Source organism: Pinus tabuliformis, chromosome 6 (genome assembly GCF_031772625.1).
Source record: "Pinus tabuliformis cultivar Carrire ecotype Pingquan chromosome 6, CPIR1, whole genome shotgun sequence".
Lineage (NCBI taxonomy): Eukaryota > Viridiplantae > Streptophyta > Pinopsida > Pinales > Pinaceae > Pinus > Pinus tabuliformis.
This window is the reverse complement of record NC_142292.1, coordinates 1,559,418,329-1,559,562,507: the sequence shown is the minus strand read 5'-3', so window position 1 is coordinate 1,559,562,507 and position 144,179 is coordinate 1,559,418,329. Positions and strand designations below refer to the sequence as shown.

Here is a 144,179-nt window from a genome sequence, read left to right as displayed (position 1 = left end):
CAAGACTAGGCATGAATATTTAGATGTAGATGCAACAAATATTTGAATCTTGTGTAACAGGAATCAGACTAGATGTGTAAAATGTAATGGTTGAAGCAGAATTTAAAGAAATAGGAGTGTTAAACCTTCAAACCAACCTTCAAAATTTCAACCACTAAAACCTGTTTAGTTTCAACAACTTTAATTTGTGTTATAACAACTATTAGAAGTCAAAATTTTCAGCACTAAGGGAATCCACAACATATTCTTCAATGTTAAGAACAAAACTTGTTGTGAAATATCCCTCTTGTAAATAACCCAATGTAAAATCACAAGTTACGAATTAGTTATTAACTAATTCTTGGTAGTTGTGAAACTGAACGAGGATGAAGGAAAACAAGATACAAGGGAGGAGTGCATTAAATGAATCTTTAACGTGTGAAGTAGGGGGAGAGGTCTGTTACACTTTTTCTGCTACAAGTGTGCCCTTTCCCATCTAATACTCATGGACGTGTTGGGCTATCGGGAGAGAAGTCAACTATTTTCATCCTTGTATCTTGAAAATATGTCGAAATCTGAGAATTATGAAAGAAGTTTTGGGGAATAGAATTTTGTTAAGCAAATAATATCTACTATGTCGCAGGCATGATGAAGCTGTCGCCTGAGATTTTCCAAGCATGATGTTGCTGTCTCATAGTAGTGATCATAGTTCATTATGTTCGATGATGCTTTCTCCCAGACAGCCTCAGGAAGAATTGAACTCAGAACAACAGTTGGTGGCTAGGAGGAAAATAGGGCCGCGACACCAGGCCTTTTATGAGGGCTAACAAAACAAACAGTAATGGCACAACAGTGTTTATTGTCAACAGATTTTCAACAGCCAGCTATCTTCCTCGATGTCTCCCTTTTGGTGATTTTGGGTTGTTATAGCGGGTATCGAGCCCTTTAGTCTCGACACCATAACCACTGAAGTTCAGTTTGTGGCTGGTGTTATGGAAAAAATCATGCATATGATATTCCAAGGCTTTTCAAGACATAGTTCGGACAGGTGATGGAGGCAAGGAGGCTGCCAAGGATAAGATAAGTACTTGCTCTCTTTCTAGAAGGAAAAATATATGTGTGTTTTGTTATCTTTTTGAAGGATTTCCTTGTGTTAAATGCTGAGTCACTTGTCATTTTCTTGAAAAGGGATATATGCTTAAATGATTTGTGATACTAGTTAATTTCGAAGTTTCTTGTGAAATAATTATGCATTTCATGCATGATAGAAATTGCTAATGATGTGCTTCTAGGCACATAGATAATCATTCTAACTACCTTGAAGAAAAAACATATGTTTTATATGCAAATAAATATAGTTTTTTTTTAGAAAAAGAGTGCATTCTTCATGCATGAAAATAATGAGTTTATGCGAGATTTCTTGAAAACAAAGATAGAGATTTTTTCCTTAAACGACACGTATGAATAGTGTTCATGCAAGAACAAGAATCTACACTTGTTTCATGAAAAGATTATGTTCATTGAAGTAAAAGTAATTGTGTTAGGAAAAACACATGTTGCATGCACATAAGGGTAGCAATGTAACATCCTTGGAAATATTAATCTTTTGAAAAGATTGTCTTGCTAGATGAGTTGGGACGACTTCTTGATTTTGGTGCATAAGAGGTTAGATTAACCTTGTTATGGTTTCTTGATTTTTTATGCATAAATATATGGTATCTGTAATAGTTTCTTGAAAGGAAAAGCATGAGAAACTTACTTATAGGAAGATAGAGAAATGGGGTTATGATGACTTCCTTCAAGAAAGAAGTAAGTAATTGCTTACATGAAATGATGGTAGGGTTCTAAAGAAGGGAATATGCATTGCATATATTAAAGAAGGGATATTAAGATAAGCTAATGGATGCTCAAAGAACAGTCATTGTGTTATGGAGATGTGTTCTTTGTATGTTAGAGAAACTATGTTAATTTCTTGAAAAATAACTATGTGAAAGGAACACATGTGCAAAGGCGCAGAAACAATAGTTTATTACCTGTATGAAAACATAACTATTGTGTTATATGTTTTAAAGGGAAACATGGATTTGTAGAACTACATTAGTGTGAATAAGCATTATGGAAAGTAGAACAAGTATTTACTTGAATATATGTACTAGTTAGTTATTATGACATGCTTGCTCATGCACATGAGTATAGGTTAAAGGATCTCTTTTAGAGGTTGATTATTGAATGATTAATATTGTATCTAATCTTGTTGCCAAAGCTTGTTGATGATAGCATTGACAGGAAACAATGGCGGTTGGTGCCAAATAAAAGTGATGTTTTATATTGTGGTAGGAAAAGGATTAATGGTCCATGCAGATGAATACAAGTTGCAGGATCATACATTGCTAGTACAATCATGCATTGCATGTAAGTAAAAACCCTTTACTTACATGCAATCATTGGTTGTATGTAAGTAAAGGGTTTTTATGAAAATGTATTAGCTTTTAGCTAGTTAGGTGACAACTTAATGATAATTCATTGTAATAATTTTATAACAATGGTTAAGGGATGGAATCCCTTATAAACCATTGAGTGAGGGCTAAAAACCCTCACGAGCGTTTAATAAAGAGATTAAACGTTTGCTGGTTTTCACCCCACGGGGTTTCCAGGGTATATTGTTGTTCAATGGTGTGATTGCCTTTTGTGTCAGATTGATGATGATGATGTTTCTTTATTTGATGTGATAACCATAAAGTCCAAGTATGAGATTAATTAATATGGTCAAGCAAATCATGAAATGGATGCAAGGATTCATGAGACAGTTTATGTTATTACACTACCACAGTGGTGGTTAATGGTTATACAACTTACTGTCTTCTATTGCAATTTACTTGATGTACTAATGAACATTATATGTAATGGTTAATAAGAAATTGTGGAGTTGTGAATTTGATAATTACTTGTGGGTAATTTGCATAAAAAATTCTGACTCCCTGCTTTTACATGCGAGGTTACCAGGGTATGTGACAAGTGGTATCAGAGCTAAAGGTTGCAGCGCTGGCGCCTTTGGGAATTGGTAAGTGGAAAAGAAATTGAGGTACGCCACCAGTGGCATTAACTCAGGTATGAGTTTAATCATTCACATATTGATTTATGTAGTACACTACTTTCGACATGATATGTGTGATTCATGCTTATAACTGCTTTTAGTAGTAAGTAATAAAGTTGTTGCATAACTATGTTCATGACATTGGATTCCTGATGAGCAAAAAGACAATAAAACTTGTGACACACTTACGAACAATATTGAACACTCATCACACTTATGAACAATATTGAACACTCATTGAGGAAAGTGACAATCAACTACCAACTTGTGATTTGCAAATATGGCAATAACAAAGATGCATTCATTGAACAAGATTGAAGTTACAATGAACGAAATTTAATGAGTTAATGTATGAATATAAATTATGGGGAACATCCTTGAATAGGATGACGAATTGTTTTAAAAGGACATTAGGAGAACCCCTTTAGATATTGAAAATATACAATGAGTCAAGTAGTGAGACTTGATTGTAATAACTAATTTTTGATTCAGTCTTGTCATGGATGCATGAAGATGATTGGTAGTTGAGATTGGTTAGTGTTGTATGACTAACCAATAGAACTTGTATGCATTAATTACATTGGATTTAAGATTATTACAATTCATAAACAAGTGATGGTTTGATTCGTGTCACATGCGTGGAATGTGTGTATGATGGTTCTTACTCTCTCTGTGCTATAGTTCCAGTTGTTTATGAGAAGAGTTCTTAATTTTATTCACCATGAGAATGCTTGATGAATAGTATATGCTTATGTCTTAATAGATTTAATGATGTTTTCCTCTAAATCTTTGAGATTCACTAGCATGGTATGTGTTTATGTTAATCATTACTTGTTGTGAGATAAATATCATTTGAGCTTCTATTTAATGATGGTTGAATTTATCTCTACTATGGGAATTACGGATTTCTTATGCATGTTGCAATCCAGTGTGAAGTTAATTGTAGAAGCATGTTCAGTGGGTAACATTTCTAGGACCCATTCATGGTAGAATTACATGTGACAATCATTCATAAATAGACTACCTGTGTTAATGTAGTTGTCAGTAAACCCTAACTACCTTCCCCAACTGTAGATGCTTCCAAAGGAAAAGGAAGCAAGGGGAAGGAAGAAAACCGTGCTGTAGGGACAGACGGAGAAGGGAAAAAGAATCGCTAAGTCTGGTGATGACCAGATAGCGCTTGATGTGCATGTGAGTATTTCTTTGACCATGCTTAAGGAGTTGGAAAATGATAACTATAGTGTGTTGATGTTAATGATTTTCGTAATGTCTCCTTGAAGTCATTATTTTGAAATGGTCACATAGTAGTGTTAAGATAGTTGTTGCATCTAACATCAAGTGGTAACTCTGGTGCATGTGTGACACTTAGGGGATCATGCTTCTAATTGCATAAGTAGAGGAATTGCTCCTGATAAGGGTAGTATAATTAGTTAGTTATGCATGTTGAACCAAGGGTTGGTCAGAACACCTTGATTATGCTTAATTATATTAATGATGCATGGCCAATGCTGGCCATAGTAAACGTAAGATAATACTCCATTAATGACGGTATGGATTAAGACAATAGACTATGTCCACTTGGAAATGTTTAGATTGTTAACTCAACTATTGTTGACAATGATACGTTAATGAATATTTTCATATGCTTTTATACATGACAATATTGTATGCATGGAAAATTTTGGAAATTGAATACTTGTTAACTGATGCATATTTATAACTCATGTTGCTGATGGGATTAAGTAGTGGTAGCTTAATGGCTACAAGAAAACTCGTCACGTAAATTGTTGCAATGTGAATTGCAATCATAAATGAGAAAGAATAATGTTATATGATATGCATGAATTGTGTTATTTGGAAAATTTGAATGCATACAACATGTATGATAGATATGTTTCCCATCAACTAGATGTTGTGGACCCATGATGAGGGTTAAGTGTAAATAGATGGTGTACATGCATGTTTATTTTGTTAATGATAATGTTCATATGGTTCATTACGTAAATTACTTTGGGAAAGAGTAATAAAAGAGAAATTTAACATGCCAGACAGTTGCAGATAGTTGGGTTGATGGCAATTACCTGCCCGGAGGGGTTGAGGGTACTTGTCTACCCGAATATGCCTTGGGTTGATGGCAGTTACTTGCCCAGAGGGGTTGATGGTACTTGTCTGCCCAGATATGCCTTGGGTTGATGGAAGTTACCTACCCGAAGGGGTTGATGGTACTTGTCTGCTTGGATTTAATGCCTTGGGTTGATGGCAGTTACCTGCCCGGAGGGGTTGATGGTACTTGTCTGCCCGGATTTTCTCTCCCTAGAGATCAATTATCTCAATAAGGGAAAAGAGTTTGCCAAGATGGTGAAGAGGGTAAAAAGCCTGAGGCAACTCTGTTGATTTGGAGCCTGTTGGAGGAGGCCCAAAATTCCTCATAGACGGGATGCTGTTAGAGGAATAGGTAGGACGCTCCCAAGAAGAATCCTATATTGGACCCTATGTGGTCATTGGAATTCTTGAGCTGGTTGGCCAATGGAGTTCCATGTTAGACCTGGTAAGGTCTCTATCAAAGAAACTGTCTCGATGTGGAAATGACTCGATTTGGTTGTGGAAACCAGTTCCGATGGGTTTGGAATTCTTTAGCCTAATGTGGTTATCATAGCTAAAGAAATTAACTAATCGGCTATATGTTGTGTTAAAAATGAATTTTACATATAGTAGTGTGAAATATATTATGCACATTTAACAGGAAATGAGCTTAGTGTTTAATAAGGAGTTATTGGAAATTTTAATTCCCTTATCATAGTATTAATCTTGTAAACGTCTTAGTAGGGGCTAAGACAATTTTCACGTGATGCAGTGATTGATTGTTAGAGAGCTAGGTGTTCTTTTGGTACTGTTAAAAGTACTTTGTGGATGTCTTTAATGAGAGTTAATTCAGTGTGCATGTGAAGTAGTGATGAGCTCTTAATTACTTGTAAAAGTACTGTGAATTAAATATCATCTAACATTGCACAATTGATTGATAGTTAAAAGTATTTCATTTGACTCGAAATATTGTGACTAATGCGATTGAATTTGTTAGTCATACATTACAGGAATTACTTACCATGGAGGGTTGATGGGTTTTTCAATCATTATTAAAATTCTTACGTGAAAGTACTTATGGTTTTCAAGAGTAATTGGTAAGTAATGGTAAGTTCATATAGAGATTTGTCTTTATATATTATGAATTTGAATATGGGTCAAGTAATGGAAATTAGAACTTGCATATTTTTGCAGTTATGAATGCTTATAACTATTTATCTTCCTTATGTTATAACATTAATATTTTGTTTATTGTCATTCCTTGGAATGAAATCTTTGATTTTAAAGAGGAAGGATCACTTTTTGTGTGGTTAGATGGTTATATCATGAGTAAAATCTTAAGTTCCAACGAGAGATGAACACCGAGGACGGTGTTCTTGTTAAGGGGGGGAGTATGTAATATCCCTCTCGTAAATAACCCAATGTAAAATCACAAGTTACGAATCAGTTATTAACTAATTCTTGGTAGTTGTGAAACTGAACGAGGATGAAGGAAAACAAGATACGAGGGAGGAGTGCATTAAATGAATCTTTAACGTGTGAAGTAGTTGGAGAGGTTTGTTACACTTTTTCTGCTACAGGTGTGCTCTTTCCCATATAATATTGATGGACGTGTTGGGCTATCGGGAGAGAAGTCAACTGTTTTCATCCTTGTATCTTGAAAATATGTCGAAATCTGAGAATTATGAAAGAAGTTTTGGGGAATAGAATTTTGTTAAGAAAATCATATCTACTATGTCGTAGGCATGATGAAGTTGTCACCTGAGATTTTCCAGGCATGATGAAGCTGTCTCATAGTAGTGATCATAGTTCGATGAAGCTTTCTCTTAGACAAATCCGGGAAGAATTGAACTCAGAACAACAGTTGGTGGCTAGGAGGAAAATAGGGCCGCGACACCAAGCCTTTTATGAGGGCTAACAAAACAAACAGTAATGGCACAACAGTGTTTATGGTCAACAGATTTTTAACAGCCAGCTATCTTCCTCGTTGTATCCCTTTTCGTGATTTTGGGTTGTTATAGCGGGTATCGGGCCCTTTAGTCTCGACACCATAACCACTGAAGTTCAGTTTGTGGCTGGTGTTATGGAAAAAAATCATGCATATGATATTCCAAGGCTTTTCAAGACATAGTTCGGACAGGTGATGGAGGCAAGGAGGCTGCCAAGGATAAGATAAGTACTTGCTCTCTTTCTAGAAGGAAAAATATATGTGTTTTGTTATCTTTTCGAAATATTTCCTTGTGTTAAATGCCGAGTCACTTGTCATTTTCTTGAAAAGGGATATATGCTTAAATGATTTGTGATACTAGTTAATTTCAAAGTTTCTTGTGAAATAATTATGCATTGCATGCATGATAGAAATTGCTAATGATGTGCTTCTAGGCACATAGATAATCATTCTAACTTTGTTGAAGAAAAAAGTATGTTTTATATACACATAAATATAGTTTCTATTTAGAAAAAGAGTGCATTCTTCATGCATGAAAATAATGACTTTATGCGAGATTTCTTGAAAACAAAGATAGAGATTCTTTCCTTAAACGACACATATGAATAGTGTTCATGCAAGAACAAGAATCCATACTTGTTTCATGAAAAGATTATGTTCATTGAAGTAAAAGTAATTGTGTTAGGAAAAACACATGTTGCATGCACATAAGGGTAGCAATGTAACTTCCTTGGAAATATTAATCTTTTGAAAAGATTGTCTTGCTAGATGAGTTGGGATGACTTCTTGATTTTGGTGCATAAGAGGTTAGATTAACCTTGTTATGGTTTCTTGATTTTTATGCATAAATATAGGGTATCTATAATAGTTTCTTGAAAGGAAAAGAATGAGAAACTTACTTATAGGAAGATAGAGAAATGGGGTTATGATGACTTCCTTCAAGAAAGAAGTAAGTAATTCCTTACATGAAATTATGGTAGGGTTCTAAAGAAGGGAATATGCATTGCATATATTAGAGAAGGGCTATTAAGATAAGCTAATGGATGCTCAAGGAATAGTCATTGCGTTATGGAGATGTGTTTTTGTATGTCAGAGAAACTATGTTAATTTCTTGAAAAATAACTATGTGAAAGGAACACATGTGCAAAGGCATACAAACAATAGTTTATTACCTATATGAAAACATAGCTATTGTGTTATATGTTTTAAAGGGAAACATGGATTTGTAGAACTACATTAGTGTGAATAAGAATTATGGAAAGTAGAACAAGTATTTACTTGAATATATGTACTAGTTAGTTATTATGACATGCTTGCTCATGCACATGAGTAGAGGTTAAAATATCTCTTTTAGAGGTTGATTATTGAATGATTAATATTGTATCTAATCTTGTTGCCAAATCTTGTTGATGACAGCATTGACAGGAAACGATGGCGGTTGGTGCCAAAGAAAAGTGATGTTTTACATTGTGGTAGGAAAAGGATTAATGGTCCATGCAGATGAATACGAGTTGCAGGATCGTACATTGCTAGTACAATCATGCCACCAGGATTGTTGCATGTGGTTGTATGTAAGTAAAGGGTTTTTATGGAAAATGTATTAGCTTTTAGCTAGTTAGGTGACAACTTAATGATAATTCATTGTAATAATTTTATAACAATGGTTAAGGGATGGAATCCCTTATAAGCCATTGAGTGAGGGGTAAAAACCCTCACGAGCGTTTAATAAAGAGATTAAACGTTTGCTGGTTTTCACCCTACGGGGTTTCCAGGGTATATTGGTGTTCAATGGTGTGATTGCCTTTTGTGTCAGATTGATGATGATGATGTTTCTTTATTTGATGTGATAACAATAAAGTCCAAGTATGAGATTAATTAATATGGTCAGGCAAATCATGAAATGGATGCAAGGATTCATGAGACAGTTTATGTTATTACACTACCACAGTGGTGGTTAATGGTTATACAACTTACTGTCTTCTATTGCAATTTACTTGATGTACTAATGAACATTATATGTAATGGTTAATAAGAAATTGTGGAGTTGTGAATTTGATAATTGCTTGTGGGTAATTTGTATAAAAAGTTATGACTCCCTGCTTTTACATGTGAGGTTACCGGGGTATGTGACATGTTGCAACAACAACCACAAAAACATATTTTGCACCATGCTCAAAATGGTTAATGGCAACAATCATAGAATAATCTTCTCCCGTATAATCTCTTGGCTACCAGAGAAAAAGAAGAAAAGAAAAGCATTATTTTCAGTTCTTTCTTCCTACATTATGCCAAATTGTATTGAAATGTGAAGGTTGCAATGCTCTCAGCATATGTGAAGGCCATGAACAAGTGTTGGAACACCTTTTCCAATTACTAGAAGGTGTTTTCCAAGAAATTGTTGATACAATTTAACTAACATATATCATAAAACAAAAAATTGTTGAAGAGCGATGAGATGCAAATTCAAGTGATAGAAATTAATTTCTTCTAGTTTTGCTAGCATTGGAAACTTGGCCAACCAATTACTACTACATTTCCATTGATTTAGACAAATTGGTTTCTCTTGCACTAATTGGAGCCTTTGTCAACAAAGTGGAAATTTTAAACAATGAAAGTAATCAACTCATAGTGGTTCTTGGTCCAAGTGATAAGGATATGTTGCCTTATTAGTGTCCTACCACAACAATAAAATGGACAGATTATCATACCTATCTAAATAACTGGTTTCCTAGATTATCTATCCATCATTACAACTACATTGGGGAATAACAATTCAAGGAGAGGGAACTATTAAGTACAAAAAAATAACTATATTCCAACAAGCATATACTAACTACCATTTAATAATTCCTACATCTTTTCACAAGAACAATAACATTATCTGAAGTGTTTCCCTAGAAAATGGTTTCCTCGGGGTTTAATTTTGATAAGTTGGGTTTCTTGAAAATGTGTAAATAAGGAAGGGAGTCAATAATAATTACAAGTCAGTGAATTCCCACAATTTCCAATTAGGATGAAATAATCTAACTTATTCTTTGAACAAGATTAATACAAATCAAAGTATATCCCCTAGATCCAATAATGGACAACAAAGTTGATTGATGATAAAAGCTAGAGGTGCAACTCTAAATGATTTTTTAGTTTTCTCAGTTTGGGTTTCTAGGATAAGAGTGGGAAGTCTCAACTACCACAACCTACTCAATTTCACCAAAATTTATTTGGGATACCCATTATGTGGTTGTTTATATCTTACATCCAAGCTAAGAACCCATGAATTATGGAAATGTGAATACAACTTCTAGGTGGATGGGAGAAGATAATGGGGAGTTGGCATCTGAAGGTTTAGACTTTCAAGGACTAGGCATGAATACTTAGATCTAGCTGTGACAAAGAATTGAATCTTGTGTAACAGGAATCAAACTAGATGTGTAAAATGTAGTGGTTGAAGTAGAATTTAAATAAATAGGAGTGTTAACCCTTCAAAACAACCTTCAAAATTTCAACCACTAAAACCTTTAATTTATGCCACAATGACTATTAGAAGTCAAAATTTTCAGCATCAAGGGAATCCACAACATATTCTTCAATGTTAATCACAGAACTTGTTGCAGCAACAACCACAACAAAATATCTTGCACCATGTTCAAAATGTGTAATGGAAACAATCATGGAATAATATTCTCCCATATAATCTCTCTGCTACCAGAGAAAATGAAGAAAGGCATTATTTTTAGTTCTCACTTCCCACATTACGCCAAATTATATTGGAATGTGAAGGTTATAATAATCTAATTGTATGTGAAGTCCATAAAAAAGCGTTGGAACACATTTTGCAATTACTAAGTCAAGTGATGGCAATTGAATTCTTCTAGTTTTTCTAGCATTGGAAACTTGGCCAACCAATTACAACCATGTTGCCATTGATTTAGACAAACTGGTTTCTCTTGCACTAATTGGAGCCTTTGTTAACAAAGTGGAAATTTTAACAATGAAAGTAATCAACTCATAGAAGTTCTTGGTCCAAGTGATAAGGCTATGCGACCTTATTAGTGTCCTACCACAACAATAAAAATATGGACAAATTATCATACCTTATCTAAATAACTAGTTTCCTATCTTATCCATCCATCATTACAACTGCACTAGGGAAAATCAATTCAAGGAGAGGGAACTATTAAGTACAAAAAAATAACTATATTCCAGCAAGCATATACTAACTACCATTAAATAATCCCTACTATTTAATAATTCCTACATCTTTTCACAAGAACAATAACATTATGTAAAGTGTTTACCCAGAAAATGGTTGATTCAAGGTTCAATACCTTAAGTGTTTCCCCAGAAAATGGTTTCCTCGAGGTTTAATTTTGATAAGTTGGGTTTCTTGAAAAATATGTAAATAAGGTAGGAAATCAATAATAATGACAAGTCAGTGAATTCCCACAATGTCCAATTATGATGAAATAATCCAACTTGTTCTTTGAACAAGAAGAATACCAATCAAAGTAGATCCCCTAGATCGAAAGGTGTGGACTGGGAAATTGGTCCTAGCAGAAAAAATGGAAAAAGAAATAAATGTTTTACTTTATTCACTTATGGAAAAAGAATATTTAGAAAAAGGAATCCTTATTTTAAGATGTCATACTTGAACAATTTAGATAGCAATAAACAAAATTATCATCAACAATAAACCATCCATTCTGAGTGGTAAAATCAACAAACTTAAGAACATGGTTTATGAGTCCATAAAATCAATCTATCGCATGACTCATGAACAAGATGAATACCAATCAAAGAAAATATCCTAAATCCAAAGGTGTGGACTAGCAAATTAGCCCAAGGGGGAAAAAAGGTAAAAGAAACAAATGTTTCTATTTACCTCACCCATGAATGTGGACATAATATTTCTTGATGTCAAAAGACTTAAGAATTTGGCTTATGACTCCATACTGTGAGTCTTTCCCAAGGATCATGAGAAAATAAATAAAAAAAGAAAAATGAATTTGTTTGGGTACATTAAATTCATCCTTTGAAATGTTGTCTAGATGGCTTGTGCATTGGAGACCAGAGGATTCCATCTATTGCTTAATATTTTAAATATCCTCAAGTTCCGCTTAGGTTCATTTGGTATTAAAATTCCACTTCATCCTCTCCCTGACTTCAATAAAGTGGCCTCTAAGATAACTTTCAATTTTGGAGCATTGGGACTAGAGACAAGCTTCATCTGGTTCCCATTCCTCCATGTGGACATGCTCATGATATCTTGGCATTTTACAGCTGCTTAGCATTCTTGCATTGCTTTCTTTTGGATAAAATGAGTAAATAATATTGAACACCCATAGATATTTAAACTATATGTGCCTTGGTACATGTTTTAAAGTGAACTAATGGAATAATCATGGTGGTGGATACTTCTAGATATTTATGTTCTAATCAACTGTTACCCCTCAAAACGCATGTCTTTCTGAGGCACTTTGCACAACAGAGTGATGGAAATTTATAGTAGTTATATTCAACATTCCAAACAACACTCTTTAATATACCTCTTGAGGTATTTTCCAAGAGATTTCAAATGTTGTATGAAGGGTGTACACTCAGAGGGGGCTTAATATTCCCATGTTTTCCCTCATCCAAATATAGAAGTAAATCTAAGAGGGATCATGAAGGAGAAGTTAAATCACTTGGATTCTTCAAATATATTTACAGAAGGATTGGGTAGCAGTATTCTAAATACTTTCAAGAGATATACAACTAGAGACATCAAGCCACAATACAGTGGGGATATAGTCCATTGGGATAAAAATAAATAAAATTCTCATTCTAGGCATAAGGTTTTTATTCTCATTGCTATCTTTGACATTATCCATAACTGTTTTCATGTCTTGATGGGCTGAGAGTGTTAACAAGATCAAGTTTCAGACTTCTTCTCAATAAGGAATAAACTTATTTTTTTCCCTTGAGAACTTTGAGTAGATGTTTCTAGCAGAATGAGGTCTTTATGCCAATTCCTTGAGGACAACTTGTGTCTTTGAAGCCTAGGGCCGACTTGTGTATTTTAATGATGAACAAGTATTTGTATACTTGTTTGGGGGCACCTTTTGGTTTTTTATTCGGTGGGTTGTTGAAAGCAAAAGAATATTTATTGCATGATTTTATTTCATTTTATTATCTCATATAGATTTATCAAAATAGCACTATGGATTAAATCTTTGGAGACAGAAAATTATGATACATGCACACATCCAAGAGTCTTTCTTGGGGGCTAAATTGAAGGTGTTTACAAAGAAAAAAAACTTCAAGGAATATGTGGAGGTGAACATTAGGGCAAATCCAGTGATAAATTGCATGTAAAGTCATATCGTAGATGTCACTAAAACAAATATATCAAAGCATAATTGAAGCTAGGAATAAGTGAGCAACTGAGATTTATATTCAGGGAGATACCCTTCAATCATACTCTGGTAAGAAATCTTTGGATATTTTGCAAGAGTCGAAAGAAAAAAAGCCTAAGGATTGTATCAAAATTTCAATAGGCGGTGAATAAAAAAGAATACCAAGAAGCTTGTCAATAAAACCGTCCATAATGGTAAGCAATTTCTTTCTCACATCCCGGGCTCTCCTTAAAGAGTGGGATTGCACAAAATTTTCAAACCACCAAGGACCTGAGAATTTTTTTTCCTTCCAAGCCTCATACATGACTAATAATGTTAAGTGGTCCCCTTCTGGTTCGAAAAACTTTGCCCTTTTTTGGTCAGCCCGAGCTTGCTTCTCTCGAGGCCTGTAGAAAATTTTATGTGTTTGAAGAATTACTATTATTCAATATCTCATCGCTACAGGAAAGATCAACAATGACAAAGAGCATCTTTGATAAAGAAGGTTCCAGTGGAAATTCAGCAATTTTCCTCCCCAATTTGGTTAGAAGACCCTCCTCATCCAAAACTCCTAAATTTTACAGTTGTTCCATTACAGACATGAGTTCTTGAGGAGGAAGGGGATTCATAAAATCGTAGGAGAGAATTCTGATGTATGTGATGGTGTGTAATAGATCAAATATTTTAAATGCAATGGGCATTGTCAGCAGGTGCATGGAAAATCCAGGAAAATAACATAGAATTTAGTGAAATGGGTGATTTAGTATCTTAGAGGCACAAGTGATTATGTATGTAGTTACCTTTCAGATTTTAAAGGTGATTTAGACAAGAAGAGGTCTACTTTAGGTTATGTATGTAGTTACCTTTCAGATTTTAAAGGTGATTTAGACAAGAAGAGGTCTACTTTAGGTTATGTATTTACTCTTGTAGGAGGATCCATTAGCTAGTTTTTAAAGCTTCAAGAAATTACTTCTTAACAATTATAGACGTAGAATATATCATTGCCTCACATGCTTGGAAAGAGCCAATTTGGTTGAAGGGTCTTTTGGGTGAGCTTAAAACAGCACAAATATGTGATAGTCATAGTTCTATTCATTTGGCTACAAATCCAGTGTATTATAGCAAAACTAAACATATTGATTTAAAGTACCATTTTGTAACACAAATCATTGATGGAGGTGTAGTAGATCTTAAAAAGGTCCACACTAAAGAAAATTGTGTAGACATTTTTACAAAGCCATTGTTGTTAGAGAAGATGCAATGGTGTTTGACTCCTATTGGGTTGTAAGAAAGGTGATAAATGAGTTTTGGAAAGGTATTAGGTAAATCTGTGAAAAGGTGGAGAGAGGTGGAGATCGCGAAAATAGGACAACATTTAATTAAAAGAAAATGTAAAAGCCAAAATTTACTAAGATAAATATTTTTTGGTTAAACTAATGATGTTGGTTTTCAAAATTTATGATGGTTTAATAACATTTCCTACTTAATTTTATCATTGAAGCTCGAGAGTTGAAGGGGTGTAAAAATTATTGTAAATCCATCTTGATTAATAAAATACCTTATCTTGCCTAGTGGAGATTTCACTAGTAAACTGCCAAAATTTCATCAGTTAAATATTGTGTTATTCTAAATCTTATCAGTTTTTTCTTTATTCATGTTAATATTTTTTATAGACTCTTAGAACCAACAAAATTAGAAATCAAACCCATAATCAAATCCCTACTAGAACAATGCTCCATGATTGAACTACACGCCATTTTTACAAAGACACCCTTAAAAGTTCATTGTACCAATGTAAATTGCAATCTTCAAAAAATATAATTTTCGCTGCAATTTGAATGCAGAGGAAATAGAACCTATTTTTATGGAATAATAACCAAACTAAAAAAACTAAAGGCAACTCAGCCACCCTCTGGCCTCTTTTAATAAAAGGAGTTCAAAAAGTTCTTACTCTCCTCAACTCTACTAATCCATCCCTTTTGCATGAGGAAACATTTCTACTCTCAAGAAATTTCAAAGATTACAGTGCCCCACAACAACAATAACATGTTGGACAAGCTAGTAGCCATGGAGCTCCAGTGCCTACAATGGAGACCTTTTTCCCATAGCCAGGGTCAACCCTTGGCCTAAAGACGATATCCAGTACATAGTCCGCAATGAGTACCCAGAGCATTCAAATTATAGGCCATCTCTTACAGTTACAACTGTATTGTGTCTATTTCTCTCCTCTTCTTCTTTTATATCTACACATTCATTTCACTTTTGTATACTGGCCCAAACCCATATAAACCTGGGTCTGATATGCACTTAGAGACTGCAAATGTAATTCATAGGATTTGCAATATGTGTAGATTAAATATCTATTAGGTAAAGTAAACCAAAAGCTGTAAACAGAAAAGATCTAAGACACCCAAAAATTATGTCCAAAAAATAACCAAAAGGCAGAAGAGTTAGAGGATTTGGATAAACTGGAAATATACATTTGGAATTTGTGAAGCTGCACATTGGGTCCAGTATCCATATTCCATGCACCTAATGCATGGATTTGATTCAATGCACCCTTGGTGGGAGAAGGGGGCTTGGGGCAGTGGGCACAACTCAAACTGTAGAATGCACCACCATTTTGTTCATGCAAGTATCCAGGGAATCTACTTAGCTTAATGGGTATTTGTTTTTCAAATCAAAGAGGTTTTAAGAGGTTTTAGCTACTTCAACTAGTACACCTTTGGTTCATAAGTCTAAATCATGGAATTCAAAGCATCTAAAATCAGCCAGAAATCACACCATCATCAAACACTATAACAAAACCAAACTCAGGAAAATAAAATTACAAATTGATATGAAGAAGAAGAAGAGTAACCAGGATGAGTATTACCAACAGTTGCAAAGTCATATGTAGAGGGAACACCAGGAAAGGATGACACCCACATAGACCTTTTAATCATAGTGTCATCCATGCCATCGCCAACAAACATGATATTAGTCTTATTGGGAGGAATCCTAACGATCTCCTCATAAACCCCAGCCTTGATATGTGTTGAGTCCCAAACTTGCATCTTCCCTATACACCTTTCTAGCCTTTTTCCATTTACCTGGACCTCCTAAGCTGTCAAATCATTGCATATTAGTTTAAAAAGAGAATATAAAATGGTTTCCTAACTATGTCTTGTGTCTGCTGTTTGATCTCGATTTTTGCTCATTCAGCTGTGGAATCTTGTCACTTTCCGCAGCCAGTTCAACTTTCCGTAGCCTTTTTGTTGAAGTCTATGTTACAGGTGTCTTCAGGTGAATTTGGCCACATGGGCAAGTTGCAAATGATGTGGACATGGACAGCGTCATCTTGGTTCAACCAAATCCCTCACAGAAGGCCGTGGTCAAAGATAGTCAAGCGGTGGTCAACCTAAGAGTCTTACAGTGGAAGAAATTTGTTTTTCACCACGTGAAGACTTGCGTGGCCATTCCTAAATCTCAGGAGACGTGTTAACACTTGTGGACTACTCCATGAACCGAATCTAACAGCCACCCTCCTTGGATTTAATCTTCACGGCTACCATAATGCTGGATTTCTGGACGTGGTTACTCACGTGTCTTTTTATCAGCGTAGATTTTAGGAAAGTGGTTATGTCATCCTCTGTTATAAATAAAGCGTTCTCATATGCATATTAGCTAGCTTTTTGAATGTAATTTTGACTAGTTACGAGCCCACTGTGTCGTGATTTTATCTTTATGTTATGACTGCATTTTAATACATGAGAAGACACTGTTTCTAAGCTCAATTTATGGTTGGTTACTGATTGGCCGAGGTTGTACAGAGGGCCCCTATACACACCAAGGTTTTGTTAACTGCTGTATAGTTTCATGCTTTATTTCTTTACGTTCCTGATGCCATAATTATTTACTTGTATATATTGCACTGCTTATGGTATTCATGTTGATTGTTGTCCATAGTTTTTATGCTTTCTAATGTTGTTAACTGATCAGTGTCTTTATTTTAGGTTCTAATAGGCAGCCCGGGCATTTGCACATAGCTTTATAATGACTAATGACATGGAATTATCTTGTCCTTCTGCTGATTTATTTTCTTAGTTCTAATTCCAACACTGTTTATTTCTTTCAGTTTTGTTCATTTACTTTTCTGCAAGATAGATATTAGATTACTCATGTCATTTTCAGTTACCTCCTAAAGCCAGAGCGAGTCAAATGGTGAGGGATTGAAGTATGAATGTGTAGTTTGATATTAGTTTATTTTTCTGCAAGTTAGTTATTGAATTGCTCATGTCATTTTCAGTTACCTCCTAAAGCCAGAGCGAGTCAAATGGTGAGGGATTGGAGTATGAGTGTGTAGTTTAATATTAGTTTCATTTTATGCAAATTAGATATCAGATTGCTCAATTTGTTTATGATTACCTCCTAAAGCCAGAGCGAGTCGAATGGTGAGGGGTCAGAATATGAGTTGATGTAATATGATTTAGTTTACTTTTCTTGCAGTTTTTGAATTTCTTTGAGTTCAGTTTCTTTTTATACAACAACAAGGATACTGGGTTTCATAGTCACTAGCTCACTGTTTGGTTTAATTAGAATATTGGTACATTTTTATTTTCTCTTAGGAATTGATTTCATCATTGCAAGTTTTAAAACCTTTTTGAAAATTTTGAAGTTTGGAAATCATTTTAAAGGTCACCATTGCCTTGAACACTTATATCCATACTTGAATTTTAGAATTGCCATCTCACATTAGGGAATCAACAAAAGATAAACCCAAAAACAAACCAAAAATCAAAAACGACAAAAAGTAAGAAATCGGTTATCTTGCATATATAGTGCACCTCACTTCAGCAGTTTATGACTCCTGGATTGACAATTAATATAGCAATTTAGGACACTCTAAATTGACCAAACATTTTGGTGCCGTGGCCCGGAAGTGAAACTAGGTAGCTAATTTCTTAAAAAAAAAAAAAACAAGAAAATTTCAAAGAAGGTAAAAATTGATAACTTCTCAAAGTATGCTCTCCTCTTGCACCTAGTGTGGTGGAGGATCAGAAAAGAGAGTTATTGGTTCAATAATTTCTTGAGTATGCTCTCGTCTTGCACCTAGAGTGATCTGAAAGATCAGAAAGAGAATTATTAGCCCGACTTGAAGAAAAATAAAAAATGACATGCATAGAGCAAGAGATTATAGGGGAAGGTTTATAGCTAGGGCCAAGAGTTCGATTTTTACAACTCCATCCACTTCAAGGCATAGACAAGATACACCTCCATGATCTCCAACTCACACTCCCAACCTTAGGATTCCTGGAATTCAAGGGGAAGCACCTGAATTAAGAGACTCTCCCACACTATCCATCGAATCTGAGTTAGGAAAAGACCCTTTCTTTACTTCTATAAGAAAACAAATTGTAATCGAGGAAGTAGAATCACCTGAAGAAGAAGAGGGAGAAATTCCTCCTCGTTCACCATTAGTAGAAGAACCAGAGGACTCTGAAATCTCTAAGGAAACTATCATGACAGAGGAAGTAGTAAACGGATTTGGAGGAGGTAGAGGTAGAGGTAGAGGAGGAGGAAACAATGGAGGAGGTAGAGGTAACAACGGGGGAAATAGGGATGGAGATAACTCATTTGGATTTCCTATAGTTGATGAGGAATCTCGTACAACAATGAAAAACATCTCACCATCTGCCCTCCCAAACTTTTATGGATTGCGGAGTGAGGATCCTGAAACATTTCTATTTGAGTTTGAAGTCGTGTGCCAAACTTATGATTATATGGAAGACTCTCAAAAACTCAAATTGTTTTCTTCAACATTGAAGGGAGATGCTCTAAAATGGTTCATGGGATTAGTCACTAAATCTATTAGGACTTGGAATGATATGAAACAAACATTTTTGGATAGATACCTGGACTATTGTATGCCCACCAATCATAAGGATGAGGTATTCAAAATGGTGCAAAAAGAATATGAAAACTTGGAGGATTTACTTGAAAGATTTCAATACAACCTGAAAAGAGAAAAAATGAATAACCTAGATGAGGAGACCTTGAAAGCCCTTCTATTAAAAGTCATTAGTGATGAATGGATAGATATTTTAAACATGATGGGAAAATGAGATATTTCTCAACTTCCACTTCATGATATAGCAGAACTATGTGTCCATCTCTCAAGGAGAAAATCTAAAACTGGAAAAGGGCCTAGAGATCCCTCTCTCATTAGAGCAAACAAATCTGCAACTGGATCAGTAAGTAGGGCTGAGATTGGAAACATGCTTGATGAGTTCAAAACTGATATTTTAGGGAGCCTTAGTGAGCAACTCGACACCCTTAAAATATAAAACAAGTAGAAAGCAGAAGTTGAAGCTTTGGCCATCTTTTGTCCAAAATGTAGGAAGAAACATGCTCTAAGGGAATGCCCCTTGGATGCAAAAGTTGTAGAAACATGTATGATTTGTTCAGAAAGCCATGAGACCAAGGATTGTCCTTCAATTCCTGGGCTCAAAGCTGTATTTCAAGAAGATCCAAATTCAATTGAGTCTCTCTGTTTTGTTTCAAGGAGACCTTGGCAGGGGCAAACAAATCAAGGGTTTAACAACCCCACGAACTTTCAAGCCCACCAAATTGGAATCCTTGGCAACAGCCTTGGTCCCAACCTTAAAATCCATTTCGATCATAGGTACAAGGTATGCAAAATCCTTATGGGATATTTGCTCAATTTTATCAATACCCTCCATCTTTTCAAAATCAACAAGCTCCACAACTTCCAAATCAAAACCCACAACTTTCATTGCCATTTCCACAACAACAACAACCTTCTCAACAAAATCCAAATTCCCAACTCTTGCTTCCATTCCAACAAAAGAAAAATCAACTACCTTCCCAGCCATTGCCAAATCCCAATAATAAAAATCCTCAAAATGCTTACATGGTAGAAGGACAACAATTTCCTACCTATATGATTGTTCCTCTCAATGATGTACAACTCAGATCTGGTAGAGTTTTAGAAGAGCCTTCTATAGATGCTCAAAAGCAAAGCATTTCTGAGGAATATTCTCTTGAAGCCAATAAAGGTTCTGAAGCATCTCTTCAAAACCCAAGCACTCAAAAAGAAAATGAAAAAGAGTCAACCCCCACAACTCCTATAGTTGAGCAACCTGCATCTTCATCCACACCTCCTTTTCCTGAAAGATTACAAATTGACAAAGGAGTGGAAAAACAAATCTTGTTGCCTGAGTATGATTTTCTAGATGAATTAAAGAATGTCTGTATCAAGATTCCCTTGCTACAAGCCATTAGAGAGATTCCTATTCTAGCAAAAACAATAAAGGAGTTGAGTCTCAAAAGACCAGGAAGGAAACCAAGAGATACAAGAAGAATCCACCTGGTAGGAAAAATTGTAGATATCATAATGGGAAAAATTACCATGCAGAAGTATGTAGATCCCGGTAGTCCAATTGTCAAAACACATATCAATGGGGTAGAAATTCCAAATACTTTGATTGATTTAGGGGCTGCTATCAACATTATGAGTAGACAGACCATGGAACAGCTAAAACTTCCTAATCTTCTTTTTACACCTACTCTACTGCAACTTGCAGATCGATCAATTATCAAACCAGATGGTGTATTAGAAGACATTTCGGTCTCCTTAGATTCTTGGGAATATCCAGTAGATTTCATGATTTTAACTCCCAAGAGTAATTTAGGAGGGCACCTGCTCATCTTAGGAAGACCTTGGCTAGCCACAAATGATGCTTTTATCAGTTGTAGATCCGGGGATATGTATATTTCTGATGGTAATTCGAAAAAGAAATTCAATTTGTATCCTCCAGCAAAAGCAATTACAGAAGTAGGAGATAATGAATGGGTCGATGATGAGGACACTATACAACCTGTCTTTACCATTTTTGAAATCAGTGAAGATAGTCAAATTATGAACACATTAGAAAATTTTGAAACATCTTCAGAATATGACCACACACAATTTCAGTTAGATTCTGATATTGAGTTCATATAGACAAATGTCTCTTTACTCTATGGAAGAGTTTGGTAGTTCTGACATTGAGATATTTCCAGGTAAAACATTAAATATCAACAAAAACTTGGAAAAGTCACAACAGGGAGAGCTAACCAAAATCTTGCAAAAACATTCTACTGCATTTGCATGGGAGTATACTAACATGAAAGGTATTGACCCTAAGACTTGCATTCATCACATCTACATCGAGGAAAACAGTAGACCAATCAGACAATCTCAGAGAAGGATGAATCCAAACCTTAGCGAGATAGTGAAAGAAGAGCTCCAAGAACTACTCAATGTAAACTTCATTTATCCAATTTCAGATAGCCGATGGGTTTCTCCTTTGGTTATAGTACCTAAAAAGAATGGTAAATGCATTGATTACAGGGAATTGAATAAAGCAACTTTGAAGGATCACTTTCCTTTGCCCTTTATCGATCAGGTATTAGATACTCTAGCAGGCAAAAGGTACTTTTCATTTTTGGATGGTTTTAGTGGCTATAATCAAATTCAGGTAGCACCTGAAGATCAAGATAAGACCACATTTACCTATCCATGGGGAACTTTTGCTTACCGAGTGCTTCCTTTTGGATTATGTAATGCACCCGAAACATTTCAAAGAGCAGTACTAGGAATTTTTTCTGATCTAGTCCATGATTGTGTAGAGGTTTATATGGATGATTTTACAGTTTATGGTAATTCATTTGAAGAGGCATTAGAGAATTTGGAAAAAGTCCTTATAAGATGTAAAGAAATAAACCTTTCATTGAGTCATGAAAAATGCTTTATGATGTTTACTGAAGTTATTGTTTTAGGACATCACATTTTAGGAGATGGGATTAAAGTTGATAGATCAAAAGTTGAAGTCATCTCCAAGTTGCCTATTCCAAATTGTCAAAAAGATGTTAGAAGTTTTCTGGGATTTACTGGGTACTATAGAAGATTTATAGAGAACTTCACCAAAATAGCATCTCCACTCTTCAAATTACTTACAAAAGACTGTGAATTCAAATGGGATCCTAATTGTCAATCAACATTTGAAACTTTGAAAACAAGAATATCTGAAGCACCCATCTTGAGAGGGCCAAATCAGAAACTTCCTTTCCATATTTCTATAGATGCTTCAGATACAACTCTAGGAGCTGTGTTGGGTCAAAAGGATTTAGTTCCTTATGCCATTTACTATACCAGTAAAAATTTGACTCCCACTGAGTTGAACTATACTGTGATTGAAAAATAGTTCTTAGCTGTTGGTCATGCAATCAATAAGTTTAGACATTATATAACAGGCTATGAAACTTTTGTCCATACTGATCATTCCGCAATTAGATATCTAATGAACAAACTTGTTACTAATGGTAGAGTCACAAGATGGCTCTTACTTTTATAGGAATTCAATATTACTGTGTTGGATAGACCACGGAAGCAATATACAGTAGCTAATTTCTTGCCTAGGATCCAAAATACTAAAGAAGATTCTCCTGTAGAGGATAAGTTTCCAGATGAATATTTATTTGCAGTAACTACTAAGACTCCTTGGTATGCAGATATTGCTAACTATTTGGTTACAGGGAAACTACCTCCACATCTATTTCCTAGTGAAAGAAGAAAGATTATTCAGGAGAGTTCAAAATATTCATGGATTTCTAACGAATTGTTTAAAATAGGGCCAGATTGTGTGATCAGAAGATGTGTTAGGGAAAATGAAATGCCTGACATCCTCAAGGCGTGTCATGATGAACCATGCGGTGGACACTTTGCTGACAAAAGGACGGCCTATAAAATCCTTTCTTTAGGATATCATTGGCCTTCCCTCTTCAAAGATACAAAAGAATATGTCAAAAGGTGTGACAGCTGCCAAAGAGTAGGGAAACCGACTCTTTCAAATGAAATGCCATTACAACCACAGGTACTCATCGAACCCTTTGAAAAATGGGCTTTACATTTCATTGGACCCATTAATCCACCATCTAAACAAAAAAAGTATATATTGGTATGTACTGATTATGTCACTAAATGGGTAGAAGCCAAAGAATTACTTTCTGCTACTGAAAATTCAGTTGTTAGTTTTCTTTATGAGGATATTTTTACTTGCTTTGGTGTCCCAAGAGAAATTGTGATAGATCAGGGAAGTCAATTTACATCCAACATGATGGAGACGCTGATGGAAGAATACAAAATCAAGCACAGAAAATCTACTCCTTACCATCCACAAGAAAATGGCCAAGTGGAGTCCACAAACAAAGTTATTGAAAGCATCATCACCAAAAATATTCATCTACACAGAAGAGATTGGGCAGAAAGGCTTCCTGAAGCCTTATGGGCCTACAGAGCTACATGGAGGAATACAACAGGACATTCTCCTTATGAACTTGTTTATGGGAAAGAAGTCCTGCTCCCCATTGAGTTTCAAGTCAAAACTTTCAAGATGGCAGTTCAGTTGGGGATGAATCTATCAGAAGCCCAAAAGCACAGAATGGATCAGTTGAATGAGCTAGATGAGATCAGACAAGAAGAAATCCTAAGAACTGATCTAGTTCAACATCAAAGAGCTAAGTGGCATGACAAATACATCAAAGAGAAAAAGTTTCAAGAGGGAGATTGGGCATTACTATTTGATTCCAAGTTTAAAGACTTCAAAGGAAAATTTCAGACTCATTGCCTTGGGCCATATGAGATTGACAAAGTCTTTAGCAATGCAGCGGTAAGAATCAAGACCATTTATGAGTTTCAAGCTCCTATTATTGTGAATGGCCACAGATTAAAGATTTATCATAAGCCACTCTCAAAAGAGGAATTTGTCAAAATGTTTCAAGAGAATTCTACAATAAGGCTAGTGAAGAAGAATCCTTCTTCTCCACTAGCCTAGCCTTTGTTCCTTTCTCTCTGAAAAAAATAAAAATAAAAAAAAATTGTGTAAGCCTGAAAACCAATCACTGATTGGCAGTCTTATACAGAAAATATAGAGTGAAAATCAGGAACACCTGACACTCTATATTTTCCAAAAAAAATCTCTCTTTCTTTCCCATTTTTCACTTCACTTCATTTTCATCCCACTCCATTTCATTTTCATTTCACTCCACTCCATTTCATCCCACTCCATTTCATCCATTTCATTCCATTTCAACAATAAAAGTCTCTTTCATGACCATTTCCATTCAGTTAGTTATTATCTAACTATCTTTATTCAGCTAAGTGGTTGCTGTGTTAGTTTCCACAGCCACCACTCTGTTTTTCAAATTGACAGTCAAGATGTTAGTTAAATAATCATGAAAATGCAGGTACGACTGAGCATATATTATAAAGACATGGAGCATCTAAAGGCATCAATAAGGAGCAGTTGATTAAAGGCTAATGGACAAAAAATGGCACAGATTCCAAGGTATGAGTAAAAATTTCTTTCAAATAGCAATCAAAGGCACAATTTTGCATAGTTATTAAACCTTAAAGCTACACTATATGCAACGATTACCATGATAGCTCCATTACCATTCCATGACGTTCCTCCATGAACCATGCATTTATTCCCTAAACGGTCTCATGATTAATTCTCAGGTTTAACTCGTAGTTGACTGCACTTTCACACCCCACTTGTAATCATGAGATGTGACCTATCTAATTACGGCTCCTCTCCATAGCATAGTTTCCGCAGCCATTTCATAAATGTGTTAACATCCATTACGCAGCCATTCAGTTTAAAAATTATGGGTTCACTTCACTCCCCTGCCATTTTAGCCACAACTACATTACCACCTCGTTCACATATGTCTCCACTCCATTTCGTGAACTCACCTCGGCTGCCTATCCTCTGTTTCCGCTTACAGTTCCTGAACACTCCTGTTACCTGTTCTCCATCTTCCATTTTCAGCCACTGTTTTCTTCTCCATAAACCCTGTAACCTAGCCATCTTACCTCTGCTAAACCCTCACATGCAGTTGAATTTCAAATAGAGGAAAGGATGGGTCGGTTATTGAGGGCAGAACTGGAAGGGCCCAAGTTCTTATAAGGATACCCTCAAGTAAAAGACTTGCTGAAGAAGGCAAAATGGCTATGTTTCATTCAAAAATTTAAGGGCCACAATAAGGAGATAACAAAAGCTTTTGCAAGGTCTTTTAACGGCCAGGTGGTGGAAATTGGAGACCTTAAGTTCACAGTCACCGAAGCATCCATAGCAGCTGCTACAGACCTGCCCCAGGAAGGTGAACGCTGGTTTAAAAACAAGAGTTTGGACGAGCAGGCTTGGAGAGTCATATTACGTAACCCAGGTATGGACGTAACTGTATTCACAAAAGGAATTCCTATTCATGCATTAAAAGAAGAGTGGGCCAGCTTACTGTTAATCATTCAAAAGTTCATTACTTGTGAAGGCCGTTTTGGAGCAATGTACATGTATCATACTCAGTTATTGATGAACTTTTTAGAGAACCAAACCCTTAATTTGCCCTACTTCTTATTGCTGAGCTTGAAAGAGATGTGCACAATAGTCCAAAAGAACATAAAAGACATAGAACCTCATTTATATCATCATGGGTTTGTGAGGATTCTAATTGAAGACCAATTGAAGAAAAACAAAGATACCTGGGAACAGTTTTTAGTAAGAAACTACTTTCAAGAGCCATCTGAGGCACTTGAAAGCAGTACACCAAAAACACCAAGAAGGAGTAGGAGAAAAGAGAAAAGTGCAATAATTCAAGACTCTCCTATTAGCAAAACTAAAGAAGTTGGTCAAAAAGAGGAGGAAAGAACTAAGGATAGAAAACAGAGAAAATTGAAAGGAAAAAGAAGCATAGAAGATGTCTACCAATCACCAGAACCATCTGTAGAGGAAGACTATCAAGTGTTGTCTGAGAGACTAGTGCATCTTCAAAAACAAGCTGCTACAACCAAGAAGAAAGAAAAAGGAAAACAGAGTATGGAAGAAGCGAGTACTAGCCCATAGTATTTAAGAAGCAGCAGGCTTAGAGGAAAGTGGAGGAAAACACAAGTAAAAGGACCCCACTTCATTGACTTGGGTGGGGAAACACCGGATAAACCTCCAGCTAGTCGTAGCCCACCTCATCCTCAGCCAAATATTGAAACCAGTCCTCCAGCTATTGATATAAGTCCTTCTCGGCCAGAGTTAGAAATCAGTCCTCCTCCTCAACAAGACTTTGAGGTCAGCCCAAGGAAAACACCCGAAATAGATCCAAATCAGCAAGAGGTGTATGATTATCTAGAATCCTTAGAGAAGACAGCTGCAGGCCCGAGCACGTCATCCACTCTGCCTCACATAGCATAAGAAGCACAAGTCCAATCATTGAAACAAGAAGTGTTTGAATTGGAGGTTTTAAACAGGAACATTAAACAAGAAAATGAAGCATTAAAGGAGCAAAGCAAAGTGGAAAAAATCATTCATGATAACACTATGTTACATCTGGGACTGTGGCAAAAAAAGAACAAGAAATTAAAGAAAAAGTGCAGGAAGATTAGTAGGGAATTAATCAATCTCAAATTCAGATGTTTGATAAGGAAGCCTAGGATGGTAGTAGCACCAAGGAAGAAGAGAAGAGGACTAGATGTACTGGCAGAAGCTTCAGAACACATGGACTAAAAGGGAGGATAATCAAAATTTTGGTTACATGAGGACCTGTAACACCTTCACAGTGGGGGTATGTTGAGTCCCAAACTTGCATCTTCCCTATACACCTTTCTAGCCTTTTTCCATTTACCTGGACCTCCTAAGCTGTCAAATCATTGCATATTAGTTTAAAAAGAGCATATAAAATGGTTTCCTAACTATGTCTTGTGTCCACTGTTTGATCTAGATTTTTGCTCATTTAGCTGCAGAATCTTGTCACTTTCCGCAGGCAGTTTAACTTTTCGCAACCTTTTTTGTGAAGTCTATGTTACACGTGTCTTTAGGCGAATCCGACCGCATGGGCAAGTTGTAGATGATGTGGACATGGACCGTGTCCTCTTGGTTTAGCCGAATCCCTCACAGAAGTCCATGGTCAAAGATAGTCAAGCGGTGCTCAACCTAAGAGTCTTACGGTGGCAGAACTCTATTTTTCACCACGTGAAGACTTGCGTGGCCATTCCTAAATCTCAGGAGACGTGTTAACACATGTGGACTGCTCCATGAACCGAATCTAATAGCCACCCTCCTTGGATTTAATCTTCACAGCTACCATAATGATAGATTTCTGGACGTGGTTATTCACGTGTCTTTTTATCAGCGCAGATTTTAGGAAAGTGGTTATGTCATCCTCTGTTATAAATAAAGCGTTCTCATATGCATATTAGCTAGCTTTTTGAATGTAATTTTGACTGGTTACGAGCCCACTGTGATGTGATTTTATCTTTATGTTATGACTGCATTTTAATACATGAGAAGACACTGTTTATAAGCTCAATTCATGGTTGATTGCTGATTGGCCGAGGTTGTGCAGAGGGCCCCTGTACACACCAAGGTTTTGTTAACTGCTGTATAGTTTCATGCTTTATTTCTTTATGTTCCTGATGCCATAATTGTTTACTTGTATATATTGCACTGCTTATGGTATTCATGTTGATTGTTGTCCATAGTTTTTATGCTTTCTAATGCTGTTAACTGATCAGTGTCTTTATTTCAGGTTCTAATAGGCAGCTCGGGCATTTGCACATAGCTTTATAATGACTAATGACATGGAATTATCTTGTCCTTCTGCTGATTTATTTTCTTAGTTCTAATTCCAACACTGTTTATTTCTTTCAGTTTTGTTCATTTACTTTTCTACAAGATAGATATTAGATTACTCATGTCATTTTCAGTTACCTCCTAAAGCCAGAGCGAGTCAAATGGTGAGGGATTGAAGTATGAATGCGTAGTTTGATATTAGTTTATTTTTCTGCAAGTTAGTTATTGAATTGCTCATGTCATTTTCAGTTACCTCCTAAAGCCAGAGCGAGTCAAATGGTGAGGGATTGGAGTATGAGTGTGTAGTTTAATATTAGTTTCATTTTATGCAAATTAGATATCAGATTGCTCAATTTGTTTATGATTACCTCCTAAAGCCAGAGCGAGTCGAATGGTGAGGGGTCAGAATATGAGTTGATGTAATATGATTTAGTTTACTTTGCTTGCAGTTTTTGAATTTCTTTGAGTTCAGTTTCTTTTTATACAGTAGCAAGGATACTGGGTTTCATAGTCACTAGCTCACTGTTTGGTTTAATTAGAATATTCGTACATTTTTATTTTCTCTTAGGAATCAATTTCATCATTGCAAGTTTTAAAACCTTTTTGAAAATTTTGAAGTTTGGAAATCATTTTAAAGGTCATCATTGCCTTGAACACTTACATCCATACTTGACTTTTAGAATTTCCATCTCACATTAGGGAATCAACAAAAGATAAACCCAAAAACAAACCTAAAATCAAAAACGAAAAAATGTAAGAAATCGGTTATCTTGCATATATAGTGCACCTCACTTCAGCAGTTTACGACACCCAGATTGACAATTAATATAACAATTTAGGGCACTCTAAATTGACCAAACAATATGTATCACAAATATCCACTCAAAATAATTCAATGCATTGTTCACAGCTTGTTGAATGCTCATGGAGGATTCATCCTTCGAAACAGTAACGTCGGGAACCAATTCATTTACCTCTGATACACCCAAAATTTTATTGAAATGATGGGAATAATCTGCAGTGCTAGATAAATTCAATGATCTCTCCGTTTTGGGAGGCCTCCATATGACCATATTCTTCCCGTAAGTATCCAGAGCATCGACCATGCTTAGAGCATTACTAGTGAAGTTCATAACTATAATGAGTTCTTGCATGGATCTTCCCACTGCCTGGGTAGTATTAACATATTTGAGAGCCGAACTGCAGTCACTCTGATAACTCAGTGTTGCGCTCATCCAGATCTTGACGTCTTTAATATTCCTTGGGTTCAGCTGCTGAGTCCTGCTCTTGGAAATATATCTTATGGAACCCTCCAAGAACTCCAAGCAGTCCTTAACGGTGTTCATGAAGTTTGAGTTGTCATCCGAAGTAGTGAGTAGTTATTTAGTGTGAAGATAGCTTTCATGGTGAGTGTCATGAGTTCAATATTAATCATCTATATTTCTATCACAATGGTGGGTAGCATCTCATTGTGATATGAAATTTCTATGTATAGACGATAGCACTTACCAGGTCCTGTACGACTAGCACATCTAACACGTTGCTTAGCCAATGCTTGAGAAATTGGTGTAATGACCAGTGAATCTAGACCAAGTTTTGGATTGTATACATTCTTCTTAGCAAAGCTAGGATCAACAACATAGTAGATTCCATCAATGGTCAAAGAAGCTTCTGCGATATTGGTGGCCACAACCACTTTTCTTTTACCTGGAGGAGCAGGCTCAAAAATTCTTGACTGCATCTCACTGGGAAGAGCACTGTATACCGGAAAGATGATGAGTTTAGGAACATTCTTTCCAAGTCCTTTCATTTTCTCATAGAGAATCTAACATGCAGTATCAATTTCCTCATGTCTCATTAAGAAAAGAAGAATATCACCTTCTGGTTCTATCAAGTGAATCTGCATGACCATGATCAATGCAACATCCAAATAGTCACTCTTCAACTTCTTGGTATACAATATCTCTACGAGATAAGTCATCCCTGGGATAGTGAATATATTGTAGTTGAAGAAATATCTTGATAATTTCACAACATCGAGAGTGGTGGAGGTGACAATTAACTGAAGATCAAGACTGCATCTAAACAACTGCTTCAAGATCCCAAACAACACATCTATGTGAATTTTCCTCTCGTGGGTCTCATCAAGCATGATTACTAAATACTGAGATAGTTCTTCATCAAGTAAAATCTATATAAGAATCATACCGTCGTTCATGTACTTAATCATAGTCTCTGGCTCAATGAAATCCTCAAAATGAATGGAATACCCAACCTCCTCCCCTAAACGACATCCAAATTCCTCCACTACTCTTTTTTCTATAGGACATAGCTGCCATTCTAGGAGGTTGGGGACTACTGATCTTACCTATAGTAGTGTAACTTGCCTCTACCAAATATTGGGTCACTTGAGTGGTCTTTCCATTGCCAGTATCCTCAATGAGAACCAGAACTTGGTTGTCATTCATCGTCTATAACAATTCCTTCTTTAACTTGTAGATGGGAAGGCCCTACCTCTGTTCTTGAATCGAGAGCTTTGACCGTTGTCCGAATGTTTATGCTTTTCCAAAAGCATCTTTCTTCCACTCAAGCATATCATAAGCAGAAAGCCCCACCTGTCTCAACTCTTATGCAAGATGCCTCTCATATGCCTCTGGCATTGGATCTTCCCATGGTCGATTCAAATCCTTGGGAACGGAATCCAACATGGTCCTCTACTATTGTTATCAAAGCTCCTTTCACTCCTTCGCAAGCGTTGACTACGTCATCACTGCTCTCTGTAGTGAACCATCAGGATTCTTCACAATCTTCACAGGTGAAACATCGATCGAGTAATGAGTCTGCCCCTGCAGGAAAGTAGGCTCATCCTCATTCAACTCGATCTCGAGCTCCTCCTCAGCAGTACCCTTGTCTTGGTAAAGCATGCCATCACCATATTCGTCATACATAGGATATTCCCTCACATCCAAGACCCTAGATGCAACCAATTTCTTTGCTTCCCACTTCTCGGGAGAGCTCATTCTCTTCAGGGGCCTCCGGGAAGGCATGTTTTCCTCCTCATCCACAATGGTGATACCTTAAAGTCCGGTCCTCTTTGTGGGAGACTGATTGGAACTAAGAGAATTGGCCCTTTGACCATCATCATCGGTGATTTTATTCATTGGCAATAGTTCCTCACTGGTTTTCTGATCAACATCCCTCAAGGAAAGGCCCATTTTTTGTCCCGATATAGAAATGAATTTGACCCAAACCTCTTGATATCTCTTAATGGATTCCTTTGCATTAGCCACCCTCATGTTTTCAATCTGTGAAATATGGACCAAACCCTCTTTCCAATTTCAACTAAACAAAGCACCCTATATCCATTACCCTTGAAACCCTACCCTGATGAACCCCAAATAGCTAGGGCTCCTTATTGTGGTTGTTATGCTCCTTATTGTAGTTTGGTGTAACAAAGGGCCTGCTTCAGAACCTTGGCAAGGGAAGGTTGCGAAGGAAGTGATGTCTCCCCATGTTGAAATAAATAAAATTTTCACCATGTTGAATAAGGTTGTTGACCTTAAAGTTGATAAAACTAGTTGAGAAGAAAGAATTTTTGATCCTCCATTTGAAAGTGATTAAGAAGAAATTGAAGAAAAAAATACAAGTTTAATGGAAGGTTAAGAAGAAAGAATTTTTTGTCCTCTATTTGAAAGTGATGAAGAAGCAATTGAAGAAAATTTTCCAAATTCAATGCAAGGTCAAATTATGGTTCTATGCATAGATCTTGAAATATTCTCAAGAAAGGTAGATGTTGCACAACCTATTTCCATGTCCAACGCTAATAGAAGCCCTTTTTTGTTTGAGGAATAGACCCAAGCTTCATTTTCCATAAAGGAATTGACTAATTTTGGTACATATTTGAGAATTTATGATAACATTTTGTCACATGATGGTTTTGGTATAGATTTGGGAATTTTTGATAAGAATTTGTCACATGATGGTTTTGTCCCCTCTGAAAATTGGTTTTGGTCTAGAAATTGTAAAGAATGCAAGGTGAAACCTCCACAAGTAGACTTGAGCCTATTCAAGATGAATTATACATTAACACAACAAACAAGTCATCCCTAGTCATGGATATGAAAACAAACTGATTATTTAAATATTTTTTAAGTGGGGGTAAAAGATGACGCATGCCATAAGGTGGAAACATCTTTTTCTTATTGCCCAGATTTTGCAAATCATGAAATCGACAATTTCTCACACATGCATTATCCTATGCCTTCTGCTTTGATGATATGTTGGTCTTTGACACTGAGTGTGATAGTGAACAAAATATTAATTTCATTACAATCATGTTCCAGGGTACTAGTGAAATATATACAAAAAACTTTGTGGTAGATATTCACCTTGAGAATGAAATGGGTCTCTTTGAGGCAATTGATGAATAAGTTGGCTTGGTTAATGAAGAAGAGAATGGTGACAAATAAAACTTATGTTTGATGACATTTATTGACAAGGAACAAGCAAAAGAATGCTTCCCTGATGGCATACATTTTGAGGACATGATCTACCCTATGTGTCCCTACACTTGGTCCACATAAGAGAGAGAGGATGGCCTATAACAAAGATGAGGGAATCTAGTGTGAAGGCTCTTGAGAAGATATTAACCAGGATGATGGTATCAAAATTGGATTTGGAAGGGCATATAAATCAAATGTAGATGGACCCACAAGCTAACCCAACGACCATAGTCCTTCACTTGGTGACAATCGAATTAGATAGTTGGTATATGGAAGATGGAGAGATCGATCATGTAAAAACCTCAATCAATAGGCATATTGAAATAGAGGTTTCCTCGTGTTTCACCAATGATGCTTTCCATATTTCAAAACTAAAAATCCCATGCCCTTGATTCGTGACTTATAATATTTGCGATCTAGGTGATAACATTATGACTAATTTGATGCATATGAAAGGATCTAATTCCATGATGAATCACTACCCTGAGAAAAAAATGGCCCCTGGTTTTAGAGAAATTATAGGGGATGATGTTTGCATTAGTTTTCCTGACTGCATGTGCCTAGATGTAGAAAAAACAATGATGAGAGAAAGGGCTTGCTCTTGTATTTTCACAGAGGTGCATATATTTGACCAATTCATCATATATTATCACATTAATAAAGCAACATCGATTGGTTGGAGGCATAAGAATACAATGGAAAATGTTGTGGAGGAACGTTGTTAACATAGATCTCTAGGATATGAAAGATGGAGAGATCGATCAGGTAACAACCTCAATCAGTAGGCATATTGAAACAGAGGTCTCCTCTTGTTTCACCAATGACACTTTCCAACTTTCAAACCTAGAAAATCCATGCCATTGATCTGTGACTTCTAATCTCTACGATCAGGGTGATAACATTATGACTAATTTGATGCATATGAAAGAATCTAATTCCGTGATGAATCACTTCCCTAAGAAACCAATGGCCCTTGTTTTTAGATAAATCAGAGGGGATGATGTTTTCTTTAGTTTTGCTGACCACATGTGCCTAGATGCATAAAAAATAATGATGAGAGAAAGGGATTTCACTTGTGTTTTCACCTAGGTGCATATATTTTATTAGTTCATCATGTAGTATCACATTAATAAAGCAACATTGGTTGGATGGTGGCATAAGCATCTGATGAAAAATGTTGTGGAGGTAAACACAACCACCCCTTTTGGTGGCCCTCATGTTTATGATTAGTCACTTAGAAGTGAAAGTGAGGTGTTAACTATATCTAAATCAAATACAAGTGGATTTATACACCAAGCCCGAAATGATGCTGACAATTTAGATATTGGACAAAAAACACTCATTCAAACCTGTAATTGATGAGCTTGTTTCTACAGACCAATCTTTCCCTAAGGAAATAGTTCAAATATGTGAAGAAAGGTTTATATGGAATACAATTCATATAAATTTGAGCAGGACTGTTGAGATAATAAATGGTCTCCTCTTTTCCAAGTCTTCGTGACAGCCCATGAAAAAACTTGAGGATACCTAGGGCTCTATGGTATATCCTTGGTTTCAATTTTAGTCTTCAACACACTTCTTTTTAGAGTTTGGCACAACAATATATATACTTATATGACAACATAGTTGCATATCTACTTGGGATAAATTATTAGTATACTAGATCAGTCCTCAAGATAGAGTTGGAAGGAAAGCAGGGAAATATTTTGTGGTTTGATTAACATAACCCAATGCAAGGTTGGATCAACAAATCCTGTATCATTTCATGTCAGCATTTGACATAATAGAATATTTTTTGATTGGCATATATGCATGCTTATTCACAACAAAATAGTGAAAAAAATTCCAACTTGCAACCATCCATATTTTGACATCTCATTGTTTCACTTTCTTATGAAGCACATACAAAAGGGATAGTGGATTGATGAAGCATTGAAGTGGTTGCAATGGCTAATTGACTTGACCTAACATATTAATAGAGCACCAATAGTGGTTTTCTCAATCTATTGGTGCTCCCTTACCAGTTTGGCAGAAAAAAACTAGGAATTAGATGGGTTTCCACATACATCGAAGAGGATAAACCTTTTACATAATAATATGAACCTTTAACAAAATATATAGACAATATAGTCTTATTCCTATTTAGCCTAAGCCCATAAAATTCTTATTTAAACTATTATAACCCTCCAATTGAGTCAAAGGTTACATAAATATAATCTATATTTATAACATAACAAGCTATCACAAAATGCAAGAGAAAGGAATCACAATCCAAAAAACACAGTGCACGATTAAAATGACTAACTTAAATGACTAATTTGTATTATTGTAGTACTTTTTAAGTAGTTGTATTTTTTGTTCCTAAACTAAACTAGTCATTCATGTTAGTCATTTTTAGTTGCATTACTTATTATCTAGTCATATATTTTAACCCAAGTTTAAAGCAGTCGGTTTTAGTTGGGTCACTTAAGATTGCTCATTTTTGGTATTATTTCACTTGGAAAAGTTGTGCTTACTAACTTTTTTAGTCACCTAGTCACTAATTTCATCATTTTCTACTAGTGGATATTCGACTCTAGAATTACGCAGACTCAGCTGGAAGCTTGTCTTCAGCTAGGAACCTACATAGAGCATGAGAGGCAGCAAGTGAACCTTCAGCTCTATAATTGAACAAAGCTAGATGACACCATGCCTTCATTTGGGAAATTGCGCAGAGCATGAGAGGCAGTCCAGAGACACTCAACCTTGAAATTGCATAGAACCTGTTGTGCTCAGAAGACTCCTCAATGCATGAAATAGAGAGTTGCCTAGTCCTTGCCAGAACTGTGCAATATTTCCAGGAAATGCATGCTAGTTTTCCTAGAAATGAAGAATCTAAGAGGAAAATCATCCCTAGGAAGTAGGGATCTATTAGTAGTTTCCCAAAGGTGGCATATTTCCATATTTAGAATTTTAAGCCAAGTGTCGTCATTTTCATTGATCTTAGCCATACGGGTCATGAATACCATTTTCCTCAACTCTATGTAATGGATTCCTCTAGATCTCACGTATACATTAGATTATCAAGTTATAGCTTCCCTAGGAGATCAAGGGGCCTTCAGATTTTTGGGGTGAGTTTTGATTTTATCGCCTTTTGCTACTTTTTTTGTCGCTTCTTTTTGTTTAGCTTGTGAGAATGTTGTTTCACTCATTTTGTTGAATTATTGCAGGTGTTTTGACTTGTTTTAGCTTGTAAAAGTGTTGTTCCAAGTTAAAGATTTCCTTTCTCAAGTTTCGCATGAGTTTTCCCATTTTTGCACCAACGGCCACCGTTGTGATGACTTCCTTTACATGGTTCATATTCCTTCAATTTAATCAATTGTTGCACTTGTTTCACATGCATACGTTTACAATTATTCATATCTACCCTCATCCTTTCATCATCCTTCAGATCTACTTGTTTGCACACTCCTCATGGACATATCTAGGCTCCCCCTACCCGGATCTCACACTTCACTACATGCACTACGCAATCTAGGAGATTAAGGCCTCTAGCTTAGCTTCTAGAATTATGTAGATCTTGTCTTGGGCTAGCTCCAACTGTGAACTACATAATTCCAGGAGTGAAGCTCCCAGCCTAGCCACTAACACTGTGTAATGTGAAGACTCTCCCAAGCTCTGGCCAAGACTGAAGAACGCATTGTGCAGTTCTAGTCATCAAGCTTCCACACTAACTGTTGGGACTACATAGCGCGTAGTTTCCATAGTTAGTCAGTCACCCTTGCTAGTCAAAATTATGTGATTCCTCTCATTAGATGCCCTGGTTGATTCTTGATCATGTTGTGAGGTTAGATTTGTAAGAGTTGATGTTTGCTTGCCATGAGTGTTCATTCTTTCCCATAGGTACCACACTAGTAAAACACATCTCTCAAGTATTCGTTGTACCATGGCACCAAAGAGATTCATTTCAAGAGCAACCATTGAAACAGCTATCGGGGAACAGTTGAGCAAGCACCAGTTAACTTGTCATTACATGCGAACACTCAACTATTTATAGAAAATTAATCAACACTAACATGGCAGCATAACCACTAGTAGTGGCAGAAGGCAACAAGGCAATATAGGATCAAGGAAAGAGGAAATTGTTGACATAATAAATGGAGAACAAAGCTATAGAGTGAAATAAAATTCAATATCCATGCATGCATCTTTGACAAAAGAAACAAAAGGAAGGAGAGAACACAAACATTAGAGCATATGAAGCAAGAAAAGCATAGCTTGCAGGTAGTATACTGAGACCGCAACAAGCATAACAACAACTGAATGTAGGATAGGAGTTGAGGAGGAAAGAATAAGAAGAGAAGCAGAAGCAGAAAGAAGAACGAAGGCAAGGCACAATGACAAAAAAAACAATGCCAATACAGGTTGATGAGTCAGAACATCCAGTAACTGAGGAAGAGAGTAAACACATGCAGGTTCTCTCACCAATGATAAGTACAAGAGCCAAGTCTGGTTAGAGGTCGACGGGTACATGAAGCAGCTAAGGTAAGAGGCCATTGGAGATGACTTGGGGTTGAGTGCACCAAACAAGTAGAAGCATAACCGTGGTCCTTTCATGGTCTACACCATGATGACATGCTTTAGGATGAGATGGACACAGGATCCAAGACCATATACACAGAAGCTATGGAAGCAAGAGTTTGCTATTAGGAAGACACCATCCAGCAATTTGGGGACATCATAACATAGTACCAAGCTTAGCATCAATACATGACCAAGAATCATCAAGTGGAGGTTGTTGAGTTGGTACTTCCCACAACTTCATACTCATAGTGTTATGTCTTTTCAGGCTGTCTCTAGCCTATTGTTTACATGGGTACAGGTGGAAAGTGTATATTCTTTGTAAATATGTTGTAAGTTGAATTCCAAGTGTCATTAGTGGAATTTGAGAAATTACTATGTAATGTAAAGATTTATTTCTAAAGAAGTTGAAGAGTCACAAAGGGGAATTTGAAGGGTCACCCCACCCTATGTTATAGATAGAATCTCATAACTCATAGAAGATGCTTTTAGGAGCCAAGAATTTTGCTAGGCATTGCTTAGAGAGGGTTTGGAGAGTATTGTGATGAGCCTTGGCTTCTCCACAACATAAAGCGAGTACATTTCTTTGGATGAGTAGGCAGTGTTGATTGTAATGTTCCACTATTGGGGCTAGTGGCTATCAATGGAGTATGTATGGATGGAACTTTCACTTAATAATATAATTGAGCCAGCATGTTTTCATTAATATATTGTTATTGTAGCTCAACTATTCTAGTTACTTTAGAAATGTATGTTATTTAACTTATGCATTTGTGTATGAACTATTTTGTATGAAAATGTATGAATCTTGTTGAAGATGTGTTGCCATATTATTCTGTCACTTTGGATTGTGGACAAATCTGCTTCTAGCCTGTTATTTCATTTCGCTCGTGTGTTCCTTTCAAGCTGCGTACTATTATAGGATTCTAAGGGACACACTTCCTTTTCCATTCCATGTGTTAGAACCCCCTTGCATCTCACTTGACTCCCTACAAGGTCACGGAATTGCTTCCAACAAAGTTATCATACTTACCTCAGTGCACTATCGCTGTGAAGGCACTAATTTACTACACACTGATGGGACTCCTACTCCAAATGGTATGAGGTCTAATTGGAACATCTTACTAGGGATATCTCTTGACATGTTGGCAGGTCCAACACAATCAAAATTTTTGGCACTAGAAGGACCACCAGATGACAAGAAAATCCCTCAAAATCTGTTTTGAATCTCTGCACATCATTCATGACTTACATTAAAATCTCAACTCCAACATGTTTTCCTCATGCACATGATTTCGAAGTGTCGGAGGATGTCGTCAATGACTTGTTATAGGTCAAGTACAATGGTGAAGGTGGAGTAGCCCTGTTAAGGCATAAAGGCTCCTTCTTAGGCTTTTGTCAAAGGAATGAAGTCCCTTCAGATGACATTTCCTATGGGTTGTTTTCTTATACGTTCGAAGGGCATGTTGACCAATGGTGTTGCATGGTGCCTACAACCTCTATTCACTCCTTTGATCACATGATCATAGAGTTAATGCATGCTTTCTATCATTATGACCATCAAGCCCTTAATAAAAAAATTATGAAATTACGGAAAGAACTTGATGAATCTATCGCGCAATTTGGGGACTTCTATTGTAATCTTTCTTTTCAAATCCCATAAGATGAAATTGATTGAAAATTTCTCAAAGAAAGTTTTCAATATCTTCTTCACGTATTTGAAAATACACATAAGTTAGAATCATTCGAACCCATCCCAACATACTTTGGTGTTAGTCAAGATTCCAAATCTAAGACAGACGAGGTTGTTGTCACAAGTGACCCTCCTTCCTCTTCTCATCAAACAACTCTAGCTCCAGAGGATGAGGTGTGAGAATTTACGAACCTATCTGTCTAGCTATCTATCTAGCTATGACATCCTCCCGCCCCACCTTCTATTAACATCTGTATAGATTTGGACTGTAACCTTGATGGCTGTCATGAGGTCTTTCCTTCTCAACCTTACTTTTCTGGTTCCTTTGATCCTCTGGATTGTACTGTGTTGTGTTCACCCATTCTGAACTCCACATCTGTTGTTCACAATGATCAAGTTGTCAGCGTAGGTAGTGTTGAGAAGCCAACCTGCGTTATCATTTTTTATGAGTATGTGTGGGAATATGAAGAAGAAACTATGGTGAAGGATGACCTCCTTTTGTCTGAACCTCATCTGCTTTATCTTGACATGTTCTGTGATCCTACCATTTCTAATTTTTCTTATGAAAATTCATACCTGGATGTTATACTTCTGACATTTACACAACACAGGATTTCAGTCCATCATTTTCTTATGGAGAGGACCCATATTTATTTTCCAATAGACCCAATCTATCATATTTTCTTTCTAGAAATTCAGAGTGTGAAAACTTATGTTTCTCATCAACCCCTCTATATGATTCATCCAATCATGAGGATGCCAATGCACATATTGAATTTTATGATTGTCATGATCTCTTAACTCACTCATTTGATCATGATTTTGATTCACTTGCTGTTGATATTTCTAAGCCACTGGTCTTTGATGATCTACCTGTCGATGAAGTGGAAACCCCTCAAGTTGTCGAGCCACTTCAGCTCGAGCTGATAGTTATGTCAGGTTCTCGCAATCTTGAGGTCAGTTCCAGTGTTGATCAGAAATATGATGAAACACCCCAGGCTCATCATCGTTGTCTTGGACACCTTCAAAATCAATTTGATCCACAATTTTCACATCCTCCACTAGAATCTCATTATCCTATTGCTCATGCATTGGAGGAGTCATACGTAGCAAGTCATGTTGTGAAGAGAAATTTTTCTTCTTTCTGCATGTTTTCTCATTTTTGAAGATCAAAAGAGTGTGCATGTTTGTCATCTGTGCATAGTGTGATGCAACACCATGGTACATCCACAGAGTGTCTGTCTTGTTCTTTTACTATTTTATTTTCTATGGATGCATTTAAAATTCGAGGGTGTTGTTTTTCATTGTTTTATCTTTCTTGCATGATGGTTTGCCTGAATATCTTTCTTGTCAATCATTCCTTCACCTACATGGGCCAACCAATGCACCGATGGCTGCATTAGAAATATCACTTCACGTGAGAGGGACCATGCACTATTTAGCTTAGGAGTAAGAGTAGTGTTTTCTTTCTTGTTTGATTTTGTTTACTTGTTTTTCTTTCATGTTAATGTTGTCCTTTTATTTCCTTGTTTGTTCATGTACCTGTAGGATTAACTTCCCATGAAACCGTGTTTTCTTCTTGAGACAAGCAGGTTGAAATACAAGAGGACTTGTACAACTATAAACATTTGGTTATCTGTTACCCCCTTTCTTTATGAAGAGCTTGAATTTCTTCAATCGATGATACCCTGGAAAATATGTTCCTTTTAGAGTGAGTCATGGTTAATCATTTTCAATTCAATCAAGTAGATTAAGGTGAGGGGGGACACCTTAAAAAGTATGTCATAGGTTTATATAATATCCATATCCAAAGGGACAACTTATTCTACTCTCAATAACTCAGAATCCCTCTTCTTCCTCATGAAATAAATAAGTGCCTATTCATAGTTCTTTGGAAAATGAAAAAATAAAATAAAGGAAAAAGAAGAGAAATACTTCCTGCAGAAGAGGTGAAGCAAAAAAATCCTTCAAGGTATTGTCCAGGCCCATTGGTAGTGGAGTGATGCTTGTGTTCCCAAAGTGACTATGCGGGGGTACTGTCCAGGCCTACTTGTAGTGGAGCAACTCCAGAGATGAAACTCAAACTCTGATACTCTACATTACTTGTGCATCAATATTCCCCTCATCCCCAATCGAAACAACATAGTTAACTTGTCTTAGTATGTGTGATGATCGATCAAGAGAATGGTAGGGACTATATCTTTAATTCAAGCTAGTGAAGGAACCATGACGATCAAATAATCGAAAAATACTTTGGGAGGAGTTAGACTCACTTTACATGAGAAAAGGTCCATACAGAGAGCTGGAGTTCTACCAGTGTGTTGCCAATGTTGTAGTGGCTACAACCACCCTACAAAAGTTTGCCTTCGCTTCATTTTGGAGTTTCCCTACTAAATTCCCAACACCTTATCTTACACTGCCTAGGTTCTTATGCTTTCATTTGAGTTTTATCCTTCACTTTAAAAATTGTGTTTTCTTACTTCCTTTGTCATCTAACCAGAAGCTGACCCCATGACTTGGCTATAAACCAGTTCTAGCACTACTTGATGATCTGTGCAATCCTTGAGGGAAACTAGCCTTGGTCTCAGGAAATGTGCAATGAAGCTCAGTAGTGAGCTTCGGCTCTAGAATTGCGCAGACCCAACTGGAAGCTTCTCTTCAGCTGGGAAACTGTTCAGATCATGAGAGAAAGCAAGTGAGCCTTCAGCTCTAAAATTTTGCAAAGCCAACAGACAACTTGCCTTCACTTGGGAAATTGTGTAAAGCCTAAGAGGTAGCCTAGAGCTACTCAGCTTAGAAATTGCGTAGAACCTTTTGTGGTCAGAAGACAGCTTAGTTCATCAACCAGAGAGTTTCTCAATCCTTCCTAGAACTGCACAATATTTCTAGGTAGTGCATGCCAGTTTTCTTGAAAACAAGAAGCTAAGAGGAAAATCATCCAAAGGAAATAGGGTTCTATTAGTAGTTTATCGAAGGTGACACATTGCCATCTTTAGAAGTTTCTGCCAAGTTTCATTACTGTCCTTGATCCCAAGCATACACGTCATGAACTCCATTTTATTCAACTCTATGTAATGGACACCTCTAGATCTCACATATATATTCGATCATCAAGCTATAGCTTCCCTATGAGGTTAAGGGGCCTTCAAAACACTGTCATCTCTTTTCGGGGTGAATTTTTTCATTTATCACCTTATGCTGCTTTTTATGTCACTTTTGTTTGTTTAGCTTGTCAGAGTGTTGTTTTACTCATTTTTTTGAATGAATACTAGTATTTTAACTTATTTTAGCTTGTAGAAGTGTTGTTTCAAGTTATAGATTTCCTTTCTCAAGTGTTGCATGAGTTTTTCCATTTTTGCACCAATGGTTGCCGTTGTGGTGACTCCCGTCCCTTGCTTGGTGTTCCTTTAGTTTAATCGATTGCTTCACTTGTTTCACATGCATACATCTACACTTAGTTAGATCGACACTCATCCTAACATCATCCTTTAGATCTTCTTGTTTTCACACTCATCATGGATAGATTTGGGCCCCCCCACTCAGATCTCACACTTAACTGCATGCACTACACAATCTGGGAGCTCAAGGCCTATGCCTTGGCTTCTAGTATGTTGTAGAGCTTGTCCTGGGTTGGTTCCAACTACACACTACACAGTTCTAGGAGCCAGTATCCTAGCCTGGCCATTGAGACTACGCAATGTGCAATCTCTCCCGAGCTCTAGCCAAGACTGAACTGCACATTACGTAGTTCCAGTCATCAAGCTTCCATAGTGACTACTGGGACTACACATTGCACAGTTCCCATAGTCAGCCAATCACCCCTGTTAGTTAAAATTATGAGATTATCTCATTAGATGCCTTGATTGCTGCTTGATCATGTTGTGAAATTTTATTTGTAAGAGCTAATGTTTGCTTCCCATGAGTGTCTGTTCCATCCCAAAAGTACCACACTCATGAAGAACTTCTCTCTAGTAGTCATTCTACCATGGCACCAAAGAGACATGTTTCAAGAGAAACCACTGAAAACAGTACCGGGGAACAATCAAGTGCTAGTTAACTTTCCAACACATGTGGATACTGAAATTTTTATAGAAAATGAATCAACACTAACATGGTGGCAAAACCAACAGAAGTGGTAGAAGGTGACCAGCCAGTACACGTTCAGGGAAAGAGGAACTTATTGACATAAAAAAGCAAGAACAAAGCTATAGAGTGAAAGTGGATTGAATATTCATGCAAGAATCTTTGATACCAAAAGAAAAGGGAAGCAGAGGACATAGATAACACAAAAGAGGAAGAGAGAATAGTAGAGCTAGCAGGTAGTAGAAATGAGACCACAACAAGCAGAAGAACAACCAAAGGGAGAATGGGAGCTGAGGAGGAAATAATAGGAAGAGAAGCAGAGTGGAAATAAGAACAAAGGCAAGGCACAATGATAGAACAAACAATGCAAATAAAGGTTGATGAGTCGAAACAACAAGTAGCTAAGGAAGAGAGTGAATAGATGCAGGTTACCTCACTAATGTTAAGCACAATAACTAAGTCCAGTTAGAGATAGATGGGTACATGGAGTAGCTAAGGCAGGAGACCACCGGGGATGATTGGAACCTGAGCACACCAAACATGCATAACCATACTGGTGGTTCTGTCATGGTCTACGCCATGTTGCACATGCTTTAGGATGAGATGGACACAGGTTCCAAGACCATATACCCAGAAGCTATTGAGCTAAGAGTCCATTATCAGGAAGACACCATCAATCAGTCTTGGGACATCATAGCATAATACCAAGCTTAGAATCAATATGTGACCAAGAGTCATCAAGTAGAGGTTGTTAAGTTGATCTTGCCCCAAACATTGGAGTCATAGTGTTGTGTCTTGTTTGGCTATCTATAGCCTATTTTGTCTCACATGGGTACATGTGGAAAATGTATATTATTTGTAAATATGTTGTAAGTGAAATTCCAAATGTCATTAGTGGAATGTGAACACTCACTATGTAATGTAAAGAGTTATCTGTAAAGAAGTTGAAGAGTCATGAGAGTATTCGAAGAGTCACAAAGGGGAATGTCAAGGGTCACCCCACCCTTTGTTATAAATAGAACCTCATAACTCATAGAACAGGGTTTTAGGAGCCAATATTTTGGCTAGGCATTTCTTAGAGAAGGCTTAGTTATTATTGTGATGAGCCTTGGGTTATCCACAAGTACATCTCTTTGGAGGAGCAGACAGTATTGAATGTAATGTTCCAATATTAGGGCTAGTGGCTATCAATGGAGTATTCATGGATGGAACTTTCACTTAATAATATAACTGAGCAAGAATGTTTTCATACATGTGTTGTTATTTTAGTTCAACTATTCTGGTTAATTTAGCAATGTGTATTATTTATCTTACGCATTTGTGTATGAACTATTTTGTATGCAATTGTATGAATCTTGTTGAAGACATGTTGTTGTATTAACCCGTCACTTTGGATTGTGGAATATTCCACTTCCAACCTGTGATGTGATTCCGCTCATGTGTTCCTTTCAGGTTGCATACTATTACAGGCTCCTAAGGGACTCACTTATTTTTCCCTTTAGTTTGTTAGAATGCGCATGCATCTCACTTGACTCACTGCAAGGTCACACACTTGTTTCCGACAAAGTTATCATACTTACCTTTACATGCTATCCCGGTCAAGGCACTACTTTGCTACCCACTTTTGGGCCTGCTACTCCAAATAGTTTGTGGTCTACTTGGGACATCTTACAGGGGATATCCTTGTTGATGTAAATATGATCTGAGGTTGCCATTGATGTCAACCCAAGTAGCACCAGGGGCTACCCTGATATTGCAAGGGAATTTTGACTTGACAACTTACTCTATTTTGAGTCAAGGATCTTCTAGGTAGATTCTACTCATTGAGATGTTTCCGTTGATATATGGCACACAACGTAAATCTTCACGGTTTGAGAGATATTCATGTTTGAAGTTAGTAACCCCAGTTAGTGGGCTAAAACCCTATAGGGTTGTGGCATGACACTCATAATTGGTTTTGGTCATTGAATAGTCATTAATTAATATTTTTTTAAGCTCTTAAAATCCCTCCAACATTCTCTATAGAAGCCCCTCTCAACTCTATAAAACGAAATCTCATATATGTTTGAAATGCAGTGATCGTGGCATTTTCGCTATAACTTCATTTATGCAAAGTCTTAGATTTTGAAATTAAAACCCATTTTATTCGAAATCCTAATGAACGTTGTGACAAAATTGTAGATCTTTGTTCACTATATTTTCTGAGATATGATCTGTGAAAGTTAGGGTTGTTGCAGGTTGCCGAATTTCATCTCAAAGAAGTGACCTTGGGAAACTATTCATAACTTTCTTTCTGAGAAGAGGATTGGAATTATGTAAAAAGTGGCGGATAGTGAATCGACTGTAGTTTTCTATGTATCAATTTCAAAGCCGAAGGAGGAAATAGTGACACATGGCACGTCGTACAAGTTTTCTCTACTGAACTAGTCCATAATTAGGTCACTGTGAGAGATTGGGCATAACGTTGGCTTGAAGAGTCCAAACTGGGTCAAGCCTATGCCATTGGAAATAATACTAAGAGGAATTCTATAGGACTAAAGATAACATGTTAGGGATTTGAAATCACAAAGATAAATCATATTAAATATCGTGCTCCTAGAAGGCAAGAAAAACTAGATCAAGTGTTGTCAAGGGGTGCAAAGGACCAGACTTTCTAGCGAAGCAAAGAGCAAGGTGCAGCAAAATGATGCAACTGAGGTAAGCTACAGGTAAGTATCTTCTGTATATTGATGTTCATCTCTTGATTTCATTAGGTTCTTTGTATTATAATTTGTTGCTTTTGTTTAGCACTGACATATGCTCTGTAGGATGAGGTAATTTTTGGTATTATCATGTCATGGGTATTTCCTTGAAGAACGTTTTGCAGGTATTATATTCATCAAGAGAAGAATCAATGCATAATTGATGAGCCTCATAAATGGGTAATTATGTGGGCTCATTTTACCTCCTAACCTAGTCAAATCAACCATTCTCTTAGCTTATTGTATGATTTTCTGACTATATTTATGCTTATAGTGTGAGTTGAGTTAGTTATGATGCCATGTGGTCTAACATGTATTTAATGCAGATTATTGATGGATTTCGAGGACAAAGTCAAGGATCCAATTGTCAAATGCTAGAAATAAGTCAAAGCAGATAGAGGAGAGGACTTATAGGAAGGAACCCCCCTCCTTTATTACTCCTCACTTCGAATTCCCCTTCATTTAGCTTGGAGTACAAGCAGCCGAATCATGCACTAGAAGGCAGCTGAGCAAGTGGAGGATGACTGATAGTGATCTTGAGTTTTGGGAGCCAAGCCTCCCTGATTTTAAGGAAGTTGTTGGTAGCTTTAGATGTATAAGTAGAGAGGCCTAGGGCCTCAATAGCATCGGATTTTGTCTTAGGTGAAGTCTGCTCAAATTTCAAACTTACTATTTTGTGACATCTTGCTATTTTTTTATAATAAAGATGGAATAATTTTTCAGCTAGCACTGAGTTACCTCAGAGGGCTGAAGCTCTTAGTTTAGGGCCCAATTCAAGTAGCCAAGTTTCTCTTTTCTTATATTTGTATGCTTTACTTCAGTTTGTAGATTAATTTGTTGTTAGATGTATTCCTTTTATGGTTAAGAATAGGTTCCTTTTGATGATTTCATATTTTGCTTCTATTTGTGCTTTCTGTAGTAGGTTAAGCAATGATCAGAAAAGATTAGAAAGGCCATAAATAGTGCCTTGGCCTCTCTTCCTCCCTCTGGGACCATGATTTGAGGCAAAGACTCTCTTGTTTCCCCAAAAACACAGATTTTCCTCATTCCTAGGACTTCTAGTGTTTACAGCTCTTTAGTAGGTTGATAGTCTAGTTTTGCTTTGTTTTAGATATTCTTCATCAAGTTCATTTCCTGATTTACAATAGTCCTCTTACATGCTTTTATTTCTTGCAGCATTTCCCAGCATTTCCTTCAATGCATCATAGTTTAGGCCATTTTAATGCAAAACTCTGTTTTTCCTAGAATGCATTCATTTAGATAGTTGCTTGATTTTCTTGGTTTCTATGCAGTAGATCTCTTCCAGAAGTAGGCAAACTTGTCAAAAATCACATCCATTATCTGATCCATGCCCTACAGGTTTCCCAAACCTCACATCTAGTTTGCCTTAGTTTCCTTCATTTTTCATAGAACTTCTTCCTCTCTCCTTGAGCAAACGCAATCATCTTTCTCTCTCCTAGTGGTTCATGGTAGAACTTAGGTGCCATAACACCTCATTCCAACCTTCATCCTCCTTTTCCACCCACTCTCACACCCTCAAAACGGCAGAAATTTCTCTCGACCTCCTCTTGTAGGCCTCCTGCAGTTACCTTGTTTTCCTCTTGTAGCTTTCCTGTGTCCTCCTGTAGTTTTTCCTGTAGGATTTCTTTGGAAGGTCAAGTTTGGGAAAAGCCTCCAGAAGGCCACCTAAGACCTCCTAGGACCCATACAGACCATCTTACATCCTCCCAAGCTCCAAAACTACCCTCTAATGGCACCTGTTTGCCACACACAATAAATTAGATGTATGTTAAATTCACATAAAAACACACAAAAATACAAAAATATGTTTTTTGCTTATTTACTTCCAGAAATAGCATGTTTAGATCTTGTTTACCTCCTTGAGTAGCTAATGGCATTTCTTTCATGGTTTTCATAGGGTTTTTGGCAAAAGTAGAATTCACTTATTAATTAGGGTTTACTAGGTTTTTCTTTGCATTTTAGTCTTTTTCCTTTCTACAAGTAGAATAACATTTGTAGAGTAATATTTCTTTCTTTCATTACACATAGAGATTCTTCTGAGATCCATAGAATTTGGCTTGAGATCCTAGTGATCTTGCGCCGGTTGGCCAAGTGACAACCTGTAGTGAGAACTAGTACTTGTGCATGCAGCACCGACGCTTCCAAGTTTGTTATGAACTATCGGGTTGATAAAAGTAAAGTTGGAAGCCTATGAGTGGTAGAATTCTTGCTACAATACTAGCACTCACCACTTTTCGGCGTTGTTGCCAAGGAAGCGTCAAAGTATTCCGTGATTACTGCTTTCTTCTATTTCCTATTGCAACATTCTCCTAATTGTTTATTTCGACAAAAGTAGACTAGTCATTTTATTTTCTTTCAAGTTCTATATTTATTTGCTTTCCTTTCCAAATCTGCAAATTCCATTTCGAAAAAAGTAGACTAGTCATTTCCTTTCTTTCAGTTCTACATTTCCTTGCTTTCATTTTCAATTATGAAAATTTCCATTTAGCAAGTTCATTTCAGCTAGTTGCAATTTGTTTTGTTCAATCAAAATCTCAGTTTCTGTAGGTACTATTAGTGTGGGGAAAAATAAACGCAAAACCAACCAAAAATATTTCCTTTCATGCCTCCTAGGAATAGAGATAACTCGGGAAAATTTCTGCCGAACACCCCCACTGCTTCACACAGCCAACCTTCTCTCTTCTTTGGTGGCTGCACTCAAGAAGAACCCTTAGGTGAATAGCCAGAAATATTTGAAGAACCTATAGGGGAAGAAGAAGAATAAAACATTCCTCCTGAGCCAATGGCTGAAAACATAAATGGTAAGGGAAATGGAGAAAGAATAGAGGGTACCTTTCCCATTCGGGAGACTAATGGGGACACCAAAATGAAGAATATTAGCCCTTCAGCCCTACCTCATTTCCATGGTCTGACTACAGAAGATCCTAACACCTTCTTGTTCGAGTTTGATGTAATCTGTCGAACTTATGACTATGCAGAAGACGAGAAAAAGATGAAACTATTCCCTCCTACTCTCAAGGATGCAGCACTACGCTAGTTCATAGGATTACCTGGAAATAGCATCACAACTTGGACTCATATGCAACAATCCTTTAACAAAAAGTATCGAGACTATTGTAGGTCAAAAGATACTAAAGAATAAATCTTCCGAATGACCATGGGAAGTGATGAGTCCCTGGAAGACTATGAAGAGAGGTTCCAGCTCAATTACAAAAGGGCCGAGTGTACACTTGACCCTGAATCTTTGAAGTTGGTCCTACTCAAGGGAGTTCACGAAGACCTTTTAGACACCCTCCATCTATTGGCCAGGGGAGACATCTACCAACTATCCTATGAGGACATAAAGCTTTTTTTAGAAACCATTCTAGAGCAACCCAAAAGAAGGTAGGGGGATTCAACCCATAGCCAGTGCCTCTTCTTCCAATTCATCCATGAAAGGTGAAATTGGAATCATGCTGGAAGACTTCAAGAGTGAGATGCTGCTGATTCTTTCCATGTAAATGGATACCTTACATATCAAAAGAAAACAAGAGGAAGCAGAGAGGGCTTTGGCCATTTTTTGTCGTAGATGCACAAGGAGGCATCCTATGAATGAATGCCCATTGAATGTATAGAGGTTTGTTCAGTCTGTGAAGAAAATCATTCTACAGACAAGTGCCCTTCCTTGCCTGGAGTTAAATTTGTATACCAAGGGGCCGAAGGAGTCACTGAACAGATCTATTACATAAACAAAAGGAGGCCACATGGACCCAGACGATACTAGTATGGGATGTAAGGGACATCTCAGGCATATTACAACCCCAACCAAGTCACCTCCATACCTTCTTGGGCCCCCACTACTCATCCTTCCTAGTCCACGCCTCCTCCTTGGTCCTTAACATGTCAATATCATGCCCAACTAGCCACCCATTCATTTCAATCCTATGCTCAGCCGCAACCTCAATGGAATCCACCTCATCAGGGGTGGAGGCCCCTATACAACTCTCCTCCCGCTCTTCTGCCTCCACCACTTGCCCAACTGTTATTGGGAAAACTAGTGTCCATTCAGAGCTGCTAGTCCCAGTAAGACGGGTAGCTATCTTAGAAACAAACAAACTAAAGTTACTTGTGTTTTCCTTTATGAGAGATAGATGAGAGAGAAGCAGAGAGTACCAACCTCAGTCTTTCGCTAGTCTCCTTTCTTGTTTCCTCTCTCCTTTGATAGAGCTTCCACCACTCCTTTCTCGCTTGTCCTGCTTCAAAGAACGCCTGTAGAGTCAAAGCAGAAAAATACCATCAAAGCATAGAGATCTATAACCATAAGCAATGTAGGATCAGATGTACATTAACCATAAATGCATATACAAATACAAGATTTAGAGATATACAAGTATATGGAGGAAAACTCAAATAGCTTTATTGATAGAAGTAATAGAAGAGAGGATTACAACCAAGCTATCTGATATAGCATCATCCTCCCACCATGAAAGCCATATTCACCTCATACAAAGTAAGATCACCCAACAATACAATGTCTTCAAAAAGAAACCAATAGCACTTCCTTACAAAAATACAAAATTCCAGCCTTTGGATCTCTAGGATGAGGGATCCATATATAGATGTTTATAGGAGAGTGAGTCAGCTTTTGGGATTTTGATTAGTTTCATTTCACTGATAGTTCTTAGTTCCACTTGGAGATTTCATGATCTCTTACTCATCCTTGGGCAAATTCAGAGAGGCAAGTGTCATATGAGCAGTTTCTAGAAGATTCTTTGTGTTTCCACCTAGCAAACTGCTTCTGCCATTTTTCTTCTCTCGCTCATCGCACCTTACGGAAGGGCTTTTCAGTATGCATCACACCCCTCATGTGTAACAGGTGAGATGCATCGCACCTTTAGCATGGAGCAGTCTGTATGGTCTAATTTTGACCAGTTCTAAGCAGTTTTTTAGGGAGAAGTTCTGGGAAATGATGTAATCAACTGACCTTGTTCCTTTAGGGTATGAAACAAAACTTTTAGGGGTTTAGAAGCCCTTGGTTTATGGACATATTTTATTGGGGTTGCAGTGCCCAAATATGTCTATAAAAATTGCCCCCTAAAGCATGAGGTTGTAAATCTTCTGATGTCGGGTGAAATGATTTATAATGAGGATCTAAGGTTTTTGAAAATGGAAGGTGACCTGTAATAAGATACAATACAATACATTATCTTCATAATATTTTCATGATCTAGCTGAGGCGGGCATTCCCATTCTGAGCTTTATAAATTCATTTTCATGTACATAGGACAAACAATTGTCTGTGTGGCAGATTGATGATTTTGGTAGAGCCATCATCCCTTAGTTTGGATGATTATCTGTGCAGCAATGATGTACATTTGATGTCTTTATTTTCATGAATATATCACAGCCCGGATGGATGAAACTAGATGTGGGGTCTTCAAACTCGTTCAATCTTCGCCTGAAGTACAAGTTGATCCATGTAAAAGGATGTTCTGATGTAGAACATGGAAAGACATCGCCTGATTACCAGCCAATGATGTAAGATGTTAACAGGCACGAGAGTAATCACCGATAATGATGATGACCCTCAAGGTACTATAGTACAATTCACTTGGTGTGAATACATGAGTTGATGTCGAACACCATGCAAAATCTTTCGGTCGAAGGCCATTGATGTAAACCTGTCGCCAGAAGTGAGATACTTGCCATTGAGGCATGCAAGCTTCAAAGTATTGAACGGGTTGTTCCTAAGTCAAATTCTTGGATAATGAGCTAATGTCGATAAGAAGTGACCCATCGTAGGAGGGCCTTAATGAATCTCACATCTATGACACGGAACTGAGCAAATGATTTTGTGGAGGTGAAAACGATCTGACGATACCAGGTTCAGGGTGGCAGTCATGGAAAAGGGAGAGTGAAGGTATTATAGTGGATGAGGCATTAGCTAGGTTGGTGAATTCTCTGAGCGACTTCTCTTGAACATGTCAGCGACACTGAAATGGATTGGTAGCGTTAACCCCAAATTGTGATGGAGTGAAAGTGTCATGTTCAAGAGCGACCTGCTACCAATGAAGTTATTCAAGTTTTCTTCGCTTTTTCCCTAGTCACTTCTAACCAGTACCTCTTTATTTTTGTCAAGCTTGAGGAGGATAACATATTCTTGTTCTATAATTTTCCCTTCGGGAAAACCTGTCGCTATGTTTTAACGAGCCTAGCGACAGTGAAACTCGCTCTTGTCTACTTGGACAAGTTTGTCGCTATTGTTTTAACGAGTTTAACGACAAAGATAACTCGGTCCTTTTGACTTTTAGAGAGTCTAAAAAGAGACGTAAAGGCAATTCCAGTAGTCCTTTTTCGTAATATAATCCCTTAAGTCTGAAAAAGCATAAAATAATATGAAAGGGATGATTTTTCGATAGTTTTAACGAGCCGAACAAGGCAAGCACTCGATCTTTTTATGTAATCGTCCCTCAGGTCCAAAAAGATTAAAATCTAGAGGAGGGATGGCACTTCCGATCGCTTTAACGAGATGGAGAGGCCAATTGCTCAGCAATCTTTTCATGTTTTACGAGTCAGATGAAAAGAGCTTAAAGGATACTCGTTTTTTGAGGAACGAGTGATTTTTTCGGATAGCAGCTAGTTCCAGGTAAGGTTTGGAATTTTCAATCACAACAGTGAAAAGAATGTGGCTAATAGAATCACTCATCGTAGTTGTTCCTCAAAAGGGTAAACAATCAAATGGAGGCGTATGATTGGCTAAAAAAGAGTGGAGGTGATGGTAAGAACACGACCAAGGCTCAAAAGCTGATAATTATGCGATCGCAAAGATTATTTATTGAAGGTGGGTTCATTTTTTAATGAGCTTAAACTCTAGGGGAACATTTTCTCATTGCTAGGTTTATTTTTAACGAGATTGAACTTCGCGTAAAACTACTCGTGCCAATTGTATAATAAGGATGTCTCATCGATAGGTTCATTTTTTAGGGAGCTTGCCCCATTCAAAACTTTGCTTTGGAGCCTTTCATATGCAAGCTAGGAATGACCAACCTACAAGTCTAAAGGGTTGAGAGCCTACAAACTAAGAAAATAAAAGGTCTCTTTTCACTCACATGTAAAAAGGTTTGCATGCCCCCAGGTATAAGTAGAGTTTCTAGGTTACCATACGGAAGTTCTTGCATTAGCAACATTTTTCCATCCTTGTAGCAGACAAAACACTTCCTTGGCGATGTCCATCGAAATGGACAAAGGTGACTGTTGTCAGTGCCAATCACATAACCTTTGACGGGGGAATCCTTTTCCACTCTAAATCCATTTTCCTAAATGGACAGGGGTATCAAACTAGTCATATATCCCACGTGGAAACCTAACTTATATATGGGGTTTTCCTACCAAAGCAGACTAGGGTGCATGCCTCCTGGGTTTCAGTCATGATCACCGAATCACTCGTGCTCATCAGGTGGACGGACTGGAGATTGATGAGACATTCCTTATGCAAAAAGACCAGTTAGGGATGGAATTTGACTAATAGTTGTGTTTGAACCAAGGAATGAAAGCTGGTCAACTAGGTGGACCACCTTACCTTCATGCGGAAAACACTTCGCTCCATAGAGTGAGGAAACAATAGCTCCCATGCTATAAATGTAGTCACACCCAAGGAGTAGATTGTAATCTAGGGGACCTTGGACTACCATCACGTTTAGATGAACGGTTTTCCTTCTCAAAGTTATAGGCAAATTTGGAAGGATCCCTAACAGTCGACTGGTTCCTTTGTTGAAGCTTGACAGATTTCGAATCTCAGGCAGAAGCGATGGCGAACCAAGTGCTTTCCAAGCAGTTGATGAAAGGATACTCATAGAAGCCCCTTCATCTATGATAGTACCAACCATGATCATTCTGTAAGCTTGTATTATGATTCAGAATGGTACATTAGATGGTAGGCGTGGTCTCCCTAGTAGATTCTAGTCGAAGGAAATGACTAGATTACTTGGAGGAGGGATCGAATAAACGGCTGGATAAATCTCTGATGAACTTCTTTCCTGTGGTAAAGGAATGGGTAGATTGCCCCCATGTTCATTGGATTCTGTGTTAATGAAAAGAATTTGAATGGTGTCGTTCTCATTCTCTTTAGTGATAATATCATTTGAAGGTGGACCTTCTCAAGACAAGGCTGGGTCAACTGTTATCTCGACCTGTTGACTTTGGTTCAGTGTGGACTCAGAGGGTTTATCTTCAATGATAGGTGCTTCGACCGACAACAACGATGTGTCAGTCAGATTTTCAACCAGTGATGGACTCGACAAGAGTTTCTTGTATCCAGGAGGAAGTCGCTGCGGTGAAGCAGGACGATTATCCAAGACTCTTTTAGCTTCATCTAGGAAAGGACAATGGTGTTGGACATGATTGCCTTCACACAGTCTACAAGGAAATTTAGATCTTCCTTTCTTTCCATTGACTTCGTTTTCACTAGTTGATGGTGTGCTCTCAACATGATTGTCAGAGGTTGAAGACACTGGATTGTGCAAGCGGGGAGACCAGTCCCTCAGGATCCGTGGGATGCAGGGACAATCTTGATGATAGTGGTCTCCTTTGCAAATGACACATGGAGATTTAGGTTTGGATGGTGCAGTGTGTGGATTTTTACCAGATGATGCATGGTTGCCCCCTTTCGCCGTTGGCTTCTTCTTCTTCTTCTCCTTCCCTTTCTTCTTCTTCTCAATTACATGGTTTTTAGTGTTACTAGTTTCACCAATCGAAGAGGAAGAAGGAGAGGGAGAAACAAATGAAGTAGAAGGTGGGGGAGCGACTTCAGGATCATCTGGTTGCTGATTCGATTGCTAAGGAATTGTGATGTTTTGAACAACAGAGGTCAAGAAAAGCCATACTGGCAGGCCAATTGTGAGTCCTGGAAGGGACAATGTAGCCATGTGTGGAGCACCAACATCCCCCCAAGAAGAGAGGGGACTAGGATTTCCCCCAAAGGGAAATCCTTGATTGGTAGACTACATTTTCTCAACCTAAAACTAATGAGGGAACAATGACGTTATTCTGATTAAAATAAATTTTATGACGCTTTGACACAACTTGCTTTTTCAATTTTAAAGAGTCGAGAAAAAGCTAAAGATGACTCTAGTCACCTTTGATTTTTAATAAGCCTGAAGTGACAAGTGCTCAGATGGACCTTTTCTTTTAAGGAGTCTAAAAAGGAACGAAAGTGACTACTATGGAAATCCAGATAGAGGGATTACCAAACCAATCACAAAACTGCAGAATACTTTTTATGGTACGACAGTCAATCTTCCCGAATGATGTGTTCAGTGCATTGCAATTGATAGGGTGGCAGACATGGATTCTTAAGGATAAAGGATGTAGCCTATTGTGGTCTCCCAATATATAATCGACGGTATGTGGGAGCACAAGTCCATACTAGCACTTGTCGTCTCAAAGAGGAGGAATCACCCAACCTACGATGAAAGCGATAGTTACCAGGCTTTACGACGCCGGAATACGTCTCTAGCCTAGACTTCTAGATGTTGTGCGTTAGGTTCCAAAGCATTTTTATGTTCATTGAGGTTTATTTTACAGTTGATCTTTCTTAAGAAGTTTGCCTTTAAGGTTCACCGCATGATGTAGATATACAATTCCTAAATATGCAATCTAAGATGATAAATAGTCGTTTACTTTATTTTTGCAATGAAAATCCTAGCTACTAAGGAAAGAGAAATGAAATTCTTTCAACATAGAGCAGAAAGCACACACTAGATGCACTTTTCCTAAATCAATTTCAGCATGCAGTCTAAATGCAAATGCACATGCATGTATTTGTTTTTTCAGTTTCCTTAATGTGAGAATGACAAAAAGAAAACTAAGTACAAATTTGAATTATTTTCTTTCAAAGCGACAGTACTAACAATTTTCTCTTCAAAAAGCGAAAGGAAGGCTAAGATGACACTTTGCGATTTTGAATTTAAAACTATTTTCAACACTTGAAATACTATTAATTCAAATCAAATACAATGGCAAAAGTGTGATCGACTATCTAAAAGAGGAATGCTTTACGACACTCTTTTTCTTGACTGAAAACGAAACTTGCGACACTTTCAAATCAAAAGACGACAGTTCGATTAAGCTACTATTTGCAAAGGAGAACTGTAAATGATGAAAAATACATAAAAAACATTCACAATTCCCTCTGATGGAGGCTGAAATAGTGCAAAGGAAGAAGGTTTCAACAGTGATATACTGATCATAAACAACAAAACTACTAAATAAAGCTGAAGACAATGAAGAAAAAGTCAAAATATTGAGGTAGAAACAGTCTTAGTCAATCATCGCACCTATAACACAGGGAAACAGGGTTGTATCTCACCTGCAACACATGGGAGGTGTGATGCATCTAGATTGCCAATGAGAGATAGTGCGATGGTCCAGGAATGAGACTGAGCTTAGTTTTTACTCATAGTTTGCAGCTAAGTTCAGTGATTTAGGCTGAGCTAATGATTGTCAGTAAACACAAAGTATAGGGGCTGATCTAATGAGGTTATTTGAGCTACCACCAGTGCACTTAGGATGTTTGCATGTCAGATTTTCAGTTCATAAACCAACCTGGAGATTGACTGAAGTAGCATTGATCTACTTTGCAGTTGCATAGAAAAAGGAGTTCGAAGGCTAGCTGGCTTAACTTCAGGCTCCGTATTTGGTTTATAAAGAAAACAATAGTAACAAAACAAACAAACTATTCATTCCCCAGTGGAGTCGCCATTTTGTTATCAGGAAAACTAGTGTCCATTCAGAGCTGCTAGTCCCACTAAGACAGGTAGCTATCTTAGAAACAAACAAACTAAAGTTACTTGTGTTTTCCTTTATGAGAGATAGATGAGAGAGAAGCAGAGAGTACCAACCTCAGTCTTTCGCTAATCTCCTTGCTTGTTTCCTCTCTCCTTTGATATAGCTTCCACCACTCCTTTCTCTCTTGTCCAGCTTCAAAGAACACCTGTGGAGTTAAAGCAGAAAAATACCATCAAAGCATAGATATTTATAACCATAAGATATGTAGGATCAAATGTACATTAACCATATAAATGCATATACAAATACAAGATTCAGAGATATACAAGCATATGGAGGAAAACTCAAATAGCTTTATTGATAAAAATAGTAGAAGAGAGGATTACAACCAAGCTGTTTGATCCAACATCATCCTCCCAGCATGAAAGCCCTCTTCACCTCATACAAAGCAAGATCACCAAACAATACAATGTCTTCAAAGAGAAACCAACAACACTTCCTTACAAAAATACAAAATTCCATCCTTTGGATCTCTAGGATGAGGGATCCATATATAGATGTTTGTAGGAGAGTGAGTCAGCTTCTGGGATTTTGATTAGTGTCACTTCACTGATAGTTCTTGGTTCCACTTGGAGATTTCATGATCTCTTACTCATCCCTGGGTGAATTCAGAGAGGCAAGTGTCATATGAGTAGTTTCTAGAAGATTCTTTGAGTTTCGACCTAGCAAACTGCTTCTGCCATTTGTCTGCTCTCTCTCTCATCGTACCCTACAGAAGGGCTTTTTAGTATGCATTGCACCCTCATGTGTAACAGGTGAGATGCATCGCACCCTTAGCATGGAGCAATCTGTATGGTTTAGTTTTTACCAGTTCTGAGCATTTTTTCAGGGAGAACTTCTGGGAAATGATGTAATCAACTAATCTTGTTCCTTTAAGGTATGAAACAACACTTTTAGGGGTTTAGAAGCCCTTGGTTTATGGACATATGTGATTGGGGTTGCAGTGCCCAAATATGTCTATAACACCAACCACAACCGTTACCTTTTGGTCCTCCAAGGCAACCCCAAATGCCTGCCCAGCCAAATCTGAACCCGAACAACAGACAGGCTCAGCAAGTGTATAGTGGGCAACCATCATGCCCAACTTATGCTGTGGAGAATCAAGAAATTAACTTGCAATCTGGGAAAGTTCTCCTTGATATCTAGCCTCCACCTAGGGATTTCGAGGAAGATAAAGAGGAAAGCGAACCTAAAGCAAATCCACCCTTTCCTTAGAGACTATCCATGACAATCCAGCCTAGCCCAGAAGAGACTGAACTCCTGGGAGAATTTAAATATTTATGTGTGAAGATACCACTTCTCCAAGCCATAAAAGTTGTGCCTATCTATAATAGGTTGATCAAAGAGAAGTGCTTTAGGCATCCAAGAAGGCACAAGAGAGATACCCCAACCATCAATGTGATAGGACAACTGTGTGACCTGATGTTGGGGCAGATAATCTGTTCGAAATATCTCGACCCTGGAAGCCCAGTAGTTAATGACAAAGGACACAATGCTCAAACTTAATCTCCCTCCTCGAGGAAGACCATGACAGCGCTACAGTTAGCAGACTGCTCCACCGTGACCCCTGAGGGGATTGTGGAAGATGTGATGGTCTCCATTGATTCTTGGGAGTACCCTATTGATTTCTTATTTCTCGAGCCAAAGGCAAAGCTCACTGGGTATCCTCTCATCCTGGGAAGACCCTGGTTGGCTACAGTCGATGCCTACATTAGCTATTGAGCTGGGAACATGACCATAAAGAACAGGCACATGTCCAAGAAATTAACCCTATATCCTCCTGCTCAACCCTTGCTAGAACATGATCTACCTCTATGGTTAGAGGAGGACGATGAGGATGAAGTTTATTTTGCACCACTTTGTACATTGAAAATCTCCATGGGAGGAAAATTGCAAGATGAGGATGATATGATTGAAAATTTAATTCAGAATCTGTCTCCCAGTGTATCACCATTAGAATAAATAGTAAGAGAAACCCAAAACAACCCCTCAACTAATCTCTATGTGGCCGACCCTACTTCTCTCTGTGTCAAAAATATAGATATCAGCCTAGAAAGAGCATTGAAAATCAATCCATCCCTATCTACTTCCCAGGAGAAGGAGCTATGCAGCCTACTGAGAAAACATCTAGATGCCTTCACCTAGAATTATAAGGGGATGAAGGGAGTGCACCCTTCAGTATGTAATCATCATATATACATCAAGGAAGATTGCAAGCCAGTCAAGCAGCCTCAAAGGAGGATGAATCCAAAACTTAAAGATATTGTTAAGGAAGAACTGTAGAAATTGCTGGATGCAGGATTCATCTATCCCATCTTTGACAGTGAATGGGTCTCTCCTTTCCTGCTAGTGCCAAAGAAAAATGGTAAGTGAAGAATCTATGTCGACTATCGGGAATTGAACAAAGCCACTAAAAAGGACCACTTTCCTTTACGTTTCATAGATCAAGTGTTAGATGGTCTGGCAGGGAAAAAGTTTTTCTCCTTCCTAGATGGGTTTAGCGGGTACAATCAGATTCAAATCAGTCTGGAAGATCAAGATAAGACCACTTTCACTCGTTCTTGGGGTACCTTTGCATACCGGGTCCTTACTTTTGGTTTGTGCAACGCTCCAGCCACTTTCCAAAGAGTGGTATTGAGTATATTCTATAAACTGGTTCATGATGCAATAGAAATATACACGAATGATTTTACTCCTTATGGCTCTGACTTTCAAGAAGTCTTATCTAACCTAGGAAAAGTTCTAGATAAGTGTATTGAGATGAACCTATTGCTCAGTCTGGAAAAATTTCAATTTTTGATGACTGAAGGGACTGTACTAGGTCATGCAATATCTCAACAAGGACTGCAGGTGGACCCCAACAAACTTGCCATCATCTAAAGGGTCCCACCTCCTCAAAAGGTGAGAGATGTCAGAAGTTTCCTAGGCTTTACCAGATATTACAGGAGATTCATTAAAGACTTCAACAAGATAGTCTCTCCTTTGTTTGGCCTCCTAGGCAAGGATGTTGAGTTAATATGGTTGGAAAACTGTCAAGAAGCCTTAGATACCTTGAAGATCAAGCTAGTGACTGCCCCAATTATTAGAGGCCCAAACTGGGCCCTACTATTTCACATTCACACATATGCCTCGAACAAAGCAAAAGGAGTAGCCTTAGGACAAATTGATGAAAAGTTACCTTATTCCATATACTTTATAAGCAAAAACTTTTCAAAGGTAGAGTTAAACTATACAGTGACCGAGAAGGAACTCCTCACTGTCGTGCATTCCTTAAACAAATTCAGAAATTATATCAGAGGCTATCAAACCTTTATGCACATTGATCATGCTGCAATTAGATATTTTATGAACAAACCAGATGTAAATGCTCACACTATTAGATGGTTGCTTTTACTGCAGCAGTTTGATTTGACCATTATTGATAATCCTGGTAAAGAGAATGTTGTTGCTGACTTTTTGTCTAGAGTAAATTTTCCTACAGCTGAAGAAGGAATGGTGGATGACCAAATTCCAAATGAACACCTATTTTCTATATCATTACTCTCTCCATGGTTTGCTAATATAGCAAACTACTTGGTTTCGGCATAGTTCCCACCACACATGCCATCAAAAGAGAAGAGCAAGATAGTAAGGAAAAGCATCCCTTTCACTTGGATTGGAGGCAATCTCTTGAAACTAGGCCCACATCAGATCTTGAGAAGATGTGTCAGGGATGAGGAAGTCTTTGAAATCCTCCTGACTTGTCATGATGGGCCTTGTGGAGGTCATTTTGCAGCAAAAAAAGCTGCCTTCAAGATATTGCAAGCAGGCTACTACTGGCCCACTCTTCATCAGGATGTGAGGAGATACACGAGCCAGTGTGATCGGTGTCAGAGGATGGGGAAACCCACTCCAAAGGATGAAGTGCCCATGCAACCTCAACTGACCTTTGAGCCATTTGAGAAGTGGGGCATGGACTTTGTGGGGTCTATAAACCCCCCTTCAAAGCAGAAGTAGTACATCATTTTGTGCACCGACTACCTAATAAAGTGGGCAGAGACAAAAGCAATCAAAGTAGCAACAGAAGAAAAAGTAGCTAAGTTTTTGAGAGAAAACATATTCTACAAGTTCAGGTATCTGAGAGAGTTGGTCACAGACCAAGGTAGTTAGTTCACTTCTAGCCTGATTGAAGACCTGCTCACAGATCATAAGATCAAGCACAGGACTTCCACCCCTTACCATCCACAAGCCAATGGGCAAGTGGAGGTTACTAACAGAGCATTCGAAGGGATCCTAACTAAGGTAGTGAGCAGTAGCAGAAAGGACTGGGCAGACATATTAGTTGAGACCACTTGGGCTTGCAACACAACATGGAAGACCACCACCGGGTTCACACCCTATGAACTGGTCTACGGGAAGAAGGCTTTGATGTCAAAAGAATTTGAATTCAATACCCTAAGGATGGCAGCTCAGCTGGACCTAGACCTCAGCCATGCACAGCAAGAGAGATTACTTCAGCTCAATGGATTGGATGAATATAGATTGCAAGCCCTTCTCCATACAGAGGTAGTTCAGCTTCAGATAAAGATATGGCATGACAGAAATATCAGGGAGAAGCAATTTGAAGAGGGAGATTGGGCACTACTCTATGATTCAAGATACAAAGATTTCAAAGGCAAGCTGAGGAAAAGATGGTTGGGACCCTACACTGTGGAGAAATGCAATGACAATGGTTCAGTTCTGATCAGAACCATTGATGATGAAGCCATCCCCATGCCTGTACATGGACATCGGTTGAAAGTCTACAAGAAGCCCCTCTCCAAGCGAGAATTTATTCAAGATTTGAATAAAATAGTGATGGTAGTGGAGCATGTCTTAGCTTCCACTTCACCCACTCACTAAAGAAAAGAAAAAAAACAAAAAATAATAAGGACTCAAGTGAAAACCTTCATGAGGCGCTTGAGTCTCATCATTCGGTTGAAAACCTCTTCCGAGGCGGCCCAGTGATGTAAAAAAAAAAGAGGAAAAAGAATAAGATCCCTAGGTGAAAACCTTCCTTGGAGGTGCCAAGGGCAGGAAATTAAGGTGAAAACCTCTCTAAGCTGCCCTAGTTGTTTAAAAAAAAAGAAAAAAAAAGAGAGAAAGAAAAAATGAATTTTTATTGCATTGCAGGGTTGCAGGAGGACTACAGGGAGTAGAAGAAGGTGCCAAAGGAACCCTGACATTCATACCAGCACCCATCTCATCTTCTCCACACTTTCCTCCATCATTTTTGGCATCTCTTTCACCCCATTGGACCTTTTTCTTCCAAAACTGTATTTTCTACAGGAGGCTCTGTGTTTTCTACAGGAGGCTCCTATAGGAATTACAGAGAGCCAAAAATGTCTACAGAAGGTAGTTTGAGGGACAAGAAAGCTTCATGAGTAACCTATAATCCCTATTACCATATTAAAACCTTCTTTCCATCATTTACAAGCCTACATCACAGCCCAAGCATCATTACTTTTTTCCCTGACCAAGGAAAACATAGAAAAACAGTTTTTTAGTTTTTAGAAAAACAACAAAAAGTAAAAGGAGAAAAGGCACCATCAAATTCACCTGAAGCCTACCTACTATCCCTCCATATTTATCTACACCTCTAGCATCATTCTCGAGCTCCAAACACAAGAGAAAGCTGAATTTTCAAGGGGAGAAGCAGCTACAGGAACTCATGTAGCAGCTGATCCCATAGAAGTCCAACACCAATAGCAAAAGCGTGCAAATCTGAAGGTTGAAAAGGCACATGAAGCTCATCTCTAGCAGAAGAAGGACATGCAAAAGTACACAACCACACATTAGCTTGCAGAGATAGCATGCATGAAAGAAAATGAAGGCATGCAGTAGAGAGAGCCACAACACCCCACAGCCAATACACTTGTATCACAGGTAAGTAACTAAATCCCTCCCCTATTTACATTTGTGTAATTATGAGTCATACGAAGGCAACGAGATGGTCAAGATTAAATGAGGGTCAGGTGGCCAGTTAACTTGGCCACCTTCATTTAGTTGACTCCACTTATTCGAGATGTCACCCACACGTGCGCACAGTCAACTCAAGCACAAGATGCCAAGGACAAGTAGTGGGAGGAAGTGTGAACTCTGATGCAATAATGAGGGATGATTATGAGGAGAGGCCATGATGACCAAGCAAGTGGGGACCAACGGTCTGAATATGACCAACGTACACCTTGCCAGCTCAGCACACATAACTGAAAATAGCCATAAAAAGAAATCAACACTCCTCCCCGCACATTCTCATCACCTTTTCTCCATTTTCTCCTCGTAACTTAGCCACAGTAGTCTTCTTGTGCCCCCACAGCCTCGTAAACACCATCCTCCATCGATTTCCTCCCTATCTTTGCTCTCGGTATTTTCTACAGGAGCACCTACAAGAAGTCTACAGGAGGGACGATGGGCCTCTACAAGAGGGGCAGTGAGCCATTTTGAAGGGAGAAAACATGATTTTTAGCATGAATTTTAGTCTGAAGAGGTAGGGTTCATGCATGCCCCTTATTGAATATCAATATATGAAAGAAGTGGTCTAAATTTTAGGATGAGAAGTCTTTACGAGGGCAAAAAATACATAATTTTTTATTTATTTATTTAAAAAAACACAGTCTCCTCTGTTTTTTTATTTTTCTCAAAACTCTTTGTCTCCACCTCCATATTTGGGTAAAAGAAATACAAGCAGTACGACAAGAGGGTTTATGAGAAAGGAGCCCACTAACTCCACCAGGCTCCATGCACATCCTCAAGTGCTGGACAAATTCGCAAGGGCAAACTGGATGAATTTATTTGAGAAATTTTGAGGGTTTGATGATGAAATTGCCCAAGAATTTTCTCTCTCTTTGGTCCCTCGCACAAGAACTCATGCTACCGTAACCGTTAGAGGCCTCTCCATTTAAATAACCCCTAAATTCATCAGTAGGGTCACTACCCTTCCCCTTGGGCTGCCTTGGAGTAAAGATGAGAAACCAATTGGTTAGGCTGCCAAGAAGAAATTTTTCCAAAACAATGAAACCCTTGTCGAAGATAGAAATGGAATTAGAAGGGCTAGTATACCATATCCCTAGGATGAGGTTAGCTACCAAGTAATCAAATATATTTCTTGTGAGGGGAGGCACAACATTATCTATGGTTATCATTTCAGAATCCTCCAAGACTTGAGGTATGGCATGGATACCCCAGCACCTCAAAAGCTCAGTATCCCTTACTTTCTCCTTCAGTCCCTCATTAACTCCAGCACTAAGGTACAAGCAAGAAATTCAGGGTGTTAGCTCACCATGGCTTAACCAAAATCCTAGTAGAGGAAGCCCTCCATATCTTTACACTCCCTATAGCATGGGAAGTTTTTTGAAATATGACAGCTGAGGATGACATAAAAGCATTAACCTATGATGTCAGTCCTACTGGTAGTGAGGAGGAAGAACATCAAGGAGGAGAAGATGAAGTCAGTGGTGACATGGCAGAACAAGAAAGGAAGGAGGAAGTAAAAGAAACAGAGGAGGGAAAATTTGAAGAGATAGAAAAAGAGACATAAGAAGGAGAAAAGGAGGTAGAGAAGGCAGAGCAAGGAGAAGAGTCCCCTGAGACTCTGGAAAGAGAAGCAGCAGCTACCCTCACTACCCTCAGTACACCAGTCAAGCCAAAGAAGAAGAGGAAAAGGAAGACCTCCATGTATTTCAGGGCAAGGAAGAGCACAAGAATTAAAACAGGCAAACCTCAACCCTCTTCAAAAGTTCCCATTACCATTGAAGATTCACCATATTCCAAGGTGAAAGAATCTCCTTCCAAGACACCTATAACATATGAAATGGGGACTCCAAGATCTTCTACATGGAAGGGAAAGGCAGTACTATAGGACCCAAAACCAAACCTACAAGAGGCTCAGACAATTCTACAGGAGACATTGTCCGAACTACAAGAGACCCAAAAGCTTGAGAAAAAGGTAGGAGGATAGCCAAAGATGAAAGAGGAAGCACAGAAGCTACAACAACCTGACCCCCAGCCTAGTCTTGCCTCCTATTACAATCTACTTGAGGGAGGTAGGGTAATCCCCTACAAATTTGCAATTACACTATTTTTCGAATTGGAGAAAGAAAGAGTGAGAACACATATATGGATGTAGATAGCCAAATCCAAATGAGTTGAGGATGTTGGCCATATGGAAAAAAAAAATCAGGGAAATGGGCAGAGAATTGAGTGCTCTTAGAGACAGAGAAGTCGTCACAAGAAGCCACCTTGAAAATGAGAATGAAATCCTAAGGAGGCAGCTGCAAGAGAAAGAGACTCAGTTGGCATACATGGCCAGCTTATCCATGGAAGCATTACAATGCAGAACACAAACCAAATCTTATGGCCTCTATCTGAAGGACCAATGACTTCAATTCCAAATAAAAAATTTGGCACAAAGAGGCACAATGCCTTTCCAAGACTATAGGCAGTTCATGGACCTGTGTGACCAAAGCACCTCAGAGGATAAAGCAAATATGGCTGAGTTCTACCTACACAATATGGCCCTCATACACATGAATGTGTGGGACCCCAATGCCAAGCTAGGGGACCTACAATTAATAGCCATGGCCTCATGGATGAACCATGAAGAATTAAGGGCAGTAGAAATGAAAATATTGATGATAAAAGAGTAGAATGAACCATGAATGATAAGAGTTGAGCCATCAGATCCTATGGAACTCATCAGCACACATAGCCTGCTTGCCAATGAGCCTCAGATTGCCCCTAGATATCTTGCCAATCAGGCACAAGCCATTGCACACTTTGAAGATATGTAAAGGCTATTTGGGAATGATTGTATGCATGCCTGCATGAGAATATGGAACACCCTACCCCACAACTTGCAGATTAGAGAATACCATTACCCAATGAGGCTGAGGGAGGCATTAAAAAGAGTGCCAATGTACAAGCACTGCATGCAAAGGCTGAAGGTCAATTGGCTTGGTCTCAAACTGAGTCCCCCACTCCTATTAGGCATGCTGGAAGGTAAGAGAGAACAAGAAGAGGAGGAGTAGTGGAAGGACATAGACAAAACAACAGGGTTTTATGACCAACATGAGCAGACCAAATCAGAAGCTTGGGATGCTAGGGAGGTCACGAGGGCCATAAAAGATGAGGAGATTGACTACGTTGCTCAGAGGATGAGCAACACCTTTATTAGGGGGGTGATGATGAGCCTCATAAATGGGTAATTATATGGGCTCATTTTACCTCCTAACCTAGTCAAATCAACCATTCTCTTATCTTATTGTATGACTTTCTAATTATATTTATGCTTATAGAGTGATTTGAGTTAGTTATGATGCCATGTGGTCTAACATGTATTTATTGGAGATTATTGATGGATTTAGAGGACTAATTCAAGGATATAATGGTCAAATGGCAGTAGTAACTCGAAGTAGAAAGAGGAGAGGACTTATAGGAAGGAATCCCCCTCATTTATTACTCCTCACTTCAAATTCCCCTTCATTCATCTCGGACTACAAGCAGCCAAATCATGCACTAGAAGGCAGCCGAGCAAGTGGAGGATGACTGATAGTTACCTCGAGTTTTGGGAGCCAAGCCTCCTTGATTTTAAGGAAGCTATTTGTAGCTTCATATGTATAAGTAGAGAGGCCTAGGGCCTCACTAGGGTCGGATTTTTCCTTATGTAAACTCTACTCAAATTTCGAGCTTACTATTTTGTGACAGTTTTATGTAATCTTGCTATTTTCTGATAATGAAGATGGAATCCTTTTTGAGATAGCACTCAGTTACCTCAGAGGGCTGAAGCTCTTAGGTTAGGGCCCAATCCAAGTAGCCAAGATTCTCTTTACTTTTATTTGTATGCTTTACTTCAGTTTGTAGATAAATTTACTGTTAGATGTATTTCTTTTATGGTTAAGAATAGGTTGCTTTTGATGATTTAGTACTTTACTTCCATTTGTGCTTTTTGTAGCAGGTTAAGCAGTCATCAGAAAAGATTCAAAAGGCTAGAAATAGTGCTTTGGCCTCTCTTCCTCCCTTTGGGACCATGATTTGAGGCAAAGACTCTCTTGCTACCCCAAAAACACAAATTTTCCTCATTCCTAGGACTTCTAGTGTTTACATCTCTTTAGTAGGTTGACAATCTAGTTTTGCTTTTCTGTAGATCTTCTTCATCAAGTTCATTTCCTAATTTACAATAGTCCTCTTACATGTTTTTCTTTCTTGCAGCATTTCCCAACATTTCCTTCCATGCATCATAGTTTAAGCCATTTTAATGCAAAACTATGTTTTTCCTAGAATGCATTCATTTAGATAGTTGCTTGATTTTCTTGGTTTCTATGCAGTAGATCTCTTCTAGAAGTAGGCTAGCTTGTCAGCAATCACATCCCTCATCTGATCCATGCCCTAGAGGTCTCCCAAACCTCACCTCCATTTTGCCTTAGTTTCCTTCATTTTTCATAGAACTTCTTCCTCTCTCCTTGAGAAAACCCAATCATCTTTCTCTCTCCTGGTGGTTCATGGTAGACCTTAGGTGCCCTAACACCTCATTCCAATGGTCATCCACCTTTTTCACCCAATCTCACACACTCAAAATAGCAGAAATTGCTCTCTTCCTCCTCCTGTAGGCCTCCTGTAGTTTTCTTGTGTCCTCCTATAGTTTTTCCTGTAGGCTTTCTTTAGAAGGCCGAGTTTGGGAAAAGCCTCCAGAAGGCCACCTAAAACCTCCTAAGACCCATCCACACCATATTACATCCTCTCAAGCTCCAAAACCGCCCTCTAATGCCACATGTTCGCCACACACAATAAATTAGATTTATGTTAAATTCACATAAAAACACATAAAAATCCAAAAATATGTTTTTTGCTTATTTACTTCCATAAATAGCATGTTTAGATGTTTTTTACTTCCTTGAGTAGGCAATGGAATTTCTTTCATGGTTTTCATAGTGTTTTGGCAAAATTAGAATTTGCTTTTTAATTAGGGTTTACTAGGTTTTGCTTTGCACTCCAGTCTTTTTCCTTTCTACAAGTAGAATAGCTTCTGTAGAGTAATCTTTCTTTCTTTCATCACACATAGAGCTTCTTCTAAGATCCATAGAACTTGGCTTGAGCTCCTATTGATCTCGCGTCAGTTGACCAAGTGACAACCTACAATGAGAACTAGTAGTTGGGCATACAGCACCGACGCTTCCAAGTTTGTTATGAACTACCGGGTTGATAAAAGTAAAGTTGGTAGCCCAGGAGTTGCAGCATTCTTTCTGCAATACTAGTGCTCACCAATAATCTAATGTTTTGAAGAATGAGAAAGGGTAGCATGACAAGAGCAACAATCAAGGTGCAGAACACCAACAAGAATTTCATCACATTAAGTCTACAAGTGGGAAACACTGCATACAAACATTGTAAAAGTAGCATTCTACCAAGTCATTATAAAAGAATCTTTGTAAAAGTTGTAAAGTGTCTATCTGCCAAGAGTTGAAGAGGTAGTGTCAGGAGGTCGAGGATCATCATTAGGTGGTTGTGTCATAGTTGGGGTTATGGTCTAGTGTGTCGTCTTCTTCTACATCATTCTATATCATTCTAAAGTGGACCATTTTCCCTGTTATAGGATTCCATTCTTCTTTTATTCTTCTATATGGTGGTAGGGTGGTGCATGAAGTCACCAATAGGATCAAGCCTGTGTAAACTTCAAGGTGGTAGGGTGGTGCTAGGGTGAGTTGTAGTTCATTGGGTGTTGGGGCATCCGTTCAGTTGACTACTAAAGAATCTTGGGCGTTGGAGCATCCATCTAGTGGGAGTTGAAGAAGAGTACTTTTCTAGAATTCTAGGAAGTTTTTGCTTTCATTTTAGTTGCGGCTGAAGATTAAAGAATTTATTAGAAAATCGTTCTGTGGTTTTTGACCTAGAGGGGGTTTTCCACCTAAAATATTTTTGCCTCCTGGGTTCTTTTATTTACTGTTATTATTGCATAAATGTTAGAAATAATTGAATATTAACTAATGCTTTGAAAATATTTAAAAGTTCTAATTGCTAAGGAATACTGATTCACCGCCCCCTTCTCAGTATTTTCCAGCAATTGGTATCAGAGCTTGTTTCCTTCAATAGAAGTTTAACAATGGAAGGAGGTCATGAAGCATACCAAGAATGGTGTACCTCTATTCAAAGAAAATAATTATGCACTCTGGAAAGGAAGAATGAAGGTCTATCTCTTGGCAGAAGGTTACGAAGTATGGGACACTATTCAAAATCGCTTTACACCAACCGTGGATGAACAAGGTAAGAAGAATTTGGTAAATGATGCAAAAAAAAAGAATATTATTATCAATGGACTTATTGAATCTTCTTATCATAAGGTTTTGGGTTGTAAAACTGCCAAAAATGTATGGGACAATCTTGATAATATATATGCAAGTGACTCAAATGTCAAAGAAGTAAAGCTTCAAATCTACAGAGAAAAATTTGAGCAACTCAGAATGAAAGAAGATGACAACATGGCTGCATACTTCCAACATGTTGATGAAATAATCAACACTCTAAAAGGATTGGGAGAGCTTGTTGACAAGAAGACTATTATACAAAGGATTCTTAGAACATTACCAAGAAGATTCAACCCAAATGTATCAGTCTTAGAATGCAATTTAGATCTGGAAAAAAATAGCAAAGAGGAATTACATGGAGTTCTCATAGCATATGAAATGAGACTTGCTGAAGAAGAGGGTACTTCGCATCTAGAAACTGCATTCACTGCATCTAAGAAAACAAATAAGGACAAACAACCTTCAAAGGCAAAGACTTGCACTTGCACCTGCAAGTGTGAAGAAAAGGAAGATGATGAAGAAGGTTTTTTAGATGGAGAATATGCTTACTTTACGAGAAAACTAAAAAATGGTAAGGGAAAATTCAAAGGTAAAATTCCATTGATATGTTTCAGTTGTGGTGAGGTTGGGAATTTCGTAGTAAAATGTCCAAACAGAAGTGATGGAAACTCAAAAGGAAAGAAAGGCTTTAAGAAATTCAACAAGTAAGGCAAGGAGAAAGGATTCAAAAGGAACTTTCTCTCTAAAGAAGATATCTCATCATCTGATGAAGACAGTGACAGTGAAGAAGAAGCCAATGAGAGAGTATTGTTTAAGGCCAAGCACAATAAACAAGAGGTATCAAACAACAAAGAAGAAGGGTTGACCATAGAAGAATTTTATAAGGAGGCAATCAAGATTGTAAAAGAGCTCAAGATTGAGAAGATCCGTTCCAATACTCTTGAAGAGCAAGTTCAAGGTCTCAAAATTGAAGTTGAAGAACATAAATGTATTGAAGAGTCAATTCAAAAGAAGTTAGAAGAAATCAACAGAGAAAGGGAAGCATTAGAAGCTGAAGTAGTCTCACTGCGTAAGGAAGTGAAGAAGCGAAAAACTATACAAAATGATACCAACAACTCAAGGGCGTTGGAAGAACTCATCAACAATCAACGATCTTACAATGACAGAACTGGCCTCAGTTACAAAGAAGAAGAAGTAGGACCTTCTACAACAAAATACAATGAACCTATGAGATCTGACAGGCATGTAGACTTCATTGAACAAGATTTGCAAGAAAAGCCTTGGAAGACGATTCCCTGACAAATATTTCCATCTAGGTACCAACATATTTTTCGTGGATATTGTTATTCATGTGGAAAATTTGGTCATAAAGCTGTAGAATGTCACATGCACCCTAGGAACCAATACAAATTCAGGAGATCTGTCAAATATGAACCTCCCAGGGATCAACGAAACATAAATAGATTTGAACATTTAAGAAGTAATATTGAATGTTACAAATGTTGAAACTTTGGACACATAGCTAGAGACTGCAGACTTGAAAATCCACCAGAAGAATCTTCGAAGCCACAGAACAAATGAACGTGGAAGAAGAAGAACATTGATAATTGTGCTCTCACTCTCAAGGCTCAAAACAACAAAGATGTGTTGTATGTTGATATAGGTTTCTCAACACATATGACTGGAGATAGAAAGAAATTTTTATCTATGAAAGAGAAGAAGGATGGAACCATCTCCTTTGGAAATGATGGATCTTCAAATGTTATAGGATCAGGTACCATCAGTCTCGGAAGAAAAAATTCTCTAGCCAAGAATGTTCTATTGGTTGAAAACATGAATCAAAATTTGTTCAGTGTTGGACAAATGTGTGATCAAGGACACACAATGCTATTCAACTCCACAAAATTTGAAATCGGGAAAGGCAAGTATGGTAAAATTGTGGATACAGCAAGTCGAGCTCTAAACGACATATATGTTCTGGATGAAGCAACTAAAGCGTGTTTACTAGCTAAAGAAGATGAAGGTTGGTTATGTCACAAATGAATAGGTCACATAAACTTTGACAATATTGTCAGGATAAGCAAAAATGAAGCAGTACGAGAAATGCTGAAAATCTCGAAACCTTCCAACACACTATGTGAGGCCTGTTGGCACGACAGACAGACAAAATTCAGATTTAAAACAAAAGAACACTTTGCATCACATCCATTGGAATTGATACATACTGATCTATGTGGTTCTATGGGGATAAAAGGCTTAGATGGAGAATTATATTTCATGTTAATGATAGATGACTATACTAGGATGACAACCGTCAGTTTCCTAAAGAAAAAATATGAAGCATTTGAGTGCTTTAAGATCTACAAGGAGTTGGTGGAAAATGAAATTGATTTAAAAATAAAGTGTCTAAGGTCAGATAATGGCAAATAATTCACTTCCAAATTATTTCAGCAATACTATGACGAAAAAAAAGACAATTTTCAACAACACGAACACCTCAGCGAAATGGAGTTGCTAAAAGAAAGAACAAAACCATATAGGAAATTGGTAGAACAATGCCGAAGGACTAAAAATTGGATTAAAGATTCTAGGTTCAAGTAATTGATATGACAGTCTTCATTATCAACATAAGTCTTCTCATAAATAATTGCAATAAGACCCCATATGAATTATGGAAAGGAAAACTTGCTAATGTAAAATATTTCAGAATCTTCGAAAGAAAATTTTATATCAAAAGAGAAGATCAAAAGTTGGGTAAGTTTGAATCGCGTTTTGATGAATGTATCTTTGTTGGTTACTCACGCAAAAGAAAGGCCTATAAATGCTATAATCTAAGATGAAAACAGATAGTGGAGAGCATAAATGTTACATTTGATGAAGATAGTGTTCTAACGAATAATGATGAGGATCTGGAACCTTTAAAACTTGAGATAGAGGCTGAAAATGGTACAGAGAAAATTCCAGAACAAAAAGCAACTGTTAACCAGGAAGAAGTAAATAATGATCAACAAGATATATAGGAACAACAACAAGAAGCTCCTCCAAAGAGAACAAAAGAATGGATTCAAAAGAACCATCCATCAAATCAAATCATTGGTGGCATAAATGGAGGAATTGGAACAAGAAAACGTCGACAGCTTCGTTCATCACAACAAGCTCATATTGCTTTTCTAATAACCTTTGAGCCTAGTAGTTTTGAGGAAGCCATCCAGAATGAACATTGGGTAGCAGCTATGAATGAAGAATTGGATCAAATAAAAAAGAATAACACCTGGGAATTAGTTCCACGACCAAAAGGTAAAAATGTTATTGGGACTAAATGGGTGTTTAGGCACAAATAGAATGAAGATGGATAGGTTACCAGAAACAAAGCAATGTTGGTTTGCAAAGGCTATGTACAAGTGGAAGGAATTGATTTCGGCGAAACATTTGCACCAGTTGCCAGAATGGAAGCCATCTGGATGTTTCTCTCCTATGCATGTTCAAGAAAAATAAAAGTCTACCAAATGGATGTTAAGTCAACATTTCTGAATGGAGAATTAGAAGAAGAAGTTTACATCGAACAACATGAAGGTTTTTTACTATCAAAAAAAGAAGACTATGTTTGCAGGTTAAATAAGGCTCCGTACGGTCTCAAGCAAGCTCCCAGAGCATGGTATGCTCATCTTGACGGATATCACGTCAACAAGGGTTCAAGAAGGGTACTGCTTATAGCAATTTTTATGTACAAATAGATAAGGATAATTTAACAATCGTTGAGGTATATGTGGGTGATATAATCTTTGGTAGCAATGATGATTGACTAAGTAAGAACTTTGCTACAAAGATGCAAAGTGAGTTTGAGATGTCTTTACTTGGTGAGTTGACATACTTCTTAGGGTTTCAAATATCTCAGCAAGAGAAAGGAATATTTATATGTCAAGCCAAGTACATGAAGGAAATGCTCAAGAAATTAAAAATGGAAGATTGCAAACCCATCCTTACTCCGATGGTAACAGGTTGCAAATTGAGCATAGACGACTCATCTAAGGATGTGGATTAGAGGTTGTATAGATCTATGATTGGTAGTATTCTATATGTAACAACCTCCCGACCAAATGTTAAGCACAATAGAATATGGCTTGTGGTATACCAAGGGCACAATAGAATATGGCTTGTGGTATCCCAAGGGAAACAATCTCATTATTCAAGCCTTTACAGGTGAAGATTGGGCAGAAAGCATTGATGATCGTAAGAGTACTAGTGGAGTAGTATTCTATCTAGGTGGTTGTCTCATATCATGGTTGAGATAAAAGAAAAACTCAATCTCACTATCAACAGTGGAAGCAAAATACATTATAGTGGTAGCTTGTTGTACTCAAGTCCTTTGGATGAAGTAAACTTTGCAAGATCTTCAAGTACAATTCAGTGAGCCTATTCCCATCTTCTGTGATAACACCAATGGCATCAACACCTCCAAGAATCCTATCATGCATTCAAAAAAAAAAACAAATTTCGATAAAATATCTTTTTTTTAGAGAACAAGTCACTGAAAATAATATCAAACTTGAATATGTTGGTACAAAATAACAAATTGCTAATATCTTCACTAAACCTTTACCTCGTGAAGTATTTGAATATCTTTGCCATAAGCTTTGGATTCTCCCAAGTTATCATTAGATTTTCCTTATTCAGAAATTAATGGGGGGAGTGGAAGTGTGTACGGGTCCGTAGGATGGTTTTGTGTCAGGGGGATTTACCCTTTGCCATTGATGTCCAAGGGGGAGAGAAGGTAGTAGCAAGAGGTGCCCTACTTGTAGGGGGAGTACTTGTGTTGCCATCAATGCCAAAGGAGGGTATTGTTGATCTAAAGATTATCTAAGGTTGTCATTGATGTCAACCCAAGCAACACCAGAGGCTACCCTGATCTTGCAAGGGAATTTTGACTTGACAAATTACTCTATTTTGAGTCAAGGATCTTCTAGATAGATTCTACTCATCGAGATGTTTCCGTTTATATATGGCATGCCAAGTAATTCTTCATATTTTGAGAGATATTCATGTTTGAAGTTAGTAACCCCAATTAGTGGGATAAAACCCTATGGGGTTGCGCACGACACTCATAATTGGTTTTGTTCATTGAATAGTCATTAATTAATAATTTTTTAAGCTCCTAAAATCCCTCCAACATTCTCTATAGAAGCCCCTCTCAACTCTATAAAAAGAAATCTCATATATCCTCCAAATGGAGTGATCATGGAATTTTAGCCATAACTTCATTTCTGCGAAGTCTTAGATTCTGAAATTAAAACCCATTTGATTCAAAATCCTAATGAGAATCGTGACCAAATGTCAGATCTTGTTTCACTATATTTTTGGAGATATGATCTGTGGAAGTTAGGGTTTTTGTAGGCTATCAAATTGCATCTAAAAGAAGTGACCTTGGGAAAATCATCATAACTCTCTCTCTAAGAAGAGGATTGGAATTCTATAAAAAGTGGAAGATATTGCACAGACTGTAGTTTCTATGTATCAATTTTAGATATTAAGGAGGAAATTGTGACATGTGGTATGTCGTACAAGTTCACTCTATTGAACTAGTCCATAATTTGGTCATTCTGAGATATTGGGTATAACTTTGCCTTAAAGAGTCCAAATCAGGTCAGACCTATGGAATTGGAGAGAAGAATTAGAGGGATTCTATAGGACTAAAGGTCACATGTTTGGGATCTGAAATCGCAGAGATACGTCAAATTAAATATCGTGCTCCTAGAAGGCAAGAAAAACTAGATCAAGTGTTGTCAAGGGGTGCAAAGGACCAAACTTTCTAGGGCAAAAAACAGAAAGGTGCAGCAAAATGATGCAGTAGAGGTAAGATACAGGTAATTATATTCTTATATGCATGTTCATCTCTTAATCTCATTAGGTTCTTTGTATTCTAATTTGTTGTTTTTGTTTAGCACTGACATATGCTCTGCAGGATGAGGTAAGTTTTTCTATTATCATATCATGGGTATTTCCTTGAAGACCTTTTATAGGTATTATATATTCATCAAGACAAGATTCAACATATAATCTAATGTTTTGAAGAATCAAAAAGGGTAGCATGACAAGAGCAGCAATCAAGGTGTAGAACAACAGCAATAAGTTCACCACATAAAGCCTTAAAGTGGGCAGCACTGCATACAGACATTGCAAAAGTATCATTGTACAGAGTCATTATAAAAGCATCTTTGTAAAAGTTGTAGAAGTGTCTATCTACCAAGAGTTGAAGAGGAAATGTCAGGAGGTCTAGGATCATCATTAGGTGGTCGTGTCATAGTTGGGGTTATGGTCTAGTGTGTCGTCTTCTTCTACATTATTCTATATCATTGTAAAGTGGACCATTTTCCCTAGTACGGGAGTCCATTCTTCTTTTATTCTTCTATAGGGTGGTAGGGTGGTGCTAGGCTGGTGCATGAAGTCACCAATAGGTTCAAGCCTATGAAAACTTCAGGGTGGTGGGGTGGTGCTAGGGTGAGTTGTAGCTCGTTGGGTGTTGGGGCATCCATTCAGTTGACTACTGAAGAATATTAGGCATTGGAGCGTCCATCCAGTGGGATCTAGAGAAGAATGCTTTTCTAGAATTCTAGGAAGTTTTTTCTTTCATTTCAGTTGTGGATGAAGATTAAAGAATTTATTAGAAAATCATTTGATGGTTTTTGACCCAGAGGGGGTTTTCCATCTAAAATCTTTGTGCCTCATGGGTTCTTTTATCTACTATTATTACTGCATAAAGTTTAATAATAATTGAAGATTAACTAATGCTCTTAAATTTTTTAAAAATGATAATTGCTAAGGAATACTTATTCACCCACCCCCCCAGTATTTTCCAACAATTCCTTGACATGTTGGCGGGTCCAGCACCGTCAATAGGTTCATATGCTTAAGTCAATACTTCCTAAGGATCAAACTTCACTTTGAATATGGCCTAAACAAAGATGTTCAAGTCCTACCTAGGAATTTCCAATTGTTGTAGCTACTACAATATCCCCAATTTTTTAACATTTTAAAATTTGGATTTCCTCCATTATGAACCTTTAAAGGAATAAGTTCCTTAATTTTTTTCTCTGTCACTTTCACTTAGCAAAATCTTGCAAAAAGGCTTTTATCACATATTGCCTCAACAATTTGTGACTAGTCAAAATTGCACATTTTATTCACATTTTGTGCTACACATTTTTGTAGCCTAGCTGATGAAACCAGATTTTGTAAAGATAACTTGCATTAAAGAAGTTTCTTGCACTGCCTTAAACCTAGTGACATTTCCTCCCACAAGAGAACATTTCTTGTGTCCACATGTTTGAGAAAAAACCTATATATGCGGGAACCCCTCCATTTTATTTTCACTATGCCTTTTTCTTTGAAGCCTTTGAATGCTTAGTGCAAAATTTCCCCTAGATCATCCTCTACTACTGCTGTTACACTAAAATTTGTCACCATGACTATTTGCAGTTAGTATGGCTCCATCAACTGTCATACTATCCTCCTTGGCAAGCCTCATACCCCTGCTCTCCATGTCAAACTCCAAGAAAGAGAGAAAGTCATTAAAAATCTATATATCTCTGGGTACGCAGTTTCTCTTAGCCTTACCTGCGTGTATGCACCCCAAGTTCACAATACCTGCGTACTTGTACGCTCTGTCTGTAAAGAAATGGGTGCGTACTCCTGTAAAGGTCAAAATGCACAAGTTTCACTCCAAAAAAGTTACTTGTGGTCATTTCTAGAGCATTCTAGAAGCTTGTTTTATGTGTATGGAGCGCCTCCAGATGGTTCATGTATCCCTATGATAGAGGAACTTATCCCATCAATAGGGGAGATATCCCATCCAAAGAGGGGCTTATCCCATTGATGGTGGACCTGAATAACTTCCTCTAGAGCACTATAAATACAGGCATTGGGCCAAAGGGAGAAGAAGTTGAAAGCTGAACATTCCTAAGGGTAGATGCTGCTGGAATTAGGACTCCCTTGTAAAGCTTGAGAGGAGAGATTCCCATCCTTTCCTAGCCTTATTTGAGAGTGGGTGAGCTGATCAAAGTAAAGGAAAACTCTTGCTGGACCCTAGGAGGGACTTGCACAACACCAAGGCTCAGGTTGTAATGGTTCCTTTTGTTTCCTCTTAATAAAAATGAACTCATTTTTCTCAACAGATTGTTATTCATGATTTGTTTCATATACTCCTTGGTCTGTATGATGGATATGTATTGTTTTATGAGTTTATCAGGTGCTATTTAATCTTTTGGCTTGTTAGTGAATGCAGGTTTCGAAGAGAAGGAGGAGCTCATCTGGATCGGCGAGGGTGGACTACTACAAAGCGTTGGACTAAAGGCATGTTAAAGATCGCCTGATTACTTGTATTCTCAATGCATGTTTAGAGAAAGGTAGTGTTTATTTGTCTTGTTTGTCACTAGAAAGCTTTTTCTTCTAGGGAGGTCAGTTGTGTCCGCACTATCGACTCTTTCCACATGAAAAAATGGCGACCATACTGGGGACTCCATTGATGTGAATGTTTTTTCCTTTGTATGAAACTTTGATCTGAGAAATGTCGTTTGTTTTCTGGTTTTTGGCTGTCTGACTATGTATTTGGGTGGGCTAGCTTAGGGTTAAATTAGATTTTAGTTTTTCTTTGTTTTGCTAGAAGTACGCAGCCTCTGCGTTGAGCACAGTGCATCCTTATACGCACTGTCGCTTTGTGCACAGAGCGTACCCGCACCTGTGAAAACAGGTCGCCTGCGTACCCTGTCAAAATTAAGAAAATTACAATTTTCTTCTTTTTGCCTTTTAGATTTTGTTTTTAATTTGTTTTTTCTGCCCAGATCCACTGGTTTTCTGCCATAAATCTTCACCTAAGCTTGTTTCGTCAGTGTCGAGAGTTTTAGTGAAATTCATAGGGATTTTGCCTTAAGGTTTGATTTTTAACTGGTCCTGTAGTGACTTTGGCTTTAGAGGTTGTCAAACTTTGGATCTCCCTGGTTTTGTTCAATCCTCTTAGGAGTCGGGCCTGTCATAGAATTCACCCTTGTGAGAGACCTACCTTTGCGTCTTCTCTTTGCGAATCTCGAAAAAGTTTGTTGTTTGAACTTTGAATTTTATTCTTGAGAAAAAGAACAAAAGATTTTGATTTTTGTTTTTGACTGGTTTTTGGTTCTGCATTAACTAGTCCTTAGTTACATTTTGACTGAGTAAAACATCCAGGAATCATCTTTAGTAAGCTTTTGACTCGTTAGATTTACTTTTAGGTGCTTTTCTCTTAGATTTGCTTTTGAGTTGATTTGATTGCCATAGCTTTTTTAACTTTGATTTTTGTTAAAGTAAGTTTTACATGCTTTATTAATTAGGAAAAAATACAAAAAATATCTTTTGAAGGAAAGTTTGCTTTGGTAGCATTTGAGTCTTTGAAAGAAAAAGGAATTTTCGTGAAGTGATTAGTGGTCATGTGTTGTGTGTTTTGAAAAGATAAAGAGTTTGTTTCTTTGATTTTCATTGCCAAGAAAGTTGTCTTTTTATCAATTTTGCATTCTCCAACTCTCTTAGCTAGGGAATTCATTGAAAAAGGAAAAATTAGTGTAAATCATCCTAAGTGCATCTTTTTAGTGGATTTCGGTCGAGTCTACACACCATCAGTTTCATCTCCACTACCTTTTGTCTTAAAGAAAAGCCATAAAATTAACGCTTAAAGTAAAATCAACTTAGTAACTTTTATTTACTAGGGCTCTGAAACACCAATATAGATCAGGCTAGTGTCTTGGAGTAGGAGAGTAATTAACTCTCCAAGACAGCAAAACCAAACAAGTAGCTCATCTTGTGGTAGGATAAATCCAACTATTTCATTTGTACTCTGGGAAAGCTCCTCTTAAAGGAGAAGCACGAGCTCGTGTCCGAACCAGTGAGGGGATCAATCCTCCCTCGTTGGGAACGACGCCAGACACGCACGTATTACAAACGGTAAACCTCGGATTAACCATTGTCGAGGAGCCAGGGGTCACTTGTCGGTAAACCTTGGATTATTGTCAAGGAGCCAGTAAGGGGATTGAGCTTGATACTCTGCCCTTGCGTGCTGTCGGAGCGTAGACTGTTCCCCCAGTTGCATTTGTTGTTGTTGGTAACCTTAGTGACCATTATCTTTAGGATTCTACCGAGGTGACGGTGGAGGGAAGATCCCACTATACCTGGAGCAGACGTCGGCTAGACTCACTTGGATTTTCTGGGGGGTTCACTTCACTCGAGACGGTTAAAGTGGAGGAACTTGTGCCGGTCTATTCATTAAGCAGGTTGCCGGGGTAACTGTTCCACCCACCACTTCTGTACTGAATTCGGCGACGTTGGGTTTCATCTCCAACTAGTGTTTTCGGTCCGGAAGGCTACTGTTTGTGTATGGTTTGACGCCCTAGATTCTTTAGGCGTGTGATTCAAATTTGTTTGGTTCTTTAGAGACTTTAGGTGGTTTGCTTTGAGATTTTACTTTGTTTGCGTGTGCAGTAGTTAAAAGTTTTTAACTGTGGCTTAATTACCGAGACAGTTCCCGTAGACTTCGGGGCAAGTCTCCTGAGATTGTTACCGTGGCCGATTTGTTGAGGAAGTTCCGTAGATTGTGGGGTGAACCTCCTGAAGAGGTCCCGAGTCATTACGAAGGTTTGAAGGTCCTTGTAACTCCTAGTGGCAGTAAAGTAGGTTCACCTGAAGAAGCAGAATCGTCATTGGTAGTCCATCCAGATTACCAAGGTCTAGAAACAGGTTATAATCCTGAAGCTGTTGCAGTTTTCGAGCTTGCTGGTAGTTTTTCATCTACTAGTGATATAGGCGAAGAACCTGAAATATCTGAACCTGTTACTCCAACTTCTAGTGCACCTGATTCACCTAGGGTAGAAAGAGTCATCACCGAAAATCTTCCTGCTGGTTTGATAGCTACTGAAGAACTTTCTCCAGAGGAAGAATTTGGCGTATCTATCCTTGAAGATCAACCTACTATTGATCTAAGGGAGCGTGAATCTATCTTTTACAGTCCTCCTAGAAGTACTACTTGGTACCTTTCGTTAACCAATTATTTAGACAACTTAGGGATAATTTTTTCTCCACCTCGTACTCCTTTTCCACCTGGAGGTATTTATACTCCTGTAAATATGTCTCGTCAGTCGTCCGTGTTCACTCAATCTCCTGAATCTTTCTTCTACGGCGGTCCTTCTGTTCCCTCTGGGTATCAGTCACTTTCTGGTACCTTTGCAGGAGCATCTCCTCAACCCATTGAACATGGGTTATTAGCTGGAAACAATGGTAATAAACCGTTGGGTGTAGGAGACATTTACATGATGTCAGGTTCAATTCTTGGTTCTCAACCTCAAGGTGGCCAATTACCGCCTGGGGGGCAGCCTCAATTAACGCCTGGGGGGCAACCTCAAGGTACACAAATTGTGTCTGGGGGTCAACCTCAAGGACAGTATGTACCCATAGTACAATACATTCCTCAAGGTCAACCCCAGCCTCAATATGTACCCCAGGGTCAACCTCAGTATCAGTATTTACCTCAAGGGTATCAACCTCAAGGTCAAGGCCAACCCCAGTATCAGTATCTACCTCAAGGTTATCAACCTCAAGGTCAATACTTGAGTCAAGGTTATCAACCACCTCAAGGTCAATCATATGTTCAAGGTACGGGAACTGTGCCTTTCAGTTATCAATCCTATCCTCAATCCGGTTATGGATCTCAATATCCTCAACCTATCATGGGTCAATACCCCGGAATGAACATAGTGTGGGATCCATCGCAAGTTCAGCAGGTATTGCAGCCAAGTGTACAGTTGTCATCTCAAGCTGGACAACCCTTAGTTGCTGGTCCATCCCAGCAACCAGTCCAGTCTAATGTTCAAACTTCTGTAACTTCGGTAGTTACTCAGTCGCCAATTGCACCTAGTACTCCATCTCAAACGACTGCTGCAACTACCGCAACATCTGCTCCTTCCACCACACTTGCTTCTGGAGTATCGACAGCTCCGGTTTCTACTGTCTCTGCAACTACTCCTCATACATCTCTACCATTGTCTGGATCTACGATTCAAACTACGATTCAGATGCCTGTAGGACAACCTGGTTTAAGTACGGTTGTCACTAGTCAACCACAATTCACTTATCAACCGTACCAGGGACAATACCAATACGGGCCTGCTGTCCAACAGCCGGTTTACCAGTATCAACCGTATCCTGGGTACACTTATCAACAACCTCAGCAACCCCAGTACAGTCCGGTTAATCCTGGTTTTCCAGGAGGATATAATATCCCGAATGCGATTCCAATTCCAAGTTATCCTGGATATCCTCCTCCTGGGACTAGTCTTGTGACCCAGAGTTTTAGGGATCCTAATCGGCAATTACCGTTTATCGCAAATTTGGATTTACCAGACTTGTCGCGCCTAACAAACGATCCAATAAATTATCTTCCGTTCTGGTCGCCAATGCCAAATAAGTTGCCCAGTGATATACCCAAGTTCGAAGGTAAGTCTGGAGAGGATCCGTCCAATCATGTGATGACTTACCACCTCTGGTGTGCTTCAAATTCCATCTCGGATGATTCGATCCGCTTACGTCTTTTCCAGCGTACGCTCATTGGTCTCGCGGCCAAGTGGTACATTGAGTTACCACGGGCCTCTTTTTACAATTTTAGTCAGTTATCTACCTCGTTCCTAACTCATTTTCAGTTGCCGGTCAGATATGATAATGGCACGGAGCTACTAACTTCATTAAAATAGTCGACGTCCACTTATATTTCCGATCATATACATGAATGGAGACGTCAACGACGATTAGTGAAAGTTTTTATCCTGGACCAAATCTTAGCTGAATGGTTTGTTAAATCATTATTACCGAAGATTACTGAAGATGTAGCTAAGGCCGGAGTAGTTACTGAGGAGCAAGTAATTGCTCAAGCACAGTACCTTGACTTAGTTTACACTCAGTTAGGTACGTTACATGAAAAGATCCCAGATCTTCCAAAGTCAAATCAAATCGCTGCTGCTCCTTCGGGATCTCATGCTGCTGATGGCATGATTAGTACGGTAAATACTAAAATCAAGAAGAAATATTCAAAGAATTCTTCGCCCATTATAACCTTACCAGATTCCCCGACAGGAGAGTCTTCTCCTGAAATTTCCGCCGATATTCACGCTGTAGAGTCATCTACGGCTAAATCAAAAAACGGTGGGAAGAAGAAGGGTAAGAAGAAGGGTAAAGTAGACAAGACTCCAAAGGAGAAAACGGAAAAGTCGGAAACCAATGACGAAAAGCGCAAACCTCGATATCCTTGTCTAATTTGTGAAGAGGATCATTTTACAAGAGATTGCCCCCATCAGGCCGAGGTTGTGAAAATCGTCAAAGGTTCCTCAACTCCTATTGTTTTGAAAGATCCATTTCCAAAGCAGTAGAGTAAGATGATAGGTTCTTCCTCGAGTGCCACTGAAGAACCCATATTGATGATGTCTCATGTAAGGATTGCGACTCGATCGCAAGATTATGGTAGTAAAAGTCCTGTTGATGGATCAAAAGAAGCAGAATCTTCTCATTCAAATCCATCAACCTCAACTCCCGGTTCCGATCCACTGCAGATCGAGAAACCTAACCCTGACTTAGTAATAAAACTGCCCGCCAAGGGTGTACTCCGAAGGTCTGCTTTCAATCCACATGCGAGAGCGGCCCAGAATTACAACATTGTTGAGGATTTAGCTGTTTCACCTTCAGCAATGTCGGCTTTAGAAGTGCTGCAATCATGCCCAGCACAGCGAAAATTACTTTTGTCGGCTATAGGAGCTGTTGATGTTCAGGACCCGAACCTGATAATCTTTGATCTAGAAAATAGTACACCGTGTCGCCCTCATCAGATGGCTTTCCAGATTCCAGTGATAGTAAAAAACAGGTCTATTCATCGGACTGTAATTGATGAAGGAGCTTCCACGTGTATTATGTCGATTCAGTGTTGGAGATCGCTTGGTTCTCCTTCGCTCAACCAATCCTCGACAATTCTTAAGGCCTTTGATGGCCGTGGGTTCCATCCGTTTGGCATTTTACAGGATTTGCCTATAGGGGTTGAAGGAAAAACTGTTAGTTTGGATGTGGAGGTGGTTGATGCCCCTCTAGACTACAACCTTCTCTTGGGTCGAAGTTGGTCTTACGCTATGAAAACGGTCGTTTCATTGGTCTTCAGAGTCATAAAGTTTCCACATAATGGCAAAATCGTGACAATAGACCAGCTGGCTTATTTTTCATCCTACCCAGCCTCTTCAGAGAGTATCCAGCATGTCGGTAAAACGACTATCCCTTATAAGGATGTTGGTGTAGGATTAGTTAAAGATTCCGGTTTACTGGGAACTTTTCCTTTTCCTCCAATCAACGCAGACCCTTCATTCACATTCATTCATATGATTACTTCAGACACTATTATTTACGATGATCCTTGGATTGTCCCATCTGAATCTGAGATAGACTCATTCGGTGATGTAATGCCTTTGAGTCCATATGAAATTGCTTATGAAGCCGTGCAGTCTTTTTCCGACCCAAGTCCAACCCAAATTGACCAAATGAATGTGGTCCGTGAGGAATCCCTTTTCGCGTCAACCTCGGAGTTAATAACGTTTCCCAAAGTTGTGTCATCTGATGAACAACTTTGTGAAGTCCTGTGTGTAGACGATTTACCATGGGAATATCTCCATCATAGATCTTCGTTTTTACCTGAGGATGATCATTTTGAAAACGATTTCTCATCAATCTTTACAGCTGAATATGTCAAAGACGCTCAGAGTCCAATGAAACATCCTGATTCAGAGCTAAATTTGGGAAACGTTTCTCGCACTATTCCCATTGACATTTCAGTGAAGCCCAGAATTGTTGAACACATTCATATAGGTGCCTCGTGTTCAGATGACGAAATTCAAACATACAAGGCCCTATTTCAAGAATTCCACGACGTGTTTGCCTGGTCCTATGAGGAAATGCCAGGAATTGATCCCTCCATTGTTGTTCATGAGATCAAGACTTATTCGGACGCTAAACCCGTTCGGCAACGTCTGCGTCAGATACACCCTCGGAAAGCGGCTGCAATTAAAGCATAAATTGAGAAGTTGTTGAAAGCAGGTTTCATTTATCCGATCCCGTTAACGGATTGGGTATCGAATATTGTTCCCGTTAACAAAAAGCAGGGAACAATAAGAATATGTATCGACTATAGGGATATCAATCGTGCTTGTCCCAAGGACAACTATCCCACGCCCTATATCGATCAAATAATTGATGATTGTGCTGGCAGTGAAATATTTTCCTTTATGGACGGTTTTTCTGGTTACAACCAAATCAATATTCTACCTGCCGATCAACCAAAAACGGCTTTCATTTGTCCATGGGGGACATTTTCTTATTGCAAATTACCTTTTGGCCTTAAGAATGCTGGAGCCACTTCCCAAAGGGCAATGTCTTATGCATTTCATGACATCAAGCACATTGTGCAACCGTATCTCGATGATTTGCCTGCTCACTCCTTACATCGAGCTGATCACCTTGTCCATTTACGAGCAATTTTTATGAGGTGTAGGCATTATCGTATACTGTTGAACCCACACAAATGTGTCTTCTGCATAGAAGTGGGACGATTGCTGGGATTTGTAGTTTCAAAAGCCGGCATTCGCGTCGATCCCACGAAGGTCGAAGCTATCATCAAATTGCCTCCTCCTTCAAGTCTGCGCCAACTCCAAAGTTTGCAAGGGAAAGAAAACTTTTTACGCCGATTCATTCCTAACTACGCCGAGATTACCAAGGGTTTTACCCGGTTGTTGAAACAAAATGCTCAATTCTCTTGGGATGAGATAGCTTAGAAATCTTTTGATGCGCTAAAGCACGCGTTGACCCATGCACCGTTGCTGCATCCTCCCAACTACAACCAGGATTACTTTTTGTACCTCGCCGCCGCTCATTCCACCATTGGAATGGTCTTAGTACATGAAGATGAATTCGAAACGGAACATGTGATATATTATCTTAGTAGGACATTAAATCCCACTGAGCTCAAATATTCGCATGTGGAGAAATTGGCCTTGGCAGCTGTTCAGGTTATCCAACGTTTTTGTCATTACATTCTTCTCCGTAAAACTACAGTTATTTTGGATTGCAACCATATGATTTACATTTTGACTAAAAAATTGCTAGGGGGCAAGTACTCTAAATGGATTGTTATCTTGCAAGAGTTCGACTTGGAGTTTGAAAAATCTAAGTCTAAGAAACCTTTAGTTTTTGTAGAGTTGATGTGTGACTTCCCGCGTGCTGACATGGAAACTGTGGCAGAGGAACCCATTGCGGACGAATCTTTGTTTCTCATTAGAACTTTAGATCCGTGGTATGGGGATATAATTTTCTATCTCCAAACCCAATCTTTTCGGCCCGAAGCTTCAAAGTCGGAACGTCGGAAAATTCGATTCCAGTCCCAACAGTACAAAATTATTGGAGATACTCTTTATCGTCGTGGGGTAGATTTGGTTTTTCGTCATTGCTTAACTCATGAAGAGGCAGAAAGGGTTATGAATGACTGTCATTCTGGAGCGTGTGGCAGTCATATGTCTGGGTATGCCACAACCCAGAAGGTGTTGCGTGCTGGCTACTTCTGGCTGTCCATGATTAAAGATTGTATCATTGCGGTCTGAAAATGCCACAACTGTCAAGTGTTTGATCGCAAGATGCGCGCACCACCTGCTCCTCTCCACCCTATAATTTCCGTTGGTCCTTTTTCTAAATGGAGTATCGATTTTATTACATGTAACCCTCACTCGGCCGGGGGGCATGCGTATATCATCCTTGCGGTTGATTATTTTACTAAGTGGGCCGAGGCGATGCCTACATTCAAGGCAGACGGCAAAACAACTGCGATTTTCGCATTCAATCACATTATTGCTAGGTTTGGTGTCCCACAAGCGATAATCACTGACCATGGGCGCCATTTTCGAAACATTATGATGACAGAACTTACAGGCCAGCTTGGTTTACGTCATGATAGTTCTACTCCTTATAACAAAGTTCTAGTTATCATGATCCGACAAATCATTGGTATTCATCGGTCGAATTGGCACAACATGTTATTTTCAGCGCTTTGGGCGTACCGAACCTCATTGAAAACATCAACAGGGTTCACTCCTTTCCAACTAGTTTATGGTTTGGAAGCAGTGTTGCCCATTGAATGCGAAATCCCATCACTTCAAATGGTTGTCGAATTACTTCCAGCTACTTCCGAAGAGGAGAAGCATCTATTATACTTAGATAAATTATATGAGACTCGACGTGATGCTGCATTGGCAATCGAGACTCACGCAAAAAGGATGAAAGCTCAGTATGATCGCAACGTGACCCCTCGTAATTTTTCGGAAGGAGACCTAGTGCTATTATATGATCAAGCTAACGATAAATTAGGTGCTGGCAAATTCGTTCCTATGTGGCATGGGCCCTACATTGTCAAGCGAAAGCTAGCAAAAGGGGCCTATGAGCTGGTAGATTTGGTTGGGGACTCTTTGGGTAAGCCCAGAAATGGACTTTACCTAAAGAGGTATTATGCTTAAATGATGGGTATGGAGATTTAGTTAGGTTAGTTTTTCTTTCTAGCTGGTGTGTTTGTTAGTATAGACAGTGTGCTTAGCTTAGAGAGTGTGCTTTTAGTCGTTATTATGGCTTATCTTGGTTTTACTCTTGATATTGCAGATGTCGACGCCTCTCCAAACATACATTGGATTCGCTGATGGTGCTTGTCGTAGTACACAGAATATCTCTTCTGCAGCTTGGGTTATCTATTCGCCCTCTGACGAGTTAGTTTCTATGCATGGGGTGAGCCTCGGTCAAACAACAAACAACATTGCAGAATACAGTGCAGTGATTGATTTATTATCTAAATCTATTTCGTTTGGGATTCGGAGTTTGATAGTGAGGTTAGATTCTGAACTCGTTGTATTACAGCTTAATAGAGTATATGCCATTAGAAATCCAGTGTTATTAAGGTTATTTTTGAGAGTGCGCCTCTTGGAACGTGAATTTGATTACATTGAATATCAACATATTCCAAGGTCATTAAATACATTAGCAGATGCAATTGCTTCTCGAATGTTAGACAAACATTTGCGATAATCATAAATGTGAATTTAAAAACATTTCATCATACATGTTTAACAAGATAAGCCGGTAATAATGATATATATAGATAGGAGTGTGTCAAAAAATATACATCGTCTTCGATCATAGGTTGAAAAACACCTTATGATCGGCAAAAATGATAAGTACAAAAAACCAAAATGTCACATGTGTCTACAAAAAGCGACTAGCCAATCACTGGTGGTGCTCTCTATACGAGACCACTGCCCGCGCTACCCTACACAGGAACCTCCTGAAAGGTCAGGGGACTACAACCACATAGAGCTGAAGTTTGGATAGGAATATCGTCTATAGTCGTCTCTGGTATGTCCGCCGTGAGACACTCTAGGTCCTGTTCCAACTCGGCTAAGGTCTCTGTGGCCGCATCCTGTGGGGCTGGTGCTGGTGCAACTGGTACTCTTCTCTCGAATGTCCAGAGATTGGCCGGACGCTGTGGACCTACATCTGCATTTTGAAAATTCTCACTGTCAGTCTTGAGACGATATAAAAAATAAAAAAAGTAAATAATTTAAAAACTTGTGAAAAATGAAGTACCTCTGTCGTCCCATTGTTCTCCCTGTGGAAGAACCATGTCCGGATCACCGCGAAAATCTACTCCGGCATAAGGAAAATCCTGGATCGCAAAGACTTGGCCCTCCAACCAGTGAAAGTAACTCGCAGGAAATCGGACAACTCCCGCTCCCTCATCAGGATGCCAGGCCATCATCGCAACCCATCGCATGAACTTTGGCTCCCAAGGAGGCCCAATTGCAACAATGAGATGTTGTGCGATCAGCATTGGAACCCTCTCTAGGGCAAAGCTCACAACTAGAGGCCCATACCCAAAGGTCTTTAATTGCCCGTTCTTTGCCCTAGTCAGTTGGCCCTTCATATTGGCCAACACAGCGTCACACCAGTTGAAAATGGTGCCTCGTTAGCAATCTATCGCCATCCGCATTTGGGACCTGGTGGCAATATGCAAAGCGGCTGCGCCGCAGAGTCTGGTAACTGTAAAGGCAATTACCATAAGTTCAGGTAGGGATATGTATTTGATTTCTATCCCTTTCTCCTGGTTTTGATTGTTGCACCACTCTAGCCGGAGGCTAGCAAGGGATTGGCCACCCGGCCTAGTCCCGGACAGAGTCAGTTGCTCGCCCCTATTAGGAAAACTAGTGAGAAAATATATGTCTAAGGGCTCTATCTCGAGCTGGTGCCCTACGATGTAAAAACATTGATCCTGAACGTTCCACCTTTCAACCAGCCATTCTAAGAATCGCACCTGGGCCCTCATGCCAGGTATGGCCCAGTATTTGTAGAGACCGCATGCCTTCAAAGCATCAATGGAGGGTTGATGATCTATTGCGGCCAAATCGACATCTTCGTGTTCTCTTTCGCGCCAATCAAGCATGGTGGGCAATCTACACACCAGAAAACATTCATTAGAATTCATTAAATCAAAAATTAATGGTTTAGTTTTGAGATTTGGGGTTTTAAATCTACTTTGCGTGGAGTACGCACCATGCTTTCAGAAAACAGAGCGTGGGTATGCAGCTGTTCTGAAGCTAGGCTGCGTACTCCTGCCATTTTCCCATTAACGAAAATGTTGGGGTACGCAGGTCACCCATGGGGCACCTGCGTACCCCGAAAAGCAGATCCTAAAACCCCAAAGCCCCCAAAAAATAAAACTAGGGCTTAAAATGAAATTCTGAACGGATAAAAACAAAGAGGAGGATGTTGTGAAATACCTGAAAGAGACGGCACTCGATTCCGACGGTCGGATTCTCCGCAAAGTCCATGGGAAGTTTCTTGCCAAAAGCCCTTTTCTCTCCCTCAACAGTAAAATGGTAAAAATGACATGGTAAAAGGTCTTTTTATAGGTTTTTTTGGATAAATGAATGCTAAGTATGTTTTTTTTTTACCATGGAAGGATATTTCTCAATGCATTTTTGATTATCTTAAACAGGTATGAGTAATGTGCCGTTTTTGTGCAGGACAAAAGGACTTTCAGGGAAAATTATCATTTTTCACGAACCAAAACATCAGAGTCATCTTTTAAGCCCTTTTCTGACTCCTAAAACATGAAAAGATTGTCGGGCGTTTCTTTTACACTCGTTAAAACGGAATTAAAAGACGGTCCCCTTATAGCTCTTTTCTGACCGTAAAAACAAGAAAAGATTGCCGAGTTTTTGTCGTTTCAAACTTGATACTGGAAATAAAACGACGTGTCCTTGATCGCTTTTTACTTTTTAGGTCAGAGGCACTAATCATGAAAGTACTCCTTGGTCGCAAGACTAAGCGGTTCTCTCAAGTATTATTTTATACTTTTTCGGGCTTGGGAGACACAACTTTACGAAAAAGTTCAACCTGGAGTCTTCTTAAGTTTTTTCAGACTCTCTAAAAATGAAAAACTCCGACTTTCTTCTATACTGGACTCGTCAAAATTTCACAGTAAAGGACCTGTTCGATTACAAAAAGGAACGGCCCACTCCTTCTTAGTGTTCGAATCAAAACTAAGTTGGACTCATCCGAAGGATGAGCTTATAATCAAGCATATGTTATCCTCCTCAAGCTTGTAAAAAATAAAGAGGTACTTGCCAGAAATGGTGGGGGAAAAGAGAGAAAAGTGAGCCCATTTTTCATCCTTTGTCTCAGAAGAAGCCTTATTACCACTCTTGAACACGACACTTTTCATTCACCTGGGTTGGGAAATCCTTTGCCTCACAGTTGATCAAACCACATTGAAAGTCTTCAGTCGAGTATTAACTTTGGGTCAAATGTCACCAAGCCATCTGTCGTGTCGTTATGTGTTCAAGAGGTCTCTGCAATAAACATTCATCTGCAAAATACCCGTCATCCATTTTGACCGTCCCTGAGTCAGTCCTTACAGCTACATTTCTTCAACTTGATCTATGATTTCGTGTTGTGGGCTTGCCTACAACGGGTCGCTTTCTATCGACATCAGCACATTATCTAGAAAGATAACCTAGGAATCGTCAGTACCTTGAAGTCTGCATGCATCAATGGCAGGCTTCTCGCCTTTGACGACAGTTTGCATCATTGACTTTCGATCGAAGGATTCCGTGAAATGTTCGACATCAACTCATTCATTCACATCTCATGGATTGTACTGGGTACTTTGAGAACCATTGACATCACTGGTGGTCTCTCTCATGCTTGTTAACAGTTTACATCATTGACTGGTAATCAAGTGGTTTCTACCATGTTCGACATCAACTCATTTATTCACATGGATAGAATCGTACCTGTTCGGGAAGTAGAAATGAAGACCCTAGATCTAGTTTCCACCATCCAGGCTGCGAGGAGTTTTGTATTCATTATACAGTAGACTAACTATAAACAGATGGTTGCGTCCATACTGTGTCTACAAAAGTCTATGATTATGATGTACTGCAGAATCATTCCTGTATCAGAGCAGTAGATAGTCAATTAGTTAAAGTTTTCAATCTGAGTATGGGAATGCCTACCTCAGCGATGATATGATCATATATATGTATTTTGTGTTGAATACTTGCAGGTTCCGACTGGGCTCTCCACAAGATAATCCTTGAAATGATAAAGTACTTCACCCTTCCTAGATGATATGAAACCCTAATCTACTACAGGCTTCGCACTTTAGGGGGCAATCTGTTACACTAAAATTTGTCACCATGACTATTTGCAGTTAGTATGGCTCCATCAACTGTCATACTATCCTCCTTGGCAAGCCTCATACCTCTGCTCTCCATGTCAAACTCCAAGAAAGAGAGAAAGTCATTAAAAATCTATATATCTCTGGGTACACAGTTTCTCTTAGCCTTACCTGCGTGTACGCACCCCAAGTTCACAATACCTGCGTACTTGTACGCTCTGTCTGTAAAGCAATGGGTGAGTACTCCTGTAAAGGTCAAAAGGCGCAAGTTTCACTCCAAAAAATTTACTTGTGGTCATTTCTAGAGCATTCTAGAAGCTTGTTTGACGTGTATGGAGCGCCTCCAGATGGTTCATGTATCCCTATGATAGAGGAACTTATCTCATCAAGAGGGGAGCTATCCCATCCAAAGAGGGGCTTATCCCATTGATGGTGGACCTGAATAACTTCCTCTAGAGAACTATAAATACAGGCATTGGGCCAAAGGGAGAAGAAGTTGAAAGCTAAACATTCCTAAAGGTAGATGCTGCTGGAATTAGGACTCCCTTGTAAAGCTTGAGAGGAGAGATTCCCATCCTTTCCTAGCCTTATTTGAGAGTGGGTGAGCTGATCAAAGTAAAGGAAAACTCTTGCTGGACCCTAGGAGGGACTTGCACAACACCAAGGCTCAGGTTGTAATGGTTCCTTTTGTTTCCTCTTAATACAAATGAACTCATTTTTCTCAACAGATTGTTATCCATGATTTGTTTCATATACTCCTTGGTCTGTATGATGGATATGTATTGTTTTATGAGTTTATCAGGTGCTATTTAATCTTTTGGCTTGTTAGTGAATGTAGGTTTTGAAGAGAAGGAGGAGCTCATCCGGATCGGCGAGGGTGGACTACTACAAAGCGTTGGACTAAAGGTATGTTAAAGATCCCCTCATTACTTGTATTCTCAATGCATGTTTAGAGAAAGGTAGTGTTTATTTGTCTTGTTTGTCACTATAAATCTTTTGCTTCTAGGGAGGTCGGTTGTGTCCGCACTATCGACTCTTTCCGCATGACAAGTGCGACCTATAATTGCGACTGAGTGCTGGACCAAGGTAGGTAATGCATCCTTATCTTTTTATTTTGTGATTTTGTATTTTTTTTTGTCTATGTATTTTCACACTCCATGGTTATTTGCATTTTTTTATTAATTTGTATATAGACACACATTTAGGAATTCTTTTACATGCTTTTCCTCACAGCAATTGAGCCTATCATTGTTTTATATTTAGCCATTTTTTTGCTTTTCTTAGTCAAAATGGTGTAACCTATTGTAGTAGCATTCCATACCTCACCTAGTATTGTTTCTCCTATTTTTAATAACATACTTTGTCACATTTTCTACTTGCAACTCATGATTGCGCCTAACCTTAGCCATCAATTTTTGCTATGACTATTACCCACTTCAATCTGATATTGTGTAGAAATTTTGTTGCTACCACTAAAGTCTTTGAGTGCGATTAACAATGAATAATTTTTCCTTCTATCACATTTTTCTTTTAAGAATCATATATGTGGAACCTATCGTTTGGCCCCTTTTGATCACGTTTTGGAACTACTGATCACAACTATGCTTTAGGAATTTTTCTTAGGATTGCAACATGTGATTGCGCCATAAGTCACCATATTTTTACCCTCATCATACTTTTTACTTTCAACCTCCATTCACTTTCTATCCTTGCAGACCGTAGGTAAAGGTAACACATTATGCTTTTGTAGATTGTCTCAATCAATATAATACCACTCACGCACATGTATTTCAAACTTCTATGGGAGACAAGGTATAAAGGAGAATATGCTAGAACCATAGAGCAATTCATATTAGTGGTATATCAAAAAGTTTTTGATAATAAGCCATCATTCATCTTTGAAAATACAAGTGCATAATTACCTGAGGTAGCTAATTGGTTTAGTCCAGTTGATGGAATATTTATAAGAGTATTTGGCACATATAGTAGTCCTCACCAATTGTTAATATTTGACATTGAAAAAGTAGTGTTGCAAGAGGTTTCATATCAAATTTCTATAGGGATTAATATTTCATTGATGAAGTCAAATAAGGATCCTTGGACCACTTTCCCAATGTGTATATAATCATATTGCTTAAATAATTTCAAGTAGAAGTGAAGACTTAAGAACTAGAACACCTTAAGTTTAGAGATTTAGGTTATCATAGATATGACTCTAGGGATGTTGCCACTGAACATTATGAAAAAATAATGTATGGTTGGTTGTATTCTCTAGTTGTTTGGTTAGAATAAGACAAGATAAATAATTTCTTTAATACTACCGAAGAAATTTCAAGACTACAAACAACCCTGAGCATTTAGAAGAGGAATCACAAGAGATCATGGATTCAAAAGAGAAAAGGATTGAACTAAAATGAAAAAAAGAACAAGGATAGAAAAGAAAAAATGAAGAAACTAAGGTAAGAGAGGGAAGCTAAAAATAAATCCAAGGAGGAAGCCAAAAGAAAGCAAGAAAAAGAGACAAATAAAAGGGAGGAGGACGAGGGAAAGAGAAAAGAAGAACAAGAAAAACAAAAGCAAAAAGTGAAGAGAATGAGAATGGAAGTGATTAAGAATAGGAAAGAAGAAGAAATCAGAAAGAAGGAGGAAGAGGAGAGAATGAAACAAGAAGAATAATGGAAAAGAAAACAAGCTAAAGAAGCAGAAAGAAAGAAGAAAGAAGAGGAGGCATAGTCCAAGCAGCTAGATGAAGAATTAATTTCCAAGGAGTTGGTTGATAAAGAGGAAAAGGTAAAATTGAAAAATTCATAGGTGGAGACAATATCTCCTACCATGAATATCTACCCTCCCACACCCATCAATAGAGGGCACATTTTGACGAGTGATATGGGGGTCAAATTTGAAGAGGATGACAAGATAATAGATCTTTCAAGTTTCACATTTGATTTTCAAGTTCAAAATTCCCTAATAGATGCGAAATTATTTTCCAAGAGATCTAGATAAGCCTAAATCAGTCACCTTGGACAAGGAAATTGTGATGGACATAAGAACAAATTCTGCAGCTATGGCATCTGCCAACACTGCATTTGTGGTTGCAATTGAGAAGAATGTAGATTGTTTATAAAATGAAGTTGAGAAATTAAAGGGAGAATTGGCCATTGGACGACAACAAAATGATAAAAATTTTGCAAAGAATTATATCCTATTAGCTACAAATTCACACAAGGAATATTTCCAATCAACATGTAACAACGCATGGTGATTTTGCATGTAAAAAATATATAAGACCAAGGTCATAGGCCACGTATTCCAAGATGAATGGTAGGAAGACATTATAGTGGGTATCACTTTCGGTTTACCTGTGACTATGGAAATTGGCAAAGGCATTAGAAAAGGTAAAGAGGAAATAGTTGGCATTTATTTATCTAAATAAAGGAAAATAGGGGAAAAGGAAGGTGAAGAGACAATGATTTCCATGATAGGGAAATTGAAGGGAAACATAAGGAAAATGAAGAAAATACAGTAGTTAATGATAAAAAGGCTTATGAGGATTAGTTAACAGTCTTTTGTTAGTTTAACATTGTTCTATCACACTCTGGCACACTTGGATAAATGTTGGAGAATTATTGGAGCACTCTAGTATTCACATGGATTTGGAGAAGGAAGGAAAAGGAAAGCAGGGAGTGCAAGGAAATAGTTGGATCAACAACTAGAACTCGATTTTGTTTAGGTAACAAGTTGTATGTGTGATTTCCTTGCTCATTTCTGGATGCATGTTATATGCATGTGATTTTTTGGTTATGCGCTATCATTAGCATGGATATTTTCCTAGAGTAATAGTCGTTTTAGCCTTATGTAACAACCTCGGGTTAAAATTTCATATAATAAAGGATAATAAAGGAAAAATAAGATGAAGGTCATGGGACATGTATTCCAAGCTGAATGGTGGGAAAGGAATCATAATGGGAGTCAGATGGGGAATTGGAAAAGGAAAAAGGCATTAATTTGCATTTAATTATCAAAATAAAGGAAAATAGGAGAAAATGTAGATGAAGGGTCACAATTTGCATTAGAAAGAAATTGAAGGAAAAAAATAGAGGCTTCAATGATAAAAAGGCTTATGAGGACTAGTTCACAACTTTTTGTTGGTTTGGTTTTCGAGTTTTCTTAATAGAGGAGAAAAGCACCAATAGAAAAAGGAAATCAAGAAAGAAAGGAAAGCACAAGGAAAGAAATGGAAGGAAAATGAAAAGAAAGTAAGGTTGGATCAAGCTGCATCAACAAGAAGATTTTGCAAGTAAGAGGTTGCATGTGTGATTTCGTAGCTGAGGTGTGAATACCTCGTACACACACTTTCTTATTTTCTTTATTTGATGATATTAGCATAGTTTTTTCTGGGTTTGACAATGGTTTAAGCCAATTCTTACCATTTCCTCGATAGAAATGGTGTGATGGGATTCGCTTCTAGTTAATATTTTGATTATCGGAAGGTTTTGGAACTGGGTTAGGTGGTCTCAGGAAAATTCCCAAGGATTAGGGGTGGAGGTGGTTTAATCCCCAGTAATCCCTCGGCGGGTGGGTGGAGAGAATAAAAATGCTCAATGTAATGGTGAATAAGCAATGAGTAGTCCAACCTTGTTTTGGCTTTTTGATCTCTTGACCCATTTTGGTGAGATCTCGGTAGTCAAAAGGTCACTAGGGGATTTTTAGGTCTAAAATGGGCATCCTCAAGAAATTATAAAATAAGATTTTATTACATCATCAAAGTTTAGAGGGTAAAAAGACAAAACTATTGTTTCAACTCGTATTTTCAACTTCTCTATGTATCGGTTTACTCAAATTTTAAGTGCAAACACTCATCGGATGCAAAATTTGATTCCTCATCCAAGGAGTATGCATGTTGCATACTTTCAGTGGACCCTACTACACGATAAATGAGAAATACATGAAAAAGCATGATTGCAATCATGTCTTTTCATATATTTCTCATTTTTCGTGTAGTAGGGTCCATCAAAAGTATGCAACATGGGTACTCCTTGAATGAAGAATTAAATTTTGCATTCAATGATTACTCCCGCTTAAAATTTGAGTAAAAACTTAGGGAGATAAGTTGAAAATACGAGTTGAAAAAGTAGTTTTATTATTTTATAATCTTTCTACCTTTTTACTCCAAAAATGGTGAATCATCCCCCATGGTTGACATCATCATCTTAAATCCTATTGGTTCTTATAAATTTTATTTTGGTTGTACATTTTTCTTAGTAGGTCCATTTTAGAACTCAAAAATGCCCTAATGGGAGGTCTTTTAATCTCTGGCAACCGTTGGTTATTTATGTATTGTGTTAGGTCCCTATAATACTAGTGTACTCCCTTATTATTATTGTCATTGTAGCCCCTTATTATTATTCTTGTGCCCATTTTATCCCCATACTGTTATTATTGTGCCCCATAGAGCCCACTATTGTTATTGTTGTGCCCTTACATTATTATTGTTACGTTGACTCTAATTATATTGTGACCTCGTAGAATCCTATATATAGAAAGGAGGTCTTGTCATTTGTATCATCCAAGAATTGTTCATTTGTGTAATGAAAAGGAGGATTCCCCCTCAAAGACGCTGATTTTGAAGTTTTTGATTTATCTTTTCTTCTATTTTGTGAGCTAGTGGCATAACAATTGGAATTAGAGCTTTCGATTCTAGGGTTTTGTTGCTCCAAACAGGTCATCATGGAATTTTCAATATAAATTTTCTATGACGTTTTGAAAGCTTAAATTAAAACTCATTGGAGACTAAATATTGATGAAATTCAAGTACACATTTCATATCTTTTCTCACTACATTTTTTGAGATATGATCCAAGGAAGTTAGGGTTTTTGTAAGCTCCTGGATTATATCTCAAATAGGTGACATGGGAAAAATCATCATAACTTTCTCTCTGACCATCAGATTGAAATTTCGTAAAAAGTTATAGAAATAGGATGGAATGTAGTTTTCTGTGTATTGGTTTCAGGTCCAAAGGTTGAAACAATGACACATGGAACTTCATACAAGTTCGCACTACCAAACCAATCTACAGTCAGGTCATCAAGGGAGATTTGGAATAACTATTTCTCGAAGAATCCAATCTTGATCAGACTTGTCGGGCTGAAACAAGGAATCAGAGGGCCACCATAGGATGAAATTTCTGACCTTTGAGATCCACAATTACAGAGATACAATAGATTCAATATCAAGCCCTGATAAATCCAAAAAAGGTTTGTATTGTTATTAAAATTTTGCATTTGTTTGGTTTGAAAAATTAGTTTGAAGGAATTCAAAGGACATAGTGAAGCATAATTATCATTAATTGATGCCCTGAAGAGAGAAAATGGAAACACCTAGAAAGCAACTTGAAATCTCTACCATGACTCATGAACAAGAGGAAGAAATGCAACATAATATATCAAAATTACAAGACCAAGTGCAACAAATTTAACTCTCACAAAAAGTAACATAAGCTAAGATGCATGGTTTAAAGAAAGGCATGGAAGATAAGATGATTGGCATGGAAGCTAATATGGATGGAATGGAAGCTAAGATGGATGGTATAGAAGAAAAACTTGAAGGAAACATGGAAGATCTGAAGATAGATTTGACAAAGTTGATACAAGAAATGCTTACTAATGGCCAAAGGGTAGTAAAGAAAACTCATGATGAGAAAAAAAGAAATGTTAATCATGATTTCATAGAATCTAATGTTGGATTGAAGACCCACCATATTCCAAAGATCAATATGAAGAAGTTTGATGGCAAGCATCCCATAACATGGACACTACAGATGGAGGAATATTTTGATCTCCATACTCTTCAAAACACACAAAAGGTACACATTGCAACTTTGTATTTGGAACCCAATCAATTTGTATGGTATCGATGGATTTTCTCTCGTAAAAAAATTGTCACTCGGGTAATTTTTATGAAAGAAATGATAGCACATTATGAGGATACAAAAATAAACACTTTTTTTAGCCAATTGATAAATCTCAATCAAAAGGGTTCAATGGTGGAGCACATTGAGGACTTTCAAAAATTGAATATAAGAGTAAAAGATATTTGAGAGGAGCATAGGATTGATGTGTTCATAGGGACATTAAAGGATAACATCCAACATGAGTTTCTCATTTGAAAACTTGATTGATTGGAGAAGACATTCATGTTGGCAAGAAAAATTGAAAGAAAAACTATGGAAACAACGAAGCCTACCACTTACAACTATAGATATGGAAGTGTTGATTACCCTAGCCTCCCATAACCTACAAGGTTGACACCACAACAATTGGAAGAAAAAAGAGAAAAAGGAATTTGTTACAGTTGTGACAACAAATACACTAAAGGTCATAAGTGTGCTGAGAAGATATTATTTTACATATATTGTGAAGAGGAGGAAGAAAAGGAACAAGAAATGACAAAACAAGAGGATATACACTAGGAACAAACACTAGAGAAAGAAGAAATGAAATCGACCATATGTTGTAATGAATTGGCTAGAATTAACACTCCTCAAGCTCTGAAGACAGAAGGACATATCAAGAATAAAAATGTAATAGTGTTGATTGATTTTGGCAGTACCCATAATATTATTCATTGTAAGATAGCCAAGGAATTGATTGCTTCCAACACCAGAGTGTCAAGTGATGGTTTCAAATGGAGGAAACATAAATTTCTATGGAAAGTGCCATAATATCAAGCTATCCATGGGAGAATATGCATTGAATAGTCTAATGCTTTCCATTCAAATAGGTGGTTCCAATGTTGTATTAGGAGTCTAATGGCTACAATCTTTGGGTACGATAGCCTTTAATTTTCAAGAAATTTTCTTGAATTTTTTTCTAGAAGGAAAGGAAGTTGAATTAAGGGGTATCGCAGGGAAACTAGGAAAGATAATCAACTCTAACGACATGAAAAATCTTGTAAATAAATAAAAATGAGGCGTAATTGCACAATTATGTTCGGTAGAGGTTCCCACATTGATATCCTTTATTTCTCCAGATTTCTAAAAAGTCTTGGACAATCATTCCAAGGTATTTGAGACTCCCAAAGGCCACCCACCTATTAGTGATCATGATCATTCTCTTCATTTGATTCTATGAAGTTTTCCTCCAAACATCAGGCCTTACAGATATCCCCATGCCCAATAGAGTGAAATTGAACTTATGGTTGCATAAATCCTAGAGGCTGGTATAATTCAACCTCGTCAAAGTTATTTCTCTACTCCAGTAGTATTGGTGCACAAGAAGGATGGATCATGGTGCATGTGTCTGGATTCTAGGGAGCTTGACAAGCTCACTATTAAAGATAAATTTCCCATTCATGTGATTGATGAATTGTTGGATGAATTGCGTGGATGAATTTACCTCACAAAGTTGGATCTCTGTTCAGGATATCATCAAATAAGAATGAATACTAAAAATATTGTGAAAACAACATTTAGAACTCATGAGGGTCATTATGAATTTTTTGGTCATGCCTTTTGGCCTTACTAATGCACCTTCTACATTTCAATGTTTGATGAATTCTATTTTCAAACGCTTCCTTAGAAAATTTGTGTTAGTATTTTTTGATGATATACTAATCTACAACAAGTCTTGGAAGGATCATGTTCAACATGTTGACAGGGTGCTCAAACTTTTGGAGGAGAAGCAATTATACGAAAAAACGTCCAAATGTTTCTTTGGAGTACAAGAGGTGAAATATCTGGGTCATATTGTATCTCATGAAGGTGTTAAGGTAGACCTTAGAAAAATTAAAGCCATTAAGGAATGGAAAATCCCCAAATCAATAAAGCATCTACAAGGATTTCTTAGGTTGACAGGGTATTATCACAAGTTGTTAGGAATTACAGGAGAATAGAAGCACCTATAACAACATTATTGAATAAATATGCATTTTATTGGACTTCAGAAGCAACGAAGGCCTTTGAACATCTTAAAGAGGAAATGTGCCAAGCACTGGTCTTAGCTATGCCAGAATTCACAAAAACCTTTTTTGTGGAATGTGACACCTCAAGAAATGGAATTGTTGTTGCTTTAATGCAAGAAGAAAGACCCATTTATTTTGAAAGTCGTCCAATCAAAGGAAAGTATTTACACAAAGCTATTTATGAGAAGGAAATGCCAAAAATACTACATGCACTTAAGAAATGGAAACCTTACTTAATGGGAAGTCACTTCAAGGTAAAAATGGATCATGATAGTCTTAAATACTTTTTAGAACAAAGTTTATCTTCGTAAGAACAACAAAAGTGGGTCACAAAGATGTTAGGTTATGGCTTTGAAATCATCTACAAAAAAGCGAAGCAAACTGTTGTTGCAGATGCACTCTCAAGAAAGGATGAGGATGTGGAAGCATTTCTTTCCTCCATTTCTATTATCCAACTAGATTGGATAAATGAAACAAGGGATAAATGGAAGAATGACGAAGAAGTGTGGGCACTCATTCAAAATTTACAACAATATCCTAGTACATATGATACATTTAGCTGGAAAAATGATTTTCTATGGTACAAATATCACTTATACCTCTGTAATAATTCTCAACTCAAACAAAAGCTTCTTATGGAATTGCACACCTCTCCCTTAGAAGGGCACTCAAAATTTTTAAAAACTTACCGCATGGTTAAGAAGGAATTTTTTTGGGATGGCCTTAAATATGATATTCAAAGTTTGTGGCCAAATGTTTGGTTTGCCAAAAAAATAAAGTTGAAACAATTAAGACCGCAGGTCTATTACAACTTTTGTCCATTCCAAGTCAACATTCGAAGGAGGTTTCAATAGATTTTATCACAGGTTTAACCAAGTCCGAAGGAAAGAGTTTCATCATGGTGGTAGTTGATAGACTTACCAATTAAGAATACTTTTGTGAATTATCTCATCCCTTTAAAGCCGATAGAGTTACTACTTCATTTATGGAAACAATTCAAAAGCTACATGGAAACCCAAAGATTATTGTAAGTGACAGAGATCCCATTTCCACCGGAAATTTTTGGATAGAATTATTTTCTTGTCTGGGTACTCAGTTAGCTCATAGCTCATATTATCATCCTCAATCTGATGGGAAAGCCGAGATAGTGAAAAATTGTTTGGAAGGATATATTTGTTGCTTTGTATCTGATAAAAAGATGTAATGGGTCAAATGGTTTCCTTTGGCTGAATGGTGGTATAACACTTCCTTCCATACTACAACAAAAATGACCCCATTTACGGCACTTTCTAGATATCATCCACCTTCCATCAAATCATATTTAAGAGAAAACTCTAAGGTTCAAATAGTGCAAGCTCACAACGAGCATCAACAACAAGTTCTCCATCTCTTAAAGAATGACATCACTTTGGTGCATAATAGAATGAAACAACATGAAAATCAACATCGCAGCGAAATAAATTTTGATGTAGGTGACTGGGTATTTCTACGGCTACAACCATACAATCAAATGTCCATTAAGAAATCTAAGAAGGATAATAAATTATCACCAAAGTATTATGGTCCGTACAATGTGTTGCAAAAGATTGGTACTATGGTATATAAATTGGAGCTTCCTGCAGCTTCTCAAGTGCATCCAGTTTTCCATGTTTCATGTGTAAAGAAGGTTATAGGTGAAAATCTCCTAGTTCAAACAGTATCACAAGAACTTGAAGAGGAAGGAAAAATCATATTGGAACCTGAAGCAGTCACAGAAACAAGAACTATACAGCTATGAAATCGATCAATTTCAAAGCATCTCATCAAGTGGAAGAACTTACCCACTAAAGATTCCACATGGGAGTATTAGAATTTTATACAAAAGCATCCAGAACTACTCAAGCGTTGAGAAAAACACTTTTATGAAGGAGAGCAACATGTTAGGTCCTTTAATACTAGTGTATTCCCTTATTATTATTGTCATTGTAGTCCCTTATTGTTATTGTTGTGCCCATGTTGTCCCCATATTGTTATTATTGTGCCCCATAGAAGCCCACTATTGTTATTCTTGTGCACTTAGATTATTATTGTTATGTCAGGTTTGATTATATTGTGACCCCTTAGAGTCCTATATATAGAAAGGAGGTCTTTTCATTTTTATCATCCAAGAATTATTCATTTGTGTAATGTAAAGGAGGTTTCCCCCCTTGAAGAGGTTGATTTTGAAGTCGTTGATCTATATTTTCTTTTATTTTGTGAGTTGGTTGCATAACATATTGAGATCCCACATTCATGCTTGGAGTATGGCACAGGGGTGATTGGCTGAAAGAAATATTTGGTCCATCCCAATCTATGGTTGGGTGGTATGGGAAGTCCCTAACTTGGTTAGATTTTCACAAGTTAATAAGAGTATTTTTCTATTATAATCTATGATAAATTGTACTTGTTATTATGATGTTTTGGTGGTGTAGGTTTTAACCACGTACAAAAATTGCCTACATACGAATTCTAAAACATAGAAAATAAACAATGCGAGAGCACAACACATAAAACACATACACATAAAGATTTTCCCCTAGATCCCAAAACCAGGACTACCAACTTGATTTTTCATTATTTTTCTTTAAATGTTACAATACATATTTATACATGCCGAAGCATCCAATACCATGGACCGAAAAACCATTGCATCCAAAACCATGGACCAAAAACCATCGCATCGAAAACCATGTGCAAAAACCATGCACAAAACCATAGGTAGGTCTGCCCAACCTAATATAGGGTCCCAAAAAAAAATTCTCGGGCTGCAACCTTGGACCCCGTAGAGGGGGGCTACCCACCCCCCTCAAACCCCCTAGATAGTGGGGGCTATCGCCCCCCTGTAACCCCCCCACTGCGCAATCAGTGCAATGAAGGGGGGGCTCTGCCCCCGCTCTAACCTCCAAGTTAACTATATGCGCTAGTCATCGAAAGAATATAACAGAACCCAATAGGTGGTTCTTCTTTCATGGTTATTAAAGAGGTTATATGGTGATTATAAGCATAGATTTTTAATGTTCTCTAGCTATGACTTGTTAAGGATTTTTTAAGTATATAAATTGTCGAATGCATGGACTAACAAGTTTCATTACAAATAATATGAGAGGGAATCAGAAATTTTAGATGAATATCAGATGGATAAAAAAATATTATAATCAAGTATGCATTCATGACCTGTATCTCACATGTTCACCAAATGTTTGACGAAACAACCATTATGGTTAGGCCTAGTTAGGTCAAGTTTTGTTCAAATTTTGTATGAACAACTTTGTTACTATGTCATTTATCATTATGAGAAGTTATAGGTAGTGGTCTTGGGACCATATTCTTTAAACTAGAGGATTTGGGCTTCAACCACATGGAATTAGTATTGTGCATGAAATTGGAGGGTCATAACCACACCCTTGTAGGCTTGTGCACTTGATTCGGGTGTTAGGTCTGAGAAAAATAGCTTTAGCTTAGGGCTTGGTCACCTAGGGTGATTCTTTGGCTTTTGAGTTTCCTGTAAGCCTTGAGGGATGTCTGTGAGTTGTCAGTCATTTCCCCACTTCCATAATTGAAGCTTGGAGGTTGAGTGATGTCATATTAACTCTACAACTCATATTTACCCTGGTAGGGCAGTGAAATTGGGTAAAATGTGGGAGGGGATGGTTGAAAGGTGGTATTAGAGCATGGTTAGAATACTTGGAATAGATGGACTAGATGCATGTTGTTATGCATGCATTGTCATGGTTCTGGTTATCATGCATGAGGTCATTGTATGTAGTTACTATTATCATGCATGATGTCAATATATTGACATGATTATGTATATACATGTATCGTTCTAATATGGAATGATTTTGTAGACATTAGGGGAATTTCAAGATCTAAAATGGGCCTCCTAAGAACAATGTACAACCAAAGTAAACTTTATAAAAACCAATAGGATTCTAGATGATGATGTCAATCATGGCAGATGATTCACCATCTTTGGAGTAAAAAAGTAAAAAGATTATAAAATGATAAAACTACTTTTTCAACTCGTATTTTCAACTTATCTCCCTAAGATTTTACTCAAATTTAGAGTGGGAGTACTTGTTGGATGCAAAATTTAATTCCTCATCCAAGGAGTACCCATGTTGCATATTTTTGATGGACTCTACTACATGAAAAATGAGAAATAAATGAAAAAATATGATTGCAATAATGGTTTTATTGTATTTCTCATATTTTGTGTAGTATGCTCCATCAAAAGTATGCAACATGTGTACTCCTTGGATGAGGAATCAATTTTTTCATCCAATGAGTTTTTCGGCTCGAAATTTGAGTAAACCGATTGGGAGATAAGTTGAAAATAGGAGTTGAAAAAATAGTTTTTTATTTTTTCCCTCTAAATTCTGATGATGTAATCTAATCTTAATTTATTATTTCCACTTTTATTTTATAATTTATTTAGGAGGCCCATTTTAGACATAAAAAATCCCCTAATGTGAGATAGCCTCCCCTGAACATCAATGAGGTATGTTGACTATGTTTATATTTTGTTATATGACATGGTATGTTTGTAGGAAGAAGAAGATCATAGATTAATAGCAGAATGATGGATTACAATTCACGTGACTCTCCTTATAGATCATATGAGAAATCATGAGATGAGTACTCTTGTGACATAACAAATAGCTTGAGAAGTCTAAAGGTATAAATTAGAAGTTGCAAGGCAGATAATGAAAGGATCATTCAGTCATAGGAAACAGTTGCCAGGGCAAAGGAAAAGCAAGAAAAAGTAAATGCATTTATACGCCATAGCTTATCATATTTACAGATACAAGGAAAACCACAAATCAGTTATGGACAATAGGATAGGACTAATGGGGGATATGGTAGAAGGTCTCATGGAGGACACAGGTTAGACATGGATGACACAATTAGATATGTTGGGCTCTTGGATACACTTGAAAAGAGAGGCAGTGGTTATGGGTTCTATTCTACCTCTGGTTGATACATGTATTATTGTCATCATCGATATCATCCTTACAAGAGGAGTGAGAGGGTACACCTGTTAGATGAGTTCAAGAAAGACAAGCCTCCTGCATTTGATGGTGAGATGAAAAAAATGGAATATGTAGAGGCATGGCTACTTGGGATGAAGAAGTTCTTTGAGTTGCGTGATTATACAGAGAACATGAAAGCCATGATAGTTATTTTCATTCTTGAGGGAAAGGTGGAAATCTGGTGGGAAAATTTGAAGTGTGTTAGAGGCATCAGGATAGAGGAGTTGAGTTGGCATGAGTTAAAAAGACACTTTCAAAAAAATTACTTGTCAGGGAGATACTATGATAGCAAGGCTAAGATTTTCTATGAGTTAAACATGGGATCTATGACAAATGAATCATATATGACTAAGTTTCTGGAATTGTTGAGGTATGTGCCTTACCTCAATGATGAGAAGACGAAGGTTCAGATATTTATTAGTCGACTTTCATTAGTATTCAAGGATCTAATTGAGTATGATGAGCCTCAATCATTGGAAGAAGTCATTTGGAAGTTGAAGCAATGTTATGACAAATCAAAGCATAATTTGATCCTAATAATGAATGGAAAGGAAATGAATAGACCAATGAAAAGTGGCCACCCTAGCGAGAAAGACCTCAGGATGTGGGTGAGAAAGAAAATGTGGCTCCATACAAGAAGTTTAATGCGGCTGAGAAAGGAAATGGACCTCAGCCTCGAGAGTAGCAGAATAAGTGTAGTGGAAAATAACCATTGCATTGTTAGATTTGTGAAATATATCATTACAAGAATGAGTATTCGTTGTATGAAGGTTGTAGAACTCAGATCTATAGCTCTCGGGAGGAACAGGTAGTTGGGGATGTGAGCCAGAGAATTCCTCGAATCTATGCAACATTTTATAACAAGCAAGGGGATATTTAGGCATCCATTATTAAGATGGAAGGTAAGCTCTGTGATCAAGTTGTTTCTATTTTTATTGATATTAGATCCAATTATAATTATGTTAATCATGGCCTCATGGATAAGTGTGGCCTGAGAAAGGAAGTGCATGCAAAGTATTGGTTCATTCAACTAGATATAGGTACGAAGAAAAAAGTTCATCACTGGGTGAGAGCTTGTGAATTTGAGGTGAATGGTATGCCTATATCAACTCATCTAAATGAGCTTCCATTGGGTTCATAAAGTATGTTTTTGGGTATGGATTGGTTGTACCTTCAGAGGACCAAGGTAGATTGTTGTGAGAAGGCCATTGAGTGCTTGGATGATGATGGAGTGAAGAGAATCTTATAGGGTAATAAGAAGTCTACATTAGTGAGAATCATTACAACTATGTAGGAAAATAATAGTTGCAAGAAAGGGTGTGTATTATTTGCAGTGCATATTTCTAGTGACAAAGGGAAGGATGTTGAGGGTGTTGAAGTCTTGAAGAGGTATTTGATTTTACAATAGGATTAGGATGTATTTCCAACAAATATTTTAGATCTTCCACCTCATAGAGAAGTGGAATTCTCTACTAAGTTTGTACTAGGAGAAACACCAACATCAAAGGAACCTTACAGGATGAGCACTCTAGAATTAGTAGAACTGAGTTGTAGTGAAAGGAAATCTTTGATAAGGGATACATTAGGCCAAGTGTATCACCTTGGGGTGCACCAGTGTTGTTTGTGAAGAGGAAGGACAACACTCTTAGCTTGTAAATTAATTATAGACAGTTGAACAAGGTGATGATCAAGAACATGTATCCATTTCCGATGATCAATGATTTATTTGACTGGTTGAAGGGAACAACAATGTTCTCGAAGATTGATTTGAGATCAATATATCATCGGGTGCACATCAAAGAAGTGGAAATTTACAAGGCTACATTCCATAATAGGTATGGGCATTATGAGGTTGCTGTGATTCCTTTTGGTTTGACCAATGCTCCAACTACTTTCATGTGTTTGATGAATAATGTATTGAATCCTTATTTAGACAAGTTTGTGATAGTATTCATTGATGATATATTGATATATTCTAAGAATGAGGAGCAGAAAGCAAAACACCTAGGAACAACATTAATATTGTCGAAAGAAAATTAGTTGTATGCCAAGCTTAGTAAGTGCAGTTTCTTTCAGACAAAATTTCATTACTTGGGACATGTTGTTTCCAAGGAAGGTATAACAAGGGACTCAGAAAATATCAGAGCTATCATGGAATGGGAAGCCCCTAGGATTGTGGATGAGGTCAGATCATTCATGGGATTAGCAGATTATTATAGGAATTTCATTAAGAAATTCTCATAGATTTCCTATCCTATTTCATCTTTACAGAGGAAACAAAATAAATTTGAATGGATAAAGGAATGTACGTCTAGTTTTGAGCAGTTGAAGCAATTTCTTATAAGTGCTCTAGTTCTAAAGATTGCATATATAGATAAAGAGTTCGTGGTGTGCACATATGTTTGCAAGAGAGGACTTGGTGGATTCTTCATGCAAGAGGGATAGGTGGTATGGTACGATTCAAGGAAACTAAATTAGAATGAGCACAATTATGTGACTCGTGATCTTGATTTGGTAGAGATCATTCATGCATTGAAGATGTGAAGGCAATATCTTCTTGGCAAGAGGTTTGTTTTGATGAGTAATCATAGTCAGTTGAGTTACTTATTTGAAAAATCTAATATGAATGCCAGGAAATATAGATGGTTTTCCATGCTCAATGATTTTGACTTAGAGATCTAATACATTAAGGGTAAACAGAACATGGTTTCAGATTCTCTTAGTAGAAGAGTGTCGGTAAATCACATTTCAACTTTGAGTTCATACGTGACCGATTTGTAGGAGCAGATCTTGTGGGTAGGACAACAGGATGACAGATTCCAACAACTTAAGCACATGTTACATCAGTAGAGTATAGATGATTAGGATTTGAATTATCATCTCACAACAGATGGTTTGGTGAGATTTAGGTACATGATCTATGTGCCAAACAATCGTGAAATCAGGAAGCTTGTATTGAGATAATTTCATGTCAATACATATTCAAGTCACTATACATATCAAGAGACATTGAAAGTGGTCAAGAAGTTATACCATTGGTCGAACTTGAAAAAGGAAGTGGTTGATTTTGTGGCTAGATGTTTGGATTGTGAACAAGTAAAAGTAGAGGGGAAGAATCCAGGCAGTTTCTTGCATCCAATTCCAATTCTAGAGTGGAAATGGGAGGTCATTTTGATGGACTATATTGCAAGTTTTCCAAGGACATCGAAGGAACATGATTCCATTATGGTTGTGGTTGATAGGTTGACCAAGATAGCTCACTTAATTCTAGCAAAGTCTACTATTTCAGCTAGTGAAGTAGCTCATGTCTTCATTAGGGAGATAGTAAGATTGCATTTTGTTCCTAAGAATATCATATCAGATAGAGATGCCAAGTTAATTTCCATGTTTTTGAAGGATTTGTTTACAGGTTTGGGGAAAAAGTTGGCTTTTAGTAAAACCTATCATCCACGAACATATGGACAAATAGAGAGGGTTAACAAGATTCTTGAGGATATGTTGAGGATGTATGTCATGCACCAACAAAGGATGTGGTAAGACTATCTTCCACTGGTATATTTTTCATACAATAATGGATATTAGGAGTCCTTGAGTATGAGTCAATTTGAGTCACTTTAAATGTGGATTTGTAATACTCCCATTAGCTGGAGTGATCCAGTGAACAGGGTATTGATTGGACCAGACGTTGGGAGAGATGGAACAAGAAAAATGTATGTTATCAAGAAGAATATAAAAGAAACACAAGACAAGCATAAGAGGTATACAGATTAGCATATGGCATTCAAGGATTTTTAGGTTGGGGAGCATGTCTACATGCACATCAAGACCAGGAGGTGTTACTTGAGGATTGGGTCATGTTCGAAACTAGCACCTCGATATTGTTGGCATTTTAAGATCCTCAAAAGGATTGGAATAGTGGCCTACAAAATTGCACCACTACCAATAGTGAAATATGTTTTCCATGTTTTATTACTTAAGAGATATGTGAAAGATGTCGATTATGTGATTGAATGGTATATATTGTAGGTGGAACTAGAAGGAGAATTCCAGCTAGAACCTCAGTGCATATTACAATGGAAAGAACTAATGCTTCATCATAGATAAATTGAGCAAGTTAAACTGCATTGGAATCACTTTGGGCTCAACAAAGCTACATGGGAGATGGTTGATCAGATGCAGGCTTTATATCCTTCATTATTTTCTAGTAGAGGCAAAGGGATTTTGGTATATGTAAATATCTAGGTATGGTTGTTATTATAAATATCACAATGAGTTATGTTAAAAAGCTTTAGTAAGAGGTATGATTGTCATGTTGTCATGTTCGTCATGCTGGTTTTTATTTTTAGCAGTTTTGTTATGAAACTAGCTCACAAAATAGAAGAAGAGATAGATCAACGACTTCAAAATAAGCCTCTTTGAGGCAGAAACCTCCTTTACATCATACAAATGAACAATTATTGGATGATACAAATTAAAAGACCTCCTTTCTATATTTAGGAGTCTAAGGTGTCACAATATAATCAAAGTCAACATAACAATTATAATGTAAAGGTACAATAATAAAAATAATGGGCTTCTATGGGGCACAATAATAACAATATGAGGACTACATGGTCACAACAATATAATAAGGGAGTTGCAGTAATAACAATAAGGGGCTACACTAGTAGTATAGGGACCTAACATGCCCTCTCCTTCAAAAAAGTCTTTTCCTCAACGCTTGAGTAGTTATGGATGCTTATGTATAAAATTCTCATCCTCCCATTTAGAATATTCAATGGTTAAGTTCTTACACTTGATGAGATACTCTGAAATTGATCGATTTCATATGTACATGTTCTTGATTCTGTAACTGCTTCAGGTTCTAATATGATTTTTCCTTCCTCTCCAAGTTCCGGCAATATTGTTTGAACTGGGAGCTTGTCACCTATAACCTTCTTTAAGCATGAAACATGGAGAAATGGGTGCACCGAGGAAGATGCAGGAATCTCCAATTTGTAGTTTATAGCACCAGTCTTTTGTAACACCTTCTAAGGACCATATTAATTTGGTGATAATTTCTTATCCTTCTTAGCTTGCTTGAGGGACATTTGTTTGTATGGTTCTAGCTATAAATATACCTAGTTGCCTACATCAAAACTTCTTTTGCTACGATGTTGATCTGCATTTTCTTTCATTCAATTCTACAACAAAGTGAGATTATACTTTAAGAGTTGGAGAAATTTTTGTTTATGCTCGATGTAATCTTCCACTTCTTCATCCTTAGAATTATTTTCCAAGACTTTTTCAAGATTTGTAGAAATAGATGATTTCACAGTTTTAACCTCCAGTGAACATAATTGTGCAATTATGCCTCGTGGTTCTTCCTTTAGAAGATTTTTCATGTTGTTAAATTCAATTATATTTCATGGTTTCCCAACGATTCCCCTTAATTAAACTTCATTTCCTTCAAAAAAAAATTCCAAAAAAGTTCTTGAAAATTAAAAGCAATCGTACCCAAAGATTGCAACTGTTGGACTCCTGATACAACATCAACACCACCCATTGGAATGGAAAGAATTGGACTATTCAATACATATTCTCCCATGGATAGCTTGATATTATGGCACTTTACATAGCAATGTATGGTTCCTCCATTTGCAATCATCACTTGACGCTTTAGTCTTGGATATAGGAAGCAATTCAATTCCTTGACTATCTTACAATGAATAAAATTATGGGTACTACCTGAATCAATCAACACTATTAACTTTTTCTTCTTGATATGTCCTTCTATATTGAGAGTTTGAGGGGTGGTAATTCTTTTTCAATGTATTACAATATATGGTAAGATTCATTTCTTCTTTCTCTGGGGTTGGTTCCTGGTTTATATCCTCTTCTTTTGACGTTTCTTATATTTTTTCTTCCTTCTCTTCCCAATCTGTGTAAATTAATTTCTTCTCATCAAACTTATGACCCTTACTGTATTTTCTATCACAACTGTAACAAAACTCTTTTTCTCTCTTTTTTTCTAATTTTTGTGGTGTCAACCTTGTAGGTTGTGGAAGGCTAAGAGTGACGACACTTCCATCGTTACAGTGGTGAGTGGTAGGATTCCTTGTTGCCATAATTTTTCTTTCAATTTTTGTTTCCAACTTGAATTCCTTCTTCAATGAATTAGGTTCCCAAAGATGAATATCATGTTAAATGTTATCCTTTAAATTCCCTATAAGGACATCAACCATATGCTCCTCTAGAATATCATTTATCCTTATATTCAATTTTTGGAAGTCCTCAATGTGCTCCACCATTGACCCCTTTTGTTCGAGATTTATTAATTTACTAAAGAAGGTGTTTCTCTTTGTATCCTTATAATGTGCTATCATTTCCTCCATAAAAATTGAGAAGGTGACAAGTGGTTTACGATAAAAAAACCATCTATACTATACAAACTGATTGGGTTCTAAATATAAATATGCAATACGTACCTTTTGTGAGGGTCGCACATCATGTAGATCAAAATATTTCTCCATATATAGTATCCAAGTTACTGGATCCTTGCCATCAAACTTCCTCATATCTATCTTTGGAATGTGGTGGTTCTTAAACCCCACATTGGAGTCTCTAAAATCATAATTGATATTCCTTTTGTCTTCATCATGATTTTCATGGATTTCCCTGTCACCACTAGGACACCTTCTTCTAGAGACTTTGCAAAGCCTTCCTTCAACTCTTCTATATTGACATTCATCATTTCTTCCATGTCTTCTTTTAAACCATAATTCAAAACTTCGATGTCCCTCTTTATACCACATATCTTAAAATTCATCATGGCTTCCAATTCATTTCTTGTTACTTTTTACGAGAGCAAAATTTGTTGCACTTGGCCTAGCAATTTTGATATATCATGTTTCATTTCTTCCTCTTCTTCATGTGTCATTGTAGAGATTTTGGGTTTATTATTAGGTGTTTCCATTTTATTTCTTTGGGTCATCAATTAATGATATTTATGCTTCACTATGCCCTTTGAATCACTTCAAACTAATTTTTCAAAAAAAACTTATGCAAATTTTTAAAATGACTACATACCTTCTTTTTCCGCTTTGTAAGAGCTTGATATTGAATCTATTGTATCTCCGTGATTTTGGATCTCCAAGGTTTAAATTTTCTTTGTGTGGTATCCCTATGAGTTCTCCTTATAACCCCAAAAGTTTGATTGAGATTGTATTCACTGAGAAATATTTATGCCAACTCTCACATGATGGTCTAATTATATACTTTTTCAGTAGAGTGAACTTTTATGAAGTACGACGTGTCACTTTTTCAACTTTCGGCCCTGAAAATGGTAAACAACTAACTACAATCCATCTTCTTTCTGTAAATTTTCACTACATTTGAATCAGATGATCAAAAAGAACATTGTGACGATTTTCCTTGGGTCACCTATTTGAGATGGAATTCAGGGGCCTAAAAAAACCCTAACTTCCTTATCTCATATCATCAAAACTATTGAGAGAAAAGATATGAAATTCAAAAAATAAGCTCATCACAATTTCATCTCAAATGAGTTTTAATTTCATCTTTTGAAACTTCGTAGAAATAACATTATAATGAAAATTCCACCGTGACCTATTTGAAGCAGCGAAAACCTAGAATCTAAAGCTCTGATACCAAATGTCATGAAACAAACTAAAAAAATAGAAGAAGAGATAGCTCAACAAATTAAAAATAAGCCTCTTTGAGGGGGTAACCTCCTTCACATTAGACAAATGAGAAATTCTTGGATGATACAAATGCCAAGACCTCCTTTCTATATATAGGAGTCTAAGGGGTCACAATATAATTAGAGCTGACATAACAATAATAATGTAAGGACACAAAAATAACAATAGTGGGTTTCTATGGGGCACAATAATAACAATATGTGGACTACATGGGCACGAAAATACAATAAGGGGGTTGCACTAATAAAAATAAGGGGCTACACTAGTAGTATAGGGACCTAACATGTTTGTTATTGTATGTACTGCATTGAGCTAAGTTATAAAGCTTCATAGGCAGTATGTTTTGGTTTTAGTAGTTTTGTTGGTCATAGGTGTCATTGAACACTAAGGATGGTATTCCCCCAACGGGGAGCAGATTTTGATAGCTCCAAGCTAAAATCTCATGTAATAAAGGATAATAAATGTAAAATAAGACCAAGGTCATGGGACATATATTCCAAGTTGAATGTTGGGAAAAACATCATAGTTGGAGTCACTTATTGTTTATTGTGGCTAAGGAAATTAGCAAGGGAATTGACAAAGGAATTGGAAAACACAAAGAGGAATTAATGAAAATTTAATTATGAAAATAAAAGAAAATAGGAGAAAAGGGAGATGAAGCATCACAATTAGCATGGCAGGGAAATTGAAGCAAAAATGAAGGAAAATGAATAAAAATAGAGGCCTCAATGATAAAAAGGAATTTGAGGACATGTTCACAGCTTTTTGTCAGTTTGGTTTTGGATTTTTCTTTAGAGAGGAGAAAATCACCAAGAGAAGAAAGAAGGAAAGCAAGAAAAGGAAGCAAAGGGAAAAGAAAGGAAAGCAAGGACAAGTAATGAAGGTTGGATCAAGCAACTGTAGTAGGAGGATTTTTTAGGTAACAGGTTGCATGTGCGATTTTCTAGTTGAGGTGTTAATGCATGGGAGATGCATTTGTTTATTTGGTTCATTTTTTGTTATTGGAACGAGATTTTCCTAGTTTGATAATGATTTAGCCTTTCCTTGCCATTTCCTCAATAGGCATGGTGTGATTGAATTCTTTTCTGGTTGAGCTTTGGATTGTCGAAAGGTTTTGGAAACGAGTGAGGTGGTCTCATAGAAATTCCCAAGGGTTGGGGGTGGAGGTGGTTTAGCCTCTAGGAAGCCCTCAACAGGTGGGTAGAGACAAGAAAATTCCACAAGGTAATGGTGAAGAAACTTTGAGGCATCCAAGCTTGTTTTTGATTTGTGATCCCTTGACCGGTTTTGGCGAGATCATAGTAGCTTGAGGGTGGAGCTGGTTTAATCTTAGGAAAGACCTGATTGCTTATGTCTTCAGGTACCACATTAATGTTGTTGTCTTGGGGGGTCTTGACCAAAGTTAGGAGTTAGTTGTGCCAACCAACATAGCCCTACACTACTAGCCCTTTTGGTAACAACTCCCGTAGCACAGGTTACAATCTCACCCTAAGCAGTATGGGGGGATTCACGAACCAAGTTTCTGCATCAAGAGACTAGTGTGATATCTTCCAACACCTTAGATCTGTCTCCACATAGATCAACATATTCCTAGGGATCATCATTGTAACTCTTTTAAAATGGCCTTCAGACCTTCATGAAGGTCTACGATCAGTCCTTGCCGACCTTTAACAGTCGATCTATCTACTTACGCGCATTAGAAAGAAATCCTAAATTGGCTTTTGCACATATCTACTTAATTTGTTAGTAATCATAAGAGAAATCATCACAGACTTTGCGCAAGTGTTTAAACATGCATTGCATACATTATTAGGACTGATTCAAGATAATCGTGTAGCATTTAATCAATATTTCAGAAAACAATTCATTTATCAGTGGTATATAGCATAAATAGAGATGAAAAGAAATACTCAATAATTATTCGGAAACATCTCTTCATTGATCTTCAATTTAAGGATTACAGACTCAAACTTCCCTGTGAACATTGCTGCAGGGGTCCATGCACTTAGTTGCAGACTCTACCTAGGCCTCCATGCAATCAACTGCGGAGCCTCCCTTTCTCTACCTAAGCGTAGGAGGTAGAGCCCTCCTGCCTTAGCTTCTACCCAAGGCTCTTCAGTGAACCAAATACTCTGTCTTGGTTCCATCTAGTTACCTCTTCCCTTTGCTAAGACTCAACTATTTATAGACTTTTTTCATACAATTCCATGGTTTGTGGACCATGGGTGAATCTCAAAACTGACTTAGAAATTTACTTAAAATAAGGGGCTAAGCCCCTTTGACTTTTATTCAACTACATGCTCCTCGTCCACAAATCATAGAAACTTTACATCTTTTACAAATTTTGTTACAAAAAAACTAATAATTAATTCCTTTCTGTCACTAGGGACCGCATCCCAACAGGCCCCCAACACAAAGATTGTGACTCACCCTCGAGTCACTGAGCTCGTTGTTCTACTTTCTGGTGGAGTTCACTAAATTCTTTAGTCAATGCTTGGAGCTCCATTGTACTCTTTTCTACCTCGTTCTGCATCTCCTAGACCAGATTCTCCGTGGTTGGCCCCTCTACTACCAGCTGCGTAGTCCTCTGCATCTGTTACATAGCCTTCAACTTCTCAATAACTATCTGTGAGAACTAGCTGGCTTCCTCTATCCAAGGCTCAAGCCATGTGGTGAGCATAGACTTCTTTGTCTGCAATCCCTGAATGTGTAACAACATTTTCTTACCTTCCTGTAAGCGCACAAAATCCTGGACTTGTGCCAACTTCTACGCTCTCATGCTGATTTCATCATACTGTTGTTGGGCTTCCCTAAGCTCCATGCTTAATTGTTGTAGCGTAGGATCCTCCTGCAATGTATCCTAGAGGCCTAGTGCTTGAGTGAAGAGGTTTTCATACCCTTGAACAATGACAACTAGTCAAGCCATGGATTCTTTAATCATCGCGTTCCTTTGTTCCCGAACCTCTGACAACTTGGCTATCTGGATCCTGAGGTTGAAACCCACCTTGTTGACATTATCCTTCAAAATGCAGACTGCAGAAGCCAATTTTCTTACCTTGGTTGAAGGGTCTACATCATTAGGTATACCTAACTCAGGTACAGATTTGCAGTCCTGCTCAATTGTTGCGACCAGATTCTGACATTGTGTGCACAACTCCTCCTGCTCCTTCAAGGCCTGAGTATTTTCCATGAAAAGCTGCCAATTTTTAGCTTTGAACTCATTGATGGCAGTGAGTGCACTATGTTCTCTGATCCTAAGCTTCTCCATGACCCCCTCATGTAGTGCATGTATATACTCAAGTGGAAGCACGATAGGGTTCAACCCCATGTTTTTTATTGTGTGAAGCATCGCATGCAACTCCTCCGTCTACGTGTGGACTGACCCTTCATGAAAAGGAAAGATTATTACTTCCTGAGGCCAGTCTATCTCTAATAATGCACTCCTCCCTTGTGTTAGGCTAGCTTGCATGCCACTTGCCTTCCCTACATTTACCTGAATTTTTCTCTCTTGTATCTACAGCTCGCCCAAATCCTTCTGGATGCTCCCAAGCATCTGCATATATTGCTGCTCGAAGTTCTGTAGAACCTTTGTCGTGGTGTCCATAATTTTTTCATCGATCTCATTGATATTTTCCTCTTTCAGCACCATGGGATCCAAATGTGCCTACTTGTCATACTTTTGTTTCTTTTAATGCCCACTTTGTTGCTCTTGCGTCTGCTTCTTCAAGATGAAAGGAGTTGTTTTCTCTTCACCATCACCTCCTCCTTGCTCAAACATTTCTTGCTCATTGGTGTGATGGGAAGAAGATTGTTCATTTTCCTTTGCATCCTTCTACTCACGCTTTGCCAAGGCCTTGGTAGCACGCTCCTTTTCCAGACGAGCCTTCTCTGGCGCTGTCGTAGCAACCTCCTTATTTTGTGTAGCTAAGGTGCGTCCAACCTGCTCAGCAGTGTTCTTCCACTTCTGCGCAGCCAAGCTCTTTGTGCCTATGCTTGTGCCTGCATCTAACTCTGTAGGCATGCACCATTCCTGTGGACACAACCCCATGAATTCGTGGATGTCTATGTCTGTCAACATATAAGGAAACATGGGACATTTCTACTCAGGGTCTTTGCTCGCTTTGATCGAGACATTGTGAAAATCAGATTTGAATTATGCATAAGCCGAGAGCTGTGTGTACAAGGTGGGGGACAATATTTCCTGTTGGCTAATCGCCATGTGCATGCCCATCTCCATGAACACCCAAAAGATATTTGACTCCTTAACCCGTTCTGGATCTTTTGATGCCCATAACGAGGCAAACTATGCTGCCTCGGTTAATTCCTCTTTGTGCGGAGGAAACTGGCTATACTACCAAGAAACCAAAACAATGGATAATAATAGCCAGGCATAATGAAATGGTTGGCTCTCCTCCTGGGCCTCGCGAGATTTTGAGAGGAACTCCTAACATAGATACTCGACCCAGTTGTTGATCCGAATGGAAAATGGCATTAACCCATGGTATTCGTCCACCCATGCCATTCATCCACCCATGGAATTTACCCATGGTATTGTAAGTGGCATCCACCCATGGTATTGTAAGTGACATCCAACGATGGTATTCATTCAGCCATGGAATTTACCCATGGTATTGTAACCAAAAAATACTATAAGTAGCAAGTCACATTTTGTAAAAGGACAAATTATCCTCCACCATATAGCTTTCACAGTTATTCTTCGTTTTAATAAAAAGTTTGTTTGTGGTTTTATTTACTGTGTGTTCACTCATTTTCTTTCTTGCATTGCAATTTTTCAGATCTTGGGGCCTCCCCTCCACCAAAAATCTAGATCAGTGGTATCAGAGCAGGTTACGATTCCATGGGAATGAGGGGTTAATGCATATTTTAGTTTTAAATTTTTGTAGAAATATTAAACAAAATTCAGGCATGTGTACATCCTCCGCAGAGGATTTTCTTCGGCTAAGCGGGAATAACTTTTCTTTTTTCATTTTTTTGGAGGAATGTTTTTGGGTGTCGAGTTTGTAGATCAGATCTGAAATTTTTGGTGCAAAATTTACAAAAAAAATAACAAATCTAGATTCCTTGTGAAAAAATACCCAAATTCAAAAAAACATTCAGCCGAATCAAAGTTTGGATGTGGGAGATAACGTTGATTGAAAATCAGCTATGTTGTAGAATGTTTTCTAATGACAACTGGTGGACAACGAATCTCCTAATATTTTTTGTAGTTTCTATGCCAAATTTCAGAACAATGATTGCATATATGATCGCCTCTTGAAAAATCGCTCAATTTAAAAAAAAATGGGTCGAATCGGAGTTTGGATGTGGGATATATCGCTGATTTCAAATCAACTATTTTTTTTAGAACTTTTGTAACGGTGAAAATGTTGTAGCATGAATATGAGATTCTAGAGTGTCCGGATAAGGATTTCCAACACATGGGAAGATGCAAAATGGTCCTTCTGTTTCCAAAAAAAGGTTATAATAAATATTCTAAGTTATATTAACTGAGTTATGTCCATTTTAATATTGGAGCAACATTCGAGGCAGGTTCCATTTGGAGACATGCCATCCCACCTCGCTTTAGTAGGAACCTTCTTCACATTCATTAGTTTCAAAATAGTAGCATTCCCTCCCGCCCCAGGCTATGTAGGCACTTACTACTTCATCAAAAACTAACATCATGATTATGGGTCAACCACACAAAATCTTTGTCATCAAAGTCCATTTGCTAGGCCGCACATTGTTAGTATCATAGTTAGTCACAAAAATTACAGTGTATCTCTATCCTCGAATCTTCATTTTTCATTGTTATAGGTAATCCACAAACCCACACTTCATCGGAGTCCATTTTCTAGGCAACACACTATCAGTATCACAGTTAGTCACACGCATTATAGGGTATCTCTATCCTCGGATCTTTGTTCATCATGGTTATGTGTCATCCGCAAACCCACACTTCATTAAAGTCCATTTGCTAGGCCGCACACTATCTGTATCGCAGTTGTTCACAAGCACTATAGGCTATCTCTATCCTCGGATCTTCATTCATCATGGTTATGGATTAAGCACATGAAACCCTTCTTTTCATTGGCTCTTCATATTCAACAAAGGCTTTGCAGGAGGGAACCTCATGCAATGGAGACCATTTCTTCTTAAGGAGGGAGGAATGATCTGAATGGAAATTGGCATGAACCCATGGTATTCATCCACCCATGTTATTCATCCATCAATGGAATTTACCCATGGTATTGTAAGTGGCATCCACGAATGGTATTTATGCACCCATACTATTGTAAGTGACATCCACCCATGGTATTCATTCACCCATGGAATCTACCCGTGGTATTGTAACCAAAAAATACTATAAGTAACAAGTCACATTTTGTAAAAGGACAAATTAATATCCACCACAATGTAGCATTCACAGTTATTCTCCATTTTAATAAAAAGCTTCTTTATGGTTTTAGTTACCGTGTGCTTTCTCATTTTCTTTCTGGCATTGTAGTTTTTCAGATCTTGGGGGCCTCCCCCCGGGAACTTCATCCATGCAAAGTTTTCTCATTACCTTTCCTGCTAAGATATGGGAAGCCAACTACACTGGTGGGTCTGATATGGATGTGATAGAATACCCTCACGACTTTTTATCAACCAAAACTCCTTCTTCATCTTTTCTGCCAATTCTTTTTCTCTAGTTTTTCCCCCAAACTCCTTGGTAGGGTTCCCACCTTTGTACGTTAACTTTGTGATCCTATGGATCAACATGTCAGTGATAGGGATATGATCTCCAAGCCATAGGCACCCATCACGCACCAGCATGAGGATATGGCACACACAGACTGTATTAATGGGGGTGCGGTGATAATACGACACCAATAGTAGAATGAGCAGCCCTGACTACTCAACATCATGCACCCACTTCATGGGCTCCAAAGTTGTAACCCCCGTGTCTTGATAGTAGACATTCTACATGTACATGTGAGTCACCAACTGCAGAAAGTTTATGTGGTCCGTGATTTTCGAATATTCCATTTAAAGCAATGGAATGCACACTAGCCTAGGACCTTGGAACATAACTTGCTCAGGAAGCAAAGGTGTTGACACTGAAAATTTTCTTGTAATCGGGATCCTTCATGACCTTCGCTTTTCCCTTGTGTGGAGGGATATAATCAGGCAACCTCGTCATTGTCTCCACCCCTTTAGCATCAATATATTCCATTCCCTGGAGTTCTTTGTTCTCCAAGTCCACTACTCTTTCTAGCCACTTATCCTTTCTTGCTTTGCCTATGTTTCAATATGTTTCCTTGATGACACACACACCGACACTGGTTTCTTCGATTTTTCCTTAATGGTTGGTTTCTTTTCCTTTGTAGAAGGCTAGTTTTCTTTAGCCATAGTCTGATTTGGCCTAGGTGACCTCAACGTTGTGGGCACCACAAGCGTAGCCTCAACACTAGACACAATGACTTTAGGTCCTAGCGCATCAGACACAATGACTTCCAAACATAGGGCTTTAGTGAGGTTAGTGGCAGTCAATCTCTCCATAAATAACTCGTGGGCTACAAGAGAACAATTTTCTCATGATAGGAATTCTTCCCAGAACATTCGGCTAATAGGTGACATATAACAAAATTTAGCAACAATTCTTAGAGAACAAAGTGTTCTTCGTTGGATGGACACGCGTAATTTATAGGGGTTTTTGAATTAAAATACGACTGTTCCCTTGAAATTCTGATAATAAATATTGTTTTGGTGGCAGATCTTCAAAGATTTTTTTCCTTAATTTCTGCCACCCTTGTCCACTTAACCATTTTCTGGTCGTGAAGTCATGAATAGTAACTCCAATAGTCATTTTATCGCCTGGTTGTGCGGTACCTTTCCCCATGGTGCATATTCCTGAGTGCAGCTTCATTTGTTGCATCTTTGCGACTATCTGCACAGACTTCTCGCTGCTTTGTCCTTCGAACTGGGTAGTTTAGTTTATAGTATCACACTCCTTTGCAACTGCCTAGAGCATTAACACTATCCTACAACCATACAGTCATTACGCAGGATCCCCTATATATAACATCAACCTGCTCTCATTCACTCTTCCTTTGATAGTCGCAAATTCATATTTTCTTGCGCTGTGAACTTATGAATCTTGCGATCCAACCAATTTTAAGTTTCTTTCCTGGTCGGATTCCAATTATGCGACATCACAAATCTGCTTCAAGCAGATCCTGACCCCAACAATGGACCCATTTGTTTGCTTAGGGAGTCTTGACTTAGGTTCGAAGTTAGTTGTGCCAACCTACAAAACCCTACACTACTGACCCTTTCAGCAACAACCTGTGTAGTGCAGGCTGCAGTCTCACCTAGAGTAGTATGGGGGGTTGCAAGGACAAATTTTATGCATCCAGAGACTAGTGTGATTTCTTCCAACACCTTAGGTCTATCTCTGTGTAGATCAAATTATTCCTAGGGCTCGTCACTGTAACTCTGCTAAAACGGCCTTTAAACCTTTGCAAAGGTCCATGATCAGTCCTTGCGGACCTTTGATAGTTGATCTACTTACTTACGTGCATGAGAAAGCAATCCTAAATTGGTGTTCTCACCGATCTACTTAATTCTTTTATAAACATAGGAGAAATCACCACACACTTCACGGAAATGTTTAAACATGCATTGTGTACATTATCAGGACTGATTCAAAATAATCGCGTAGCATTCAATCAATATTTCTTAAAACAAGTCATTTATCAACGACATATAACATAAACATACATGAACATAAATACTCAAGAATTCTTCAGAAACTTGTCATTATTGATCTTCAATTCATGGATTATAGACTCAAACTTCCCTGCGCACACAGTTGCAGGGGTCCACGCACTCAGTTGTGGACTCTACCTAGGCCTCCACACACTCAGCTGTGGAGCCTCCCTTTCTCTACCTAAGCACAGGAAGTAGAGCCTTCCTGCCTTAGCTTCTACCCAAGACTCTTCAATCAACCCAATTCTTTATCCACATTCCATCTAGTTACCTCTTCCCTTCGGCAAGAATCAACTATTTATAGACTTTTTTCATGCAATGCCACGGTCTGCAGACCATGGGTTCATCTCAAAACCGACTCAAAACTTTACTTAATACAAGGGGCTAAGCCCCTTTGAATTTTATTCAACTACGCGCTTTGCATCCATGAATTGTGGAGACTTTACATAGTTTACAAAATTTGTTACCAAAAAACTAGTAATTAATTCCTTTCTGACTGGGGACCCCATCCCAACACATGCTTGGAATATGGAATGAGTGTGATTAGATGAAAGAAATATTTGATTCATCCCAACCTATGGTCGGGTGGTACGTGGAAGTCCTTGACTTGGTTAGGTTTTGCACAAGTTAATCAGAGTATTTTCCTATTATAATCTATGACAACTTGTACTTTTTATTATGATGATTTCATGCTTGTTTTGTCATGGTTATTAATATGGTTATATGTTGGTTATAAGCACGGATTTGTAACATTCTCTAGCTATGACATGTTTAGGATTTGATAAGTATATGAATGGTTGATGAATGCATGTACTAACAAGTGTTATTGCAGCTAATATGAGAGAGCATTAGACCTTCTAGATGAATATCAGATGGATCAAAAACCCATATGATTAGATATGCATTCATGACCTATATCTCACATGTTCACCATATGTTTGACGAAATGAATGTCATGGTTAGGCCTGGTTAGGTCAATTTTTGTATGAATAATTTTTTTCCTATGCAATTTATCATTCTGATAAGTTACAGGCAGTTATGGACAGTGGCCTAGAGTTTAGCCTAGAAAAGTGGCTCATATGTAGGGACTGCACCCTCTGAACTAGAGGCTTTTGGTTGTAACCACATGGAGGGAGTGTTGTGCATGTGGTTGGAGGCTCATAATTACACCCTTGTAGACTTATGCATGCAGTTGGGGTGTTAGGTTAGAGAAAAATACCTTTAGCTTAGGGTTTGGTCACCTAGGGTGGTTCTCTCGCCCTTAAGTGTCCAGTAAGCCTTGAGGAATGTGTGTGAATTGTCAGTCATTAGCCCCACTTGCATAATTAAAGCTTGGAGGTTGATTCAGGTGCCAGTAACTATTCGTCTCATGTTTCCCTTACAAGCTAGTGAAACCGGGTAAATGTGGGAGGGTGTTGTTACATATTGCCTTGCCATTTCCTGGATAGCCATGGTGTTGTGGAGATTTTCCACTTGTTTTTGCAAATTGGTGCTTAGGTTCACAATGGATGTTGGTGTCTCACATTTACCCTTGTAAGCTAGTGAAACTAGATAAATGTGGGAGGGTGTAGTTACACGTTGCTTTGCCATTTCTTGGATAGCCATGGTGTTGTGGGGATTGTCCACTTGTCTTTTAAAATTGGTGCTCAGGTTCAAAATGGATGCGGTTTTGAAAAAGCACTATGGAAGCCCTAGAAGAACTTGGGTTGAGTTTCTAATCCTTGAGCCTAGGTGGGTCGAGTTACAAGTCCCTTAAGCCAAGTTGGACAAATGCTTTGGATCCCTGGAAGGCTGTGGGTTGAGTTACTAGTTCTTGGAGCTCTAGAAAACTCGGGTAGATATTGATCTGATTAGTGTTAGTGATGTTTGAACTTAGAGGTGGAATCATTATGGTTGAGGGTTGAAGTGGTTTAGCCTCTAGAATACCTAGTTTGGTTTGTTTTGGTTTATTTCATGAGATTCCACATTCATGCTTGGAATATGGCACGAGGGTGATTGGCTGAAAGAGAGATTTGGTTCAACCCAATCTATGGCTAGGTTGTACATTGAAGTCCCTAACTTGGTTGGTGTTTTCATATATTAATAAGAGATATCTTCCTATTGTGATTTTTGAATACCTATAGTGATTATTTTGGTGATTTATGGTTGATTTTCCATGGTTTCTATGCTAGTTATTTACTGGTTATATGTTGGTGACATGATGTATGTTATCTATAGCTCTTGTCATGGTTTTCTTAGTTATTGAATGGTTTATGAATTTATGGACTAATAAGTGTTATTCTAGCTAGCTAGAGAGGCATCAGAGACTTCTCAGCGATTCTCAAATGAAGACTCTCAATTTATGATCAAATATGCATTCATGACCTTGTTGTAGTAGTTACAACCACACTCAAAATTTTTTCCTTAGCTTGTTTTGGAGCCTCGCTACCAACCATCCTCAACAACATGTATTGCGTTGTCAAGTACATGAGCTTCAGTGGCTTTTCTAGTAGCATGATAGCCTGTGCATGATAGCTTGTTGCATCCCCCTCACAGGTTGTTTTCCCAGACTTGGTGCAGCTGTAGGTTGATAATCTCTCTCAAGAAATTGCGTAATACTGGAGGGGAACCAACCTTCCCTCCAGAAATTACACAATCCTATCTAGTCGCTTGCTGCGCTCAGAAACTGTGTAATCGTACTAGTCAACCTTCCCAAAGAAAACTCTGCAATCTGACCCAGCAAGACTGCTCAGCACAAAAATTTCACAATTCTAGGCAGCAATCAGCTGCTCAGCCTGGAAATTGCACAATCCCTCTGGGTAGCTAGCCCAGGTCCTTCCTAGAAATGTGCAATTTTTTCCACTCAGTAAAAGCTAGCTGTTTCATGTGCCATCAGGTTGACTGGTTCCTCCCGGGACTGAGAAAACTTTACTCGAATTCATGGGCTTCTTTTTCCCGAAATAGCAAAAAGAAACATGTAAAATCATCCCTAGATTTTAGGGATCTATTTTTAGCAGCTGGAGGTTACATGCAAAGATCGTTTTAGAAACTTGCCTCCAAGTGTCACTTTTCATAAGCATCAAACTTATTTATTCGACGCTTTAGAGCTCACTTCTTCACATCGATCTAGGAGCTCTGACATCCCATAACACATCTAGTAGTTTTTGACACATCGATCTTAGCTATTTCTGAGTAAGTCAGCTTAACTTGTATTTTGCAACATTTTTGTCACTTTTTATTTTTTGGATTGTATGAGTGTTGTTTTCTTGATTTCTGTGAATGCTTCATGTCTCTTGCATGCATATTAGGTTGTACTAGCACCATTCAATTTTTCATTAGCATCTAAATGTTGTTGAATGCATGACATTGTTTTTGCACGAGCGGTCGCCGATTTGGTGAATCGCTTCACAAAAATGCATTTTATTCCATTTTCTGAATCTAACATTCATTGTTTGCATGCGTGATCATTCACTCTTGTTTACACTCAGTATCGCCATGCATTCACATCCACATTTGCTTTCAGTTGCTCATCGGTGGGTTTGGGCAGCCTTGGCCCGGACTCTTCCTCACCAAGACAACATTACGCAATCCTAAGAGGGAACGATCTACCTTCATCCCAGGAAATACACATTTTTTCCCAATAATTATACTCTAGTCTTGCATTTCACAATTCTAAGAGGCAGTGACTACTAGCCTAGAAAATTGTGCAATCCAGTCACTAGGCCTCCAACCCGTACCAGCTGAAATTGTGCATTGCACAATCCCAATAGACAACGGGCTAGTCTACATTGTGCATTACACAATTCCAACAGCTAGACCTCCCATCAATCTGGACTGGCTTTTTCGTAGTTCCGAAAGCCATTCCCACGGCCTCCGAGGGAAAATTGCACAATCCTTCCCAGTCAATCCCCAGGTATGTTGCATGTCATTCCTCAAGTTTTCTTTGGTTTTAGCTGACAGATTTCTTGCCATGCATGTCACCATGTCTCCAGATCTAGTAGGTGTTCATTCACCTCTCAGCATTTCAAGATCAATGGCCTCCAAAAGAATAGGATCAAAGGACACCGACGGAAGTGCAACTGGTGCAGTAGTTGAGCACGTGTCTACAAGTTTGTCGATCTACGAAGACACCAAGCTGATTGTAGATAAGGAAATCAAGTTGAAATGGAAAGAGGTCAATGATGCATTTGCAGCCACATTTGGGGAAGACCTCGAGGACCACCAAGTCTATGTGAACACTGACAAGTCGATCTTGTATCGGATTGCATGTAGGTATCTCGTGTTCCCATGCACAAACATGATACATTGAATCGTCTTGCATACTAATCCCGAGACGATGACATTGAGAAGTGTCAGAGGGACAAATATTTCTACCTTCAGGTCACATGATTATGAACATATGTACCATATGTCAAAGCCAGTGATCACCATGGTGACACCCTTCGACATACCCAGTAGCAATGCCAACTCCAGGGATATCTTGAAGAATTGGGTAAAGGAGCCAACCAAATTCAGGATGACACCCAACCAGGTTTACAAGATGAAGATACTATGGAAGGCGTATCAATACTTGGTCATATTTGCATGTCACTTGTATGGCCAAGAGAGCACAAAAACCTTCCCGCAAAGTTGGGTGATCGTGTTGGACCAATTGGCCAGTGAAGGAAAAGCATACAACTGGTCTGACATGTTGGCTCACCAGCTAAAGGAACAGTTAACGAGAGCTTGACAGCCACCCAAAGGTCAGGATATAGAAATCTACATGTCTGCTTACATCTTGGATGCAATCTGTGCTGATTAGTAGTTCCCGAGCTTGAAGTGATCATGGACATCGGTGGAGACCTCTGTGAGCACTTGTTGTAAAATGTTGTTCGAATGCGGCTTCAGAGGTGTTATCACACAACTATTCAATCATTTTGTAACCTTCGTGTACGAGATGATATTTGAATAGGATCCACCCTGCATGTTGAAGGTAGAAATGGAGGCACTGATTGATATAGCTGATTGGTATGCCTCACCATTAGTACCTTCATACACATGTACAGCGCAGAGAAGCCTCCACATGTTTTGCTGAAGTTTTCCTTTGACAACCTCATCATCTAGGAAGTATCATACCACATATTGGAAGGACTGATAGCTCGGCTACATCAGAAGAAGAAGGCACCTTGGCTTGCTCTTCTATTGTGGATCAAGCTATATGAGATACGAAATTTGAAGCATGTAGATGTCAAAGTGGAGGATGTCAACAAATATCCATTTGACACCCAAAGCTACAATTTATATGACACGCATTGTCTTGTAAAGAATCACTACATGAGAGTACAGTTTTAGTGGATCCATGGGGCATGTCATTGGGCGGAGGAGGACCCATGGAGATATTGTTACAACTTCTCCAGGCTCAATGAATTGGTTAGCATCATTGTGGAATGGTTAGCAAAGTAGTGTGAAGTAGCATCAAGGATAGCATCAATAGTAGCAGAAGCAAAGGTAAAGATACCGACGTGCGACAAAGGCAAGAGGAAGATTATCAAGAGCATGGAGGAGGAACAAAGATGCAAGTTCCCACCATACCCACTTGTGCAGAAAGCATGTTTGGAAATAGAGGAAAAGAGGTAACATCGTGACAAGAGGAGCACGCAAAGGTAGAGAGAAAAATGGAGAATGGAGGAAACAGAGAAGGAGTTGCATGAGTTGAAGGAGAAACTCCAGAAGAACAAGAGTGGTGCAAACAAGAGAAGGAAGCTCAGAAAGAACAGGTACAACAGGGGGCGCAACATGTACAGACATATGAAAATGCGCCTGTATACGTAATAGACTCATCAGCATAGCTCGCACGAAGTAGGCAGGGTCAACAGTCGCAGGAAAAAGACTTTGCTCAAGAGATAGAGCAAGCACTTGAACAGATGGATACATATATGGAGAAACAAGAGTTAGAGCAGGAGATTGATCTCATGCCTTACCACCAAGAGGTCAACCCACCAACTTCAACAGATCTTCAAGTGGAGAAAGTCCCAAGTAACCAAGGAGACACTAAAATCATTCGAGACAATCCAGAGGAAGAGATGCACAACATGTCATTCAATGAGTCCCAATGTAGAGTTTTGCAATCTCGCAGAGTGTCGACTCCGGATGATCACACATATCCTACGTATTTTAAGGAACGAGTGATCGTGTCTGACATGCATAAGAATCCAGCAGCATTGGACGATACTACCAAAGCATATGTCGCAGCCACTAGCTCAAGTGTTCACTTCTTGATAGTTGAGAACGAGCGAATGAGTAAGGAGCTACAAACGGCCAAGCAGGGAGGAGAATTGGTTACAACATCTGTCTGAGCAGGGTTGAAGAAGGAAATACTGGATGAAGTATTTTCCCTTGACAAAGTCATGTGGACATTGTATTCCAAGTTTGGTACCATGCATAAGGGAGTTGTTCATTTCAATGGTTGGTAGTAGCGATTTCCTAGAAGAGCACGTATCTTGTCGAATGTGCATGCTGCTGTTGATTAGATGAAAACATGGACAATGAGACACAAGAGAGCCCCATTAGAATTGCCCAAGATGATGAAGCCCAGAGTGGCCAAGCTGAAGGCACACTTCCAGAGTCAGATCCGGAACTATGAAGATCTCCCGCATATCATCACTAGTATATAGGCTTCCCATGCACAAGCAGTTAGGAGTATGGATGTTGTTGTGCATGCACATGTGATCCGATCTATTGGGACACTCACCCAGGGAAAGACAAAGGCACAAGTCCAACTGGAGCTTGACTCATTCTTTGACGAGTTGATGTTCATAGCCACCAGCCTAGAGTTGGTGATCAGTTCAGACAACATGCATCAATATGTTGCTAGTCCGGCTGCACTCAAGACTATGATGCACATGTTATCAAACGAGTTGGAAAGAGGAGCTCAAGCAGTCTACCTCGATGCTATGGAGGCAAGATTTCATTTCCAGAAATATGTCACCTTAGAGTACATGAACACGATCACGAAGTACCGAGCTTGGCATCAGTTCGCTACTGTCAACCACCATGAGGATGTCAAAGAGCTGGTCTTCCCACAGTTTTCCGAGTCATAGTGATGCCTTGCATGGCTTTCTCAAGCCTATTTTGTGTCACATGGGTACATGTGCAGATTGTATGTCATGTCTTTTCAAGTGTAAGTTCAAGTGTCGATAGTTGGATGTAACAGTCATAGAGTAGATGAAGAGTTGTGAGGATAGATGAATAGACACAAAGGGGAATGTCAAGGGCCACCCCACCCTTTGCTATAAATAGTCCCTAATAACTCGTTGTAAAAGATTTTGGTCAGCCAAGCTTCTGATAGGAGTATCTTAGAGAGAACTTGGACAATATTGTAATGAGATTTGGCTTCTCCACTGTGCAGAGCTAGTATATCTCTTTGGAGGAGCAGGCAGCAGTGACTATAACGTTCCGTTGTCGGAACTAGTGGTTAGTCATGGTTGTATTGTATGAATGGAACATACACTTCTTAATATAACAAAGCCAACACATTTCATGGATATGTCATATTCTATTTAAGCTATCTTGTTTACTCTAAATGATATATGTATATGTTTGCTTACGCATGCATGCGTTGCTATTTTATGTATATGTATGTATGAATCTTACCGAAATGTGATATTTGTTTAACCAACACTTTGGATTACTAGCTCACTTTCCTTCCATGTCGTGATGCATCTTATCTCGTGTGTTTCCTTCTTAACTCCATTCTTTCATGGGTTTCCAAGGGGTGCACTCACCTCACCCTCCATGTGTTAGAATCACTCATGTACCTTCGTTGAATTGTTGCATATTTCACACCATTGCTACCAACAGGGACATCTTACTTTCCTATTTGCGAAACTGTGGTCAAGGCGATACCGTACAACCCACTGTTGGGACTCCTACACCAAACAGTATGAGGTCTAGTTGGGACTTCTTACCGGGGAGATCACCTGACATGTTGGTGAGTCCAACACTGTCAACATTTCTGGCACTAGAAGGAGGGATAGATGGCAATTTGTGTCATGTCATCCTCTTTTGAACCATTTCACATCTATCATGGACTCTGTCACACTCACCCCTCACAATGTTTTTCGCATGCCGAATCTCTTAGCATCACGAGGGAGTTTTTTAATCTCTTGTCCAAATTCACGTATGATGGTGAAGGTGAAGTGGCCTAGCCTATATTCTTACATGACTTCCTTGCCATTCTTGACAAGAAAGATGGATGTTTTGAGGAAGAGGCCATTCTTATGCTTGCATACAAACTTCATGAATCCCCACTACGGTGGTGTTGCAGCCTGCTGGCTGATATCATGCACTCACTTGAGAAGTTATATGATGTCATTGAAGATCCTTTCGATCATTTTGATCCAGAACATCTTGAACAAAAGTTGTTACAAAAATGGAAGGCCCTACATGAATCACCTATGGGTTTTTTGCAGCACTTCTGTATTTTGTTGTTTGAAGCTCCGAAAAGACAGATCAAATTTTATTATCTTTCAGATAGATTTGAGCAATGTCTTAATCAATTTGTCCATCCCAAGAAAAATTTTGAGCCCAAGCCTCGCTCAGCATACTTCAGTGATGGAGCTACACAATCACAAATGTACACGGTCATTGTCACAAGTGACTATTTTTCGTCCCCTCATCAAACATCTCCACAACAGTAGAGTGATGCGGGAGAACAGGCCCACACATCTATTCAACTCTCACAGCCTCCCAACATCACTTCGCTTAATTTTCGTGCATATTTGGTTGTGAGCCCATTGAGTTTTCATATGCGTTTTGTACCACAACATCCGTCTTCGCATTCGAATGATCCTTTGTATGATATTGTCTTGTGTTCTTCCATTCCAGACTCTACACTTGTTTTGAACGAGGATCAAACCATTGGAGGAGTTGGTGTTGCACAACCAACATGCGCTATCATTCATGAAGAGTATGACTCGGAGCTTAAGCATCAATACTCGGTGTAGGATGCCTCCCTTCTGTCTGAGCACCCTCTGTTCTTTCCTCACATCTTTGGTGAACCTACCATCCATCATTTGTCATTTGTATCTCCATCTACAGATACACATATTGTTGATCATTCACAAGACATAGCAGATGTCAGTCCATCATCTGACAATGGAGAGCATAAACTATTCAATGAAAATCCACTTGAATTTTCATCTTATTTTTCTAGAAACACAAAGGGTGAATTTGTCCGCTTATCATCTACCCCTCTGTTTGATTCATCATATCATGAGGATGCCAATGAAATAATTTATTTTGTTGATCATAGCTATCGTGATCTATTTACTCCCGTATTCGATCATGATGATGATTCTATCGCAGTTGATTTTTTGAAGCCACTTGTTTATGATGATCTATCTATCGACGAAGTTGAAACCCCCAGACTATCGAGGCACTTCAGCCCAAGCTAATGGTTATGTCAGGCCCTCGTTGTCCTGAAGTTGGTTTCACTTCCGATCAGGAAATTGTTGAAACACCCAAGGCTCCTCATCACTCATCTGTATGCATTGAAGATCTATCTCACACATAATTCATACTTCCTCCACTTGAAATACTCAATCCTATCGCTCATGCATTGGAGAAATCTCACATTGCAAGCACTCGTGCATGACACAAGTTGTCTTTGCTTCTTTCATTTTCTTTCATGTCACAGTCAAGAGTATGTGTATTTTTCACAGCTATAGGCAATGTTGCACAACACCGTGATAAGTCCATAGATGACATGACATGCACTTGCACTCACTTGTGTTCTGTGGACACATTTAAACTTAGAGTGTGTTTGTCTTGATTGTTATATATTTTATGTTGGCTGGTTCACACAGCTGTGATTTTCATGAACCATTCCTTCACCAAGATTGGTCGACCATTGTGCTGGTGGCTGCATTGGAAGTATCACTTCACATGATCAAGCCCATGCATCGTTAGCTTAGGAGTAGGAGTAGTGTTTTCTTGCATGCTTATTTTCTTACTTTCTTTGGATATTTGTTTGTCTTATTGCTTATTTGATTTCTGCTTTGCCTTCACAGTTACTCTTTCTTTTGCTTTGTTTTGCGTTTGTTTGCTTGTTTTGTGCTTGTAAGTTAGTTTCACATGAGACCATGCGCAACTCTTGAAACAAGATGGGTAAAGTACAAGAGGCCTTGTGCAGCAATCTTTACTTGGTTATCTATCATCCTGCCTCCGTATGAAGAACTTGTTATCTTTTAGCCCATGATACATCGATGGAAAATACATATTGTTCGAAGTGAACCTTGGTGAAAACAAAATGCTTGCGTGCTAACTAGTGTCACTTACTCTAGTTGGTTATTTTTGGGTTAACCCATGGCAGCCTAGTCAAGTAGAGTAAGGTGAGGGGGAAAACATTAATAGGCATGTCAGAGGTATAATAAACTACTTCTCTAAAGGAACAACCTCTTCTTCTCTCAATAAGTTGGGATTCCTCTTCTGCCTCTGAAATGAATAAGTGTTATGCACTGTTATGAAAATAAAAAAAATGAAAAGTGAAAAATTTTGAAAAATGAAAAATGAATCAGGTGAAAGAAGAGAAAGGCTTCCGGCACAGAGAGGTGATGCCAGTAACTCCACCAGGGTACTGACCAGGCTCGTTGGTAGCAGCACGATGCTTGTGTTCCTTCGTGACTCCACCGAGGTACTGTCAGTGTCCAGGCCTGCTAGCAATGGAGCGACACCACAAATGAAACTAAGACTTCGACGAATATACTACATGTGCAACAATATACCCGTCATCCCCAATCGAAACAAATATGTTGGCTTGGAATGTGTGTCGACCCACCAAGAGCTTGGAAGATGCTACATATTATAATCAAGTAAGTGTGGAAACCAAGATGAACGAAGAACTCAACAATAATTTTGGAGTTTTTATAATTTATTTCCATGAACAAGGTCCATTCAGAGAGATGAAGCTCTACCAATGTGTTGCTAAGTAATGTAGCGGCTACAACCACCCTCCAAAATTTTGCCTTAGCTTCCTTTTGGAGCCTCCCTACCAACCATCCTTAGCAGCATGTCTTGCACTATCAAGTACATGAGCTTGAGTGGTTTTTCTAGCAGCATGACAGCCTGTGCATGATAGCTTGTTGCATCCCCATCACAGGATGTTTTCTCAGACTTGGTCCAACTGCAGGCTGAGAAACTCCCTCAAGAAATTGTGCAATTCTGGAGGGGAACCAACCTTCCCTCTAGAAATTGATAAATCCTATCTGGCAGCCTATTGGGCTCAAAAAATGTGAAATCCTGCCAGTCAACCTTCCTAGAGAAAAATGCGCAATCTAACTGAGCAAGATTGCTCAGCCTAGAAATTGTGCAATTTTGGGCAACTGTTAGCTGCTCAGCTCGAAAATTTTTCAATCCCTGTAGGAAGCCAACATAAATCCTTCCCAGAAATGTTCAATTTTTTCCCCTCAGTCAAGCAAGTTGTTTCATGTGCCATCGGGTTGACCGGTTCCTCCCGGGACTGAGAAAACTTGACTTTCAAGCATGCACTATTTTTTCCCGAAATAGAAAAAAGCAACATGAAAAAAGAATCCCTAGAGTTTAGGGCTATGTTCTTAGCAGTTAGAGGTTACATGCAAACACCGTTTTATAAACTTTCCTCCAAGTGTTGTTTTTTCCTAGATTTGTGGCATGCGTGTCATGAGCATCAAACTTAATTATTCGATGCTTCAGAGATCACTTCTTCACATTGATATAGGAGCTCTAACATCCCACAACACATCTAGGAGTATTCGACATATCCAACTTAGCTATTTACAAGTAAGTCGGCTTAGCTTGTCTTTTGCAACATTTCTATCGCCTTTTGTGTTTTGGCTTGTGTGAGTGTTGTTCGCTTGATTTTTGTGAACACTTATTTTCGTTTGCATGCATATTATATTGTACTAGCACCATTTCAGTTCTCGTTAGCATCTCACTATTTTCGCATGCATGACACTCTTTTGCATGAAAGGATCCTGATTCTGTGACTCGTTTCACACACATGCATGTTACTCCATTTTCTGAATCTTGCATTCACTATTTGCATGCACGATCATTCACTTCTGCTTACACTCAATATCACCATCCATTCACATCCACATTTTCTTTCAGTTGCCCATCGATGGGTCTTGGCAGCCTTGGCATGGACTCTGCCCCACCAAGGAAGCATTATGCAATCCTAAGAGGGAAGGCTCTTCCTTCCTCCTAGAAAATGTGAATTTGTGCCCAGTAATTGTTCTCCAGTATTGCGTTGTAAAATTCTGAGACGCAGTGACTGCTGGCCTATAAAATTGCGCAATGCAGTCACTAGGCCAGTTGAGATTACATATTGCACAATCCCAATAGTTAGCAGGCCAATATGGATTGCACATTCTGCAATTCCAACATCCAGCCAACCTCCCAGTAGTCTGGACTACCTCTTGCACAGTTCCAGAAGCTAGTCTCCTGACCTCCTAGGAAAAATTGTGAAATCCTTGCCAGTCAATCCCCACCTATGTTTCATGTCGTTCCTAAAGTTTGATTTGGTTTTAGCGGACAGATTTCTTTGCTTGCATGACCCCATGTCTCCAGCTCTAGCAGTTGTTCATTTGCCTGTCAACAGTTCAGGATCAATTGCCTCCTAGAGAGCAGGATCAAAGGACACTAACGAAAGTCGAACTGGAGTAGTAGTTGAGCAAGTGTGTACAAGTTTTCTAATCTACGAAGACACCAAGATGATTGTAGACAAGGACATCAAGCTAAAATGGTAAGAGGTCAATGATGAATTTGTAGGCACATTTTGGGAATACCTCTAAGATCGCCAAGTCTATGTGAACATTCACAAACATGCAAGTATCCTATGTTCCCATGCACAGACATGATACATTGGATCGTCTCACACATTGATCCCAAGATGATGACATTGAGAGTGTTAGCGGGACGAAGATCGCTACCTTCAGGGTACAAGATTATGAATAGATGTACCATATGTTGAAGCTAGTGATCACCATGGAGATACCTTTTAGCATATCTAGTAGCAATGCTAACTCCAGGGATATCTTGAAGAACTGGGTAAAGGAGCCAACCAAATTCAGGATGACACCCAACTAGGTTTACAAGACAAATATACTGCAGAAGGCGTATCAACACTTGGTCGTCTTTGGATGTTTCCTGTATGGCCATGAGAGCACGGAAACCTTCTTGTAAAGTTGGGTGATTGCGTTGGACCAAATGGCCAATGAAGGCAACGCATGAAACTTGCTAGACATGTTGGCTCACTAACTGAATGAACAGGTAACAAGAGCTCAAAAACCTCCACAGGGTCAACAAGCAGAAATCAACATGTCCACTTACATCTTGGATGCAATCTTTGCTCGTCAGGAGTTCCTAAGCTTGAAATGAGCATGGACATTGGGGGAGACCTCTGTGAACACTTATTGTAAAATGTTGTCTGAATGCAGCTTCAGAGGAGTTATCACACAACTTTCCAATCATTTTGACAACCCAGCGTACAAGATGATATTTGAACAGGATCCACCTTGCATGTCGAATGTAGAAATGGAGGCACTGATCGATATATATGATTGGTATGTCTCACCATATGACACCTTCATACAGATGTAAAACGTGTAGAAGCCTTTGCATGTTTTACCAAAGTTTCCCTTGGACAAGCTCGTCATGCAGGAAGTATCACATCACATCTCGACAAGATTGACAGATAGGCTACAACAGAAGAAGAAGGCACCTTTTCCCACTCTTCCATTGTAGATCGAGTTATATGAGATACATAATTTCAAGCACATGGATTTCAAAGTAGAGGAGATCAAGAAATATCCATTTGAAGCCTGAAGCTACAATCTGTATGACCTCTATTGTCTTGTAAATGATCACTGCATGAGAGTACAGTTCCAGTGAATCCATAGGGCATGTCATTGGGTGGAGGAGGATCCATGGAGATATATTTACAACTTCTCCAGGCCCAATGAATTGGTTGGAATCATTGTGGAATGGTTAGCAAAGTAGCTTGAAGCAACATCCAGGAGAGCATCAATAGTAGAGGTAAACATACCAACACGCGACACAGGCAAGCGGAAGATTGTCGACAATATGGAGGAGGAAAAAAGCTACAAGTTCCGAGAAGACCCAATTTTGCAGAAAGAAGCTTTGGAAATAGAGGCAAAGAGGCAATAATGCGACAAGAGGAACACGAAGAGGGAGAGAGAAAAACATAGAATGGAGTAACCAGAGAAGTAGTTGCATGAGTTAAAGGAGAAACTCTAGAAGGAATAGGAGCTGTGTAGATAGGAGAAGGAAGAGCATCAAGAATAGGTATAGTAGGGGGTGCAACATGTACGGATAGATGAAACTGCACCCATATAGGTAATAGAATCATCAGAATAGCTGGCACCAAGAAGGCAAGGGTGAGAAGTCGCAGGAGCAGAACTTTACTCAAGAGATAGAGAAAGCACTTGAACAGATGGATACGGATATGGAGCAAAAATATTTAGAGCATGACATCAAACTCATGCCTTACCACCAAGATTTGGACCCACCAGCTTCATCGGATCCGTAAGTGGATCAAGTCCCAAGTGACCAAGGAGACACTGAAATCCTTGGAGAGAATCCGGAGGGATAGATGCACAACATCTAATTTGATGAGTCCCAACATAGAGTTGTGCAATCTCGCAGTGTGTTGACTCAGGATGATCACACATCTCCTGTGTAGTTGGATGAACGTGTAGTTGGATGAACGAGTGATCATGTTTAATGTGTGTAAGCATCCAACAACATTGGCTAATGCTACCAGAGCATATGTCAAAGCCACTAGCTCGAGTGTTCACTTCTTGATAGTTAAGAATGAGGGAATGGACAAGGAGATATAGACGACCAAGCAGGGAAGAGAATTGGTTACAACATCCATCCGAGAAGAGTTGAAGAATGCAATACTGGATGAAGTATTGTTCCTTGACACAGTCATATGGGTATTGTATTTCCAGTTTCATCCCATGCATAAGGCAGTTGTCCATCTCAACTGTTGGCAACAATTATGTGCTAGGAGAGCATGTATCTTGTCGAGCGTGCCTGCTGTTGTTGATTACATGCAAACATGGACAATAAGATACAAGGGAGCATCATTACAATTTCCCAAGATGATGAAGCTCAGAGCGCTCGAGCTGAAGGCACACATTCGGAGTCAGGTCGAAAACTATAAAGATATTTCATAGCTTGTCACTAGTCTACAGGGTTCCCATGCAATAGTATTAAGGAGTTTGGATGTTGTTGTGCGCGCACATTCTATCCAATCTATTGGAACACTCACCTAATGAAACATGAAGGCACAAGTCTGAATGGAGCTTGAATCGTACTTTGATGAGTTGATGTTCATAGCCACCAGCCTAGACTTGGTGATCAGTGCAAACCCATGCATCAGTATGTCGCTAGTCCAGCCACACTTAAGACTATGATGCACATGTTATCAAACGAGTTTGAAAGAGGAGCTCAAGCAGTGTACCTGGATGCTATGGGGGCAAGATTTCATTTCCAAGAGGATGTCGAATTAGGGTACATGGACACCATCATGGAGTACTGAGCTTGGCATCAGTTCGCTATTGTCAAACACGGTGATGATGTCCAAGAGTTGGTCTTCCCACAGTTTTCCGAGTAATAGTTATCTCTTGCATGGCTTTCTCAAGCTTATTTTCTCTCACATGGGTACATGTGCAGATTGTATGTGATGTCTTTTCAAGTGTAGGTTCAAGTGTCGATAGTTGGATGTAACAGTCATAGAGTAGATGAAGAGTCACGAGGATAGATGAACAATCACAAAGGGGAATGTCAAGGGCCACCCCACCCTTTGCTGTAAATATTTCATCATAACTCATTGTAAAGGTTTTTTATTAGCCAATCTTCCAATAGGAGTATCTTAGAGAGATCTTGGGCAGTATTGTAATGAGCCTTGGCTTCTCCACTATGAAGAGCTAGTATATCTCTTTGGAGGAGTAGGCAGTAGTGACTGTAATGTTCCGCTGTAGGAACTAGTGGTTGGTCATGGTTGTATTGTATGACTGCACCTTACACTTCTTAATGTAATAGAGACAACATGTTTCATGCATGTGCCGTATTGTATTTCAGCTATCTTGTTTACTCGAAATGGTATATGTATCTATTTGATTATGCATGCATGTGTAGCTATTTCCTGTATATGTATGTATGACTCTTACCAAAATATGTTGTTGGTTTAATGATCACTTTGGATTGCTAGCTCACTTTCCTTCCATGTTGTGATGCATATTAGCTTGTGTGTTCCCTTCTTAACTCCATGCTTTCACAAGTTTCCAAGGGGTGCACTCACCTCACCCTCCGTGTGTTAGAATAGCTCATGAACCTTCCTTGACTTGCTGCATATGTCACACCCTTGCTACCTACATGGACATCTTACTTGCCTCTGTGTGAAACCATAGTCAAGATGATACCATACGATCCGCTGTTGGGACTCCTATACCAAACGGTGTGAGGTCTAGTTGGGACTTCTTATCGGGGAGATCACCTAACATGTTGGCAGGTCCAGTACTGTCAACAGACCTATAGCTTACATGTTTTCCATATGTTTGACTAAATGTATATTATGGATTAGGCATATTTGGATCAATCTCTTTCTTGAGTTTTTATTTACTAACATCGTCAATACCTTTGATTACATTATAGAATGTTTAAGTAGTTATAGCAAGTGGTCTAGAAGCTAGCCTCAAAATGTGGCACAAATCTAAAGATTGGATGCTAAAAACTAAATATTTTAGGCCATAACCGTATGGAGGCATGTCTGTTAGTGTGGTTATAGCCTCATAACCAAATTTAATCACTGTGAAGGGTTCATTTGTGGGTCTAAGTCATTGAAACAAGGTTCCATCTTAGGGGTTGACCACCTCGTATGTTTCTTCATCTTCTGGGTGATCTGTAGTCCCTGTAGGATGTCAATTTTTGATTAGTTTATAGGACCCACTTCCTTAACTAGATATGGAAGGTCAGGTAATGTCATAGTGCAATCGTCTCATGTTTACCTTGTCATGCTTGTGAATATCGGTAAATATGGGAGGGGTGGTTACAAATTGGTATTAGAGATTATTTCCATTCTCTTTGGGTTATATTTGATACCACATAGTGGTATTAGAGTAGGTTTCCATTCTCTTTGGGTGATATATGATAACATAGGGTAGTATCAGAGTTTCCTATTTCAAACACTTGTACTTGATGGACTAAATGTACATGGTGATGAATGCATGGTAGGTCAGACATGCATCACAATGGTGATTATCCAGTTTGTCTCATCATGATGTTGTTGGTACATAATGATGTTGATATGTTGGCTAATAAAGAGTAGGGTATGTGGATTATTAGAGCGATTTTACAATAGTGGACCTTGGGGTAAGAGCATACCTCATGCATGTTTGTATGTTGGGCATGTAGGTATGACAGTTAATGGTTTTTATATACATTATGGTTATATACATGCAAGTTATTTTATTTCTATTTTGGTTACTTGCATGATACATGCTAATTAATCAGTGTGGTCATATGCAAGGTATTCAATTAGGCATGCATGATGATTATGGTCATTGCGTCTAAGATTTTGATATTGTATGTATCATGCTAATACAGACTTACTTGTGTAGATTTGATAGCCTCCCCTAAGATACATTTAGGTATGATTTTAATTATGTCATACATTTGGTTTATCTAGCATGGTATGTTTGCAAGAAATAGAATGTTAGGGATGAAGAGGAGATTAGTAGATTATATATCACATGACTTCCTTTGTAGACCTGATGTGAAATCTATAAAATGGAAAAGTGGCTTGATTATGTGGTATATTTTCCAGTACAAAATGTATGAGAAATGAAAATTAAGTTTTGGAAAGTGTGTTTAAACTTAGTAGAGCTTTGGATATCCCATTTCCATAATTGGACATTGGAGATTGGGCCATTATATTAGATTCCTCCTTCTACCTTAGTGTGGACCATGGATAGTAAGGGGTTATGTTTATAGGTTGCTTGAATGTTTGATTAATTGCATGATATGAGTATGTATGTCTATAATATTGCATGAAGGAATGATCTTGTTCTAAGATGGTTGTACTAATACACTATGTTCTTAGACAAATAATATGCTTTTGAGTGCAAGTGGGTGATAATTGTACCATTATGACTGATGACTGTGAGTTGATTATGACATGGATGTTAGTTTTGGTAAAGGTTGATTTCAAATTAATAGACACGATGTCTTGATCTTTGGAACATGTGATGGACATGTGTTAACAGTTATAAAGAAAAATGATTGGTATTTGCGTGACAATGTAAAAATTGTTTTGTTTATATTTCTAACAACTATGTGATGTGACAACACATAATAAGGCTCAATTGTAAAAGGAAAGAGGTAAAATAAAGGAATTGGTTTAGATTTTTACTTGTAGATTCAGCAACTTGTGTGATATTCTAAAACACAAGACAAGAATCTACTCTACTCTTTAGCGGAAACCAAAATTGATTGATGAAAAAAATAAGCAAAAAAGGAGGAATAATAATTGTACATAACACAATATTTGTCGAGTGAAAAAAATTGCTCAAAACCTCAACTATCTATATTGCATTAACTAGAATATATTAGAAGAAAATACAATGCTTGTACAACTCGAATAATTCCTCCACTAATACAGTCTAACTCTTTGCCTGACAAGCTAGCTCAAGTGAACACTTAGCCAATTATGTTGCTTGCCAAGCCCCTAATTCCTTGCACAATTCCTGAGAGAATTAGATCGTATTTAATTGGGAAATCCACTCTCCATAGCTATGCAAACCATCCATATGACCTCAACCAATTGCATGTACTATCTGTACAACTCCGAAAATTATACAACTGATAGTACACTATCCCTGGACTCTAATCTCAACTGGGTCTTCCTCTTAACTAACATGCGTGAGTTATTTATGAATGAATATTTAGTTAACTAGTGTGGTACTGAGGATGCACTCATGCCCTTCCCCACTACTAGACCTCTTACTAGTTTCTCCAATAGTTAGAACTAGTTTAACTGACTATAAGTCAATTAGACTAAGTTAATTAATTACAACTCAAAAGAACTAGACTTGGGCGGCTAAAATTTAGCGATCACTATACATGACTCTGGATAGACTTCCAACTCGAATTTCCTAGGCCAACTAAGTCAATTGAAGTTAGTTAACTATTACAAGTTTCTATGAGAATAGAATTACAATTTAATTGCCAATTTAATTCAAGGAAAAATTAAATTAGAATTTCCAGATGCTATTTTTAACATTTCTTGTTGCTATTTTCAACACTCCCTCTCAACAAGAAAAGAATTCAACTCTATCCCGATCCGGTATCTTTGGAATGTTCTGCATGCAATGCTTCTCTCTAGTGTTGTTGCTACTTCAACTTTTGAAACTGAAAAAGCATCCAACCTAAATCAGCATGATGCATCTGTCACAAGAATATCTGACTGCTACTAGCTCCTACACTATCTACTGAAAACCTTGGCTTTTGCTACCTCGGCATTGTACAATTTGCACTGCTGCCAAATCTTCTTTCCACTCCCTAATATCTGGCTACTAATAATATCTGCCTCTACCACTCTCAAATCTGACTACATCAACCTCCACTGATCCATTCTACTACTGTGTACTGTGGGCTCCCATAACAAGGTAGTGATCCATGAGACAAAACATCTCAATCAACCCTCCCAAAGTTCTACACTCTTGGGACTATTACTTCACATCGCCCCACATCTCACCTGAAGGTATTGTTGCATGTGCTCCCTCTTCCTACTTGGCTCAAAATTTTCCCCTACTGGAGGTCTCTGCTTGAGTGGATGTCTCCATTTTATCTACTCTCCGCTTCTCGAATTGTGGCTACTCCACGACTTTCTAAGGCTACTTCTGAGGTTTATTCTGGGGCTACATTTTGAGAGGTAATTCACTCTCCCTCTCAACCACCAAGTCTTTAACCTTTTCATTGCTCCTCAAAGCTTTGCATGCACCTTATACCTCAAGTTCATACAGGTTCTTGACTCACACAATGATATGTTTCACTTGTCCCATGGCGATGTGTCTAAGGAGAACCTTTCCTTTGCTAAAAATCACATCGTACCCATGATCTTCCAATAACATGATGGAAACAAAATTCTTCTTTAGTCCTAGAATATACATAAGATCTGTGCTTCTGAGAGGTGAGCCAGAATCCCTCTAAAAGGTAACTATACCGATGTCGGTCATGCTATACCTCCCATCATCTCAAAAATCTTTTTTTTGCTTAAGGTTTTTCTCCTCCAATTCACTTAAGATATCTTTATTCCCTGTCATATGGAGTGAGGTACCACTGTCGAGATACCACATGCTTCCCATTATAGTGTTGGTTGTGCATGCTATTAGAGTGAAATAAAGTTCGAATTATGAAGTTAGAGCTTCACTTGCTACTACTAATGGCTAATGCAAGCTGCTTCTTGATTGCTTTCTTCCATGGGAAATCCATGGCACAATGCCTGTAATAGTGACAATGAAAACACATGATGTTCGACAAGTCCTTCTTCTTTCCACCCTCCTTGCCTTGGGATTTTGTTTCCCTTGGATTTATTTTATTTCCTGACTTATGCAAAGTACTCTTCCACTTCTTTAGAAGAGCTCCCATCTCTAGTGTTCCACCGAAGCTCTTCTTGTACCAAGACAAACCACAACCTATCCCAGTTTGTAGCTTCTCCCTCCCATTAACAAAGCCCTGGTAACTATGCCAACTCTTTCGAAGTTCTATAAGTGTTAGGATCACCAGATCATCTTCAGAAATAGTAATCCAGAAACTTCCAATCTCATCCCAACAATGGGCAAACTTGGTCAAGTACTTCGGAGTAGAGTCACCCTTCTCCATCTTAATTTTTCTGAGTTTTTCCTTCAATGCCAACTTCCTATGGTGAATGCTATTTTGAAATAGGTCCATCAATTCCTTCCACATTGCAAATGGAGTCTCCTTATTGTGGAGATTTGAGATAATGTGATATTGAACTCCTTCCACGAATAATCCTTCTCGATTTTGCCACACACATTCTACATTCAACCAGATTTTTAGCCTATAATGTTGGAGGCTTAGGAATATCATGATCTATGAATTCCCCGAGGCAATTTTATTCCATCATTTCCTCCATCCTATGCTTCCATGCTATGTAATTTGAGTTTCCCTCCAGGGCATACTCAAGTCTCAAACTGTAGAATGACTCTGAAGTATGAAGCTGCAAATTTGATTTCACCTACACAAAAAACTTGAATTCTCCTCTTCTATATTGTCTTCAACATTGATACCATGTATATTTTTACTTATAGATTCAACAACTTATGTGATATACTAACAAACAAGACACGAATCTACTCTACTCTTCAACAAAAACCAAAATTGATCAATGAAAATAATAAGTAGAAAATGAAGAATATCAATCACACATAACACAATATTTCTCTGGGAAAGAAACTTCTCATAATCACAACTATCTACATTACATTAACCAGGATACTTATGAAGAAAATACAATTCTTGTTCCACCTGAACAATTCCTACACTAGTACAATCTAACTCTCTTCCTCACAAGCTAGATCAAGCCAATACTTAGCCAATTCTGTTTCCTGCCAATCCCCTGTTTCCTTGCATAATTCCTGAGATAATTAGCACATATTTAATTGGGAAATACACTCTCCATAAATGCGCAATCCATCCATAGTCTCTCAATTGATATCATGCACCATCTGTACAACTCAGAAAATTATGCAACTGATAGTACGTTGTCCCTAAACTCTAATCTCAACTAGGTCTTCCTCTGAACTGACATGTATGAGTTATTTATGAGTAAATATTCAGTTAACTGGTGTGATGCTGAGGATGCACTGGTGCCCGTCCCTACTACTACACCTCCTACTAGTTCCTCCAATAGTCAGAACTAGTTTAACTGACTATAACTCAATTAGGCTGAGTTAATTAATTATAACTCAAAAGAACTCAACCTGGGCCCCTAAACTTTAGGGATCACTCTACATGACTCTAGATATACTTCCAACTTGAATTTCATAAGACAGCTAAGTCAATTTAACTTAGTTAACTATTACAAGTTGCTATTAGATTAGAATTACAATTTAATTCCCAATTTAGTTCAAGGAAAAATTAAATTAGAATTTCTAGATGTTATTTTTAGCATTTCTTGTTGCTATTTTCAACAACTGGGTGAGAATTCGTTTTGCTATGTTTGGAAACCACAACTCCAAATGGATGAGTGCTTTGAATGAATACAGTAAGTCTTTTTAACCTTGATTTTGTTTGACATTAAATAGATATGTGTTATAGATTTAGGACCTCTGTGGTTTATATCTTTTTATTTAGAAGCCAGAGAACCCACAGTATTAACCATGTCTTTTATCAACGTTTCAAATCCCAATCGTGATTGCATTCAAGTTTGTCCTGATGATGGATCCCGATTGGGATTTGAAACGTTGATAAAAGAAATGGTTAATACTGTGGGTTCTCCGGCTTCTAAATCAATAGATATGTGTTATACCCATGAACATGTATTTGACAAGTATAACAACTAGTTTTTAGTTATGGTTGGATTTGTCAAGGAACTGGAGCCCCTTGAGACATGATATGTGTACATGTTCAATTACAAGTCCGTGTGCTTGGCACAACAAGGTAAGGTAACCATTATATTTTCATGTTTATTTATGCACTAATAATTGTGTGTTTATTGCAGTATGATGCAGGGGATTGCATGGAAAAAGAGACAACCATGAAATCTTGAAGAAGGATCGGGTTGAGATTTTCCTTAGAAGCATTGAGAACCAAAGGGATTGAGTCATAGTGTATGTTGATTTTTTTTTCTTTCAATGCTTTGTGATTTGCTTGTGCTTGATTTGAAATTTTGTTTATGTTTGGTGCATGGCCATGCAAGTTTCTTGTGGTGTCATATTGCTATTGGTTTTTCATGGGTTTCTTCTTATTTGTCTCTTGTTATTTC

General features: G+C 38.2%; 1 pseudogene; it reads right to left on the bottom strand.

Annotated features, from left to right (window-relative positions):
• Positions 1-29,479: 29,479 nt before the first annotated feature.
• LOC149264677 (putative pre-mRNA-splicing factor ATP-dependent RNA helicase DEAH5 pseudogene) lies at positions 29,480-115,664 on the bottom strand (annotated as a pseudogene).
• Between the last annotated feature and the right edge of the window lie 28,515 nt (positions 115,665-144,179).